The sequence below is a fragment of the Schistocerca piceifrons genome, chromosome 2 (genome assembly GCF_021461385.2).
Source record: "Schistocerca piceifrons isolate TAMUIC-IGC-003096 chromosome 2, iqSchPice1.1, whole genome shotgun sequence".
NCBI classification, from domain to species: domain Eukaryota; kingdom Metazoa; phylum Arthropoda; class Insecta; order Orthoptera; family Acrididae; genus Schistocerca; species Schistocerca piceifrons.
In genome coordinates this window covers 731111505-731255683 of record NC_060139.1, presented here as the reverse complement: position 1 = coordinate 731255683, position 144179 = coordinate 731111505, and positions in this window count along the sequence as shown.

The window sequence follows — 144179 nt, the reverse complement described above, 5'->3', positions numbered from 1 at the left end:
TCTGCAAGGTTCGCAGGAGAGCTTCTGTAAAGTTTGGAAGGTAGGAGACGAGGTACTGGCAGAAGTAAAGCTGTGAGTACCGGGCGTGAGTCGTGCTTCGGTAGCTCAGTTGGTAGAGCACTTGCCCGCGAAAGGCAAAGGTCCCGAGTTCGAGTCTCGGTCGGGCACACAGTTTTAATCTGCCAGGAAGTTTCATATCAGCGCACACTCCGCTGCAGAGTGAAAATCTCATTCTGGAAACATCCCCCAGGCTGTGGCTAAGCCATGTCTCCGCAATATCCTTTCTTTCAGGAGTGCTAGTTCTGCAAGGTTCGCAGGAGAGCTTCTGTAAAGTTTGGAAGGTAGGAGACGAGGTACTGGCAGAAGTAAAGCTGTGAGTACCGGGCGTGAGTCGTGCTTCGGTAGCTCAGTTGGTAGAGCACTTGCCCGCGAAAGGCAAAGGTCCCGAGTTCGAGTCTCGGTCGGGCACACAGTTTTAATCTGCCAGGAAGTTTCAGCTTGTCTGTTATTTGTACCACAAGCCGATGGCTAGTGCGCATGCTTCACAGATGATATCAAGGCGGCTTAACGGGATATGCACGAGAGACGCTTAACGGCGTATGCACCGAGAGACAAAACCGCGTCCCTCGATTCGCGGCATCCCAGCAGTGATTAACTGTCTGGCGGGTTTCCGCTTAAACTCGCAGCAGGCATCCTGTTTTTAACGGACGAGAACTAACCGTCCTTCCTTCCGAGATCGTATTCACTGGAAAATCCTCTTTCAAATAAAACCCACCGTCCTAATTGAATGACCTCGGCCAGTTGTATTTCACCGTTTCTCTTATCGCCTAATCCTAGCCGGAGCCAATCTCAGGACGTTCTTATCTATTAGCTAACTGGGAGGTGTATATTACGGAGACCCTGGGGTCTTGTTTCGGTTGTCGAAGCCATGTGTGGGACTTACCACAGCAGTTTATTAATACTCACTGTCTTTACTATAAAACATCTCTCAAAGCTCTCAGATAAGCTACAGTCTTGTCAAGTGGACAAGAGGATTTTTATGTAAAAGATTTAAACGCATGCTGTCAACTCAGACTTGTTGTATGTTGTCATCCTCAATGCCTTTCGAATTTCACGTGTGGTATATCCGCTTCCCTTAAACGCTTGCCGCATGATGCAGTTCGTTCTGTGGGCTATTGGCGTCAAATATCTGCCACACTGGTAACAACTCAACTGTCTGAGACGCATGCTGGCAGTCAGACACTTGCATATACATATCCATGTGGGTGAGTTCCTGGTGACACTACCGCAAAGACGGAAAATACATTTGAGAACAAAATTTCCTTCTTGTAAAGTACATATATTATTCTTGTGTCTCGTGTTGTGCTGTTCTTATAAATCCAATAATTTTTCTTCGACATGGGAATATGAAGCGCGTTAAGACCATTGCTCGGTTTCAAAACAGCAAATTCCATTTACGTCTCGTCCATAGGAAGGTATGCCACTAGGTGTGAACAGTGGCAGCCATCTGTGAGAAGACGGATGACATGAAATGTGAGACGGAAAGCGAAAAGAAACCTCTTGTCGTAGAAGTAAAATTTTCACTACAAGCAGAAACGTTCCATAATGTCTAAAATACCCATTTTCGTTTGCTTGTGTATCATAATAATTAGCTTCAATCTGTACATACCCGCATCGATTTGAATTTTGTCTGAATCCAAGAGGAGTCAGTAATATCATTAAAGCAATCGATGTCAGTGTTCTGAAAACGGACCTCTTATCGCTACATGGAAATAACATTGGTCTGACTTAGAGACCCATTTTCAAAATCTCTGCGCGCAGAATGCTTCGCAAAACAGCATCTCGTAAATTTTAGAGGCATTTTTTAAGGAGCTCAGAGTAGTTTTATAGAAAAGAAGGACATTTTGTTATTACAAATATGCCAAAGACGACAAGTGGTCCTTTTTTATAATACAGCTATAAACGCCTACAGCTGTTGCGAATTTGCCGTTGCCCAGAACATAAAATAAAATTACGAATACTTTGCCAAAAGAAAATAATATATGGTTCAACATTTGTAAAATTCTAATTCCTCACCCTCAAACACCACCCTATAGGGAGAGAGGGAGAGTTTTAGTTTTAGCGAATCAAAATGTACGAAGTAAATGAATATTTTTTATTTACCCGTAACCATTTTCCACGCAAAAATGAGAACATGGATTTTCTTGAATTACAGCGCCAACTACCAAGAGTCAAAACAAATGCTTAAGGCAAAATGTATGTAATTTTTTATGTAGAATCTGATTCTGCAATAAAACATGGGGGTTCCCATTTGAAATTTTAAAGTTGCCTCCCGCCCCAGGGGGGTGGGGTGGCGGTCTAATTTTAGCACCAGCAGATAACCCCCTCGAAAATAATCAACTTTGGGTTCTACACATTTTTTCGTGTGGAGCTTATTTTTTGTGTTATTCTGGTTTGTCAACTTAAAATTTACACCCTGTATACGCAGCATTTGTTTCTTAAACATGTCCAATTAAACAATGGTAAAAAAGTGAAACTTTAAAACGCATTATCTCAAAACGCCTATTTTCCATAAAAACTTATTCAACCTGTCAAATTTAGAGAGAGAAATCTGTTTTTTTACAAGCAGTTACAACTCAAAATGCAAAATATTCGACAAGAGGTCCCTATTCTCTTTCCGCCGCACAAATCGGTCAAGCTGAAGTTCATTTATTTTCCTCTCAGAAATACAAAATCACTTGCTCCTTGTTTCTGGGGATGCTATTCTGATTTGTTCAACTAGGATGAACATTTTGTATACGTGGGTAAAGCAGAATCTGTATTGTATAGAAAATATCTTTCTCTCCAGGAAGTACTACATCATTCTACATTTATTTCGTGGGTACTATAAACTGTTTGCAGCTAAGTCAGATCTGATGATGTCATTACCATATTCAGTCATGTTTTCTGATACTTTTGATTGTTAAAAGATGCGCCTGCCTGTGTTCCCTGCAGTTTTGCTAAAAGGAATGCGAGTTCTGATACCACAGGATTATCAGATTTCCGTCTATCAAAAGAAACTATCCTGGAATAAAGTAGTTTCCTTTTGTCTTCCGATTATTTCACTGAAATTATGTGACTACGCTTTACATATAAGTATCCAACTTTATTTCTTTCCACGTGAAGAAATCGTTTCGCCCGTAGGTTGTTTGGTAAAAGCAGGAGCAAAGTAGTTATGAAAATGAAGTGGATTTCAAGCATGGTGCCAGATAGAAAAAAGGTAAATACAAGTCAGATGAGTAGGAACAACAATCCCATAATATTCTAATACAGCATTATTAATGTTCTGCTTGATGCAGTCACGTCGATTAAATATCCAGGCGTAACGTTGCAAAGTGATACGAGATGGAACGAGTGGTCGACTTCTTTTTGTTGAGAGAATTTTACGGAAGTGTAGTTCATTTGTAAAGAAGACCGCGCATAGAAAGGTAGTGCGACCCATTCTTGAGTATTTTTCGAGTGTTTGGGATCCCCACCAGTTGGAATTAAAGGACGACATCGAAGCAATTCAAATGCAAATTCCTAGATTTGTTATACCGGCAAATTCGATCTAAACGCAAGTATTACGGGGACGCTTCGGGAACACAAAAGTGTATCCTGGAGGGGAGGAGACGCTATTTCGAGGAATACTACCGAGGAAATTTGGAGAACCGGCATCTAAAGCTGACTGCGAAACGATTAATATTGCCACCAATGTACCATCTCGCGTAAGGTCCAAGGAGATAAGACAAAGTAGAACTTGTTCGGAGGCACATAGACAGTCGTTCTTCCCTCGCTCTTTTTGCTAGAGGAACAGGAAAAAAAAATTAGTAATGTTGGCACAAGGTTGTAACCGCCACGCGCCATACGGTGGCTTGCGGAGCATGTGTGTAGAACTGAACGACATGGGATGAACTAGGGCGCCGGTTGATTACAAGAGTAATTTGCTTAGAAATCTGGCAACAAATGCTAGTCTCATTTGACAAGTCTGTTGAATTGCTGTGAATCGGCATGATTGTCGTTAAGTATGGCTATTATGACAGCTGTATACAAACATTGAACCAAATTCAAAAAGATAGTTGACCGTTGACATCTGATGTGGTCATTGTAGCAGCTACTGAGTAAAAAGAGGCGACGAGAAATGAGTTTCGTGCCGTTGTCAAGTATTTTGATGTCAAGGATGGAACGGCTGGACAGAACAAAACTTTATTGTGTGAAGTATGTGGGGCTCTGAACGTGCACTGATGGGCTTTTAGTTTTGGGTTAATGAGTTCAAATATGGCTGTAGAAGTATCCTTTTGAGATGATCAAAAAGGAAGCACGGAATTGAAATGCAAGCTCGCAGAGTGGAACGTACGAGGTATTTGAGTCCTTAGACACCTCCACTGAACGAGTTAAAAATTGTATGCACGAAAAACTGGAAATAGAAAAGCGATGGGTGCTGAAATTCCTGACTGTTGACCAAAAACACATCCGAAAATAGGGAACTGCTGGAAATTCGTGTTATCCTGGGTGAAAGATATCTTCCGAGAAAAATTTTTGCTCTAAAAATCAATTAATTTCTTTTTACAAAAATCATTAAACGACTCTCATGTTCACTAACCTTCAGGAAGGATGTATCAGAATTGAGGAGGAAGCCTTGGCCTTAGAAAAAGTAGTGTAGTGCTAGGTGGCAAGTGTCTTCGTCGCTAACACAGCTGGGTGTCAGTAGGTACTAGCTCACATGTCGTCTGAGTATGCAACACCTGTCTTTCTTTTCTGCTGACGAAACAATACTAACGAGCGGCGTGTGTGTGTGTGTGTGTTCGTCGCTGCCGGAACGCCACACGGCCTGCCCCTCGCGGCCGCGCTGTCCCGTAATGCCATCTGTTTATGCAGTAGCGCAAGCACGGCTAGAGGGGGGCAAGTCTGGTGTGGGCGCATAATGTGGCGCGCCTTAACCGCAGAGACAACAAGCGGCAGCAGCAACAACAGTAACAAGCGACGACCCCTAATCTACGCTGCTCACTCGCTGCGCCCTTTGATGTACTCAGCACCTCGCACTTGCTATCGATCAATTGCTCATTTAATCTGTCGATTCATCGGTCCTGTAGTCGTTAATGAAAGTTATGCGCTCAACCAGTACAAATTATTGAGATTTCGTAAAGTTAGACTTTCTTCAACTCTCAATATAATGAGAGCGAGATAAAATCGTCTGTTTGGCAATGAACCACTTGTTGACGCAAATTTTCCAACATTTTTATAGCACTCAAAATGTTTTCCAGCCACAAATATAATCTCACCCAGCCGTGCTCTTAACAGAGCGCCCCGGAGCAGCGTACATGCTGTGGAACCGGTACCAAGCGGCCATGTGACCTTCGATCGCTAATGTATGTCGCAGAAATGAAGAGGTATATATATATATATATATATATATATATATATATATATATATATATATATATATGTATATATATATATGTGTGTGTGTGTGTGTGTGTGTGTGTGTGTGTGTCACTACGATGTAGGGAATTAAAGCAGTAAGATAGATCGAGGAAGACACGTAACACGTGGCAGAAAGAACAATGTTGGACGTGCCCATTACCTTGCCGTGAATGAATCTGCCCGATTTGTCAGTGTATCAACGCGGACTGTGCAACTCGTCTTTAAGGAATGGTTTACAAGTTGCAGCCATACAAGTTGCAACCATACAATATGACGTAAGAACAGTGGTCGTTAAAGAGTCCTAATCTACATCTACCAGAGATGATTGTCATGCTTGTCGATGACAATCAGTTCCAAATCAGAAACTCCTGCCGTCGGTGGATGCAGGTCCATCTCGACCAGTTTCCGAGCGAATACTGCAAAGGAACTGTGTTACAGTGGACAAACGGAGTCTAGAGTCTAGTATCTTGCAAAAGACCGCGCTAAAAGACATTAGCGTCATGTCTCTTTGAGATGACTAATTTTTCGTTCGGTGTGCCTATTTAGATGTGGCAATAGACAGAGGCTGTCAAATGTGGAGAATAGGGTGTTTCTTCTGATAATTCTTACGGGAAATACCTCAGTTTTCCCACTGCCAAATCCCCTTTATAGGTGCACAGTCTTGATGAAAGTTTTATTTTAGTTTTGGAATCCATGCCGCTCTCACTTTTTCTTCTTGTTGCTCGATAAAACATGCAGTGTTTGTCATTTAAAATTCTGCTCCTTTCAACATAATCAATGAGAACAAATTATTTTGCATCCCATAAAATATCGAGCATGACCTTCCTACCAAGTGAAATTGACTTCCAACCATTTCTCTGATTACGTTTTGTGAAGCAAAGTGGCAGATGTAACTTCCTTCTACACTAACAAGTCGACACACAAAATCGTTTACGTTCTGATAAGAAAAGTCTAAAATTTGTTGAAAAATTTCGTTGCTGCATTTGGTCAACATTTAGAAAATTCGACGCATAGGTTATAAAAAAAATTTCAGGTAGTGAATACCCCGTGTAATGATTACCTCTCTCTATCTTTTGGTATGGCTACTGTGTGAGATTTTTTACTTGCTTTCGTCCAGAACCATTCGGTGTGTACACTTCCTCGATCTTTTTATCATCGGTGGTTGTTTTGCGATAGTATTCTTCGCTTGGATCATCTAGAAGAATAGTATGAGCGCACTTGGAATAAGACACTCATTTCTTTTACTAAAGAGAAGGTTTCATATAATCATTCAATTCTACATGTAAAAATGATTCAAATGGCTCTAAGCACTATGGGACTTAACATCTGAGCCTGCCGGAGTGGCTGAGCGGTTCTAGGCGCTACAGTCTGGAACCGCACGACCTTTACGGTCGCAGGTTCGAATTCTGCCTCGGGCATGGATGTGTGTGACGTCCTTAGGTTAGTTAGGAGTTAGGTTTAAGTAGTTCTAAGTTCTAGGAGACTGATGACCTCAGAAGTTAAGTCCCATAGTGCTCCGAGCCATTTAACATCTGGGGTCATCAGTCCCATAGACATAAACTACTTAAACCTAAGGACATCACACACAGCCATGCCCGAGGCAGGATTCGAACCTCCGACCGTAGCAGCAGCGCGGTTGCTGACTGAAGCGCCGAGAACCACTCCGCCACAGCGGCCGGCCTCTACATGTATTTTATGTGTCTGTAAACCGTACAAAACAAAGAAGTTTGTTACGCCACTGTTTCTACCTTTACCCATTCGAACAGAATCCACAAAATACGACTCTAAATGTAAATGTTCATCAGATCAAGCTGACACTTAACTTAGGTAATTACACAACGATTACCAACATTATAACATTTTTTTTTTTTTTTTTTGTGGCAGCACCTTGTTCATACCAGGCCTAGAAACTCCATTCCTCACATAATACACTGATGCAAAAAAAAAAAAAAACGCGACACCAAGAAGGAATTGTGGAACATACACGAAAGTTGGTAGGCGTGTTTTTACATCTGAAAGATGAAGTCTGTTCACATTTTGCGCCAGATGCTTAAGAGTGGCGCTAGTAGCGTCAGTTACAGGACGCAAATCACGTTTGCTGTAAATACACGCTGTAATCGTCGTGAACGTTAGTTATCTTTGAGATTGGACTTGATGAGTTGATGTTAGTCAATATTGCCTTCAAGGCGACAAAGACGCCGTTATCAGCACCTCACTGAGTTAGAACGAGGTCGCGTAATAGGGCTACGAGAAGCTGGCTGTTCCATCTGCAATATGGCGGAAACACGTGGCAGGAATGTAGCCACTGTACTTGATCGCTTGCTGCGGTGGTCACTAGAATGCACGGTCGCAAGAAGACAGGACTCCGTACGGCCACGTGCCACTACCAACAGCCGTGCGGAGTGGCCACACGGTTTGAGGAGCCCTGTCACGGGCTGCGCGGTCACTCCCGGCGAAGGTCCGAGTCCTCCTTCGGGCATGGGTGTGTGTGTTGTTCTTAGCGTAAGTTCGTTTAACTTAGTTTAAGTAATGTGTAAGTCTAGGGACCGATGCAGTTTGCTCCCTTAGGAATTCACACACACCTGAACACTGCCGACAGGGAAAACTATCATGTTCGGCATGAGGCTTTGTCGCATCGTACTGCGTCTGCAGCACCAATTTGAACGGCAGTTGTCGCCACAGCGGCACTACGAACTGTAACAAATCGGTTACTTCAAGGACATCTCCGATATTCCACTGACCCCAAACCACCAACATTTGCGATTTCAGTGGTGCCAAGGGAGTGCTTTGGAGGGCGGGGTGGAGGTCTGTCGCGTTTTCTGATAAAAGCTGGTTCTGCCTCGGTGGCAGTGATGGTCGTGTGTTGGAGGCCAGTTGAGAACCTGCAATTAACTATTCTGCTTGCTAGACACGCTGTAGTTACACCTGGAATTATGGTTTGCGGTGAGATTTCGTATGATAGCAGGAGTACTCTCATGGTTATTCCACGCACCTCGACTACTCATTTGTACGTCAGTCTTGTCATTCGACCTGTTGTGCTGCCATTCATGAACAGCATCCCAAGGAGTGTTTTCCAGCAGGATAACGGTCGTCCAATATCGCTTTTGTAATGAAACATGCTCTGCGGAGTGTCGACATGTTGTCTTGGCCTGCTCGATCAACAGATCCGTCTCCTATCGAGGACATATGGGACGTCTTCAGACGATAACTCAAGCGTCGTCTGCAACCACCATTATCCGTTTCTGTTTTGAATGATCAGGTACAACAGGCATCGAACTCCATCCCACAAACAGACATTCCGCATCGGTAAAACACAGTGCCTGCATGTTTGCATGCTTGAACATTCTGGCCGTCATACCAATTGTTAACGTACCAGCATTTCACACTTGCAGTGGCTTATCTCGCGCTTAGATTAACCTGTGATGTAGCAGTGTTAATCACTTAAATATGTTACCTATAGAAACATATTCCCGAAATTTATTACTGTACCTTTATTATGTTATGGTGTTGTGATTTTTCCGTCAGTGTAGTAAGAATCACAGTTGGTTCAAATGGCTCTGAGCCCTATGGGACTTAACATCCGAGGTCATCAGTCCCCTAGAACTTAGAACTACTTGAACCTAACTAACCTAATGACATCACACACATCCATGCCCGAGGCAGGATTCGAATCTGCGACCGTAGCGGTCACGCGGTTCTAGACGGAAGCGCCTAGAACCTCTCGGTCACCAGGGCCGGCCGAATCATAGTTGCTACGCAGCCTAAACATACTCGCCGAGGTGCTGCATTTTGTATGCTCAGTATTAAAACGCGTTGTTCGTGTATATTTATACCCCTTGATTAACAAGAAAAGTTCAGCCTTTGAAATGATATGATGCCTCCCTACAGCTGCCCTGTGTTGTAACCTTTTGAGGTATACTACCTACGACAACCGTTTTATACATCCCATTCTTTGTTTTCCCTCTCTTCCATTTAAAATGAAACTATTAATTTATGCCGTATTAGATGTTCCATTGAACTCCTGTTAATTATATTTTGTAGGGTTTTTCCCTCACTCTTTGTGCCAGTACACCGTTTCTTGCTTTATCTGCTTACATTTTTTCCAAGTAAATATGGTAAGATTACGAAGGGTTATTTGGGATATATGCGTCTGAAACGCACCACCTTCTGGCGAACTAGAGTGCGGTGTGGGGACAAGCACGAGGTAACGGCTGCTTGAAAACCTAACTGCTCCGACCGTTTCATAGCAGTTTGAGGAGTGAGAAATGGGACGTGGCCTTCTGACAAACGGCCCAGGACTCGGCCGGCAGTGGGGTGGGGTGGGGTGGGGCGTGGCGTGGTGTGGCTGCGCTCAGAGTCCAGCCGGCTGTGCCAGCGGCCGCCGCCGGCGCCGCCGCCGCCCGGTTCGGGAACAGCCGCCCCTCCGTCCGTCCGCGCGCCCTGTCGCCCAGCCACCCGCCACAGAGTTTTTAATTAGCCGGGGTTGGCAGCCGTGATATAGCACCGCGCAGATCAATATGGCGGCGGGTCGCGGGCGCTCGGCGGGCCGCCTCCGCCTGCGCTCTCATTGCCGCTCGCTCACACCGGCAGACAGGTCGCCATCCACTTCAGCTGACAGTAGCTGGAACGTCGTCAGCTGTGCCAAGCACAGCGTTTTGGTGCGGATCAGTAGGAAGCTTTCTGTTCGCTAGCTACTTGTAATTCCACGACGACTTCAGTGGAATCCGAATGGTCTGCCGGCGCTTGACGATGTAAATAAAACTACCAACTTCCCGGCTACGGTTGTCGCAACCTTCATAGGAGCTACTATTGTAGTGTGTCGTTACTACTGTGCAGCTGCGTGTGTGCTGCTGTACCCATGTCCCTGCAGATCTCACAGGACGGAGGAATTTTGACATCCCGCGTGTTGAGTGGGTGACAGGTTCAACTGGGCGGGAGATCACGTGTTTTATAGGTGAGATTTTGAGATCAAAGACCGACAAGGAAAAAGTCATTGGAGTTTCCTCAATCCTGTCATTAACCCAACAGAAAGGGTCCCAGTATGGATCCAAAGTTGCACAAATGTAGGACCATGAACCAGCTAGCATGTACTCATCCGTAAGTAAAAGAGCGTATATGCCTTGATGACGGCAACCTGTGTTCGTATGTTACACATTGTTTTGTTTAAATCGTGATGTGTTCGCACAGCACACGGAATTACACTGAAACGGAGTTCAGACGCAGAATCCTTCGGTCATAAATCTTTGCTGTTTGTTAACCCTAGCCGTTATCGCGCTAGACTTAATAACATCCTGGGTGAGTTTTGTTTTATGGGCATTGAGCTGTGATCCTATGCATATTTTCTGCCTAATGTTTCATGTCCCAACACTACAGACATCATCAGAAGCTATAAAGAATCGTGTAGCATTTCCAAACCAACCCACTCCGCGATCTTAGGTATCGCTCTGATGACATCACGAACCGACCATGGCGTGGGTACGTATAAACAGTTCGGCTTGCTGAGCTTGTTTATGTTTCGTACTGCTCAGTCTTTATAGCCTACAAGGAAACAAAGGTTTATTTTGAAAGGAAACAGCTGAGACATAACAATTGTTACCTGGTCGTCACTGTTGACTGAGCGCTCAGCTTCAAAGAGCACTTGCTGAGAACTGCCGTAAGATGAAGACAAGAAACAGCATCCTGCAGAAACTTTGCGATACGACATAGGATTCGTCAGGTCCAACGCTAAGAACATCTCCTCTCGCACTGATGTAACCTGTAGCAGAACATTGCGCTACACTCCGGATGAACAACCCGTAAACTAGACTCCATGGTACACAGCTCAACCAAACTATGCGCATCATCACGGAAACAAATCAGAACGATTCCATGTTTCTGATTGTCTATTATCAGCCATATAGTTTCCCCATTCTTGCGCAGAGAATCTGTTCTCAAGTCAGTGTTTCCAAAAATGGCTGCTCGTCCTTATATCCCTGTACACGAGGACGTTGCTGCACTCAATAAAAACAGACTTTCCTCGCATCCGCCACCTCCACAAGGTGCAATATTTTTGGTGGGCAACAGAGTAACGACAACATGCCGATGGACAGAAACATGGCGAAACAACGCTACCCCAGAAAAGCTTAAGATGCGTCTCGTCAGGCCACCAGGTTTTGAAGAGCACCGAAAAATCTGGTATTACTGAACAAAAGGAGGACAGATAGTCGAAAATATTCTGACTCAATATTCAAATGGGGATTAACAACCTTGCCCATCCATGGATGTGGTGGAGAACGACAAACCATTCAGCATGCCATATGTACATGCCCAAAACGATCCTTTCCTCGCGATTCGAAAGAGTTCCTGATGGCAACAAAGATGTCTATCCAATATATTCAGAAGCTGGATATATGTCTGTGACCATCTGCGACTTTTAAATACTGAAATGTACTCGTAATTAATTTATAATTATGTTTTTTCTGTGAGTTAGTTTGTGTATAGATATAGTTAAAGAAGAATTTTTTGTGATGTGATACTTACTAGCCATACGCTAAATAAATAAACAGCCTCTTACGATGTCTCCATCATTGGAAGACGAAAATTTAGGTCAGAAAAATATGTCTTGGACTACGATTTAATGCTCATAAAACAAAAAATGCAAATACTGACTGTGAAAGCGTGCAAAGCACGATTACTTCGAAATTTTCATCCCTTGCCGCGGGTAGGATTCTGTTTCCAAGACAGGCCATGATAGCATACTTTATTTAGTGTTCTGCCCCATAGCCAGATATTTATCCAGTTTGGTTCTGTATTTCTTTGTCTTTTACCGTTCCGCTGAAACTGCATAACTACTTAGGAATTCATAATGTTTTATCATCATGTGTGTCTCCTTCACTCTTCCTCTTTTTCTTAACGCCATGCACTCCAATGCACCTATTTATATTGTTTCACTAAACCTTTATACTACTTTCGCATTCCTAATTCAATCTATTCAGTTTTTTTTATAACTTCTTCCTTATCCAAATTCCTTATCACACCTTTGCCTCATTCGTGACCACCCCGTACAAAAACAATTGCCACGTATTTTACACCAATGACATTTCAATCGATTCTCAATTGACGGAAACGATAGATAATTGAGCACTTGTACCGTATACAGGCTCCACAGACGCGTATTGTCTAATAAATCTAGGAAAGAATTTTTTTTCGGCTACCACATATATATCCTTAACGTATGGGCTGTTAAACGAAAGCGCCGCTGGTGTAGCCGCCACGGAATCTGGTTCTCAAGTAGACGACCTGTGTTTGATCCGGAGCTGCATTGTACGTTTTTCCGCATCGAAACAGATAGGAATCAGAGGGTTGTAAGGTAGGTGAATCAATAAGGAATATAATAATGTAAGCTAATACATTTCTCAATGACTTAGATGAGTAATGAGCTAAATAAATTGCGGGTAAGACTGCTACGAAGATGAGCATTCAGTGCACGTTATCGGATAAAAGAGAAAAATTAATTCTTGTGGCAGTTGGTAGTGTACATAACACATTCATAGATGACACAATATTCCAACGCAGTGTATAGTTTTCCCGTTCTAATAAGAAACCAATGATTAATTTGGTCCTCGGTTTAGAAGTGGTCAGTCGTTTAACTGACATGTTAAAAAAAATATTTATTGCACTTGCTCGAAATCTGGGAAACAGAAGAATTCAGTTTACAAAGGATATCTTGAGAACATCTTAAAACCACATGTTGCTGGTAACAAATTTTGTCTGATACTGGTTTCCTGGTGTGGACAAACTGACACCGTCATGTATGATAGCATGCTTATAAATGACGAGGGTCAACCGGCCTGCACGGTAGAAGTAATACTGCCAAACTGCACACCTTTGTGCTAGACGTGTGATTTTTATTTTTATCGCCAAGTTAAAAACTTTATTTAGCGAGAATTGTGCAACAGAGCGGATGCAATAACGATTTTCAGCATAATTTGTGATCAACTGTCAGCAACAATTTTTCTGACAACGACAACGTTATCGAATGCGTGGTTTGCATCAAAATTAATTGCCGAGAAAGAAATATTTTAAAATATAAACTAACTTTGTTTTCGCTCGAATCTTCGGAAGGAACGGTGTAGCTGCACGAAGACTGCAATCTTTACGTGTTCTTGGTGCCGTGATTATATTTCCTTCAAACGTTTGTATGACCGCTACCACCCATCCGGTTGTTTGAAGGAAACTGAGGCCATGTAACAGAGTAAGTGAAAGAGTTTTAAAGCAACCAGGGTTAAATTTTTAATTATTTACGAATCCAAATCGTTCGAAAACCTTATTTTCTTACTTTGCATGTACTATCCCCCTGTTGCTTAGTCACCTTATGAACACTGCTATCCCTAAAAATTTCGAAACGGAAAAAAGTGCAAATAAAAAAAAAACATGTACGATGCAACTGGGGATCGAACATAAGCTCTGAGCTCCGCAGCCAGATGCCTTGGTCGCTGCAAAAGTGGCGCTTTCGATCAACTAGTCTGATCTTATGGGTACATAAGGCGCAACTGAAAGAGTTACTTCTCTCGATTTCTAGGGAAATATGCGTTTGAGGACCTATATATTATGTTGGTGCTTAAGTTCGTAGCGTTTGTCCATAGGTTTAATAAACACAACAGGTACACATAACAGAGATGATAGTCATCAATAATATTTTCTCCTCCACTGTTTTAATGTACCAATGCCACGATAACTTTTCGATAAAACAAACCATGTTCGGAGCTGTTTTTTATCAGGAAAGGAAGTTACTTCAAGGTTGTTCGATAGAGAGCGGAAAAGATAAAACTCTGAGAGCGCAAGATCGGGTGAATAAGGCGAGTGCGGTATGACTTCCCAACGTAACTCCCGTATAGTGTACCTTTTTCTCCCAGCCTACCAGAATGCAGACCGGCGTTGTCGTGGAGTTGCATCACATCACGCAATCTTCCTGATCGTTTTTCTTGGATTGCGTCTGCAAAACGTCTCAGTTGTTGACAATAAATGTCATCACTGATGGTTACACCTTGGGGAAGCAATTCCAGTACTACGCCACACCGTCACTGTTCCGCCAAATGCATAAGATTATCTTTCCTGAATTCGTGCAGGTACAGGGAGATGGTGCTTGTTTAAGCTCAACCATTCCTTTGTTTTCCTTCCGTTGGCGTAGAGACACCATTTCCCGTCACCAGCAACGATACAGGATAGGAATGGTCGGTGTTGTTCACGAACCAGTTGATGACAAGGTGAGATGCACATATGGCCACCCATTGATTTTTGTGATTTTGGCGTAGAGCATGCGGTACCCATACACCCAATTTTTTAACCTTCCCCATTGCATGCAAATGTCGCACGATGGCGGAATTACAGCTCATTACATCTGCCAGCTCTTGAGTACACTCACAAGAATCATTGAGGATTAATGCTTTAGAAAGATCTTCGTCAGACTCCGAAGGTCTTCCTGAACATGGAGAGTCACTAACGTCAAAACGATCGTCCTTAAAACGAGAAAATTATGTTCTTGCCGTGTTCCCTCCAATGGCATTGTCCCCAACCACGACGCAGATGTTCCTGCTTAGGTCCACTGCTGTGGCTCGTCTATTGAACTCAAACAGAAGAATAGTCGGAAATGTTTCGATTTCTCCACATGGCACTCTGTTTTCTAGCGGCCACAGCTCGACTCAACTATTTCCAAATGACAAAATGACAATATGTAAACTAAAATGGTAACAGTGAACTACAAACTGAAAATGACAGTCCATAAACAAACTAAGAGCAACCGGAGTACCAACATGCAAAACAAAAACAGTACGAGTTTATGCACCAACATAATCTACTGATGAAAAATCCTCAGTATTCAGTTATGTATGGATCTTGTCAATTCTGAGTCAGTTGCGTGTAACGAACTTTATGAATAGTTTTCTCAAAAACGGGGTGGGGGGTGGGGGGGGGGAGGGTATGAGCCGAAATACCTTAGACTCTTCGATTTTAGGTTGTACACAAGTGACCTGCCAAATATGAGACGAATCGGGTGGCCGTCTGTGGCGCCCTCGCCTTGCCAGTTCTTGGTCGAGCTGTCGATCTGTACTGCCTGTTTTTCAGGAACAGATAGGTGCGCCGCCTGAAGCGGCGGTGGCTGCACGCCGCCGACACTGTCGCAGCCACTGCAGTCTGTCGATTACAATTCTATTCGAGCTCGCAACTGACAGCGCGAGGTCTGCAACTGTGCTGAAGTGCCGCAAAACGTAATATCACAACCCTCACTGCTATATTTATTATGCCACCTGTTCGACGAAAACCAATATATGGCGATTGATTGAAACAACTGGAAGAATACAAATCAATTTCCATGAGTCTTGTCGCGGCCTTTCAAGGACGCAGAATGTCAGCTGAAACTGTTGTCACTGCGGCTGGCTTGTACGGACGCAGGTCCACCATATGTGTGCTGTTCAGAATACGATACCTCTTTGCCAAGAGATTTGACGTGGAGGATGTAAACACATCGATTGCGCTCGTATTTTGTTTCATGGCCAGGTCTGAGGTAAGGCTTAACCCAACAGCGGACACTTTTTCATCTTGAACGGTGAAAGAAAACCTCTTTTCGGCGAAATATCGCAACTAGATACTTCCAGTCTCGGCCGAACATCTTGTGGGATTCGCTGCTACTTCCTTTTAATAGAACTATCATGTTCATCTCTCCCAGAGACCAGGTGTTGGTCTACTTGGCTAATTATGTTGATATGATTCTGAATCCAAACTTTAAATCCCATTAAATACATCTGGTACGTACTAGGATGACGTATTGCGCCTCTGTCAGCGCGTTCCTTGAGTCTTCGAGAACTAGAGTTTGGTTGTTATGAAGAGAGACGAAATGTTTGGCAGATGATCATCATATACCTCATCCGCAAAAGTGAAACAGCGTTGGATGTTCTCAGTCAGCACATACTGTGTAGGCTTCTTCACTGTTCTACTACTGCAGTTTTGTCGCCTCAGATCTGGACACATGCCAATATGTTACAGTACAGTTGTATATTCCCTTGAGCGTAATATCACAGTGAATGAGAAGCTTATCATTACTTATTTGTAATATATAGTATGTTGCTGTATTGTTTTACGAGTGTATAACGATTCGAAGCTGTTTCCTCCTTTCTTCGAGGGAAATTAGAAACACAATGAGATCAAGTGATCTCTCTCTCTCTCTCTCTCTCTCTCTCTCTCTCTCTCTCTCTCTCTCTCTCTCTCTCTGTGTGTGTGTGTGTGTGTGTGTGTGTGTGTGTGTGTGTGTGTGTGTGTGTGTGTGTGTTTTATGAAGTTCTGTGGCTGATTGATTTCAATATCCTCTCTCTTGTTTCAGTATCAGAAAATTTAATATTTTGCTCTGGAGGAAGATTAACATTCGACACATATAATACGAGACCTGGTACTATGTAAGACCCCCTTGTAAACTCTTACAGACAGACGAGGTCTCGTCCGACTTAAATCCCAAGACCCGTTGTTTTTCATGCACAGACTGACCTGTTGCGAATTGTACGGATTGTGGAGGTCTTTAGGTATTCAGTGTCCAATGATTTTCGAGGCAAGCAGCTAACTGAAGAATGAGATTAGCTCGCCTATCAGCTAGCTGGAGCACATGCTTCATAGATTATGTAGAGGCGACGTAATGGTGCCCGCACCACTGAGCAAAACAGACGCTAGAAGTGCCGCCAACTGCGACCAATAACTAGGCAGTTGTCAGGCAACTTGTGGCAGTTGTGTGCAGAACGGTTGTTCAACTCTTCAAAAGTCGAAATCTTTTGTGAGCTATAATAGAGTACTATTCACGGCAGTTAGAAGAAACAGTGGTGTATTGAGATGAGCCGTTTTTCTGGAGGAGTGTATGTTTCAAAGCAAGCAGGAGCCTCAACAGATATCTCACGAAATTAAAGTCTAGTCCACCGATCAAGACTGAAGTTCTAATTTTTCGCATTAAAGCGGTTCTAAATTAACAAAACGCGATTTATTGTAAATGGAAGTGTCCAAGTAAATACAACTGACGTCAAAGTATTTATATTATTCTTTTTCGGCTTTTTATCGTTACTTGCTACTGATGCCACCATGAATGCCAATTACCTATCGTCTTCTTGGTCATGGTATTTTCATTGCTTTTCATTGATAGTAAACCTGTCCTGAGATACTATTGGTCTATATGCTGGGAGCATACATAGTAATCAGGTTTAAACCTGCCATGATTATTTAAAAATTGTGATTTGGACTTTATTTCAACTGAAATATACACTGAGGTGACAAAAGTTACTGGACAGCGATAAACACACACACAGACAGCGGTGGTATCGCGTACACGAGATATAAAAGTACAGTGCATTGGCGAAGTTGTCCTTTTGCACTCAGGTGACACATGTGAAAGGGTTTCCGACGTGATTATGGCCGCAGAGCGGGAATTCACAAACTTTGAACGGAGAATGGTACTTGGAACTAGCTGCAAGGGACATGCCATTTCGGAAATCCTTAGGGTACTCAATACTCAGAGATCCACTGTGTCAAGAGTGTGCCGAGAATACCAAATTTCAGGCATTCACTCTTACCACAGACAACGCAATTGCCGACGACCTCTTCGCTTAACGACTGAGAACAGCATCGTTTGCCTAGAGTTGTCAGTGCTAATAGACAAACAACACTGCTTGAAGTAGCGTCAGGAATCTATGTGAGACGTACGACGAACATACCAGTTACGACACTGCGACGAAATTTGGCTTTAACGGGCTATGGCAGCAGACGATCGACGCCGATGCCTTCGCTAAGTGCACGACATCCCCTGCAGTGTCTCTATGGGCGCGTGACCGTCTTGATTGGACCCTAGACGACTGGCATGGCCAGGTCAGATGAGTTGTGATTTCATCTGGTAAGAGCTGATGGCAGAGTTTGAGTGTGGCAGACCCCACGAAGCCATGGATATAGATTGTCAAGAAGGCGCTGTGCAAGCTGGTGGTGGCTCCATAATGATGTGGTCTGCTCCAACTGAACCGATGATTGACTGAAAATGGTTACGTTCGGCTGCCTGAAAACCATTTGCATCCATTCGTGAACTACATGTCCCCAAACATGTCACCGGGCCGCAATTGGTTCCAAGAACATTCTGGATAGTTCGAGCGAATCATTTGTTCCACCCGTATCGCTCCACATGAATCACACTGAACATTTATGGGACATAATTGGGAGGTCAGTTCATGCACAAATCCTGTACCGGCAACACTTTCGCAATCATAGACGACTATAGAGGCAGCTTGACTCAGTATTTCTGCAAGGGATTTCCAACGATCTGTTGAGTCGAGTTACTGCACTATGCCGGGAAAAGGAGGTCCGATACAATATTAGAAGGTATCTCATGACTTTTGTCATCTGAGTGTATAGGGAACTTTATTAATCCATGTACGCCATAGCTCCTTGATAGGACAGACAAGTCAAATAATCCAGATCACTGTGTCGAGCGAAACGACACACTCTCTTCCACCAACAGAACGGGTCTTAGGTGCACAACATACATTTCGTAGTCTCGTTTGCGTCCTTTCTGGTTTAGGTGATCAAGAAAACATTAGCTGTCATTACCAGCGGACAACTAAATCGGGACGACAGGCCTCATCCGACCAATGCTTGTAATCCGCTACTAGTATTTCTTACACTCAGTTTTTGCCTAGTAACAATGCAACGCCCGCTAACTTGCTCATATAGCTTAACGCTCAGCACGCTAGATTTGGAGACAGGGAGATGAGCAATATCCGTATCTTATCCGCGCAGTGCATTAATGACAGTTGGTGTGGTGTGAATGTGATTTTTAGGCGGTTTTCCACTCTCTTTTAGACAAATGTAGCAGTAGTCTCCAATCTCCGCATCAAAGATCATGATAAAACTTGGAACAATGTTTGTACGATTCATAGGCAGTTGGTACACACGACGTTCCTCACTTGGGCTGGTTGGCAACTGGGCGACGGAAAGGGCATCCAGGCAGTAAAAATAAATTTGCCAAATCACGATAAAAACCTCGGGCACGTTCGACATGATGGACCCTACAAAAGAGAGAACAAGGCAGCGCCTGCCATCAGCTAGAACGGTAACCCGCCAGACACCAAATGTTCGCGGGACTGCCGATTCCCAGCAGACCGGGGCTAATCTTTCCCTATCACATACGTCTGTAATGAACATTTGTCAGTGACGCATGCGCTCGAGCAGCTATATTTCGACATAAATAAGTGGTTGTTACTATTCATGCCGTACACTCATTTCTCCTTTAATATATCTGCAACGTGCACACCGAGATATCGGACTGTGGAATAGTCATTACCTGTGCGTCTTCCCAAACTATCACATGTAATCGAGTGAGCGAGTAAACACTTGGGATCCACAGATGGATTTCGTTATGAAAGTGAGCAGCAAAGCCGCATAATATGAAATAGTTCGTATATTAGCCGCAGTTATAATGCCTGAGACAAGGAGGAATTTACTGAGTCTGGAATAGATACCGGTATATCGATGTGTACCGGTAGTTCAGGGTTTGCTTCGATCTTGTTGTATTCCCTGACTAAGGCTGCTTCTCGTCGCATTTTTGGGGGTGGTATATGACAAGTAGCCATATGTTAGGTGTAGACGTAACTGTTCCTGAAATAATGCGCATGGTCTTGTTAAGTTCAACATCGATTTAGTTCACATAGCTACTGTTTAGCCATACTAGTGCACAGTACTGCGCCGCAGAGTATACCAGGATCAGCGCAGACGTCCTTAGAGTTGTTGCCGCCGATCCCCAGGTGGCTCCGCAGATTTTATGTATGAAGTTGTTTCTTGTTCTCACTTTGGTAGCCATTTTTTGTAAGGTGTGATTTAAATGACAAGGTTTTGTCTAACGTGACTCCTAGGTACCTTAGCCCCTTGTTGTGGTTGTGGCGTTTGTCTTCCAAAGCTCTGTCGGCTTCTCTGTTATTGAGATGGAAGCAAGTTACTTCTGTCTTCGTGGCATTAGGCGTAAGCCTCAATTTACCGAAGGACGCTGCCAGGGCAGACAGATCGGATGTCAGGGTTTCTTCCATTGAATCAAAATCTGTGTGCCTTGTTGCAATGGCCCAGTCATCAGTGTAGCCAAATTTCCTATAAGCTGTTTCTGGCATGTCAGCAATGTGTAGGCTGAAAAGCAGTGGGGCTAATACTGAGCCTTGAGGAAAGCCATTTTGAGGGAATTTCTGGCTGCTGACTTTGTTTCGCATGATGAACTGGAATCCTCTGTTACCAATAAGCTTTGTCACTTTTTGACACGGAATTATTTTCATCAGTTTATAGAGTACGCCTTGTCTCCAGACGGTGTCATAGGCTCCTGACAAGTCAATGAATGCCACATATATTTTTAATGTCTTTTGGAATTCCGCTTCAGTATGTATAGTATGTGTTGTAAGGACCAGGACTTGGTCTGCACAGCTTCGGTTTGGACGAAAACCGGCTTGTTCTACTGGGGTGGCCGTGAGTATTGTCTGACTGATCCTGTTAAGTAGTACCCGTTCCAGAAGTATGTACACCATGCTAAGCAGTGCTATGGGCCGGTACTTTCGCGGAAGATTTCCCGGTCTACCTGGCTTTAGGAGGGCGATTATCTCGGCACGTTTAAGCTCTTGACGTATATTTCCTGTCTGCAGTAGTGATGTAAAGAACTTTGCTAACCATGTTTTCGTATATTAGCCAGACTTGATAAGAAACTCTGGGAGGATGTCATCTGACCTCGGGGCTTTACCTGGTTTTGTGTCCTTTATTGCTGCCGAGATCTCTTCGGGGGTGATGTCGCATGAATATTTCATGAATATTTAGTGTCAGCACTGGCTGTTGCTTTTAGCTTCCTAAGTTCGCATTTAATGCGTATTGTTGTCTCTCGGTCTTTTACCTCTTTAGATGTTTTAACAATGGGCAAAGCAATCTCGTTAGGTGTAAATCATAACATGGATTTCTATATCTTTACATTGTATAAAATCAACGGATGTTATTTTTATATGCTGTCTGCATTAGCCAGACGGACCTAGTTTTTCGCGTTAGGTGGTAAATCCAAGTCGTATTTGGCCCTCAACGGAGTATTTAACGCTGTACAGTAGTCAGTTACAATATGCAAACGATGCGTTTCGCGCTCTCGTTGAGGGCTTCCATCTAACGCTCTGTAATACACAGCTTATGTAAATGACGTGAAAGCTTTCGCACAGCTTTTGTCACAGACTATTTTGGAGTGCTGCGTGCATACTGCGTGCTCAGGTGCAACGAGCATACTGCGTAGTGAATTTCATTGCGAAAAATTCAGTACCGGCGGCTTTATGTCGGCACGTTAACAGGCTATGGTTGAATAGCAGCCTATGTAAAATCAAGAGATCATTGGAATAAAATGTACAGGATATGGATCTGAATAGATTTTTTGTATAGTGCCGAAAGCGAGAAAATTTGTCCCGTATTCGGCGATACGACACTCTCTGCATTTACAAAACTAAAGTAGCTAGCTTATTCTGCAAATATTACTTATTGCACGTAAATATGATATTCCGCTAACAGCAAAAATAACTGAAAACAATATTGCCCTAACGACTATTACTCGTCTACCATTTTCCCGTGAAAGCAAAGGCGTCTCTCGCTCAGTATTTATCCTATTCTTAGTGTTCTCTACGCATATTTGTCAACACCTGTTTCGTTTCGCTCTCATACAAAATCATTGAGTATACGGTAGTGAAAAGAATCGTAAATCAATCAACCCGTAGTCACACGTGGCATTCTTCTTTCGTAATTGTTAGGGTAACACGTTTTGTATTCTCTCACTGTAAAACAACCACGTCCCTCACATAAATAAATTTTTAGTGTTGACATTTAATTATCGCAATTGATGTAATGTAATGACAATAATGATTATTATAGGGTTCTACAAGCTCAACTTCGTGTACTTCAACACTCGCACTAATAGAAGTTGTGGTTTAAAACTACAAACTTCAAGAATTTCCACAGGTACCACAAACAGGTGAGTCTCCCGCCAGAGTAGATAGCCGGCGGCCAATGGATAATGCCCTAAACGTTCTAGTGAAACACTGAGTAAAATATCATCCCCCATACCGGAAGTGAGAGGGCTACCACCGGACTGTTTATTTCAATGACCACAACTTCTTCTCGTTCACTTGCGAACACTCTTGATTTTACCTGCTCTTTATCTTTTGCTTCCACAGCATTACATTGCGTTTTTCAAGGCATACGTTAAATATTTCAGGAAGTGTTACTATGAACACTTCCAAACGAAAAATAAATATTAGCATATGTGAAACTTCACGTGTATCAAGCAAGGAACAGCGTGTACAGCTTAAAGTGACACATACGTATACAGCATCATCTGCGTTTAGATATCTGGATTCTTGTGATCAACAATGATTGACATACCCTTGGTTACACCTGGTATCTTACCGCACCGTCATTTTAGGATTATGAAAAATAGCCGCAACGATTATTACAATATATTTCTTCTGCTGCGAGAGTGCTTTTGTTTCTTCAGCGTAACAAATACCGTACACATTTCTGCCGTAAGTTCACGCATCAATTGCAACTTTCTCCGCTGTAATGATCGTCGTTGTACGTTCCTAAGCCATTTCATAATTCGAAAGAGGGTGATAAAATAAAAGTAGGGTGGCTGCTTGTATCAAGAAATTTCCAGTCCTTCCGGAAAAAGTCAGCATCGCCATTATGTAGCTTAATGGGGAGCCACTAAGAGAGGTCAATGGCTGTGGAGACCGTGATAAATGCTCACGTTACTAGAAATCAGTGGATTCTTTTCAAACATTTTGACATTAAAATATAGGCGTATGACTGATTAATTCTATAATTTATTCTTTATGCGAATATTCAAACAATCGCATTGGTTTACATCACCTTCATTTTTCGAAACTGTCCTTTCTGACAGTTCTTGGGGTGTTTTTATTAGTCGTAATGAAGAAGTTTGTGTTGGATAAATGGCAGCTAATGATTTCCGTTTATCCTTCTAGCAACTGCAGTAGAAAAATAATAGACGGCCACCCCAGACGTGCATAAGAGAAATTTTCGCTGGATAGCGTGTTCAAAAGAATTATAAACGAAATTTGTTGACCCCATATTTTGCAGTGACTTTTATGTGCTGTAAACGTAAGTATGCTTGGATTTTGTCTGTTCAATTTGCAAGATAATGCTACGGATGGCCAGAACTGTATACAACTGTTTTCCGCCTACGAAGCGAATTAAAAGGTAAACCAAACTGACAAGAACGTCTATTAAAACGCACGAGAGAGAGAGACAGACAGACAGACAGACAGACAGAGAGATGTGACAACGACGTATTCATCAGTTTTCTTGCAAGTGGAGCGCTAGAACGGGCCTAACGTATGAATTAAACGTTGCTCGGCAGCACCTCTTCCCCATTGTCAGTTTATTCCCACGATCACTCTCTTATGGTTAGCGAAGCGCACTTCTTTTAACTGGGGTGTTGCTGCAGCGTGCCACATAAGCAAGATGGTACTTGCGGCGACTGGAACTGCAGTTAGCTTTGTTGAGTGTTAACTGTGTCACCTGTTTGCCACTCAGGGAAGCAGCGTAGCCCCTTTACCCAGATTTCAGAGTACGCTCTACCAGCGAGGTGCTTCTGCGCAACGGTGACTGCCGCATTCGCCTATTTGGCAGTGTATAATTGCCAGGTGTATTAGCATATTCTCATGGCAGCGAGCTATAAAGAGGTTACGTTCAGGAAGTAACGAGCAATTCGGCCGACACTTAACGAGCAAACCGAATACTAATGCGGCCTCACATATTTATTATGCGGCCTGCGCCGCTTTCCGTCTGACGGCGATATATCAGACTTTCATTTTTCTCCTTGTTCCGGTTTTACTTGTAGCCTGAGTAACGGCCTTTGTTCTGCCCGCTGAGTCCTTCCCCTCTCCGGCAGAGGGCTAAAGGCGGACGGTTTTATAAGGGAACTGCTGGTCGAACTCGTGCGCCCTTCTCCCTCTTGAATATCTCTTCCACTTTTATGGCAGAAATTTTGTAATGTCCTCGAACAAGGCGAACTCTCGGACTGCGCTCATTTCGGGTCGTGACATTGCATCTCCATACTGCTGGCATCGAATAAAATATCTGGGTCACAAACTGACAAGGCGCTATGAAATGTCGCACGGAGAAAATAAAAAGAGTTTCAAAACGTAACGTTGCTCTTGCCAGTGTGACAGAGATCTGGACAACTCTTTTTACGACAACCGCCTGCCTCCACTCTGTTCGAGACACGCTTTGATATGCTGTATGTTTTCAAAATTAAAATGTCTATCTCAGAGCGTATGGGCTAATCACATCTGACAACGCTTTTCGAAGCACTCTTGGTCATGTTACGAATTTGCTGCATTTACATAAAAGTACGATATCTAGGAGCTAGTCACTGGCTGCGAAGAAGCAGTCTAGCGAAAATTACAAGAGTGTTCTCTGATCAGAAAATCGCTGAGAATACTGGTAGATGGATGCTTGCCGGGACGCATGTATAGACTGAATTTAGACTGGGACATGAGATTTGATTATGTTCATATTATGGAACTGTGGCAATGGCTTCATACTCTCGCGAATAATACGCTCATGCTCATAAATTAAGGATAATGCTGATACAGGGTGAAACAACTCTCTGATGGGCGGTTTCCGGGTTTAAATCACCTCGGGGTATGACCATACGGTGCATTTGACCTGCGGTCGTCGCACGGTGGCGCTAGCAGCAGTCCACATACGCAGAGGTGTGTTGGTGCATGTCAGAGTACGGTGCAGCGAATAAGTCTGCAGTCGTTTTCAGACGTGCTAATGGTGACTGTGTGTTGAAAATGGTTCAAAGAACACTAAGGCGACTGGAGGCTGGTCAAACACAGCATGTCGTAGCATGGGCCCTCCGTGTGCCACAAAGTGTGATCTCAAGATTATGGCAACAATTCCAGCATGCAGGAAACGTGTCCAGGCGCTACAGTACGGGACGTCGCTACAGTACGGGACGTCCACAGTGTACAACACCACAAGAAGACCGATATCTCACCATCAGTGCCCGCAGACGGCCACGAAGTACTGCAGGTAGCCTTGCTCGGGACCTTACCGCAGCCACTGGAACAGTTGTCTCCAGACACACATTCTACAAACGACTGAACAGACATGGTTTATTCTCCCGGAGAGGTGCAAGGTGCATCCCACTGACTCCTGGTCACAGGAGAGCCGTAAGCCTGGTGTCAAGAACACAGTACATGGTCATTGGAACAGTGGTCCCAGGTTATGTTCAAGGAGTAGTCCAGGTATAATCCGAACAGTGATTTTAGCCTGGTTTACATCTGGCATGAAGCAGGAACCAGATACCAACCCCTTAATGTCCTTGAAAGGGGCTTGTATGGAGGTCGTGGTTTGATGGTGTGGGGTGGGATTATGATTGGTGCACGTACACCCTTGCATGTCTTTGACAGAGGAACTGTAACAGGTCAGGTGTATCTGGACGTCATTTTGCACCGGTATGTCCGCCTTTTCAGGGATGCAGTGGGTCCCACCTTCCTCATGATGGATAATAACGCACGGCCCAATTGAGCTCCTATGTGGAGGAGTACCTTGAAACAGAAGATATCAGGCGAATGGAGTGGCCTGCCTGTTCTCCAGACCTAAATCCCATCGAACACACCTGGGATGCTCTGCACGTCTTCAAACCTCTAGGACACTTCAGGAGCTCCGACAAACATTCGTGCAAGAAGGGGAGGCTAAACCCCAGCAGCTACTAGACCACCTGATCTAGAGTATGCCAGCCCGTTGTGTGGCCTGTGTACGTGTGCATGGTGATCATATCCCATATTGATGCGGGGGTACATGCGCAGGAAAGAGGGAGTTTTGTAGCACATGCGTTTCGGGACGGTTTTCTTAACTTATCACCAATACCGTGGACTTACAGATCTATGTCGTGTGTGTTCCGTATTGGCTTATGCTACGAGCGCCAGTTTTGTGTAGCGCCACGTTGTGTTGCACCACATTCTTCAATCATCCTTAATTTATGAGCATGAGTGTATATCGAAAGCTAAGCTGTATGAATATAAAAATACAGTAGGACTCGAGAAAGGGATCGGAATGCTAACAATCAAAGCACTTCATTAGGAATTAAAAATCAGCAAGTTTTAACGACCTGTGCAGACGGAGAAACTTCCCTAGAAGTTATCACAAGATCAAGATTAACACGTGGCCTTTCCAACGATGTGGCTAGTCGAGAGTTTGTGGAAGATCAATGACCAATTTTTTTGCGAGTATAACTGAGGGGACGGTTTGGAGTGTCCGTTGCCGGTTTCTCTCGAGACATTCCCAGGAAAATGGCTCCAAATGAGTACGGTGGAGATACGGCTTTGGATGCTTTGGCAGTACCACCGATGTGATACCAGGATGACTTCCCAGATGACATGAGGCTCATCTCTCGCTTGAAGAAAGAAATCAGTTTCGTGTCGGAAGGACTTCCAGTGGACTCGATAATGTAGCGGGGAGCAAGATATATAAGTAGATATAAGTAGTAGTCTGGCTGCAGTAATGGGTTATAGTGAAAGTCAGTAGTTTTACTTTGTTTTTCCTAAATAGTTTAATATAAAATCTGAGACTAGTTGCTCGAGAAGTATCAAGTCATAATTCCTCTATAAAATGACAACTACTGAAAGTGACATAATACAACGGTGATATTTATTTTTGAGGCATTAAGTAAAGAGTAGAAAAGATCTCTAGTTGTAGCATATTTATTCGAGACTGTCTACTGATTATATGAATGCATTGTTGTAATATTTATCACGGATATGATTCTAATACCATCACCTACATTAGGTAACGAGACTGCAGGTTTAATTTGTAGCAACAATAAATAAAGTCGAAATCCATGGCTTATATTGTTTTCGGTATGGAAAACATGTTTACCAAAAGTTTTGTGTTCGTTTTGATGGCTTTTAGAAGTAGAAATCAACATGATTTTCACGAGTATCGTTTTTCGAAAGCTCACTTCGTTCACGACGTCCAGAAGATTGTACATAAAGGAACCCAGGGTGATCCTGTCTTTCGAACTTCCGAGAGGTCTCTGAAACAGTTCCTCACTGTTGTATCAAATCAAGCGTCCACGGAATAATGGAAGAGCACCGGGCCGATTCTGCCGTGTAGGAGTACTGGGCAGCCGTCCAGAGCTCTGCGGTTTGGAATAGCTGAAATTTGGGAGGAGAGCCAGAAAATTTGAACAAATTGGGCTATCGGTATGTTTATGTTGACAGCTGTTTTACCTTTCTGACAGGTTCATGCGACCACACATCTGGGTAAGTGTATTTCAGTCTCACAATGAAACACACCTTTAACAATGCCTCAAAATCATCGGTTCCCTGCACGCCTACACGACACCGGTACACATCTGTTCCTCCAACACTAAGAAAAACGGTAATATTACGACACCAATTGTACTGCGATTGACTGCCACAAACAAATCGGGCAGACGCCGTATGAGACTACATCTATTAAAGCTTAAGTGCCGTTTCAGGGGGTTTTAATATTTAACAAAGACTGCTATGAAATTATTCTGTTGCGACACAAGGCACAACGCATCACCTTTCGTGTAAATTGTAAAATGTCAACGGTCTTATATGTGTAAAAGATACTTTTTCATTTATATTGTTGCACCGTCATAATCAAAAAAATTCATAGAATAGTTCTTGGTACCAAAAACATCTCATAATACAGTCATGGACAGTATATAGTGTATGCTATTATACTGTCTTACCTGAAATACCGTAGATCTTTACAGTAGTTGCTAGTTCTCAGAGAAAATGTAGACGTGTATTGTTCACATACTTCTCAGAAGGTACGATTTGGTGGAAAAAGATCGCTCCAATAATTCACGTTGCTCTAGTTGCACACCACATTTAGGTTTCAAATCATGCAGAAGCTCTTGATTTAACTGATGAAGATCTGTAGGATTCCATCATAGATAGATGCAACCATGCTTCTTCACCAAGAAAGAGCGTTTAAAGATGTATGATCTGATGCTATTAACGTGCTAGTCGCAAGGGCTCAATGTCCAAACGATTTTCTTGAAGCGCTTTCCAAGGCAGCTACTAATGTGTGTATTTCGGCAACGCCGATACGCAATCTGCCATGATCCGAAAACAGCTCGCAGCGTATGCGCCGTGTAGTAGATGAAACACCCTGTATTATTCATCTAGAGCCTAAAATTAGTAACAAGCGGCCCTGAAACAATTCTATTACTGAATTAAAGGCTTTTATCTATCGTAGTCTAAACCTAGTTCTAATTACTAAAACATCGTCAGAAAGATGCTTTGGGCACCCCTCAAGAGATACACATCGAGTGTAATCCCCCAGGAACAACACACAGACTTTGCCGTGGTGGGGTCTCTTGAGTGCCTCGGTGGTAGACGCCGGACTGACATGTGGTTGCTGAAGAGGAGCAGGAGCCACTTTGGTGGTTTGAAGGTTAACTACTGTATCTGGGTCGTTGAATGACCTGGCTTTGTAACATTAGCCAACATGGTCGTGCTGTTGCAGATGTCCTGGTCGGCTTAGTGTTGCGTTTTCTCGAATTCTTGGAGCTCTAACACGATAACAGGCAGCCTTGATACCCGGTTTATCATACCATGTGACTTTTCCCGTCACTGAGAAAATACTGCTGTCAGCGGCAGGGCCTAAACAAGAAAATGGCAATGGCGTGAGCCACAAATTTTACAACGTAGTATATGTACGTCAATCCCAGGAAACTTTTAATAGTTCCGTGGTAGCCCCATAGCAGTCTTTGCGGCAGGAACTGGTAAGACCGTGATTGTTCAAGGAGGGCGAAAAGTAAACGGAGATAGGGCAGAGGATGGAAAGTAACAGTTGCCGAACCAGTGCTGCGATGACGAGACAACGGTGGACGCGAGAGAGGGGATGAACGAGTCCAGGCTTGAGCACCAAGCATAAATTTCACCGGCACAAAGGTACAATATTGGAACGTTTTAAGTGCGTTAGAAATGAGTTTGGGTTAAAGGCATTGTGGTGTAGCGATGGCTATAATTATAGAAAATTGAATAGCAGATTTTACGATGACAAGCTGGAGTTGTTCACAATACCACTTAAATACGTTTACGGGGCTGGGATGGTGTTTGTAATTGTATGTTTTCTTAATTGGACAATGAATCAAGTTAATTTTCAAAGAGAATAAAGGTAATTTTGTAGTACGTGGGCTACCATTAGTCTTCTTAAGTGTTTTTGTATGTTTTATTTTGACCTAGCCTCTCCAGTTGATAAATTCACTGCATTTCACTGTCCAAAGATCGAGTCACTAATCTTTGAGACTGAAGTCGTCATAGGGCTTTAGGATTTCAGTAGATTCATAGCCCTGTCTCACGGAGTGTTAGCCTGTGATTATATCTGAAGTGATCTTCGTATTCCAGGAAGAATACGGGGGAGAAAGAACATTTTCATCACAGTCTCAGAAACACTAGAAGAGACATAGGGTAAGATTCCTGTTACCAAACATGGAAAACATTTCATTTCTGATTTATTATTGAAACAATGTGGTACAAAGATCTCATGTTAGAAAGAAGAGAGCGTTTAAGATTTGGGGTACAGATAAAATACGAAATGAGAAGGAATTAGGAAGTTTAGCCTACGAAAACGGCTATAGAACACACCACAAAAAGATTCAGGTGAGTAGGATATCAACTAATTTGACGCAAGGAACAGGAGGTTATGAAAATTCATTGGAAGTCAATGCGATAAGTGAAACAGATTGCGGAGAACGGCATCAAATTACTCGAAAGACTAGTGATACACATCTGAAATTGCTTTAGTCTAGGTCAACAGATAGAACGCAAATTATCGTCGCTTTATTATCTTCGCAGATCAAAATTCCTTAAGTTTTGTTCTCCTCTTCCCTTCGCCAACATTTTCAGAGAAAATCTCTAAATACTCCCGGTTCAGGCCGAATGTAAATGATACATACTTCAGCTGGACTTTTCATACTAACAGCTTGAAACTAGAAAATTCTATAAGCATCGATGCATATGAAAGTAGAAATTTCAGATTACAAACCAATATTAAGCCACAGATTACCAGAGCCTATTATACTTTGGTTCTGAGAATTACAGTCTTTGAAATTAAAACCATTAGTTTCAAAAACGGTACATTCTCTTAGAGTAAAAATAATTCTCAGTTGTGCAACGGTAAACTAATATTTTGACGTGCCTCCTGATATACTGCATGAAAGCGCATTGTTCGAAAACTACTTAGCTAGAGGCTACTTATTGATAATTTATTACATTAAAAACCATATACACCTATCTTCAAAATTTGATTCTTAAATAGGCGCTACAGTCTGGAGCCGAGCGACCGCTACGATCGCAGGTTCGAATCCTGCCTCGGGCATGGATGTGTGTGATGTCCTTAGGTTAGTTAGGTTTAAGTAGTTCTAAGTTCTAGGTGACTGATGATCTCAGAAGTTAAGTCGCATAGTGCTCAGAGCCATTCGATTCTTGAAGATAGAGATACATTCTTTTTATGTGACTTGAAGTCTTCATGTATAGAACTTAAGTAATATCGTCATTCCTTTCGACACATCGAAATTAAGAGCATAACCAGTTTGCAGTTGGCAAACACTTCTTTATTACAAACACATGTTAATTAAACCAAGAGTAACACGATTATAATAAAAGGCACCTGGCCAACAGAACCAGCAGCAGTACTCAAATTGGAACATTAATGCATTTAAATGTGACAGCCGCAGATTTCTCAAAATTTACTCAAGCAATTTTCATTAATTAAAACAATGTTCAAAACCCCATTAATAAAATTTAACTGACATAACTGAATGCTTCATGACTTACGTAGGAACTGGCTTCCATATCAAATTTTAAAGCTGCTTACATGGACTGATTTTAGTCAGTTGTAACAGACTAAAAGGATTACTGGATTAATGCACTCGACTAAGCTTCTCTTTAGTATTACTCACAGGTACAAGGTTCACGTACATTTCATGGCCAGCATATAACAGTAACATATTAAATAGTCTTAGCATGGAGGCGTAAGCAATTTTCACTAATAAAAACAATGTTCATCAAACCACCATTAACTGACATAACTGAATGCTTCATGACTTACATAGGAACTGGCTTTCACATAACCCATATCAGATTCTGAAACTGCTTCCATGGACTGATTTTAAACAATTATGACAAATTAAAGGTATTATCAGATTAATGCACTCGACTAAGCTCCTCTTTGCTATTACTCACAGGTACGAGGTTCACATACATTTCATGGCCAGAATATAATAATAGGATATTAAATAGTCTTACCATGGAGCCATTACAGTTTTCACGTTGAAAATTAGTGACGGACGCGAGCAGACCGAAAGGTGCTACCAGATAGAGGATATTCACGGACGAGAAGGTGAAAATGGAGCTATACTCAACTTTTGGGCTACAATTAAGCTTCCAGGAAACCACAACGCCCCACCGGAAATATGGAATTTCAGGACACTAACAACGTAACCACAGACACTGATCCAGGTCCTTAAATTTCCCTCTTCCACCGTAATATGCCGATCGGAGTTTGCTCGCGTCGACCACTACCAATTATCTGAAACATAAACACATCAGCGGCAGACAACATTCTGGCGCATCAGATAGACAAACAACTGGCTACAAATAAACCTTTAATTATATACGGCATCAATGAACCCAAGTCTGACTAACCTAGATGAGCACTTGCCCAGTGAAGGCTCTTAAATAGGCGCGCAGTCCGGAACCGCGCGACTGCTACGGTCGCAGGTTCGAATCCTGCCTCGGGCATGGATGTGTGTGATGTCCTTAGGTTAGTTAGGTTTAAGTAGTTCTAGGGGACTGATGACCACAGTAGTTAAGTCCCATAGTGCTCAGAGCCATTTGAACCATTTTTTTGAAGGCTCTTAAAATTTGATTAGTCAGTTCTCTAGAGCAAAGAAATAAAATAATAACATAGGAACAGGAAATAAGAAAATTATTTCGGCCCGCTCTTGAACATCAGGCACAGACTTACGTACTACTTGGCCTGACCACTAGCTACGCATTAAGCACCGCTTCATATCTATTTGTTGTGCGTAGTTAGCACTCTCTTAAATACCACCAACATGTCAGGCGCCCTGACCAAGTACAGTAACAAATAACTGAAACAACGAAGATAGTTTTCAGTGCACTCGGGTATTCAATTAACGTGAACAGAACCCACCAAGAAACACTTCGATGACTCCAGTTCGTTCACTTTGAGTAACATGTAACAGACGCGAAGAAAATCTGTCCTTCAGATCTCCAGGGAATCCCGACCACCATCGGCAGCGGACCTGCATTCAAACGGCGAAACACGCCCCAGCAGTTGCCCACGCTCCTTCCTCCTACCGACTCGGTCACTCGCCAGCGCCACACGTCACAGTCGCTCACACAGCTGATCCCGAAAGCAAGCCCCTGCAGAACGCGCGCGCCGCAGTTAAATAGCCATCCGCCAAAGATGCGAAGAAGACAAGCAAGCTTCGAAAATCGACTCGCCACGACCGGGATGACAATCGATGGAGACTGGCGCCAGCAACGCGCCAGCTCAATATTTTTACCGTGCCTATATTTGGGTTAGAGTCTTTGTATTGATTTTGACAGTGTTCCGTGCATATTTTGTGATTTACATTTCGATTGTGACCTGTGGTTCAATTACAGTAGTATTTCATGCCTGGCAGTCCATTTAAAACTGTGCTATAAATACTCCTCCAGGGACCAGGAGTAAAATGTCTTGCGTCATGCAATACCGCCAAGGGTTCGCTGCTATAGCCTTCAGTTTCTACAGAATGGCTAAGTCCAAACCGATCACGTTATCTAAAATACAATCACACCAGGGTTGTGATAACGTCTGTTGGAAAGACATTTCTGAAGGCGTCATATTCTTGAGGTAGCAGCCAGGGGTGTGCACGTATTTTCATGTAGTGGTGGGTCAGATATTATTCAGCTAACACGTTAAATCTTAATAACGATTTTTTTCCTCGTGTCATCAACGCTATTAAGTGCACAGTCTCATCTTTCTTCTTTACTTATCACGTTTGAGAGTGTGACTAATCTCAATAATAGTTCTGTAACAGCATCCATACGGAATGGTGCTGGAGACCGGAAGTCTAGATGTATCTTGAATACAGTGAAGAGAAAAAAATCGGAACACCAAGAAGGGGTTGTGCGACATAAACGAAAGTTGGTAGGTATGTTTCTACATCTGAACGACGGTGTCTATTCGATCTTCGTGCGAGTCGCGTAAGTGTGGCGCTAGTAGCGCCATACTGTGAGGACGCAAATCAGGTTTGCTTTAAATACTCTCTGTAACGGTCGCACCTTTGAGATTGGCCGTAGAAAGTCGATTGTTAGTCAAGAATGCTTTTAAGACGACAAAGACACCATTATCGACATCTCACTGACTTTGAATGAGGTCGTGTAATAGGGCTACGAGAAGCTAGATGTTCCTTTGCGATATTGAAGAAAGACTTGGCAGGAGTGTCTTCACTGTATATGATTGCTGGCAGCGGTGGTCTCAAGAATGTACGCTCGCAGGAGGACTCTCGCAGGAGGACTAGGCTCCGGAAGGCAACGTGGCACTACCGACAGGGAAGACCATCGCGTTCGGCTTATGACTCTGATGCATTGTATTGCATCTGATGCTGGAATTTGAGCAGCAGTTGGGACTATAGTGACACAAGGAACAGTTACAAATCGGTTACTCCAAGGACAGCTCCGTGCCAAACGCCCTGATCTAGCATTCCACTGCCTCCAAACCACCTTCATTGCGACTTCAGTGTTGTCAAACGAAAGCTCATTGGAGGTCCGGGTAGAGGTCTGTTGTGTTTTCTGATGAAAGATTGTTGTGCCTCGGTGCCAGTGAATGCCGTGTGTTTGTAAGAAAGAGGACAGTTGACGGCCTTCAACCAAGACAGGAGCACTCTCGCAGTCTCGTGGTTATCCCACGCACCCTGACTGCAAATTTGTACGTCAGTCCGGTGATTCGATCTTTTGTGCTGCGATTCAGGAGCAGCATTCCAGAGGCTGTCTTCCAACAGGATAACGCTCGCCCACATACCGCTGCTGTAACGCAACATGTTCTACAGAGTGTCGATCATCAGACCTGTCTCCAATAGAGAACATATGGGACATCATCGGACGACAACTCCAGCGTCATCCACAATCTGCATTAGCCGTCCATGTATTGACCCACCAAGAGCAACAGGCGTGGAACTCAATGCCACAAACTAACACCCGACACCTGTACAACACAATGCACAATTCACGTTTGCATGCTCTCATTAAATATTGTGGCGGTTACACCGGTTCGTAATGTACCAGCATTACGCATTTGCAAAGGCTTACCTCGCGCGTGCATTAACCTGTAGTCTTGCAATGTTTACCAGTTTATCACTTAAATATGTTACGTAGAAATATTGTTTCACGAAATTTCATTACTCTACGTCAATTATTTCTAGTGTTGCGATATTTTCCGTCAGTGTATTGTTCACCAGTGTTTGTAATGTGTTTTATTGCCCCTTCTCGGGTAACCTAACCTCGCAGAACTGTTGCCGGGCGAGGGTGGGAGAAAAGATGGGACTATTATTAGGGATGATGGCGATTTAAATCCCTGTCCAGCTATCAAGGTTTAGGTTTCCCGTGATTTCCCTCAATCGCTCCAAACAAATGCGGGCATGCTAAAAAAGGGCATTCCTGACTTCCTTCCCCATCCTTTCGTAGTCGGAGCTTGTGTTCCGCCTCGTACGACACCGCTGTCGATGGGCTGTTAACCCATATGCGTCCTTCCTTCCTTCTAAATGTCACACCATAGAATCATACTGCCCCGGATACAATATTTCTTCTCCGAATAATAAAAGATGGTTCATATGGCTCTGAGCACTATGGGACTTAACATCTGAGGTCATCAGTCGCCTAGACTTAGAACTACTAAAACCTAACTAACCTAAGGACAGCACACACATCCCATGCCCGAGACAGGATGCGAACCTGCGACCGTAGCAGCAGCACGGGTCCGGACTGAAGCGCCTAGAACCGCTCGGCCACAACGGCCGGCAATAATAAAAGAATTGGTTTATAGGTTTTACTTTCCTGGGGTATGAGAATAAGTCAGTGCGTTTCTCTGTGAAGAACAAGGCTACAATCATCACCAAGCAAACACTTCGCTATGCCTACTCTATCCCAGGAAACTGGAAGTAAATGTAAATAATTAAGCCAGTGTGATTAGAGGCGTCACACACTTATCAAGTATTATGGTTAATCGGCTCTAAACTGTAATTGTACTATCCACTGTGCTACTATTTCATGTCACCTGGCACACAGGTCGTCTATCGAGAAGCGATACCTTTGTGTGGCTGCTAGGAGTGAGAAGCTCCGGTATTGACAGTGTCTTTTCAGGCACACCTCACAGCGTTCACATTATATTGCTGTGGCGCGGAAACAGCTGGTCAATTAAAACGACTGCACCGTAATTAAAGACGTTCTCAGGCAAAGCGAACAGCTGTCCGCTGTTGGCCTACTTCCGTTAGATTGGTCGGCATTCCTTGGCCCGGGATTCACATTAGAGGAACATTGGCGCGGAATTTGTTGCAATTTGGCGGCCGCGAGCCGGATGTTGGCCCTAACGATTGGCCGGCCGCATTTCGGCTGTCGGCGGCGTGCTGACAACAGGAGCGGCCGCTGCTCCGGGCAATGGCTGGGACTGGGGCTACAGTAGCAGCAGCAGAGGTAGCCTTCGCCCGTCTCCGGATCAACGAAGCTGTACCAGGGGCAGGGCGGCTACCAGCAAGGCGCGGAAATTAACTTCCGCCTCCGCCGCTGCCGCCACCACTACTGCCGTCACATTTGCAAAGGCCGCCTGCAGGCCTTCCTGCCCAGTGCTCATACTCCAGCCCCATTTCCGTATAGGGCGAGGGCACATGCACATGCGCGTTCCTTTGATCACCGGGAGCTTTCAATCTAGACCTAGTCAACGTAAGTTCACCTGACAGAGAATACAACCTGAAGTAATTAATTAAAATTTGTCCTTGGTTGGGGCTTGAACCTAGGTCTCCTGCTTACTAAGCACACGTGCTATCCACTACACCACCCTGGCTTTGTGGCTTACACAGCTGCACAGATAACTCTAGTCCAGTGCCCTTCCTAACACAAACTTCAATTCACGCCTCAGCCCACCTTGATCTTCCCCTTCTTAGCAGATCTGCCTGCTAAGCAGGAGACCCGTCTTCCTGTCTCCGCTGTGGCACAAATTTTAACTCATTACCTCAGCTTCTGTCCTTATCGAAGATAAAGTTGAGACTCAATGTGTCTCCAAAAACGTATAATACCACCTGCCAGTGTATAACCATCTCGTTAAAAGTTGCTTTGGAGCGCTGTGGTTTGGATAGAACTAGTCATGCGATTCTCCACCGCTGACATAAGTCGTAGCAGTTAAGTGGCGTGTATGAGGCAGTCGGTTAGTCGGGATCAGCACAGCGACGTCAGTCGACGTGGAGACGTAGCAGTATGCCTGAGGGGTGGTAATGTGTATGGATGTTCCCATAACTAAATCGTGAATGAAACTCCCCGATTGGTCTGTGTATAAACTCAGACTATTCAAAGCCTCTGCAAGGGTTCGTGTACCACTCCCAACCATAGAACGCGACATAAGAAAAGTTGTGGTAAAAAGATCTCAGCAACAGGGAATGTATTAGAATGTTACGCCTTGCTAATGACAATCAGTTTCAAAAGCGACAGGAATTGCTGCTATCATTGAGTGCAGGACCATTTCAGTTACCAAGTGAACACTGCCAGTGACATGGATGCAGTGAAAATTTACAGAAGGATATTTTTTAGGTTGGTGCATAAGTTCGAGGCATTTTTACCTAAGGATACACATAACAGAGACTTTAGTCATCAGTAATATATTCTCCTTCACTATTTACAACAGTCCGCCAACGCTGGCGTAACTTTTCGATTCCGCGACTGTAGAAATAACGTGATTTTGAGGCGAATAATTTGTCAAGCCATGTTCGAAGCTCATTTTCATCCGGAAAGGAAGTTCGTTGAAGGTTGTTCGATGGAGAGGGGAAAGCATGAAAATCTGAGGATGCAAGACCAGGTGAATAAGGTGGATGCGGAATGACTTCCCAAACGAACTGCTGTATAGAAGGCAGTCTTCCTGTTCGTTGTTCTTGGCTTACGTCTGCAAGGCGTCCCAGTTGTCGACAATAAATACCGGCAGTGATTGTACGATTACACATGGGTGAAGCAATTCGTAGTTCACCACACCGTCGTTGTTCCACCAGATCTTTGTACGGTTAATTGCTGTTTTTTTTTTTTTAGCTCAACCATTCGTTTCTTTTCCTTGATTTAGCATAAAGACAAAATTTCTCATCACAAGTAACGACACATGTTAGGAATTGTGGAAGTTGTTCAAGAGCCAGTTAATGACGAGCAAGCAGAGATGCTTATATGGCCACTCGCTGATTGTTGTGATTTTGGCTTAGAGCATGCAGCACAGATGCACCCGATTTTTGAACCTTTCTCATTGCATGCTAATGTCACACAATGCTGGAATGATCACAGTTCATCACATTTGCAACTTCTCGTGTTCAATCGTGGATCATTGTTGATTAAATCGTTTAAACGATCTTCATCTTCCTAAACGTGGAAAGTAACTAACGTCAAAACGATCCTCCTTGAAACGCGGAGACAATATTCTTGCCGTGCTCTGTCCAATGGCATTATCCCCATACACGGCGCAAATGTTTCCGGTTCCCTCTACCGCTGTCACCCCTCTACTGAACTCAAACAGGAGAATATGTCGGAAATGTCCCTATTTCTCCACTTGGCACTACAATTTCTAGCGTCCTCATCTCCACTCACTATCTCCAAATGACAAAATGCAATATGTAAACTCAAACAACAGGGAACTGCATATAAAAAATGACAATCGATATATAAACCCATAACAACACGCATAAGTTCGTAGCGTTTTTACATAAGGATGCACATAGCAGAGACTTTAGTCAGTAATATAGTCTCCTTCACTATTTACAACAGTCTGCCAACGCTGGGGTGACTTCTCGATTCCGCGACTGTAGCAATCACGTGGTTTTGAGATCAACACGCAAAAAAATGCCAACATGCGAGATAAAAACGCTACAAACTTATGCACAAACTCAATACAGTAATTTGGGATACAGATGGATCTGTGATGTTTTTTGGGTGGTTTTCGTCGCATGACGTGGGATCACTCATTAAGAATGTTTAACACTCAGATACCTTATCACAGCTCGACCGGTCCACTAAATAAGCCGATCTGTTTCTAACAGCTGCTGAAACCTAATAATCAGAATCCCCCAAATTCTGAAGCTACGGGATATAATAATCAATGTATGGCTTCAGATGGTTGTTATGTACCTACAGAAACTTGCGGACCGTCTTCCTCGCTGAAATGTGGCCATTATCAAGGTGAGAAGGAATGTTACACGGTATTAGTGTCATGGTTCCTATGGATGGTTAATTTTTGACTGGTATGCTCATGTATTATGCATGGCACTCGTATTCTCAGATGGTTCGCAGCAAAATAATTTCATGTTTATGCTACATGAGACTATATTCAACACCCCTCTGCACGATCGTCCCCCAGGAACTACAGTATGGGCCTGAAATGTTCGTTGATGCAGAAAAACAGAAGATAGACAAAAAATCTTTATTCACGTTTATGGCAATTTCTAGCTGCTAGCGAAGGTGTCTTTTGGAGTAAGGCGTAGCACTGCAGCCGTGTGGATGTGGTGAGTCGAAATGTATCGCACACAGGTGTGCTCAGCGACTGTGCTGGTTGCGCACCCCGCAGTGGACCGAGCTGCTGTCACTAGGACTCGTGTCCTGCTACGATTATATGTGGAAAAGTTGGAGCTTGGACGCAGTATCTAAATTAGTATAAATTTCAGCTTGTTGCAGATTTCAACAATGTAAATGAACATTTCAGGATTATCAGTATCTGCATGTTGCATATTCTTTGTAGTTATAGTAAGGTGTTGGCTCTCCGCTCTTTCTTAGCGAACATAACTATTCACTCATAAAACACAAAATGAAATTCCTTTTAGAAGGGAAGTCGTCGTTAAACGGGAAATATCCGATTCAGGTACTCCTTTGACAAGGTCTCCCCATTAGAGTTTTTTTGTCGTCAGTCTTCTGACTTATTAAACGCGACACGCCCCAGTAGAGCATATACTGTTTAATCCTTAACCTTCTGGGTTATGTTTCCAGCTCCAATATAATTATACATACATCTAGAACCTTTTAGACCATTATCTGTAAGTTGAAGGTTGCAATAGTCAGCCCTCGCTCTGTTTATAAACGTATATAAACTTTTGCCATTTGTTTGCACAGAGTACATGAACTTAACCTATTGCAAGTTAATAGCTGTGTAATATGAAATTCTGTGTATGCACAATTTTAGTCTACCCGGGTTTCCGTAAATCAGGTGCAATTTATAAAATATGTTCCAACTAGGGCGAAATTAAACCAAGGTGTGGAACAAGTAGTTCAGTATAAACAAAACATGAAAAGACAGTTCCAGACAAAGAGTTTAAGTGTGTATTTAGAAAATATCGCAACATATATAAATTTAAATAAAGGGGAAAATGGGATGTAGTCGAATTAAGTGATGTAAATTCAGGAAACTGGCTTGTATTATTGTATGGATGGATCTGCCATACAGTGATAGATGATCTCCAATCTTGTCTGTGGACATTGGAGTCGCACTGGAACTTTGTAATGGAGGTGGATCAGCCTCTTCAATCACTTCGAAATACGAAAAGCAAAGCTGTGTACACACATCATACGGTAACAGCAACCCCAGTTTCTTGCTAAAATTGCCAATGCCATAATGAGGTACTACAGGCCCGACCTCAACCGGTATTTTACACAGATATAATACTTCAAAACACTACTCCCACATGAAACAGCCGCGTTAAAGTATTCGCACTGCAACAAAACCAAATTTATTTTTCCTCCACACCCGCAATGCAAAGCTAATAAGGAAGTTTTGGATACATCACCAATGGAACGAAAATTAGGTTTTAACGTTCCGTCGATGACGATTTCATTACACACAAATAATACATTTTAAGATCGAAAAGAAGGGGGTAAGAAATTGGTTGTGCTGGTTGTACCCTTCCATAGGAATCATCCCTTCGTTTGCTTTAACGTACTTTGGAAAACGAGGAAAAACCTAAATCTTGAGAGCCGCACTGGGGTTCGAACTGCCTTCCTCCAGCATCTTTCAGCTCCGCCACCTCCCTCGGTCTCATACCAGTCACTTTACTTCCTACTCAAGCGGTATAAAATCAGAAGAAAGCCTTTCACAAAGCTGACGTCGTCCTGCCAGCCGGCATCATATCTGCCTCCAGTCTATGCTCGCCTTTAGTTGCTAAGAAACAGTATCGACGGTAGTTGAGAGATATATACTAAATAAGTTAATGAGGTACGATAGTGACCCCCTTGGTAACAAAACGGGTCGGAACACTGCTGTAGAAGCAACGAAAAAAGCATGCCAAATTTAAAAGGACGCAAAATCTCCAAGACTGGCGAAGTTTTACAAAAGCTCGAAATTTAGCACTAACTTCAACGTGAGATACTTTTAATCGATTCCACAACGAAACACTTTTTCCGAATCTGGCAGAAAACACAGAGATTCTGGTCGTATGTACAGTATACCAGTGGCAAGACGCAATCAGACCTTCACTGAGCGGTAACAATGGTAATGTTATTAATGACATGCCACTAAAACAGAATTACTAAACATGGTTTTCCGAAATTTCTTCATACAAGAAGACGAAGTAAATATTTCACAACTGGAATCGGGAACAACTGCCAACACGAGTAACTTAGACGTAGATATCCTTGGTGTAGCGAAGCTGCTTAAAGTACTCATTTAAGGCAAGTTTGCCGGTCCAAATAGAATACTAATAAGGTTCTTTTCAGGGATGCAGTGCTCCGTACTTAGCAGTCATACACAACCGCTTGCTCGGCGAAAGGTCCGTACACAAAGACTGAAAAGCTGCGTAAGTCACACCAAAACCCGACAAAGGAAAGAGGAGTAATCCGCTGAATTACAGACCTGTATCACTAAGGGCGATTTTCAGTAGGGTTTTGGAACATATACTATGTCCAGACATTATGAATTCCCTCTAAGCAAACGACTTTTTGACAAATAACAAATACGGATTCAGAAAATATCGTTCTTGTGAAACACATTAGCTCCGTATTCTTACGAAGTAATGGCTGTTATCGACAGGGGACATCAAATTGATTCCATATTTTTAGATTTACACAATGCTTTTGACAGCACCCCTCACAAACGACTTTTAATCAAATTGCGTGCCTATTGGGTATCGTCTCAGTTGCGTTACTTGTTTCAGGATTTCCTGTTAGAAAGGTTACAGTTCGTAATAACTGACGGAAAGTCATAGAGTAAAGCAGACATAATATCTGGCGTTCCCCAAGAAGTGTTATAGCTCCTGTGCTGTTCCTTGTCTACATAAACGATTTAGGAGACAATCTGAGCGATCCTGTTTGTTTACATATGATGCTGTCATTTATGGTCTTGTAAAGTCATCTCATTATCAAAACGAATTGCAAAACGATTTAGACAATAGATGAATACACTAAACAGATTCAGAAGGATGTAGGTTGCAGTAGGTACTGGGAGATGAAGAACCTTGCACAGGATAGAGTAGCATGGAGAGCTGCATCAAACCAGTCTCTGGACTGAAGACCACAACAACAACAACCTGTATGGTGCGAAAACTGGCAATTGGCTCTAAATAATGAGAAGTGTGAAGTCATTCACATGAGTACTAAAAAGAATCCCCTTAATTTCGGTTACACGATGAACTACATAAATCTAAAGGCTGTAAACTCAACTGCATACTTAGAGATTACAATGACGAATAACTTAAATTTTAACGATCACATAGATAATGTTGTGGGGAAAGCAAATCAGAGACTGCGATTTATTGGCAGCACAACGAGAAAATGTAACTGGTTTACCAAAGAGACTGCTTACACTACGCTTGTCCGCCATATTCTGGAGTGTTGCTGTATGGTGTGGGGTCCGCATCAGACAGGATTGATAAAAGACATCGAAAGAAGGAGGGCAGCTCGTATTGTATTATCGTGAAATAGGGGAGGGAATGTCACGGATATGATACACGAATTGGGGTGGAAGTTATGTAAAGAAAGGCGTTTTTCGCTGCTGCAGGACCATATCATGAAATTTCAATCACCAACTTCCTCTTCAGAGGGTGAAAATATTTTGTTGGCGCCAATTTACATAGGGAAAAATGATCATCGTAATAAAATAAGAGAAATCAGAGCTCGCACGGAACGATTTAAGTGTTCATTTTTCTCGCGTGCTCTTCGAGAGTGGAACGGTAGAGAAGTACCTTGATGTCGTTCGATGAACCCCCTGTCAGGCACTTGACCGTGAATTGCAAATTTATCATGTAGATATAGATGTATAATAGTGCTGATTTTTGTTGTTAAAAGTACACTGTTTCTGCCATAACTGTCTTCCGATGGAAGATGTTACATTTTAACTTCCTATCGTACCAACTGCCTACTGTTATTCCTGTCGCCTCTAGTGTGTTTGCTGTTTCCTCGTGATTGAGGCATTACAGACAGGCGCGGCTGAACGCGCCGCTGGCTCGACAGGTGACGCGGCGCGAGCGAGTCCTGACGCAAGCGAGCATAACTCTGAGGGAAGTAGGGACTGGGGCTGTCCGCTACCAGCAGACGGCACCTCAGACACTGCAGCTGGCGGAAACAAAAGCCATGACGTAAGATGGCTGACAGGAGGACAGTATGTGATCTGGAGAATTACTTCGAGTCGAAAACAACCGCTGGTAGCCTATGGGATGAGGTGCCGCCATGGAGGGGACTCAAGCGTCAGAAAAATCACGGCTATACCGTTGAAAAATACGCAATGAAACCAAGTGAAAGATAAAAACGAGACGAGAACTTGCGTAAAAACGCTGACTGGGTAAATAGAACAGAACTTACTATAGTGAAGAAATTAGATTTAATTATAGCTGTTAATTTAAGAAATTAGTATCTTCTAAACGACTTGAGCAATTTTAAAGAACCAAGTGTCCACAAATAACACTTGAACAGCATTATTATTTATTGGTGTAATGCATTTTCGAATTATGAACCAGAATTTTAATCCCCAGAATAAAAAAAAAATATTTTAAGACTATATAAATTTCAACCCGGTAAATGTAGCAGCTGTATAAGGCAATAAACCACCATATCTGTCTGCAAACATTTAAATTTCGTTACGTTTAATAGTAACGTATATCAAAAAAGGGTAAGTTAACTGTCTCTCTGATTAAAACGCAAATAACAAGAAAACCCATGTCCTCAGCAAATCCTAATGGCACCATTGGATAGCTAGTGAAATTCTAATCCATTCATGAGCAATATGTGCACTAGCAGAAAGTTAAATATAAATTTAAGCTTTTTGTAACGACAGATCGCTTCGTTTTAAGGGCAGCAGCCATATTGGCTACTGACAGTTCACTTTGAGAGCTGTCCGAGGACCAACGCATGTTTTGATGAGTGGCATATCGATTGTGGCATAACTACGCTAACTGAAATATTTCGGGTATATGTTTCTTGGTTTTGTAAAATTTTTTGCAGGACTTCTGAAAAATTGGAACAGGATCCCATTTCGACTTGCAAATTTATTGACTTTAGCTTTATGATGTGTAACTATGAATAGTAATGAAGGCTGTGTCGGAAATAGCATTATCGGAATGCAGCTAGTGACTCTATGTTATTGTTGCTTCCTGGAGATTAAAGAAAGAGCTAATAACAATTTTTTGTATCTAAACGTTACCCAGCTCGTGATTAGAACATTTTTATTTAATGCTGTCTGCAGCTAATAATTATTAGAAACTGACAGAACCATTTATTGGGCAATACAACACGTGAGGACCATTTCCTAGACACGTATAAAGACAACTAACATTAAATCGACCTCGCATTTACTAACCCTTTGAATTTCCAGAACTCTAAAGAGAGGCACGGGCAAGTATGTCGCACGATTTACTACGCGTAAGAGCAATACAGGGTGTTACAAAAAGGTACGGCCAAACTTTCAGGAAACATTCCTCACACACAAAGAAAGACAATATGTTATGTGGACATGTGTCCGGAAACGCTTACTTTCCATGTTAGAGCTCATTTTATTACTTCTCTTCAAATCACATTAATCATGGAATGGAAACACACAGCAACAGAACGTACCAGCTTGACTTCAAACACTTTGTTACAGGAATTGTTCAAAATGTCCTCCGTTAGCGAGGATACATGCATCCACCCTCCGTCGCATGGAATCCCTGATGCGCTGATGCAGCCCTGGAGAATGGCGTATTGTATCACAGCCGTCCACAATACGAGCACGAAGAGTCTCTACATTTGGTACCGAGGTTGCGTAGACAAGAGCTTTCAAATGCCCCCATAAATGAAAGTCAAGAGGGTTGAGGTCAGGAGAGCGTGGAGGCTATGGATTTGGTCCGCCTCTACCAATCCATCGGTCACCGAATGTGTTGTTGAGAAGCGTACGAGCACTTCGACTGAAATGTGCAGGAGCTCCATCGTGCATGAACCACATGTTATGTCGTACTGGTAAAGGCACATGTTCTAGCAGCACAGGTAGAGTAACCCGTACGAAATCATGGCGGTGAATCGAGGAAGTACAGTACATACTGACGAAACTAAAATGAGCTCTAACATGGAAATTAAGCGTTTCCGGACACATATCCACATAACATTTTTTCTTTATTTGTGTGTGAGGAATGTTTCCTGAAAGTTTGGCCGTACCATTTTGTAACACCCTGTATATCTTTTTACTCATACTGAACGAGGTAGTGCAATGATTAGCACACTGCACTCACATTGGCATGGACGACGGTTCAATGGTCAGACCACCCACATTTTGGTTTTGTTTAATTTCCCTGACTCGCTTAATACAAATGTCAGGATTGTTCCTTTTCAGGGTTACAGCCGATTACCATCCTCATCCTTACTTAATCCGAACTTGTGCTCCGTCTCTGCTGACCTCGATGTAGACGAGACGTTGAACACTAATTTTCTGCCGTCCTCTCTCACCGTTACTTTACTAATATTCACTGTTGTCATTCGATGTGATTTTTACATGACGTCGAATTTTTGTTTAACTGAGTAACATATTGTTGTCCGTTCTGGGTTTGTATGTCTTAGATTCCGGAAGCTCTGACAATAACAAAATACATTTTCGTTAGTTAATTGCTTGTGACGAAACATAATACCGGAGTTCTAAGATTCTCTCTCGCTGACTTGTAATTTGTTCTGGAGCAGTTGTGTAAAAATCTTCCCATATCATTAGTAACTCACTTTTCGCTTAGACGAGTGTTCTTTTTCCGACGTTGTAGTGCAGTGACAAAGCCCCAGTGCCACGGGAGAGAACACGACCGTCATTCCACGTGGCTCGTACCTGTCGCTGGAGCGGCACCTGCGCCACAAAATGCACGTCGTAAAAGCAGCTTCTGTCATTGCGATAGCTCGTAAAGCATCGCGCGTTGCGGATAGCGCCGAGATAGCCAATACCGCTGAAAAGTGGCGCCGTACGGCCCGGAAGGTAACTGCGCTCTATCGGCAAGGTGCTCTTCCTGGCCGGCCGGAGTGACCGTGCGGTTAAAGGCGCTGCAGTCTTGAACCGCAAAACCGCTACGGTCGCAGGTTCGAATCCTGCCTCGGGCATGGATGTTTGTGATGTCCGTAGGTTAGTTAGGTTTAACTAGTTCTAAGTTCTAGGGGACTAATGACCTCAGCAGTTGAGTCCCATAGTGCTCAGAGCCATTTGAACCATTTTGCTCTTCCTGGCGTCAAGACGTGCCGCCGTTTTCACTTCATTCCCGGTTCAGTCAGGGAAAGCGAAATCCCCTGCCTCAGCACTCTCTCTCTGCCTCCCTCCCTCCCTCTCTCTCTCTCTCTATCTCTCTCTCTCTCTCTCTCTCTCTCTCTCTCTCTCTGTGTGTGTGTGTGTGTGTGTGTGTGTGTGTGTGTGTGTGTGTGTGAGAGAGAGAGAGAGAGAGAGAGAGAGAGAGAGAGAGAGAGTTTTTGTGTGTGGGCGGTTTTGTGCGTCGGTGGGTGAGTGTGGGAGGGTGCATTGTTATGCAAGACCAGCATTATAATCGCCTCGGTTGCTTCGTCGTGGTCCTGTAGGAGAACAGTTATCTGGTTAGGAAGTTATCCTCACCTATTTGTAATATTTGTAACTGCCCTTTGTATATGTCAGCCAATATAAGGTCTAAAAACTATTCTATTAAACGAGCTGTGTCAGCAATTGCTTATGACTTACCGGATGCTATGACCAATAGTACTGAGTGAACGCTTGACTTGTCCGTTCCATGTTGCAATGCTTTCAGGGCTTTAGGGCCTTACCAGTACTACTTGCTGATTACCTGTCAGTGTGTGTGTGTGTGTGTGTGTGTGTGTGTGTGTGTGTGTGTGTGCTTGCGCGCCGCGCGGAACAGTTTACCATTGACTCAGCATGAGAAACGCTCCAGCTTTGCATGACTGGCGATCAAGTAAGTGTGTAACTGCTTTATTCATTCTCCGCACGAGGAGTGGACTGACTGATTTACTTGTATCCTCAGCGCTGTCGTACAGCGTCATTTACACTTTGTGTATATGTGGCGTGCTGATTCATACCAGAGGGGCGGTCCAAATATTTTGAATTAACAGTTTATTCTTCTGTGTAGCTTAGGCTCCTCTGTATTCACCATTTACGCACAAAGCCCAACGCTGAGTTCCGTCTTCGCTATTGTACACACAACGGTACGTCATAGCATACTGTAAATTGACTATGAGTCACTCAGGCTTGTGATCCAGCGTATCACAGTTTTTCAAGTATTATAAATGTCTACTTAGCCAACGGCCTTGTCTCATTGGTAACACCGGTTCCTGTCACGTCACCGACGGTAAGCGTTGTCGGGCTTCGCTATTTGGGGTTGGGTTGTTTAGGGAAGGAGACCAGACAGCGAGGTCATCCGTGTCATCGGATTAGGGAAGGATGGGGAAACAAGTCGGCCGTGCTCTTTCAAAGGAACCATCCCGGCATTTGCATTTAGGGAAATGACGAAAAACCTTAATCAGGATGTCCGGACGCGGGATTGAACCGTCGTCCTCCCGAATGCGAGTCCAGTGTCTAACCACGCTTCGCTAGTATTTAGATGGATGACCGTCATGGTATGCCGAGCACTGTTGGCAAGCTCGGTGCACTCAGCCATTACGAGGTCAATTGAGGAGCTACTTGACTGAGAGGTAGCGGCTCTGGTCACGAAAACTGACAACGGCCGTGAGAGCGTTGTGCTGGCCACATATCCGCATGCAGTGGCACCTATTGGCTGAGGATGACACACGGCCGGTCGGTCGGTACCGTTGGACCTCGCGAGACCTGTTTGGATGGAGTTTATAAATGTGTTCTTAAAGGAGAGAGGTGAACCGATACACTACTTGTACAGTTGTACCTGTGGTCTAGGGGCGCCGGCACGGTTGCTCAGCGTGATCGGTCAGAGGGTTAGCTGCCCCCTGTAATAAAAATCGGAGTGAGTATATCAACGATGAACTTGAAGGGTGTCAAGGGATGTCCGCCCCGAACAAATGCAATGAACAATATCGACCAAAATAAGATTTAAAAAAAAAGAAGGGGGTAGCGTCTTTGATTCATAATCAAAATGTCTTCGGTCCCGGGTTCGAATCCCGCCGCTGCTTAAGTTCTGATTAATAATTAGCATTGATGTTCGCGAAGTGAATGAAGTTAAGGAAGTCTGCTGCCTTGGCAGTAAAATAACCAATGACGTTCGGATTAAGGAGGACATCAAAAGCAGTCTAGCTATGGCAAGAAAGGCATTTCAGGCCAAGAGAAGTGTACTAATATCAAATATCGACCTCAATTTGAGGAAGAAGTTTTGTGAGAATGTACGTCTGGAGTACAGCATTGTGTAGTATTGAAACATGGACTGTGGGAAAATTGGAACAGAAGAGAATCAAAGCATTTGAGATGTGGTGCTACGACGAATGTTGAAAATTAGATGGAACGATAAGGTAAGGAATGAGGAGGTTCTATGCAGAATCGGAGAGCAAAGAAATATGTGGAATACACGGATAAGGAGAAGGGACAGAATGATAGGACATCTGTTAAGATATGAGGGAATGACATCCATGGTTCTAGAGGGAACTTTAGGGGTCAAAAACTGTATAGGAAGAGAGAGAGTGGAATACGTCCAGCAAATATTTAGGACGTAGGTTCCAAGTGCTGTTCTGCGGTAAAGAGGTTAGCACAGGAGAGGAATTCGTCGCGGGCCGCATAAAACCAGCCAGAAGACTGATCATAAAAAAAAAAGAAACACGTGAAAAATCGGTTGTCTTTCCCATGCAGGGTGCCTATCGCGATTTTACACAGTGTTTCCTAATTATACGGATTCTATTGTACTAGCTGACCGCCTCCATTAAAGATCGCGTTGTTAAAGCGGACTACCAATTCGATGGTGAATTCTGTTTTAGCAAATTGTTTCTTAAGAGCTTTGCTAATCACATGCACTGAGGCAACATATTTACTCCTCTACTACACTCATTTATATCCGCCAAGAAAGCACTAAGCACTCCCAAAGGATGCAATAAATTAGTTTAACGACGATATTTTACTAGCAAAACCCCATCAAAGACAGAGGTTTCTGTTCGAATATTAATCTGTCGTCATCGCGTACAGTCGAGAGTGTCAAAAATTCTTTCTGGAAATAAGCATTAGGCTGTACCTAAGTCATTCCCAAAATCTCCCTTTGGACAAGGCTTCCCGTCGAGCAAGGTACACAGGAGAACATCGGTGAAAATCACAACGAATCTTTCACTCTTGGTCGCAATGTACTTTATAAAGTAACTTCCCAATAGATTAAAACCCTGTGAGAGAGAGGGAAAGAACCTACTTCCCAAGGTTTGTGTGGCTAGCGAGACGTGCCTAGATAATTCATTCGTAGCAAATAACGTGCAAGGCAAGAGCCTAGCACTATAGTTTTAACATTTCAGTGAGTTTCAACTTCTGTTGATTTCAAAAGAATGTACTGGCACACTGCTCTTGAATTTTTCGTACAGTCCACTTTTCGCGATATTTTATTTAACAGTGGGTTTCAGCGGACCCCCTGCCATGAATTCATTACGTCAAAATTAAAATAAAAGTAAAAATAAAAACTTACGTGTGGAACTCCTCGATATGTTATGAAGTAAGGAACAAACCTGTAACATAAAGATAAAAAGATCGTCATTAACCATACAGAGAGAAGTACTATGTGTAAAATTAACAGTTGTCAAATCAACATCTTATTATTGCGTGTTAAGACAGGAAACTAATCACATCTACAGAAAAATGGATTTTTATTCTATTCTAAACCCTAAGATACATTTTGCTCACAAGGAAACCTCCCCATCGCACCCCCCTCAGATTTAATTATATGTTGGCACAGTGGATAGGCCTTGAAAAACTGAACACAGATCAATCGAGAAAACAGGAAGAAGTTGTAAGGAACTATGAAAAAATGAGGAAAATATACAAACTGAGTAGTCCATGCGCAAGATAGGCAACAACAAGGATAGTGTGAGCTCCGCATCGCCGTGGTCCCGTGGTTAGCATGAGCAGCTTCGGAACGAGAGGTCCTTGGTTCAAGTCTTCCCTCCACTGAAAAGTTTAATTTTTTATTTTCAGACAATTATTATCTGTCCGTCCGTCCGTCCGATTCGAGGTAACTGCACCGCAGTATGGGGACGCTACACCTAAACAAACATCGAAACACACGACGTCAGTCGACCACAGCGCACGGAAAAGAGAGTATTCCTGCTAGCGAGGCTCCCTGGCTGGCAGTTGACAGTTCGCTACTTTGGACGAGAGTGCATTAAATACGTGAGATGTATTCCGTGGGCAATATGAATCCAGCAAATATAGCTTGCGACTTCAATAACAAGGCCAATGATAATAATTGTCTGAAAATAAAAAATAAAACTTTTCACTCGAGGGAAGACTTGAACCAAGGACCTCTCGTCCCGGAGCTGCTCACGCTAATCACGGGACCACGGCGCTCCTGCGCTCACACCATCCATGATGTTGCATGCATATCGTGCACAAGGACTACTCTGTTTACATAATTTGCTTATTTTTTTTATAGTTCCACACAACTTCTTCCTGTTTTCTCGATTGATCTGTGTTCAGTTTTTCAAGGCCTATCCACTGTGCCAACTTGTAACTAAATCTGAAGGGGGTGCGATAGGGAGGTTCCCTTGTCAGTGATAATCTGACGTTTGTGCATCGTCGACTTCCAGTTTTTTTAAAAAAAGTCACGTGGGGTAAGGGGGAACTGTCTACTTTCAATCTCATGTCAACGAAAACGAAAAGATCAAATCTACGACGACACTGATGCTCAGTAATTCCCGAATGGATGCTGGCTCAGTGACCGGTTCCTGATCCCTCGATGATTCTATCTCCCGGCTATGGCAGCCCGCTTGATTCTATTATGTCAGTGACGCGAGTGCCGTGAGCTTTAAATTTTTCGACGCCACTCATTTGTCCTATGCGTAGTGCCAGTTTACTTGCTGGACTACTTGTGAGTCCCCATCAAAGATTCACATGGATTGGATCGTAGTGTACCACTGTACCTATCACATTTCATGTGATTATCAGAAATTAAAATTTTGGTTGCCCCTCAAAAAATTCAGATACACTACTTTTCAGAGCTCAGTATCAACTGAGATGCACTAATTGATTATATAGGCACATACAAAGCGCATACCATGTCACGGAGCGCGGCAGCCAAGAAAGGAAAATGTGAGACAAAGAGCAAGACGTAAGGACGAGATAGATTAAGTAACGTAACGAGATAGATAAAGTAACATAACATACTAACAACGCGTTGGAAATGAATGAGTGTCGAGGAATGTTGCCAGAGGCAGAGGTTTCCCAGTCGAGCACAGTAACCTGGAAGTCACATGGCATGAGGTCAGTGTGACTATAACGCCATATGGGGCTGGCCCCGCAACACGAGCCAGCTAAAGGAAGTCGCAAATATAGTGTTGTCAATCAACGAACAGTTATGGTGCATTGTAGTTGTGTTCTTCATTACAACATGGCCCGATCACTACAGTCGCAGATTCGAATCCTACCTCAGGCATGGATGTGTGTGATGTCCTTAGATTAGTTAGGTTTAAGTAGTTCTAAGTTCTAGGGGACTGATGACCTCAGATGTTAAGTTACATAGTGCTCAGAGCCATTTGAACAACATGCCCAGAGACAACGTTTGGATGAGTTCATACGCTGAATAATCGTAGGGGAACTATTAGGACGAATTGCTACGATTGTAGCCCAGGAGTCTAGTATTGTTCAGAGCATTATTTCCCGTTCATGGAGCTCGTTCCGAACCACAGGCATCGCTGCCTAAAGGAGAGGATGTGGCTCAAATGGCTCTGAGCACTATGGGACTTAACATCTATGGTCACCAGTCCCCTAGAACTTAGAACTACTTAAACCTAACTAACCTAAGGACATCACACAACACCCAGTCATCACGAGGCGGAGAAAATCCCTGACCCCGCCGGGAATCGAACCCGGGAACCCGGGCGTGGGAAGCGAGAACGCTACCGCACGACCACGAGCTGCAGACGAGAGGATGTGGTCGACCATGGTCAACTACAGCAGCAGGTGACCGCTGGATTGTGCAGCAGGAAAGAAGGGACCCACGTAATAGAGCAGTTGGACCTGCATTCACATTTAACAGCACCGCACGCTTCACAGTGGCACAGTGACTGTATGGGGCTGGTCTCTTTGCCCGACGCACAGCGCGTTGTATTCCGTTGACAACCGTACATCGGCAGCACCGTTTGCGATGGTGTCAAAAGCCTAGGGACTGGAGAGTGGGGTTGCTTGCGCTTCTCGGATGACAACAGATTCGTTCTGAGAAGCGACTCTGGATGTATTCTCACATGGCGAAAGGTGGAAACTCGTAATGCACCCAGGAAAGTGACTCAACATGATCGTTTTGGTAGTCCTGCTGTTATCGTGTGGGGAAGCATAATGTTGCATGGGCATACTGACCATCAACCTTTCGAACACAGTACACTCACCGGTCACCGTTAGTGTGACACTGAACTCCTTCCCCATGTGCGACTTTTCAGGAACACATTCGGCCCTAACTTCGTTTTCATGGATGAAAATGCACGACCTCACCGAAGAGCGCAGGTGGTGCAGCTCTTGGAACGAGGGGATATTTGGTAAATTGTCGAGGAGACATATTGCAGCATGTCCACATGCACCAACTACTATCCAGCAGCTATCAGCCTCACTGGTGGAGGAGTGGAATACTCTACCCCAAGAATTCGTTGCCAATTTTGTGGCTAGCATGGGAGCACGTTGCAGAGCATGGAGTGCCGTCTGTAGTATCACACATCCTATTAAGAACTATCGCCAGCCCTTTGGAACGTCCAGGAGACCATCACAAATCATAGTGAGTTCGGTTTAATTATTGTCTTTAAGTAAAACTGTCATTTATGTTCGTTTCATTGGGTATTAATTACAGTTATTTTCTGCACTATTGTGGTAGTTCTTTCAATGTATGGTCCAATTTTGATTACGCTATATTACTTGAGAGTGGCACATCATGCGAAAGTTTCTTTTGTCCTTGAATTTTGTACAGAAGTGTACTTCAGTCAATATTCTAATGCACGATAAATTGACAGGCTCTTTCCTGACAACGAATCTTAACAAGGACAATCAAATAATAATTACTCAGGAAGTTTGAAATGAAGGAACGTTTCCTCAGCATAAGCACGTTTCTTTGCATAACAGATGTTATTGTCCTAGATTACAGGTATTTTTAAAACTTGTGAGCCATTTTGGTTCCATAAGAACCAACCTCGGAGCTGAAATTCTATGCTGAGCATCATATGTTAATTTTGTGTTGTCATACACAACTAAATAGGAAGTGTATCATTCGGAATTTTATCACTGAATGTGGCACAGAGCTTCATTGTTGTTTTCTGAGTAGTTAACACATTTATTCCCCACAACATATTTATGACATAGATAGGACAATTTTCAATAAAATTGAAGGGACTTACACTTACATCACTGCTCAATTTTGTGATTCTCTTAAAATCTAGGAAAGCATCATATGCTTTCAGGTAATTATTTGATGGATCTAGATTCCACATTTCTTCGGGGAAAACTTCCTTCATCCATTCTTTATATAGATGTTGTGTAATTTGATGTGGTAAAACAAGGAACAGTCAGTCAATTGATTATTCTTTCTTTTTGTCTAGAAAACAATAAAGATGAAATAAGGCATATCAAATTATGCAGATTTATAGTAATTGGTGATACCTGGTTCAAAACTTGTCTTTTCTTTCAGTCCAGCTATATCTATAGTTTGTGGTTCAAAGAAAGATATGAGAATATTCGATTTTTCTAGTCATTCTTACTCTACTCTGAGTGACTGCTCTCATTCATGTCTAACCACAGGAAAATACAGATTTCCATTGTTTCCACAACAATTTTACCTTCGATAGGAAGTGTGGTTAAATCTTTAACTCTAGCTTGATTACTGTCAGCCTATCGAAAAATGGCATCTCCATGACTTGAAGACTATGTAAAAATTACAGTTAAATTTTCTTCCCATATAATTTCTTTCTAATCTTTAAAAAAGCCACCAAACATTTCCAAAGAATAAAGTACTTCATTTTTCGTACGTTTTTTCCCATTATTGAGAATACCACCCTCCATGGTTAACTCATCACCTAGAGACGAAATCAGTTGCATCAGGACAGATGAAGAAATAAAGGTATGTTCCATTCTAGACAAAACATTGTTTCCATTCTTTATGGTGATAACCTCACACAACTTTGCCATATAGTAGTCAATCCATTTTTGTTGGATTTTCCATCAAATGTTGCATAATCTGTACCATCACCTCCAATAATACTAAAACTCATGTACAGTTGTGTATGAATAGACGATGAATCCAACTGTCATCAATATTTATCTTAATTTCTGTGCTCTTGTTAGGAATATTTTGATTATTTTTAATCTTCTCATTCACAGGGAATGAGTAAAATTGGAAGCTCTATTTCGTTCATTATGTATTAAAGATAAAAATTTAATAAGATGTTCCTAAAATAATTGTTACAGCAGCACCATTGTCACCAATCACATTATCATTTTCATTGGTTACAGTTATTTCTAAGTCCTTATAAGATCAACAAGTGGAACATATATAGGATAATACAGTTCATGAATTAATGGTCCATCAAATTCAGTATTAGGCTTGAATGAAGCAATAATGTTAGTTTCTTGATGAAGAGGGTCAGTATACTTTACAAACATTCCATCAGCTAAATTAAAATTTATAGTAAATAATTGGAATGAAATAAATTTAGGCACATCATTAGAAACAGCTTTTTTGGGTTCAATAGTTTAACTACTAAATCTGTGCAAACTTCCAATACTATATTTTATAGCAATATCCATTTTCACATCACTCTCAATAATAATTGTTTTTAAAATTTCATCTGCTTTAATCTGGATATTATGCTGTTTTGAATGACCAAATTTTTGCAATCATTTTGAACTATACTGGTCAAGACGAATTTCTTCATTTCTCCATCACAGTATAATTTGTAACCATTTGTGTAATATTTGGAATTAGAAATGTACACTCCTGGAAATTGAAATAAGAACACCGTGAATTCATTGTCCCAGGAAGGGGAAACTTTATTGACACATTCCTGGGGTCAGATACATCACATGATCACACTGACAGAACCACAGGCACATAGACACAGGCAACAGAGCATGCACCATGTCGGCACTAGTACAGTGTATATCCACCTTTCGCAGCAATGCAGGCTGCTATTCTCCCATGGAGACGATCGTAGAGATGCTGGATGTAGTCCTGTGGAACGGCTTGCCATGCCATTTCCACCTGGCGCCTCAGTTGGACCAGCGTTCGTGCTGGACGTGCAGACCGCGTGAGACGACGCTTCATCCAGTCCCAAACATGCTCAATGGGGGACAGATCCGGAGATCTTGCTGGCCAGGGTAGTTGACTTACACCTTCTAGAGCACGTTGGGTGGCACGGGATACATGCGGACGTGCATTGCCCTGTTGGAACAGCAAGTTCCCTTGCCGGTCTAGGAATGGTAGAACGATGGGTTCGATGACGGTTTGGATGTACCGTGCACTATTCAGTGTCCCCTCGACGATCACCAGTGGTGTATGGCCAGTGTAGGAGATCGCTCCCCACACCATGATGTCGGATGTTGGCCCTGTGTGCCTCGGTCGTATGCAGTCCTGATTGTGGCGCTCACCTGCACGGCGCCAAACACGCATACGACACGACCATCATTGGCACCAAGGCAGAAGCGACTCTCATCGCTGAAGACGACACGTCTCCATTCGTCCCTCCATTCACGCCTGTCGCGACACTACTGGAGGCGGGCTGCACGATGTTGGGGCGTGAGCGGAAGATGGCCTAATGGTGTGCGGGACCGTAGCCCAGCTTCATGGAGACGGTTGCGAATGGTCCTCGCCGATACCCCAGGAGCAACAGTGTCCCTAATTTGATGGGAAGTGGTGGTTGCGGTCCCCTACGGCACTGCGTAGGATCCTACGGTCTTGGCGTGCATCCGTGCGTCGCTGCGGTCCGGTCCCAGGTCGACAGGCACGTGCACCTTCCGCCGACCACTGGCGACAACATCGATGTACTGTGGAGACCTCACGCCCCACGTGTTGAGCAATTCGGCAGTACGTCCACCCGGCCTCCCGCATGCCCACTATACGCCCTCGCTCAAAGTCCGTCAACTGCACATATGGTTCACGTCCACACTGTCGCGGCATGCTACCAGTGTTAAAGACTGCGATGGAGCTCCGTATGCCACGGCAAACTGGCTGACACTGACGGCGGCGGTGCACAAATGCTGCGCAGCTAGCGCCATTCGACGGCCAACACCGCGGTTCCTGGTGTGTCCGTTGTGCCGTGCGTGTGATCATTGCTTGTACAGCGCTCTCGCAGTGTCCGGAGCAAATATGGTGGGTCTGACACACCAGTGTCAATGTGTTCTTTTTTCCATTTCCAGGAGTGTATAAATATCAGCTACATTTTTAAAACTTTCTCATTTAGGTACACTCAATCTTTCTTTGAAAAGAGATGACTTACAACACAATTGAAAAACATGACACATTTAATATTAATAAAAATGTATTTAATTAAATGATAACCAAAAATGATTCCAGAGAAGAAATCAAAAAATAAACATGATAAGCTTTTGCTAAAATCTATTTTATATGCAGTGGATATACAACATTAATGACTCACAGTTATATTCTAGCTTTGGGATGGTTAAACTGGAATAAGATACATTACTTGAATGTTTATTCAAAACATTTAGATCAAGGAAAATATAACGAGTTTTTAAAAATGTGTTCAAAAGTTGAAAATAAAAATAATAGGAACATCACTACTTTTATTGAGAATAATTATGAAATTATAGCACTGGATCAGTGCCAAGATAATTCACTTGTAGTATACAGTGATTTCATTCTTGAACATCTGGGAGAAGTTACAATATTTTACTAGAGGTAGACATAAACGAATAGACCTTTTTTTGGCTCAGACACATTTAAAATACCAAAATAATTAGTAAGGATTAATGTAAAGTTTTTAAAATATATGTGGTTCAAGATGATACAAATTTATGTTGCAATGTTGCATATATCATGAATTTGCTGGTGACAATTTTACATATAATTATTTTGAAGATTTTGGATAGAGGAACAGTCCATTTTTTGTTTTTTTTTTTTACAATAGAGATGATCAGGAAGTCTAAAGGATGGAACTATGGAGACATAAATTTCTTAACTAACTTATTTGATCTTTAATGAATTTCGCAAAATATTACACAAATGTTGTTAAAAAAGTCAGATAAACAGAATAGAATTTAAAAAAGGAAGAAAAACCTAGAACAGAGTATGAAAAATATAAAAAAGAGGCACTACCTGTTGTTGACATAATCGAAGGAATAGGTGATAAAGTTTTGAAAGCTGTTGAAGAAAACAGAGGGGTTGAAAAGCAGATGGTTGCTTATCAATGCCACCACTATTTTGATGAATTTCATTATGTACCATCAATTAAACAATATGAAAGTCAACAACATGGCTATACACTATGTGAATCAGAAATACAAAATGTACTGACAAAATATCAAGAACAGGTTAAAGATAGAATCAGGATACTATTAAAAATAAATGAGTGTAATGTTAAAAACATATCTATTAGTGAAAGGTTCCTGAATATATCAACCATAGTGAATATCGTGTTTTTTAATTAAGACCTGTTGGCATATTTAAATTTGATGGTAAATTTTCATTAAACTTTGATGGATGAATTAACAGTTTGTGATAGACTATATATATGAAGGTACACAGGGTCTGATGAATCTTTTAACTAAAAAATGGATTACTACGAAAGATAGGAATACAAAATTTGATGCTATTGATTTATCAAATTATGTTGATATATAGTACTATTCAGGAGCATTATACTCTGAAAAGATTCCAAAGTAAATCAAGTAGAGGTATACAATATAATAAATTGATAAAACAAACTATTGATGTCTATTACCTAAAATCAGTTCCAAATTTAGGCTCAAGTGTATATAAGGAATTAGATAAAGGTATAATAAAAAATATAAGCAAAACCAGTTGTATATATCTGGATGAATAATGTGCATGAATTAATCAATAGATAGCAGTAATTCATAGTCAAATACTACCTAGAAATAAAAATTTGTGTAATGAAAAAGTTGGGATAATGCAAATGTTAACAAATCAATTTAACGATTTCATTATCAATAATCCAAAAGGAATTCCATATTTGATAAGAATTTTGAATGATTTACCTAACATATTTTAGAAAAGTGAAAAACATATGAAAGTCTTAGTTGGGCCTTAAATCGTTTACCATTCTCAGAGATGCTTCTACCAGGATTTTCATATGGTTGAACTTTCACTAAACTAGAAATAAGATTAGAACATGGTAATAAAGGTACCAATCCACTAGATGAAGCCTGGAACAAGCATGATATTGCATATAGGGTAATAAGATTTAGAATCTAGACATAAGGTGTTAAAGAACATCAGTTAGCTTCAAAACACAGAATGTATAGCTGAAGATACAGCACTTAGCAAAAAATTAGCAGCAACAACAGTTAGACGAATCATGTATGGAAACAAAAATTGGGTATGGGTGTTCATGAAAATCGTTGGGGTTTATGACGATACTAATCCTTATAAACAATTTATGCATATAAATGAAGAACTTCAACATTGCTTATACTTTGCTACCTAGTGGCAAAACTAAACCAAAATTATTTACAATTAATCTCAATGATGATCAATTAAATTGTAATAATAATATTTTAACTGATGTGCAAAAAATAAAAATAGATGAAAAAGTTGTGGTAATCAACTCATGCCATTAGATATACCTTTGGAAAAAAATTATTGAATGTGTAAAAGTAAACAAAGAACATTCAGGACTAATGAAACAAAAAGTGGTTTTCTTCCATTAGTGTTGGCTGTTTAGCTACTATTGGTTCTTTCTGGTGGATCAGCTGGTATTGAAAAAGTTATAATGGGCAAAAAAATCAGCAATGGAGGAGAAAGGAACTGGAGTAAAAAAAATTCCAAAGATTAACAGATCTATCCCAATGGATTAAGTAATTTGATCTAGAAAAACTTGCTAAGCAATTAAAAATTAAAGGCTTTTATGGTGTATTCATGATTGATGATTACCCAATAAGCCAAAAAGTAGTGAAATTAGAGTAGACAATTTGGATACATATGATCATGGTGTTGCTTACTGGATATGATATTATAAGAAAAATTATAAAAATATTTGTATTTGATTCATACACTGGAGGACAAAACAAACAGTACTCCAATACTGTGGGAATACAAAATTTTAATGAAATAATATGCATTCATTTGAGTAAATTTGTGTTAAAGCTGTTGTCAGATAATTATAAATTTTATTGGTATTTTGAATCTAGTAAATGGACTTTATAGAAATAAGATGCAGCCTATAGGCAACATGAATAATGAAAAAAATATAAAAAATAAACTAGAGTCAAAAATAGAAAGTTAAATTAAACAGTTTCATAAAGAATGACATAGAATATTTAAAGCTCCTATAGGCCATATTGATCGTAAAGGTACAAAATTAGCATCTTTAAAAGAGCCAGCAAGTGGTTATGGTACAATTACTAAACTATACTTAGAAAATGAATCACTCAATCAGGTTTGCAAAGCTGAGTACTCAAGTATTTTGACATAAGTCAGTAATTGTCACTACAAAACATTTTAAAGAAATAGTTCTGCACATTCATCAAGATATCTATACAACTATAACACATCTTGATGAAAAGATGGGAAACATGAGTACAACCCTTACATTTGCTTAAGATAGATGTAATAGACTAGATAATATAGTACATGTTAGACAAGTACTTGAATTTACTTTTATGACTGGAAATGACCAAAAAGTACACAGATTCAAACATAATATACAGCTTAAAAGAATTACTGTTGTTGGTCAGAATATAAGCAATGATTTGAAATTATATGATTTTGATGTTATGGTAAGTGTATCTTATAAACTATACAAAGTAAATAATAGCAATCAATGAATATGCTATACAAATCAAATTTTCTAACTGTAAGATTAAAAGATACAGTTACAACTGTACCAGTCGATGTAAAGTCAATTATATTTCGTGAAATAATTTAAAATTTAATTAACATATTCTATATAAATGGATATCCATATCTAGTGCTTCAAGTGCAGAAAATTTACTTAAACGCATAAAACACATAATCCTTGCACAGTGAGAGTGATCTAAAGCAATATTAACTGTTACTCTCAAATTTTCTCTTCATTTCTCCTACAATTTGATTATTTCTTCATTGTTTTTATTATATTTCGTGTAGCTATTCTATAGAATAATTTTTGTGTTCAATTTGCATCCTGTACGAATCTATAATTTCTTTTCTTATCTTACATTCTCCATCTTCATGCACCGAAGCAAAACTTTTCAGTTACTAATCTTGAAATTTTTAGCTGATTTCATTTTTTATTTTATAGGATCTACAATTAATTGAGTATAGATCTTGTTCATAGATAATTTGTATCTTGATGTATGGTTAGTGATTTTCTACCCTTCAATTCCCTATCACTTTTCCTCTATTTTTTCTCTAACATGATATAAGATCACTTCAATTGTATATTCATATTCTAATATTTCAGTTACATCTTTAGCTTTAAACCAGGGATTATTATTTTCATCCTAATCATATATGCATACTTACTGTTGTACGTATGCTTGTTGTTGATGGGATCTACAATTGTCTCATTTATATAGAATTAAATCATATTACATAAAATATTTTAGGCAAATTCTATAGCAGCCTCAGTCAAAATTTCATCATAAATATTTTTCCTCTTCCCATTTATTTCATCAACAATTTCATTGGATTCGTCACATAATTCCTCAACAAGATAAGATCGACCGTTGAACTGAATATTGTACATATCTCTACTTTTACCTACTCTGTGTACACTGCATATGGTCTTCTAATTTATAATATGTACATTCGTATTTTCTGATGTAAAATATTTTATCTCCTTTAAGTCTTCTACTGTTATAACCAGATAATCGTAAAGACAGATGATTTTTAGACAATACACCAACTTTAAAATAATTTTTCTTGACACACTGCTTAGAAGTTGCTATAAAAATAACTTGTTCTTTCTTCATCTCTCCTACACCAGAAATTATATTTCGTAGTTCTATACATTCTTTATCTTTCGATTGTTGTTGTAATTGCTGATTTTCTTTCCCTTTTAATTAGGTAGTGTCTTATAGTTTATATTCACCATATTTTCTAATACATGGTAAAACTTCATGTGTAACCTACTTTTTGAATAAATTAGGTTCTTCCTTTTTAGACAGTAAAATTGAAAGATATAAAGTAGATTCATTGATAAAGATAATAAAGTTCCTTCATTACTCCTCATTGCTTAACTTCAAAACCTGTATTTTTCTCTTTATCAGTAATCATTAAAACTTGTTTATCTTTGTATGTATATTTGTGGTTGACAACATCTATAATGGCCACCATTTTAAGCTTTTTTTCTATTTTGATTAGAGTCTATAATGTTTCTTCTTGTTTAAAAATCCAACAGTTAGTTTTTCCATCCACTGATAAATTACAGCAAATTTTGTGTAATTAATATTTCTTTCTTATCTTTCTTGACATGTTTTAATAAAAGCTTTAGACAAGTAAATAATCTATTTTTGTAATATCCTTAAGAGTGTGTCTCAAACTGTTTGATTATAAATCAGAATTTCTTTTTCATGAAACATGTATTTTACTAGTAAATGAAATACAAATATATGGTAGAAATCCTAGTACCAGTAAAAAAGTTAAAAATTTTATCTTTGCTTTTATCTAATGTGCAGCAACAGGAAAGGGGATGCATCTGTTTATATGAATTTTCGTTTAGAATAGTTAAAAAGTGAGTTGAATTCACCTGGAGCTAGTGGATAAATGTACTTAAATGTAATGAAAATTGATTCTAAATAAATAGAGGCTTCCAAAAAGTGTAAGAAATAGGAAATGGAGAAGTCAGTTTCTTTTATTTGCATATGTACAAAAATGATAAGATTTTACATACTTGTACAGACTGTGCTAAAACTCCATAAAATATGTATAATAATAAATAAGTTCTTTGTGTATGTGGAAAATATGTTTCAGCTAGCTATTACACAAAGCAGTTAAAAATACATATAATAAAATATATATAATGTTATCTGAGAAAAGTGATGAGTGTCATGAAACCAAGAAACGTATTACCTGTTAAGAAATTAAAGATTTTCATTGTTTTTACTTGTATCTTATAACTAGGGAAAATATCTCAATTTTTTTCAGATTATTATGATGTCTTTGAAAAAACTCACACTCACCACTGATGCAAGACAAAATAGTGAGACTATATCAAATTTCGCATTTTATCACTAATCTCTTTGAGCAAGAAAAAGAGAAAAATCTAGAAATGGTTTATTTGACATAAAAGAAATAAGACCTAAGTTTAATGTAAAATTTAAAGCTTGGACAATTGGCTACAAAATTGTCTTTAACAATGCTAATATTAGTAAACATGATACTGTTAGTGAGAAAACAGATAGTATTAAGAAAGCACTTAATTCTATACTACAACTAGCCAAAAAGAGAACTGATTTTAAAATAGGAGATAATTTCAATGTAACATCCAAAAATCGTATAATATTTTATCCGATTTCTACTGGATATAAAGCACAAAATAATCCTTGAGAATCTGTTATAGTTTTGTGCAATAACATCAGAGACATAATTATCATTCAATGAGTAGTTGATACTACATTTAACATTCAAATGTTAGCAATTTGTAGAGGTAGCAAAGTAAAAAAATGGCAATAAATACAGCTGATGAGAAAAAGGCTAAAAGGTGTATCATGAGAATTAGTTTTCACCAGTATCACTTGAAGATGGCCAGAAGACTCTGTGTCAAAATATTATGGCAGGAAGTTACAAACATCTGGCAGTTTGCCCAAACTTTTGTGGAACAATGATAATCAATGCTGTCCTACGGCAATAATAGTGGCAGTAACATACCAGACATATATTATTTTGGGTAGAGATTTAACTTTTAATGAAATTAAGATGGGAAGAGCACGAGTAAGCGGCAGCAGGCGAGGCTACAGGGGCGGAGGCAGCGCGGCCGCCCGGTCTCCGTTGGCAGGTGAGACCTCGCTTCCCGACATCGGGGAGCTCGTCCGGTCCCAGGTGAATGCGGCGCTGCACAGTAAAGACACGCTAGACGTAATCGTGCAATCCATCACGGACTCTGTGACGGCCGCGGTCATGGACAAACTGCAAGAATCTGTCGGCCGCAACAGCACCGAAATCCAGTCTCTTAAAAAGTCCCTGGCCGCACAAGAGAAAAAAGCCGCCGTCCTAGAAGCTAAACTGTCTGCGGCCACGGATGAAATTGAGCAGTATCAGCGAAGGAACAGCTTGCGCTTGTTCGGGGTAGCTGAAAACGATCGTGAAAACACCGACGACCTGGCCATTAGCCTCGTGCGTGAGAAACTTGGCGTGCAGATCGACGTGGCCGATATTGACAGAAGCCACCGTGTTGGGCGCAGGATACCAGGTGCCATGAAACCCAGGCCCATAATAATTAAATTTGTGTCATACCGGAAAAGAGCTGAAGTGTTTGCTCAGAAAAGAAAACTCGCCAAGAGTGGGGTTACCCTGAGGGAAGATCTGACGCGCGAAAGACTAAAAGTTTTGAACACTGCGATCACACAGTTCGGCCTTCAAAATGTATGGACCCATGATGGCAGGATCGTAGTCAAGACGGAAGGAGGGAGGAAAACGGTGACGAACATGTCCGAACTGAACGACTGAGCGAAATCTCGCGAGACACAAAGTCTCATATTGTACTCTGTCTAATATAAGTTAATTTTTATTCTTTCTTTTCATTTTTTTACGTAAATATTGCTCCGTTATTTCTATAAGTACCATAAGTACTCTATTTAAAATCAGTCAGTTGTTTCACATAAATATTGCTTCTTTACTTGTCTATAATAAGTGCTCATGTATATTCATATTGTCAGTCAAACGGGAATTAACATTCTCCATTAACAGGAATCTCCTTAAAACCACCTTTCTATATCTGTTATTTTCATCCTCGTCACTACCACTACTACTACTATTATATTTTTCGTAACCACTACGGCCACTTTCCATCTTTCTTTTCGCTCCCTTCTCCGATACCTCCAGCTTGTCTTTCACCTTTAGCCCACAGACACTTGAGTCAGTCACGACCTTGGACACACCTGTAAATATGTCTTCCCCCGCGAAATCCAGCTTTTGTCCCTCTTCCGGCCAGAAGGTAGACGGAGCGCGCTCGGTCCTACAGGCGCCCACAATGGGACGGACCGGTTCCGGCGGCGGGCTCTTTGTGGCCCACGCGAACGCTCAGTCGCTAACGGCTCACTTCGACGAGTTCTGTGACCTGTTCTGCCAATCGCTGTTCCATATTATCCTCGTCTCTGAAACTTGGTTGAAACCAAACATTTCTTCCGACGCTATCCGAATCACTGGTTACTCTCTCCTAAGGGCAGATCGTGAAACACGACGCGGGGGTGGTGTGGGTGCCTATGTTCGCTCTGACCTGAGACCTACTATACTATGCACATCGGATGCAAAGGGCGAAGGGGAAGCAGAGTTCTTGTTTTTCGAAATAAATACATCAAATCAGAAACTGCTAATTGGAGTAATCTATAAACCTCCAAACCTCGGTGCTATGTCCTGCTTTCAGTCTGCCCTGTCCTCGCTCGTGACACTGTATGAACACATAATCATTATGGGCGACACAAACATCGACTTGCAGTTAAAATCTCCCTCTGCAGAAAAACTAAGGAGACTTCCACTCCAATGATATGAGTTTAACACCGCTGGACCCAACTCATCACACGCCACACAGCCATACACTCATAGATATAATAGCAACAAAGCGACCAGATAAAATAATTCGCGCCAATCAGACATCCGCTCCAGGACTCTCTGCTCATGACGTGATATTCTTAAATTACTCAGTGCATACTACCAAAGAAAAATCTCACCTGGTAACCTACAGAAACCTAAAAAATGTTAACCATGACGCTCTTCAAAAGGATTGCTCAGACATCCCTTGGCATGATATAAGCAATGAACCGACTTTAGACGGAAAAATTCGGGAATTATGTCGCAAAATTATTGCACTGTATGATAAACATGCACCTCAACGCTCTGTCAAGGTAAAGAGAGCTCCCGCTCCGTGGCTCACCACTGCATTACGCCAATTAATGAATAAACGTGATGCTGCACATAGGGCCTTCAAGCGTAACCCAACTCCCGAGGCGTACGAAGCTTATAGGAAACTCCGAAATAGAACCAAGCAAAGCGTGAGGAATGCCAAAATCAGACATGCCCGCTCCGTCGTATGCGGCACATCAAAACCTGCTGCACTGTGGAAAAAGCTGCGCAGTTTCGGTATAGGGAAGCGAAGATCTGACGCTGTTTATCAAGCGTCTGCAGAAGAATTAAACGATTTCTTCTCAACAGCTGTAAACTGCCACGCAGCGACAAATTACCAGCCCCAAGATATCAATCTCTCGAGAGACAAGTTTTTCCTAAAACATGTCACTACCGGCACAGTACACAAGGCAATTATGAGAATCTCTTCCGAGGCAGTAGGAAATGATGGAGTGAGCATTGGCATGATTAAGAACGTCGTGGACACTATTACTCCAGTTATCACAGACATCTTCAACCTGTCTCTTGTCAGTAGTACATATACTACTGAGTGGAAGCAAAGTTTAATTCAACCTATACCCAAGACTGGCAACCCTAAGTCGCCAGGTGACTACAGGCCGATCAGCATACTACCTGCAATATCCAAAGCCCTAGAATACATAGTCCATGAACAGCTGACGGATTACCTCAAAACTCATAATATCCGCAACAAATATCAGTCAGGCTTTCGAAAGCACCATGGTACAGCAACTGCATTAATCAAAGTAACTGATGACATTAAACATACTATGGACAGACGTGAAGCTACCATCCTAACACTGCTTGACTTTAGCAAGGCTTTTGATACAGTTGACTTTGATATATTACTAATTAAAATGAAGCAACTGAATTCTCAAATGGCGCAATACACTGGTTCGACAGCTACCTCAAAAACAGAAGTCAACAAGTCATTTGTGGGTCGGAAAAGTCATCATGGAAAAACGTACGCTCTGGAGTTCCCCAAGGCTCCGTCCTTGGTCCATTACTCTTCTCACTGTACATTAATGATATTTCTTCAGTGATTCACTCCTGCAACTACCATCTATATGCCGACGACATCCAACTGTACATAAGTGCAAGCCCCAAGAACATTGTTGACGCAGTAGCGAGTATGAACGCAGATCTTTGCTCTGTTTCTCGATGGGCACAGAACCTAGGTCTGAAACTAAACCCCAAGAAATCCCAGGTCAAACTTATATCTCATCCAAAGTTAATCAGTCGGTACTTTCGCGAAACAGTCCCTCAAATACTCCTCAATGGTACCCAACTAACATACCAAAAAACAGTAAAAGACTTTGGAATAATCTTGGATGAACACCTAAATTGGGAAGAACAAACAGTCACAGCTTGCTGGAAATCGCTCTCCTCCCTACATGCAATTCAAAAATTTAGAAAAATATTTCCAACCCATGTTAAACAAAAATTAGTCCAAACACTAGTCTTGCCTAATCTTTACTACTGTGATGTAGTTCAACATAGCACAAATAGTGAAAATTCGAGATGCCTCGAGCTAGTGATGAATGCTTGCGTTAGATACATATGCAATATACGGTTGTATGATCATATCAGTCCTTCATATTCCCATCTAGGTTGGATACGCCCACATAAGGCACGCGATCTCCACACGATGTGCTTACTTCATCGATTTCTTAGCCACTGGTGCCCGCAATACTTACCTTCTCACATTAAACACCTATCATCATTCCACAACCACAATACCAGATCGGACACGTCTAGCATCTTGGCTGTACCTTTACATAACACGAAATCTTTCTCCGTGTCATTCTCCATCTCAGCCATACAACTATGGAACGCGCTCCCCTGTGATCTGTGTCTTATCCAGAACCACTCATCATTCAAGAGGAAACTCAAGACTTACATATTAGGGACGGTATAGCCACCATTGTTGTGCCCCTCTCATCTTTTTCTTTCTCCTCTCCATCATAGCTTCGAATTTTACGATTCTATTTCTCTTCCTCTAACCAATCTACCTCTTCTATATCTCTTCCACCCCATTCTATCGTCTTATGTCTCTGCTTGATGAGAATAACTCACAAGCTGCAAGAATATAACGAGTAAATTCCCAACTAGCAATAGGACTGACATTCATAAAAGAAAAATAAGTTTACTTTTTTTTCTTTAACATTAATACTGTATAACATGTTATATGTCCTTAATGTTCTGTAGAAACTAAAATTTGTTGAATCTGAGTATGCCTGGTTAGGTGCAAGAGAGGGCCTGAAGGCCCTAATCTTGCCAGGTAAAATAAATGCATGAATAAATAAATAAAAAGTAAAGGGCATCACTTAGGCTGTAAAAATATTCAAAAACTGGATGGCGAATCTGTGATGAGATTAATTCAGATTGACATGAAGGAAAAGATATACTTTGAGTACAATCAGATAACAAGAAATTTAGATACTAAAAATTTAATAAACAAACAGGCTAAGAAATAATTGTCATTTCAGTACAATTAAAGAGTAGTTCTAGAAAATTATGGTACAATACAATATGGATATTAAAATTAATTTGATTTATTATTTGATAAAATTTAATTAATTAAAATTAAAGTAAGTTCTCTATATCTTCTAATGTAAAAATAAATTGTATATTAGCTGTTTCACTATAATAGTGGAATAATTCCATAGTTGATTTTTATTGATTTCGAAGTTTTCTAAATCTCTAGGTTTAGATTTCTTTATTGTTGAGTGAGAAACTTTTGAAAATAATATACAAACTTTAATGTATTTTTCAATACTTATAGTAAATTGTTTATTCATAAATGATAATATTAAGTTGATAATTCGCTATTTTTACAGTTATAAAAAGGAGAGTTGTCTTTTCTAATTCTTCCTGTATTTCTGTATCAGACTCAAGAAATATCTCTTCTTTTCCATAAGCAGTATGTTTCACACTTCTCAACTATTTTATAATTTATAGTGTTTTAAAATAATATTTGCAAATATCACATTTAACTTGTTTCCCTTTCGCTTTATTGTTCCTCTCACTAAAAATTTTTCTTCGAACTTAAATTCATCCCACACATTAGACATATTCGTCCTTATTTAGAAGATTAGTAATTTTTAAGCTTAATAAATTTTTATCTGTATAAATAGAGGCTCTACAGAAGAGGCTCAATAGTGTGAGTAGTCCATGGTTGTTTAAAAAGATAAAGTAGTGAGTAATTTATACTAGATTACTAGTTGTGAATATTAAAATACTACATATGCTGAAAAAAATTTGTATGGTGTTTGATAATAAATTTTGAAATTATTTTGCCAAACAGATATAAAAAAATATTAAATATTGTTCTGAATTTTCAATTTTTTGAAGATGTTAGAATTAAATTGAGATACAAGGGGATGAAGAAGCTTAAAAATAGTGATACTGAATTTCATGATGTTGAGTTTTTATTTTAATTTTTGTAATTAATGTCATTTTTTCTTTTTAGTTTGTGGTTACTTGAGAAGAATGTTAACGAAATGATCCCCAGTGCATTCATTGTACTCCTTAGCAGTTTCCAGCAACATCACTTTCGAAATTTTGACAGTAACTATGTTCATGTTGTGTTGTTGATCTTTGATGAACAAACTGTGACTGGCCCTTGTTACTTAACAAGCTATAAGTATATACAATTCCTCATTAACAAGATAAAAGAAAGTATTTAATTTTGTAACAATATGATGTATCTCATGATTGACATAACTCAATACACTAGTAGTTTTAATGACATTGATTCGTTAGAAGTTTTGAGTTTAGACCCACAATACCTGTGCCATTGACATAGCCATTTAGCCCTTCACCAAGTTCACCAAGATTGTAGTATGTGGGCAGCTTCCATGACATTCTAAGTATAAATAAGTGATCCAACTTTAGAGAGAAGCTGAATCGACATCTTTATTTTCTTGCACTTGTTGCAAACATCAGATATAGAGCAGCGAAGAACAGACTTCAAAGAACAGAGTCGGCAGGCACCTAAAGTTATTTGTAGATCCTAAATCAGAGTGGTTTACTACATCCTGATGTCATGTCCCTGCAAGCAGGGATTTGTACTTGAAACAGGCTAAATAGCTAATAAAGTGAGCTCTGCCGCTCTCTCCTCTATATGGGACATTGGCCACCCGGCCAAAAAATATTTCGTATTCTGTGATAAGCACTGTACATCTCGCGGAAATTTGCTTAGAAGATTTCGAAAAACTGCTTTTCTAGAGGAAATTACGAATATTCTTGGATCTTCTACATATTGATCCTCTGGAGATAGTGATGATTAAATTACTCTTACAGGGATTTGCACTGAGACATATGTTGAATAATTCTTGCGGCACACAATCTGCGAATGCAATGTGAGGAAAACTTAATAATAGGGTAAAGTGACACGTAGCCTCTCCTCCATGCTTTATACTGATGTAGACATTATCGCACAGCAGTATCCGAGAGCTCATAGTTAACTGACCTTTCTCATGATACCTCATGCAGACTTTCCAACCTGAAGAAAGATTATTATTCTAACCTTAGGCTTGAGGTCGACGTAATGGGGACAAACTAATGACCGTAAGTACGCCAAATATTACTAAATGATGTATTGTTAGTGAATCGTTAATAACGACATCTTATTCTTTCAACGTAATAGATGTACTTTTTAGGGTTCCTTACCTTGGTCATTAGAAACAGAATCGTTACAGAATAACTTTATTGTCAGTCTGTCCAACTGTTCAAAACTATCTTTTTCGGGAACAGCTAAACGTATCAAACTGAAAATTGTGACACATATTAAGTGCTATAGTCTCTCGGCGATATAAAAATCTGAAGCTTCTAAATCTATGCACTCAAAAGATACGATCCTTTATTTCACATATTTTGATATCTGCAAACTCACTCATCAAAACCTACATTGTAGTTCCCGTTGACCGAGAATCATTAATTTTGCCAAGCAGTAAGGTTTCACAGTAGAAGCAAAGAAAGAAACTCTTATTTTGTAATTATATCATAAACAAAAATTTTTTTGTCGCTTGTTATTCAACTGCCTGCCTGTCCCTTCGTCTGTTCAGAGACCTTTTTATACGGAAAAGGTAGGTGTATCGCGCTGAAATTTGTCACATACTGAAGTCTTAAGACATTTAGTGGTGCAAAAATGTTAAGCTTCTACTTCAGTTCCATCAAAAGATGCGGCAACTTATGTGACATACTTGGATACTCGCAAACTCACCCATTAAAACCTGTAGGGTACTTTCCCTTGATGTAAAATCATGAAATTTGGCAAGAAGAAAGATTTCACAGTAAAAGTAAAGGAAAAATACCCGGAAATTGTTAAATTTTGATTGTATTCACACGAAAAAAGTATTTATTTTATAATTTTTACCTGACCTCAGATCTGAAGTTAAAACATTCTCAGAAGTTTTGGAAACACTGGGACTGATATCTTGCCACTACTAGTGTCAATAACGGGGAAAAATAGTAAAGATCCTCGATTCAGGGAATGGATGAACTGCCTATATACATAATCAAAATTGTACGGAACGCTTAGTGCGCGAGCTCCAGTCTCTCCTGACCATTTTTTTTTAATTTGTTGGCTTCCGCAACGTTGCCACACAGCCATCTCAACACAGGAAATGTTATATTACAATTCGTTTTCACAATTCATGGTAGACTTCAATTTAAGTCGTACCCTCGTACGGAGTTACATAGGGTTAACGAAGAACTGATTCGACACTAGTCTTACAACCAGAGTATACTAAAACGAGTAAACAAGACGAAAATGTTATACGGGATACACGATGGTAGTAACAGATATACTTGCGCACCTTAAATTGCTGGGACGAACACACCCTCTGCTCGTGCGTGGAAAGAAGACTCAGAAAAGGGTCCCTGTTTGTGCAAACGGAACGGCCCGTCTGGATCAACTTGCGATGAACTAGAGAACACACAGCAGGCTTCCAATTTATATGGAGAAAGAGGACGTGCTGGGGCGAGCAGCGGGCGCCGCCGCCGCCGCATTTCTCGTGTAATCCCGCCGTAATAGAGCTGTCAGCGGGGGCGGAGGCCGGCGGCTTCTATTTGTCGCGCACAGGGCCGCCTGTCCGCCCGCCGCCCATCAGTCTCACCTTCCGCACCGCACCTGATACTGCTGGCTGCTGCTGCTGCTGCTCCTGCCGCCCTGCCAGCCACTAGCCGCAGCACGCGCGCATACCCGCGGGACGCTCTGGAGGGACACGTCACTGGCCCTTCTGGTAGCGCCTCGTGTGCAGACCTGGTATTTCAGAGACGCGACTCCGTACGTGACACCGATGCCTAACTGGGCTCAGGTCGATTTCAGCCCTCATCCAGTCATCCTCATGTAGGGACGCGCGCAGAGGCGAGACTCTGGACTTCACAGTCGAGAGGACGGCGGCCCATCCACGTTTAGGTTGACCGCGCTTTTCCCTTGATACGAGGGCTATTTGCAGAGTAAGGTCCTATAGGTCGCGAAATGAAATTCCGATGAAGCTTTGCACAGATGTGTTGAGTAGTGTATCTAGCATGCCTGTGGATCACGTCACGTTGTTCTTTCCACTTCTGACCACGCAGTGAGCACGTAAAGATGCGTAGACCAATACTGTCTCCCGCAGAGTATGTGTGCCCGCTGCGTGGCTCCGCCTGGTTTCATGCAACCCCACATTAAAGTAACGTAGGGACAGTGAGGACACCCCTTCAGCCTTTCCAATGGGAAATGTTTGGTCATCGGCCATACAGCCTGGACTTAGCTCCGTATGATTATCATCTCCGCTCAAATGAACCGCTGACTATGAACACAACATTTTGCGCAGTCCAGCGCAGAAAACTGTCATAAAGCTAAGGAGGCTGCCTCCCGTGACGAGGATATTGAAAACTTGGTAGAACGCTACAACAGATGTCTAAGTGGGAGCGGCAACTATGTAAAGAGGTAGATGGAAAGTGTAGCTAACTGTTGCAAATAAAACACTTTAATTTTCACTGTTGTTTCCATTTCGCGACAGATCGGACCATACTTTCCGAATACTCCTCATAGCTTAAGTCGAATGCAGGCTACTTGTTTCGGAGAGGGCTGATATACGAGTACTTCCCCTCCTCCCTTACCCGAGCTTGTGCTTCAACTCTACTGACCTCGTTCACTGCAGGACGTTAAACCCCAATCTTCCTTCCTTCTCATGTACGATTCTAGCGTTCTTCCTAATTCGTTCCCCAGGAACTCTAATATAATTGCTTCCAGAAGGCGGTGGCCGATTTTATTCGCCATCTCTGTTCTATTGAGCTGGCGCTCTATTCCTGTTGTCCTCCTTATTGGTGGGACATTACATTTTAGGAAAGAAAGGAATGGAGACAGCAAAGAAGACAGATTGGAGGGAAGTTCAGAAGGAAGGAAAGAAGGACGATTGGAGGATGAAAGCTACGATTTGTGAGAGGGAAGGACTGATTTTAGTTACAGCGTGTCCCACAGATGAATTTCTTTTTAATGGACAATAATGTACCTCACTGGCTTCCGAACATGAGTGTCCGTTTGTCTTTGTCACTTCCATAGACTTGCAAATGGCTATACAGCGGATACTAGGGAATCTTGAACAAGAGAAAACAAAAGGCTATTCCAATCCACGTTACGACACCCAGTGATCCGGATCATTACTATTCAAGAAAGAAAGGTAGGACGGGAAAGACAGGGAGGTGTTGGGATAAAGAAAGAAACAAAAAAGATCAAAGGTGGGAGTGCTAAAAGAAAGAACTACACAAAAAAGGATGGCAGCATGGCCGTAACAAACGAGGAAACAAGGAAGAAATCAAGGAAGAAATATGAAATAATAATAAGGGAAAGATTTTGGGAAAAAATCATATAATCCTGCAATAACATGTAGTTCAGACGTTGTAACTGTTTATTATTCTTGCATAGGTGGCTGATAGTGTACGTCTATCACGCTAGGACTTTAGCGGACGATCGGAGCTTTAGGTGACGCTACACTGCAGACAGTCGCTCTGTATCAGTCGCCTGATTGATAGTTTCATCTAAAGTAGAAATGCAATGTTGCGTTGTTTAGGTTAGTTTACAAGAGCTATTTATTTTGAATAATACGGATCAGTTGAGTCAGAAATCCCTTACCATGAATTATTGTTAGCACTGTGCACTCCAAGGCAGCACAGAAGCAAAAGAAAGTATTTTTCTCATTCATGTATGAAGTAATGAGTCCCGGACGTATTTATTACACCTAGATTGTATTGTATTGAACCTGGGACCTAGAAACGACGGAGAGGCTTCGTCCCCGCAGTAGCCCTCAGTGGTTCACAACGCCACAGCAGGCCACCCACCCCACCGCCGCCCCACATCGAACTCAGGATTATTGTGCGGTTCGTCCCCCAGTGGTCCCCCCCGGGAACGTCTCACACCAGAAATTTTTGAGTGGTAGAGTAATGGTGTTGGGGGTGTACGTGGAGACAGTGTTTGCGCAGCAATCGTCGACATAGTGTAACTGAGGCAGAATAAGGGGAACCAGCCCACATTTTCCGAGGTAGATGAAAAACGGCCTTAAAAACCATCCACAGACGGCCGGCACACCGAACCGCGACACTAATCCGCCGGGCGGATTCGTGCCGGGGACCGGCACGCCTTCCCGCCCGTAAAGCAGCGCGTTAGACCGCTCGGCTAACCGGGCGGGATAAACCTAGGTTACTAAGCCCTCATAAAATTTGCGATTGCAGTAGGATACAAAACAGGACATTTTGTACTTAATGTGGTATGTGACATACCATTGGAGATCTAGTAATAGTAATTCACTAATACGTAACCTTTCAGTTACGACTCCATTTGAATAATATGTGCAGTAGTAACGTGGTTTAGTAGCAGTGTCACATGTTCCCCCATTTACTATTCCAGGGTTAAACAAGGATTTACGTATTTTTGTCCTTGCACGTTTAGTGGTCTTCCTTTTACATGTGTCGAGAACTTAACTAGCTGTTCATTTCTTAATATTACTATGCTACACGATTCCTGGGGTTTGAAGCACAAAAGGTGTCTCATTTTATATCTAACGTATACTGCATCTTGGGTTAAAATGTGATCGTAAATAAGGCTGCTATATGTAGCTATGTACCAAGAACTGTCATTCAAAAAACAACTTTATAGGAAAGGAAATTTTCCCGTCATGTTTTTTATAGTTTTTTGTGGAAATAGATAAGCTTCTCCTGATAACAACGTCCTCCTGAGTAGTCCCTGCCCGGAGATCCGAATGGGGGACTACTTTACCTCCGGAATATTTTACCCAAGAGGACGACATCATCATTTAACCATACAGTAAAGCTGCGTGCCCACGGGAAAAATGACTGCTGTAGTTTCCCCTTTCCTTCACCCGTTCGCAGTACCAGCACAGCAAGGCCGTTTTGGTTAGTGCATATCACTATCGGTAAGGTAGATACTGCATACAGGAAAATTAAAGAGACCTTTGGAGAAAAGAGAACAACTTGCATGAATATCAAGAGCTCAGATGAAAACCCAGTTCTAAGCAAAGAAGGGAAAGCAGAAAGGTGGAAGGAGTATATAGAGGGTCTATTGCAGGACGATGTTCTTGAGGACAATATTATAGAAATGGAAGAGAATGTAGATGAAGATGAAATGGGAGATATGATACTGCGTGAAGAGTTTGACAGAGCACTGAAAGACCTAAGTGGAAACAAGGCCCTGGGAGGAGACAACATTCCATTAGAACTACTGACAGCCTTCGGAGAGCCAGGCCGAATCGAGTGGGCAAGATGTATGAGACAGGCGAAATACCCTCAGATTTCAAGAAGAATATAATAATTCCAATACCAAAGAAAGCAGGTGTTGACAGATGTGAAAATTACCGAACTATCAGTTTAATAAACCACGGCTTCAAAATACTAACAAGAATTATTTACAGACGAATGGAAACACTGGTAGAAGCCGACCTCGGGGAAGATCAGTTTGAATTCCGTAGAAATGTTGTAACACGTGAGGCAACACTGACCCTACGACTTATCTTAGAAAATAGATTAAGGAAAGGCAAACCTACGTTTCTAGCATTTGTAGACTTGGAAACCGCTTTTGACAATATTGACTGGAATACTCTCTTTCGAATTCTGAAGATGGCAGGGATAAAATACAGGGAGCGAAAGGCTATTTACAATTTGTACAGAAACCAGGTGGCAGTTATATGCGTCGAGGGACATGAAAGGGAAGCAGTGGTTGGGAGGAAAGTGAGACAGGGTTGTAGCCTATCCCCAATGTTATTCAATCTGTATATTGAGCAAGCAGTGAAGGAAACAAAAGAAAAATTCCGAGTAGGAATTAAAATGCATGGAGAACAAATAAAAACGTTGAGGTTTGCCGATGACATTGTAATTCTGTCAGAGACAGCAAAGGACCTGGAAGAGCAACTGAACGGAATGGACAGTGTCTTGAAAGAAGGATATAAGATGAACATCAACAAAAGCATAACGAGGATAATGGAATGTAGTCGGATTAAATCGGGTGATGCCGCGGGAATTAGATTAGGAAATGAGACACTTAAGTAGTAAATGAGTTTTGCTATTTGGGGAGCAAAATAACTGATGAGGGTCGAAATAGAGAGGATATAAAATGTAGACTGGCAATGGCAAAGGAAAGCGTTTCTGAAGAAGAGAAATTTGTTAACATCGAGTATAGATTTAAATGTCAGGAAGTCGTTTCTGAAAGTATTTGTATGGAGTGTAGCCATGTATGGAAGTGAAACGTGAACGATAAATAGTTTAGACAAGAAGAGAATAGAAGCATTTGAAATGTGGTGCTATAGAAGAACGCTGAAGATTAGACGAGTAGATCACATAACTAATGAGGAGGTATTGAATAGAATTGGAGAGAAGAGAAATTTGTGGCACAACTTGACTAGAAGAAGGGATCGGTTGGTAGGCCATATTCTGAGGCATCAAGGGATTACCGATTTAGTACTGAACGGCAGCGTGGAGGGTAAAAATCGTAGAGGGAGGCCAAGAGATGAATACACCAAACAGATTCAGAAGGATGTAGGTTGCAGTAGGCACTGGGAGATGAAGAAGCTTGCACAGGATGGAGTAGCATGGAGAGCTGCATCAAACCAGTCTCTGGACTCAAGACCACAACAACAACAATGCATAATTAAGCATAGATTTAGTATGAGCTATATCATATTAATGTGATCCACCCGTGTGATCATACAACATACAGAGAATAAACTCTGCAAGTCACCCGTAACCTAGAAGAGTCCAGAGGGTAAGGCCAGCGGTTGCGTGTCACCCGCACCAGCTTCGTGGCACTGGCAAGCGTGGCAGTTAGCTCTAATCAGAATTGCCCACGCACGCCACCACGAGCACGTTCTAGCCGCTTTTAATTTGGTGTTTAAAATGCACACAAAAGTAATTAGCTGCTCACCGAGCGCTTTAGTGGAGATAACACGCTGTCTATTACTCTTTTGTCCAACTTCCAGAAACTATCCAACTCCGCTTCCGATTGTGTCCCTCCGTAATAAATAGAGGTACGGCGTCTGCCGAGTGTAATCGTCGTTGTTCGTCACATCTTGCATTATTTATTTACTGGAAATATAAGGACGTGTAGTTTTTTGTTTTGTTTTTATCTGCAATATTTGACACGGAATAAATACTTTGGCGGTGAATACCTCCGAATGGTTTTTTCGAGCTGTTGACCGCCAGTCACAACAAATTAGTTTATAGTTAGTAGTAGAGAAATTGTATTGTTAATACTATGCATTAACATTAGGTATTCATCCATGTACAACACAGGGCGCTTTCTTGACTAGATTACCAACACCATACATTACATGTGTTCTAGTATTCGTAATCCTTAACTATTAGTTGACTGATGTGTACAATCTGTCAGTGCATTTTGGCGTATTATGTCTGATCCATAGTTCTAGGTGCCTTATTTACTGTTACATCTCATCTTCCTCCCCCCATCCTCTTCAGTGTCACTGTTGTCGCTGGAATATATTGCATTTCTCGGCTACGTAGGTAATTTTAGGTTAATCGTTATGTGAACTATGGTTTTTAACAGATCGTCCCTCAACTGATAGTTTTCAGTTGTCATTCTGCACCTCTTATAGTTGTATTCAACTGCTGAGAAACAAGAAGCAGCACTTTCTGTCTCAGATGCCATTTCATTACAGCGGCTGACACCCGTTTTGGAAGGCGAAGAAAATTACTATCTTTGTTGCAAGGAGAACTGGTGGCGAGAGTATAACTGCACTCGTGTAAAACGGAATGTAACAGATTTCTTGAATTACCAACGTATGATATTCCGTTTTAACTTTTGTGTACGTACGTTGTTCTGTAGGTTAATTGAACTATGTGTTTCGTCATTCGTTTACAGAAGCAGTTATGACTGTACCGATACAGTTCAACTGTCATACGTTATGCGCAGTCAGATCTGGATTCTGTGTTGTCGTCATCAAGTGTTTTGGTGTCCACACTGAAGTGCACAAGCGACTTTTCTTCTACACGTTTATGTCGCTTTTTTGTCCTTAAATAACAAGCTGTTAGTATAACATTAGACTTAATTTTCTCATTTACGGTATCTACTGCTGCAACCACAGTTTTTGCATTGTTCCAGTTTTTTTTTTTTTTTTTTTTTTCACTTGCCGCCCTGATTTTACGACCCACCACCTAAGTGCTTAAGGTGGGTCTATTTTGACCACTTGGCCGCTACGACCGGTGTGCGGACTCTGATGTAGTTGATGAAACTCACACCAGTTCCCGCATCCGGTCGCACCGTTGCCCGTGTCCCGCCACGTGGAGGCGGGTCTGTGCTTTTTTTTTTTTTTTTTTTTCTTTTTTCTTTACTTTGGCAGCTTTCCCAAAACCGATTTAACAAAAATTTTACAAAAATTAATGTTGAATTGGAAGAAGGAAATACAAGGAATAGTTTAGTCTGAAGAGGAGAAAAGACGATAGGAAAGGAAGAGATGATAGTCCCACCACCGTAGGGGACTGAGGATGAGCGTCTTGGGATTTATCTTCAAGCCTCTGATCCTCAGTCCCCTAACCTTAGCCTAGGAAGTTCTATTCTATTCTAGTTGTGGCGTTTGATATCTCTATTTATGTTCTATCTGGTTACTTGTATACAGGTTTAGAGTGCCGTGGTAGCTGATGGCAATTGCGACGGTGCGCCGACACTGTTTATGTCTGATTTTATACATTAATCTATTGTCAGTTTTAGGTCTACTTATGTAAGTCTATTGCATGTCAGTTGTTTTATATTGAGACTTAGTTTAGTTCTTCCACACTATGGTGTCTGTCTGGGTGCTGCATATAGGTTTATTGTCTGTGTGGTCTTCTGTTCCTGTATTCTTTGTGGCATTCGTCAGAAATTTTGTCTGTTAGTGCGTTCAGTATGTCCCAAAGTTCAGGTGTTCTGATCGCGTCGTATATGTGTTCCTCTGTCTGTAAGTGTTGTATCCCAGGTGTGTTCCTGTGCTGTCTGTATTTCCCGCAGAATAGGATTGTGTGTTCGGGGGTTCCCATACCTCCACATGTACACGTTGATGTGTCTCTAAGACTCACGCGATTTAAGTGCGTGGGATAAGGTCCGTGGCCAGTCAAGAAATGCACCATGCCGCGGCTAGGATCGGCATGTTTCATTCTTAATCTTTCCGTTATGTTCGGAAAAAATGTATAGACTCTCCGTCCCTTATCACTTGTGCCCCATTCCTGTTGCCATGTGTCGATTTTCCATTTTTTGAGGTCCCGCTTATTGTTCAGCGGGGAACCAGTCAATATGTTGACCTGGTCTAGTCTACCCATCTTTAACCAGTACAGAGCGGCCCGATATTTGATTGTGATATCTATCGGGAAAATTCCTAGCACGACACACAGTGCTTCAACTGATGTAGTGCCGAAGGCTCCCGATAGTCGCAGAAGGACGCTTCTCTGCCCTCGCCTAACCGCTGTTCTGTTTGTGACGAGGTTGAGTCTGTGCGCCCATGTACTGGCCGCAAAGCTTAGCACTGATTCGAAGAGTGCGCAGTGGTAAGTTCGTGTGACTGACAGAGGAAGTCTGTATTGTCCTGAATTAATCCTTGCCAGTTTATGTAGTAATTTTTCTGCCTTGTTTGTTGTTATTCTGATATGTTCATGGAAGTTCAGCTTCTCATCTATGTATACGCCCAAGTAGCGGGTTACCGTCATTCTCTTTATGTTGTTGTTCTGTATTTTAATAGATGGATTGCGTCTGAGTTGCCCTTTGAGCAGTGTGTATGTTGTTTTGTTGCCCGCTATCTTGAGTTTGTTTGTGTTGCACCATTGTGTTATTGTCTGCAGTGTGCCACTCGCCTTCTCCTCTAGCTGGGCTCTTGTATTTGCTGAGATGACCACCAGTAGGTCATCTGCATAGGCGACAGCACCGTCTGTCCTCATATCCTCCTCCAGCAGTTGCAGGAGAGGTTCAAAAATGATGTCCCAGAAGATGGGTCCACAGATCGATCCCTGCGGACATCCCTTGGTAATTTTCCTTATTACCTTCCGGTTGCCCACGCGCCATTCCACTATTCTGTCTCTGCAGTAGTCTAAAAGACTGTTGTATAGGGCTGCGGGTACTTCCATCTGGCGTAACCTCAGAAACAGTGCTGGCCACCACAGGTTGTCAAATGCTCCTGCGATGTCTATCATGATTGCCAAATAGTATGTTTTATCTGTGTTTTGTGTGATTTCTAAAGCTCTGTTTATTGCATCATCGATGCTTTTCCCTTTCCGAAATCCAAACTGGTGGGGATTCATTCCAAGTAGGGTTCTGTGAGCCTGCAAGCGGTCACACAGTAGCCTCTCTTGGATTTTTGCCATGGTGTTTATGAGGCATATTGGTCTGTAGGATTTCGGATCTGATTGGTCTCTGTCTGATGATTTTCGTATGATGACTGCATTTGAGGTTTTCCAGACTGTCGGTACACGGCCTAGCCTTAAGGCGTCGTTTAGTAGTTCTGTTAAGTATGGGGTGATCTGTGGTGCTATCCTCTTAAGCACTTCTGCATGGATCCTGTCGGGTCCAGGTGCTTTTTTATTCTTTAGCTCTCTTATCGCTACCGCAACTTCCTCGTGCGCAAAGGGACAGGTGACGGCGTCGGTGTTATACTGTTCATGAAGTTCTTGTCTGAGTGTGATCTGTTCCTGTGTGTCTGAGTCTGTGGCATCTTCCGGGAGGAGTTTGTTCAGCAGATATTGTGCTGTGTTTCTCCATCCCACTGTCATTGTGCCGTCTTCCTGCCGTAGCGTGCTTAATGCCAATGGGGTCTTTATTTTTTCTGTCAGGATCTTGTATTGTTCCCCCCAGATATTCTGTTGTGTGTGTGTGGTCAAGTAGCTCTCCCAATGTTGTTTCCTGGTCTTAAATAATGTCTTTTTGAAGAGTTCTTTGGCTTCCCTATATGCAGCTAGTCTCAGTAGTTTGTCTCTTTGTATCCATGTCCTCTGGTATAGTTTTCGTTTCCTTGTCATGTCACGTTTGAGTCTGGTTAATTCGTCTGACCATGGTGTTTCCCGTTGTTTGCTGTGTGTGTGCGTAGGTATTGCTGTTTCTTGTGCTGTTTGGATGATTTGTGTCAGTTTGTGTGCTCTGTAGTCCACGCTTCCCTGTATGTTGTATATATTCTCATTTTGAACAATTTGTTGTAGTCTGTCCCAATTCGCTCTTTTAAAGTTGAAGTGTGTCGTATTGTGTGTGGTGCGATAATTGTTTGTTGTGAGACTTATTTCTATTATGTTGTGATCACTTGTGGTCAGAGAGTCGTGTATGGTCCATCTTTGCAGTCGTCCTAATGTTCTGTCATTCGCCAGAGTAATATCGATTTTGGTGGCAGATCCGCCTGGACCTCTGTATGTAGGTGTAGGTCCGTCTTCATTTATAATATGTAGTTGTGTCTCCTGTATGACGTCGTTGACTTTCCGTCCTCTGTCGTCCGTTCTGTCCGAGTGCCATAGTGTGGATTTAGCGTTGATATCTGCACATATAATTAGGTTCTTATTTCTAGAGTACTCAGCAATGTCTTGTATCATATGTAGGTATGGCTCTATGTCGTCACTGTACTGTGCGTATAGTGATGAGACCACCCATGTGTCTCGACCCTTAGTTATTTCTGCTGTGGCCAGATGACTGTTACATAGCTGCGTAATCTTAGTGATATTTAAAGTTTTGTTGAGGACAACTATGGCAGCCTTGTAGTTTCGTCTGTCTGAGATTGTGACAGCGTCCCAGGGTAGGTTAGTTAAGTTTCCCTGGGTTGTCACATAAGGTTCTTGCAGGCAAAGAATATCCGCCTGCAAGTCCAGAGCTACTCGCGGCAGTTCTGCACTAACGAGTGTGCTTCTATTAGCATTAAGTTGTATTATTTTCATGGGTGTTTCACATGAAGGTAGAATTTGTGTCCTGTTTGCGAGTAGTCAAAGTCAGTTCTGCCATGTGCCCTCACTTGGTCCTTGTACACTTGGTGTGGGTTATATGTTTCCCCCCTCCGACTACACGCTAGTATGACTAATTTTTCTAGCTCTGCTGGGTCTGTAGGTATGTTTGCGGTCTTTAAAGTCATTCTGTCAGATTGTTCAGTGGTCGGGAAGCATACATAGCTGCCTAATGGGTGAAGTAGTCTGGTTAGCAGTCTTTGTGCTGTGATGAAAGTATCCTTATATTCTAGCCTACTTAGTCTTAAGTTTAGTTCTACATTGTTGTAGTCAGCATGCCATGGTGTTTGGCCGACTTTTCTCTTCTGCTCTTTTTCTACATATGGGATGATTCCGCTATATTTATCTCGAAGTGCAGATGTCACCGGTGTGGTGTCTTGTTCCGTCTTCAATGGTGGTGAGGCTGATGAGCTGTTACCTGCGGCTCTTCTTCTTTCACCTTTACTTTTTCTTATGTTTACACTACCTATTGCACTGTCGTCACCTTTCTTTTTGCTATCACTATCTGTACACTCATCGTCACTATCGTGATTACCCGTAAGTAGGTTTGTGTCAAGGACTACTACCTTTTTCTTATATGTCTCGTTACATCCGGTCATCTGTTGTGTTTCATTATGTTGTTGAGGTGTTATGCGTTGTTGTGTATGATCTGCAGGGTTAATTATCCCTCCAGATACAAAATTCACTGGTTTTATATGTCCTATACATCTTTTTGTATTATACGTTTTTGGTGTGTTGTCATTTACTCTTTCTTCGCTGCTAGCTTTGGCATAATCAGGTGTTGCGTGAGATTTCTGTGTATTGTCCATTTGTTCGTTTTCCGTGTGTTTGTTTAGGTTTACAGACTTGTCTGTGTTCGTGTTTGTTTGTGTGCTATTGTTTTGTATTCGATCGGTGTTGTTGTGTGGATTGTTCCAGTTTACGGGATTTGTGTGGAGGGCCTCATTCGGTGATGCAGATGCCAAAGCAGCTCAAAGTGGACACACAGAACATGTAATGTCATCGAGCGCAGCTGAAAAATAGCTGTGACCGGAGACGGAAATTGTGCACTTCCATACGAACTGCGGCTGTCGCCAATAGGAAATTATACCCGGGAAATATATACCTTTTTCTCAGACCATCTTTCACATCCACTGTGCTTCTGGCGTGGCGATAGAAGCAGCAAACGGTGTATTTGATAAATAGCGTCATTTATTACAGTTTCTTATGCACGGAAGAATATGTGACTATAAACGTAACATTGAACAAATCAAACATGGGCAGCAGCTTCAACATTGTTTGCCACTCGGTTTTTAATAACTAGGCCATTTAATGATGGTTTAATTTTGGGTGAAATGGCTCCCCTGCTTCCGAAATCCGTAACAGATCGACAGTGTTCTTAGTTATCCCATACTGATATCTACTAAGCAGCCAAATGATAACAGGCCAATTGTTGAGATGCTTGACCTCGTGTTATGTTCTGCATGCAAGCCTTTATTACGGGCACGTGAGTAAAGACAGATGAGGAAATTTATAGGTAACAACAACGATTGATAAATTACTTTTCGTCGTCAGAAAAACCGTTGTGAATGAATATTCCGTGAAAATGTAGGTTAACTAAAGAGGACGTATCAACATTTCTCAAGTTCTACCTACGAGTGTAGTAATTTGCGAGCTGTGTGTATTAATTCACCATTATAGTACACAGGTACTGCGGGTGGAGCGGTTGTTATGTGCAAAAGTCTTCTTCTTTTCCTAAAGATCATTTTCAGACTACATTGTAGCTACTTGAGTCATAAGGCACTTCACACTTGAAGAAAACACTACGTTTTATTCACAGCAGTTCAAGCTGGTATTTGGTAACATTGTAACAATTGTAACAAAACGTTATTTGAAAAGCTTGGAAAGGACAGTATTGCATAAAATTCAGGTAAAAAGCTAAAATTCTGTTCGACGCACTGTGTAGATAGCCGATTGGTAGGGCCATGGTGAAAATAACGAAATGGAAGCGAACTGGTAGAGGCAAAGTATTAACATTTCGTGTATATAATTACAGCATGGGATAATGACACTGTTTAGTAAGTTATCTCGCTATAATGTCGAACATGTCAAGTGATTTGCAATTTTAGACTGGTATCCAAACTGCTATTTCCCCGTCCTGTGTCTCATTCACGATGTAATCATACAAACTGTCAACAGATGTGGTTACTATCGTGTTCTGCACGGAAGATAGCATTCCGATCAACGGACAACCACACAAGCAATGACGCCAGGGCACCTATCAAGTATGCTAGTGTTTGCAGGGTAGTCCCATATCCACAATCGCTGTGAACATAGTCACAGACGGTGCAGTATGGTGTAGAGAAGACGTTTACAGACTCTCTGCTGTGGGCGCCCGTAGGAAGAATGGAAGCAGGGGAGTTGCAAATTGATATGGTCCGATGGCTTAATGTGAATCGTTCTGTTGTTTCTCGAATGAGGCGACAGTTTATAGAGACCGAAACTATATCCCGGAGATGCGCACAGGGCCGACCACGTGTGACATCAGAAAGAGTGAACCGTTATTTTTCTGTAAGGACACAACCTCGGAGCATCCCCTGGACTGGTTGTATCGAGGCAAAAGGTGTACAATAGGCTTCAGCTGAGTAGCGTTTATTGTTGGAGACCTGCTTTCTGTTTACGTCTGGCATGTCTTCAGGGAATGGAACGTCTAGAGTGGAGCCGTCAACATGCCACCTGGACGGTCGAACGGTGGGCTAGTGTTCTTTTCACAGATGAGTCCCGATTTGGTCTGCAGAGGATTCTCGAAGGATTCGCATCTGGAGGCCACGTGGAACACGATTTCGGGGCCGAAACATTGTGGAAAGATACCGATATCGAGGAGGATCCCTAATGATGTGGGCAGGGATTATTTCGATCATTCGAACACCTCTTACGAAATTGTACGCCGCGCCAGATTAGCCGAGCGGTCTAAGGCTCTGCAGTCATGGACTGTGCGGCTGGTCCCGGCGGAGGTTCGAGTCCTCCCTCGGGCATGGGTGTGTGTGTTTGTCCTTAGGATAATTTAGGTTAAGTAGTGTGTACGCTTAGGGACTGATGACCTTAGCAGTTAAGTCCCATAAGATTTCACACACATTTGAACATTTTTTTAAAAAATTGTACCCGTCAGTCAGCAAGATTTAACTGCTGTCAAGTACCGTGAGGAGATCTTGGGATTCATGTGCGCTTGTTGCGAGATGCTGTGGGTCCAGACTTCGTATTGATGGACGATAATGCTCGACCTCACAGAACACGGGCTGGTTGATGTTTTTTGGGAAGTAAAAGACTTGTAAGCGTTATTGCCTCAACATGAGATTTATGACGGCATTCACAGCACGTCCAGTCGTTGTCAGGCCTGTATTGGTGGCATAGGTGGTCACACCCCATACTGAACACATTAACCAGTTGTCACAATGTGTGTGCAAATCCGTTACGTTGGAAAAAAAGGAAGAACAATTTTGTCTACCGTTATGCATGTTGCAGTTGAGTACGTTCTGTATTTTTTACATTGTTTTTACTCTACTATCATCTGTTTATACTGTTTTGTGGCAAAATAATCGCTACCTTGCAAAATCTCAGTCTTTTAGTTTAATTTTGACCACCAGTGTACATTTTCTTGGTGAATGTGTGGCTACATGAAAACAATTTACGTGATGATTTTCTATTTTTATTTGTATTAACACTGATGTAACTTTTTATTTCAAGGTGCACTCTCAAAACACACACACACACACACACACACAGACACAGACAACAAACAGTTACGAGGCGTACGTTATTCCTGATCACTGACAGTCCTGTAAATCAGTAACTGAACAGTTCAGTAAGGCATCCGAATTTATTCTATTTCCATTACGTTCGTTGTTTCGTAACCGTTCACCTTCCAAACTAAAACGGAGCGAGGCGGCACGTTGCTCAGAAACTGGGCTCGCATGTAGAAGGATGTCGGTTTCAGTTCTCTTCCAGCAATCCAAGTTTAGGTCTTTCGACGTTTCCAACTCCAGGATAGTTAGTTTGAAAAGACTTCGGCCGGTTTCCCTCCTCATCCTTCCTGATTAGGAGCTTGCACCCACTCTCTGATGACCTTGGTCGAATGGGCTTCAAAGCTTAAACTACCTTAAACCTCAGGCTATGCTATGGATAGGTTTGTCAATACAAACTTAATTCTAAAGACTTAGTAATCATTACCATCAAACAAAAGGGAATTAGAGTTAAAGATAACTTTTCATAAGCCACCGTAACTGCTAATAACGCTGTTTTTTCTATTTCTGAAAAAATACATTGTGATACTAGTTGTACTTCGAGTGCTGAATACAATTCTGCTTGTAGTTTTTTTCTGTCAGGGATAGTTTATGGGTAATCGCAGTTTTATTTCTCTTTTCTGTTTCTGATATAGTGCAGCAAACATGGTGGTAAAAAATTCGATAAACAAATGTACATTTTTACGATGTTATAAATTCATCTTACTAATGGAGGGTGAGATCTAACATAAACACGATAATCTTTGTGTATACGCTTTATAGCATTTATTTGTCATGCGAAATTACAGAAAATTGACAAAGAAATGAGCCAATGTATTGTAATGCACATCACTTTTTTTCTCTTGTATTGTGAATCTTTCTTTTGTCGAATGATACTCCAGCAATAATCTGCTAACATAGAAGGTACCCACTTCCCTTCATAACGCCTTTGTATTGTAGAAATGTCTTTATGGAATCTTTCGCCGTGTTCATCCGATACGTCACTACAACTCTCTGTGAAGTAGTCCAGATGAGAGTCCATAATATGTGCCTTCAAAGACATTTGCACCCCAGATCTTGATATGCTTTGATCATGTCAATCACCATTGCTTTGTAGTTAGTAGCTCTTCTTCTTCATAGGAAGTTTTCTGACACCATCTTGAAACGGTCCCATGCTGTCTTTTCTTGGTTAGTAAAACGCGCTTCAAAATTTGCAGCTTTCTGCAGCTCCTTGATTTGTGGGCCCGCAAATACACCTTCCTTTATTTTTGTAGCTGAAAGACAGGGGAATCTGGTAGCTAGATATGCAAACCCACTCTCTGTTGGATCCATGGCCTTTACGAGTTTTTTTCATTAGGCCAAGTTCGATGTGAAGCGGTGGAAGAAGTATATATTCAAGAGCTACCAGACTTTCACGTTGTACATTCTTTTCGCCCACTTTCCATCTAAGCCCAGGCCATTTCTTTTTCACATAGTGAGAATTTATGTCTCTACTATCCCACTCGCAAAGAAAATAGGCATACTTCGTGTAGCCTTGTTGCATTTCCAGTCCCATAGCAATTACTTTGAAATCTGCACATACTTTCCATTTGTACTCATTGTATTGTAATGAATTTAACATCCTTTGTTTGAATTCGTAATTCTCTTTGGTCAAGCTGGCGTAAGCTACTGTAACAGAGGGTATTTTATTTCCGTTATGGAGCAAAACACCCCTGAGACCTGTTTTTGACACATCTATGAAAAGTCTCCACTCCTGTGAAATATAGGTGAAGTTCGGCACTTTCATTAGGCCAGCAACGTCATTTCAAAACGTCAGTGGTCCGTCAGTCGGGAAATAGGAAATAAAGGCATGTTCTCTGTGCCTGAACACACTGATTTTAGTACTTTGGTGGAGTAGATTATACTCTTGTAATCTTGAACCAAGCTGCTGCGCCTTTTGTTTACTTAGTCCTAGATCACGTACTAAATCATTTAAATTTGCCGGAGCTAACAAATGAGGCGAAGACTCACTTGTGCAGTGATACAAAGGATATGATCTTTGATTTCTTCAATAATACTTACTTTACTGTCACTCCGAATTTGTGTTGAAGCTCTTGAAGGTACTGGAAGTCTGTCAGAATGCTACACTGGCATTCTCGCTGAAGGCAGATCTGGGTAAACGTGTGTTTTCGATTTTTTTGTTTGCAAAACCCTCAATTTTTGTTAGACAGAAATAACAATCAGTAACGTGGTCCTTGGACTCTCTCCACAGCATGGGCATAGCGAACAACGCCACATTCTCTTTACGTTTCCACCACTAAATTAGTTTGCAGTAACATGTAGCACATCAGAAATGTGGGGCCCATTCTTTATCTTGGTCTCCTACCTCTACTCCAAAAGTAATGTTTATATGTTTTCTTTATGAGTGTTGAAATTTTCTTCCTATTTCTGACAAAGGTGAACCCACAGATATAGCAGAATTTGTCTGGCTTATATCGACATCCACGACGACGTGACATTTCTGAAAATTTCAAAATACCTCTTCAGTAATACAACTGTACTCTGTACTATATTAATACTAGAGAACTAGAGAAATGTTGGTATGTAAAAAAAAAGGTCAATTTATCTTCAGCACCAAGCTAAATCAGTTTAAACACAGGAATTCATAAGTTCACCTGTTTTCGGAAATATGAGAAAGACGGTTACTTGTCAGCCAAAACGCCCGCTCGTTAAGACTGACACAAATTACGGCTAACACCACTGTTGTCAACTCGATGCACCTGCCTCTTGGAAGCATGAAGGTTTACTGCCGAGGCAGCGACCAACTGTCGCCTTTCGAGTTAATGAGCTATTGCAGGTGGTCTTAATGACATAGGTGTGGTGGGGGATAACCCAATGACGTTTGATTCTTCCCATCTACTGTGGAACAAGAAATTGTCACGTTCCATCCTACTGGATGCTGCAACATATCTATATTTCTCTATAACGTCCCTGTGTTTGCCATTAATTGTAAAAAGTATCCCTGACAACGATATTTTATTTACATATTTGAATTTCCCATGATAAACTGGTTTAGAAGCACACACTTTAATATCAGAACCCTCGTCGAACAGTCTAATCATCGAAGAATATGACGTGATAGTTTTGGTGCTGAAAATTCATCACCTGCTTTTTACTGGCTATCCAAAATAATCGTTCCACCAGTTACGTGAAACTGGCGTGTAGGCAATGTGGGTAGCGTAAAGAGAAAGTGGCATGAGTACCACTGCCTCCCTCTTAGAGTTTATTCAGTTTTATTCTGTAGTAAATGTCGAACAGAAGTAAATTCCATCTGTAAGTAAAATCTTCATTTCCTACAAGTGCCATTAATTTACTGGGGGGGGGCTGGTTAAGTACTTAATGTCTGCCAAGTCATTCTATTCTGTGAGTTTCATTTATGCATTACCAATTGTGTTGCTGGTGTTGTGTGCGACCGCTAATGTTGTTTGAAAACAGCGACCAGTCGCCAAATAAATGTATTGTGAGTCTCTGGTTTGTATTCCTACTTGCATACGCAATGCAAAAATGTTACAGACAGCGCATATTATACTTACTGCACATTTTCTACCATCTGTACGTGAGGAAGACGTTGCTCATAAAAGTGTGCGTTATTCTGAAGTGAAAATATCCAACACCGTCTCTCAGTACGGAAGTGAGTGTGGTTCAAATGGCTCTGAGCACTATGGGACTCAACATCTGAGGTCATCAAAAAAATGGTTCAAATGGCTCTGAGCACTATGGGACTTAACATCTACGGTCATCAGTCCCCTAGAACTTAGAACTACTTAAACCTAACTAACCTAAGGACATCACACAACACCCAGTCATCACGAGGCAGAGAAAATCCCTGACCCCACCGGGAATCGAACCCGGGAACCCGGGCTGAGGTCATCAGTCCTCTAGAACTTAGAACTACTTAAACCTAAGTAACCTAACGACAAAACACACATCCATGCCCGAGGCAGGATTCGAACCTGCGGCCGTAGCGGTAGCGCGGTTCCAGACTGAAGCGCCTAGAACCGCTTGGCCACACCGGCCGGCTATCAGTACGGAAGGTGAGTACCGGCAAACTGTAAGGGGTTGAACAAAGACACCAGTCGAAACGTCCTGATTTGACTATTCCGTGGTCTGACCATCTCATTTCATAGTAATATCAGTGCAGTTTCTCACTTTACGGCATGTCTCTAATGTCTCCCGTTGTCAGTCAACTTAGTTAGATATTTAAGTAGGAATAATTTAATGTAACAATATGCTATATTTGGGATATTGACATGCTGGTGGTAAACGTCACCGCTGTAGTCGAACAAAAGAATGAATATGATCAGACAGTATTTTGCTGTACTCGTATAATTCACCGGCGAAAGACGACGGTAAACGTAACAGATGCCCTATTTCACCCCATGTTAATAGTCGTTGGGAAGCGTAATGCGTTGCGTCATGTGATTTTCGAAGTGTGTTTACGATGCCATTATTGCGTATTAATAAGTACGTCGATTCATCAGTCCGGACGACTCCCTTTCACGCCTAGACTGCTTAACTGGTTGACTGGGGCTTCGGTGAGTACTCAGCCGGTCAGCGGTCCCTCGTTCATGGGCTTGTCCATATGGAGCTAATGACGGCCCGAAACCCGATCGAATTGTGGTAGCATGTAGGACTGGTAAAATCGAGACACTGAGAGCAATATTCATGCCAAAAATGGATAATTATTTCATGAGAGAGAAAAATATGTGGGTCGTCCCTGTGTGAAGATCAGAGGGCAGATGACGGCTTCCACGACTCATCTGCTAGAAACACCTTCCGTACATCTGCCCCCGTGCCGACCCGACGCAGGAACAAGACAGTAACGGAAGAAACAATTTCCTCTAGCCGAGTAGAGAGAGTATGGGTAAAAATAAGAGTAACAGCGGTAAGGCTTAAATAACAGCGAGCACCAGTAGAAGACATTCATAAAATAAGGTGAGAGAAAGAGCCCATTAGGGGGAGGGGTGGGCCCAGCCGAGACTCCCACACGGTTCAGCATGCGGCGGGAAGCGTCCGTCCCTCAACCATCCGACCCCCAATCCAATATAAACGATGTATTACAGATGGGAGTCGAACCTGCTCTCTAGGAGGAATCACAAAAAAGTGTTCAACGGTTCTTTCGTCATCGGCAAAAAATCAGAGGAAAGGAATCCTTAAGGCCTTGCATTCACCAGAGTGCTATATGAAGGGCCACTCCTAAAAAAGTAAAATAGGATACGGCAGAAAACGGACTAACAGCATCTGAAAGTAGTTAAAAAACATAGTAAAAGAGGGATGCCCAGGGAGGCTGCTGGAAGAGGTACGGTCGGGTTAACTTGCACCAACACGCGGCAAGAAGCAGCCCCACCCTAACCAAGCCAAACCTGCACGAAAGCAGCCTTAAACACTAGATATGAGTACAGAAACCACTTTCCCAGAGGCAATGAAAAATCAGTTCTCCTGTTTGTACGTCTTCCGCCCACATTAAAGGTCAATAACTCAGAGAATTGCGCTTGGAGGAGGGGGCATTCCACCAGTGTGTGACCTACTGTCTATAACGTTCCGAAACCACGGCGTCGGTGTAGCTCATTACAGAATATAAAACTATGGGTTAATATGACACCACCGACGTGGAGGTGACACTGGACGGTGTATTCCTTCTGAGAGAAAAGGTAAGAGGAACGCCTTGTACCCATATTCTCCTCGACAGTGTGAATTTATTAGACGAGGCAATAGCCCACCAGATGATAATATAGCTCCGACTGAGTACGGCACTCATCCGCATCCAAAAATACGCGCCCGAGATCGTCAAAATGAATGTCGAGCGAGTAATGGCTTCTCTAGCCAAATGGTCGGCTTGTTCGTTCCCTGGCATACCCACCTGACTTGGGACCCAGAGGAAGACATCTAAGTAGGAAGTACGTCATAGGTCAGAGAGAAGGTGGTAAATAGCAGATATCACAAGGTGAAAGAACTGTGACCGATCAATAGCCTGAAGACTACTCATTGAGCCGCTACAGACTAAAACGCGGTCGTCAGAGATCTCTCTAATAAAACGTCGAACTTTGTTAATGGCTGTCAGCACCACCGTAAACCAGTGCATCCCTCTGACAACGAATTTTGGCGGAAGATGTACATTATATTCCGCTTTATCCATGTTTTTAGAGCCGTCAGTGCAAATGACGGCAGCACTCTGTTCCTCCAGAAGAACTAAGAGGAACAGACGATTAATGGTCTTGCCGGCCGATGTGGCCGAGCGGTTCTAGGCGCTTCAGTCTGGAACCGCGTGACTGCTACGTTTGCAGTTTCGAATCCTGCCTTGGGCATGGATGTGTGTGATGTCCTTAGGTTAGTTAGGTTTAAGTAGTTCTAAGTTCTAGGGGACTCAAGACCTCAGATGTTAAGTCCCATAGTGCTCAGAGCCATTTTTCTTGTTAATGGTCTTGAGCAGTGGCTGAAGCTATAGAGCCTTATAGTAAATCGGTACCATTTTGTGGTCTATGTACTAACCAAGTGAGAGTGTAAAGCGATAGATGGGGAACATACTCTAAGGGAGGTAGGTAGAGGCATAAACGTAGGAGCTTCTTGACTTAAAGTGTGGATAAAGTGTGGACTGTTCTGTCAGTACAATTATAGCTTCCAATAGATAGCATCACTTTGAGGCATATGAAAGCTTCTAAGGCGAAGACAACCACTGGGAACTGGCTACCATATTCAGGAGTACAACAAACAACTAACTTTTTATGTGTTTTATGACGTCTAATCAATGTTTACTCTTCTGGTGTTATTTCTGCACGAAGAAATAACAATGCGTTTTCACCGTTCAATAAACCACATTTTAGGTAATTACGTAAAAAAACATTTATTCTTGTCCTAGCACGAATCCAAAAGACTTACTTGTTCCACAAACTGTTCGTACAAGTCTCTGATACGACAAGTTGTTGTACAATGACCAGATTGACAAGACATGTCGACAAGGATGTTTCTAAGCTGGGATGCAAACCTCGTCCGATTTTTTGGAACTTGTACTAAGATAGGTAATACTGAACAACCGCGAACTATCTGCAGCGAAAGACCGTTTTGTTTTAGTATTATCACTGTACAATGTAATGTTAGGAAAGAAACGAATATGAAATTTTGTAAAGTAATGGCTTTATTCCACAATGCTTCATGGCAGTAAACCAGGATGCCGACTGAAAAAGACTGAGTAAAATCCAGTCAGCAGAAATGAGAATTTTAAGAATTGTCAAAGGATGTACGGGGATGGATAGGATACGAAATGAAGGAATATACAGGATGCTCCTTATTAATGTTTAAAAGCCCCTGTAGTGACGTAAATGACGCTGAGACACTAATTTAATGTAAGACACATGGGGCCGCAAATATTGGGAAATATCCCGAAAGTGTTTTACAAATGTTGAACATGTGACGTTATATCCAAAATACGGAAGGTATTTTCTAGCTGTGCGTGACGGGATCATTGAGCGATGCAATAATTGCATTCCAACAAAGGATGCAAAGTTGGAACACCTTTTGCAAATGGGTTCCGTTGTAAATGTAGAAAATGCAAGTTGTTTACAGATGTTGTGTTTTAGAGAAAACGTATGTCATTTACTGGTAGTGACGCACTTCTGTAGCTTATACTCATTTATTAATCGCGCAATATGGTAGGTATTCGCTGTACGGTATTTTACAACAAAGCAGCGGAGAACGTGGGACCGGTAAATAAATTAGTACCTCAACGTAAACATGTAACTGTCTCAGGCAATGGAAAAAACTTTGCCTGTTCAACGCATGACTCGAGCTCTGAACCCAACGCGCTCAAGTCGCGCACGTAGGCGCGGAGCCACACGGGCGTGAACACTTTGACTTAGTTTGGGATGATCAGGTGGGGCACACCGAAAGACTCAACCGTTGCATGTTCAGCGAAGTATGTCGTCTGGTTCAACATTTGTCAGCAACTTTGGGGGTATTTACCGACACTTGCGGTCCCTTGTGTCTGATATGAAATTACCTGTCTCAACGTCATTTATGTCACTTCAGAGGTTTTCAAACGTTAATAAGAATCACCGTGTAGAATCGGTGCAGAATAAAGTATTAAATAATAGCACTGGTCCGACCACTTACAAAGAATGGAAGCCAGCGTAGGATTACATGTCGAGGGGAAGAAGAGATTAAGGACGACGCAGGACACGCTAGCAACAACTGTGGAGCTGGAACGGGCAAGAATGCCTAAACCGTGATGCGTAGCAAGAGTAGTAGTAGTAGTAGTAGCAGAAGAAGAAGAAGAAGAAGAAGATCGTGAAAAACTCTTTAACCCTCGGTGTTGCTAAATACCATCGTCTGTTGCAGTAGTGTTGTGGGTAGGAAACAGTGTGGTGATAAGGCCCAAGCAGTGGGCAGCAAATCGATAGCGCCGGCAGGAGATTGACATTCAGAAGCAACGGGCGCAGCCTGGTGATCGGGCCCGCCGCTGGCTGCTGTCTTCCGGCGCCCAGACGGCTCTCCGGATGACGAGACCCCGCGTCACACAAAAGGCGCGCTGGACCATCGATCCGCCCCCGCCCGTCCAGCAGCCGCCGCTACCACTACCACTACGACCACCACTGCCTGATGACGGACAGCCCAGCCCAGTCCTCAGATCGCTCGAGCAGTTCACACTTGGGCGAAGCCAATAACTGCACACAATGGATTGTTTTCTCGCTGACAGAAGTAGCCTCGTGGAAAACCTACAGTCTCCGTTTATTCGTCCTTTTTTATACTTTCGTTATGTGGCTATATTTAAAGCCGCCTTTCAGTTACACATTGGTTTCCGTCCATTGAAATTTAGTTCTAAAACTACAATCTTTAAAGGCTCAAATACTCAGACGATGAACCGAGGGATCGACCCTTTCTCCGATAGCTATCTCCCCTACATACACTGAAGCGCCAAAGAAACTGGTATATGCATGCACATTCAAATACAGAGATATGTAAACAAGCAGAATACGGCGCTGCGGTCGGCAACGCCTTTCTGACAACATGTGTCTGGCGCAGTTGTTAGATTGGTTACTGCTGCTACAGTGGAAGGTTATCAAGATTTAAGGGGGGTAGGACGTCAAACGGACCGACTTGGAGCAGGAGAGGCACCACAGGACATTTTAATTTCCACTGTCTATACTTTTACAAATAAATTTATAAGACTTTGTCAGCATGACCAGGAAGGATTCAGGATTCACACTCATAGCAGTGGAAGTTCACAAACGTGACAAAATAAATTTTTTTTTTTACATGTGAATTTTCACCATTTTTTTCAGTTACTGATGGCAGAATTTGTTGCTATAGGTACACTTTTCTTCATAAGTAGGAGAGACTCTTCAATGAATTTTGCACAGCATACAAACCATACTTATAGGTGTATGAAACTCTAGAATTTATTTATGAAAAAATGAATAAGCTGTTACACTTAAACTTCATGTTTAGAACAAACTCAAATTTTATAGATAATTATCTCAATTTTTACTACAGTTTTTAATAGATTTGGAAAATTCTAGAGTTTCATTCACCTGTAACTACGGTTTGTGTGCTTTGGAAAATTCATCGAAGAATCTCTCCTAGTTATGAAGAAAAGTGTACCTATAGGAACAAATGTAGCCAATAATAAGTGAAAAACTGATGAAATTTCAGATATAAAAAAATTATTTTGTTGAGTTTTTGAACTTCTACTACTATGAGTATGAATCCTGAATCCTTCCTGGTGATGCTGCAAAACTTTTATAAATTTATTTGTAAAAGTACAGACCGTGGAAATTAAAATGTCCTGTAGCGCCCCTCCTGCTCAAAGTCGGCCCATTTGACGCCCTACCTGCCTTAAATGAGTTTGAACGTGATCTTACAGTCGGCGAATGAGTGATGGCAAACAAAATCTCCGAAGTAGGGGATTTTCCTGTACGACTATTTCACGAGTGTATCGTGAATATCAGGAATCCGGTAAAACATCAAATCTCCGACATTGCTGCAGCAGGAAAACAATCCTGCAAGAACGGAAACGACGACGACTGAAGAGAATCGTTGAACGTGACGGATGTGAAACCTTTCCACAAGCTGCTGCAGATTTCAATGGGAACCATTCAACGAAACTTCATCGATATGGGCTTTCGCAACCGAAGGCCCACTCATGTACCCTTCATGATTGCACAACACAAAGCTTTACGCCTCGACTGGGCTCATCAACACCTACATTGGACTGTTGATGCCCGGAAACATGCTGCCTGGTCGGACGAGTCTCGTTCCAAATTGTATCGAGCGGATGGACGTGTACGAGTATGGAGAAACCTCATGAATCCATGGACCCTGCATGTCACCAGGGGCTGTTCAAACTGGTGGACGCTCTGTAATTCTGTGGGGCGTGTGTAGTTTTAGTGATATATGGCCCCCGACGGGTCTAGATACGACTCTGACAGGTAACAAGTACGTAAGAACCCTGTCTGATCACCTGCATTCATTCATGTCACTTCCGCTGGCAACTGAATTCCCCAGATATGAACATTACTGAGCATATCTGGGATGCCTTTCAACGCAGTGTTCAGAAGAGATCTCCACCCCCTCGTACTCTTACGGATTTATGGACAGCCCTGCAGGATTCATGGTGTTAGTTCCCTCCAGCACTACTTCAGACATTAGTCCTTCCCATGTCACGTCGTGTTGCGGCACTTCTGTGTGCTCGCGGGGGCCCTACACGATATTAGGCAGGTGTACCAGTTTCTTCGGCTCTATGTCAATTTATTTACTGCTTATCGGAAAATTCTGTACTTGGACGTTACGTTTCTTTCATTTATTTTACAACTCATTGAGGATTTAATATCTTCACTTGAGGAACTAAAATCTGTGAAGCAGCATTTATTTAAACAAAAACTTTTTGCTTTTCACTCCAAAGGAACTGTCAGTGATGATTTATCAGCAACTACCAAATTTTCATGGGTAAGTTCCCTGTTCTTCAATGACTAAGGATTCTCCGTACGGGAAGAGAAGAAAATCCATGACAGTGAAAACTGGCTTGGCACGGGTCTTTCGTGTGTGTACCAAAATCAGTCACGTAACGCGATTTTGTTTACGTTCCTTTATGGCAAAGCCTCTGTGTTGTCGTAATTCTTGGGAACAATGGCCTTCAGTGAGTGTTGCGGCAGCCTCCTGCACTGCAAAAGCTACCTGTGAAGAGCGAATTGTCTGTACATTGGCTTAGCTGAAGTTTTAGAGGTATATACACGACAGCAAGGAATTCGTCACAAGTTAATTTGACGATACGAAAAACGCAACTAACAAAAGACGCAGATGAAACTTAGACTAAGAACAAAGAAAATCTTAGTATAAAGTTACTTTACTGCGTTTTTTTTTTAATTAAAAAATCCTTAAAACCTGAAAACTATGTCTATTCTATGCAAATTATTAATTTCACCACAATAACTTTGTAAAATGCAAGGGGAAAAAGACAACCATAAGTGAGCTCTAGAATTAATTAAATGTGATAAAGGTGAAAGCCAACCAGCCCAGTTGGGAAGACTTCTCCACTGCCGAGTGAGGTGATTCAGAGCTCTTATTCAGCAGGACTGTGGTTTTTTGAAATTGCTTAAGGCAGAAGCCGCGAAGGTTCATTTTGAGTAGGACGTGGGTCATTTCCTACCTGGACCTTCCCCAATCCTAGACAATGTTCCTTCTATAACAACCTCGCTGTAAACTTCTTTCTTTATTACATCACATTGACATTATTAGTGCTGATAATTCATGGTGGCAAGTATTTTAATCCTTTCTCGAATTACATGTAAACCATTCACATTGTGCTGGTTTGTGTTGGTGTTGAGAACACAACCCAAATAATTTTAGAGAAGAATCAGATACGGGCAAAACGTTCTCTTGTATATTCTTCATTTAATCTAAACCCGTCCTTGTTTGCCAGTTTTTCCTCAATTTCTTTTCAGTCGACGATAATTTCCAGGCAGCAGATAAAAAAAAATCTGTAGTCAAAATAACGCGTATCGTCAATCCATCTAAATCATAAAATGCGGGAAATGGTATCGCCGTACCGGTATGTTGCGTCTCCGAGGACCGTAAATGTCAGTCGACTTGAGCGTTTATAACTCGCGGAGGGTCTTCGGAAGCCTGATAAGTGACTACCGCACAGAGGGGGGGGGGGGGGGGGGGGAGGAAGATGACTGACGGCCTGCTTCCGAGATGGGGCCATTTATTCTGATTGGGCAATTCCCCACTGCGCAGCACCTATTGTGTGGGTATCACAGTTCTTTTTTTTTCCTTTTCAGGAGCCGTTCACTTCTGTCGGTCGTTAGCGAAGCATTCAAATTAAAGCCTTTTATCATGATTTATCTCAGGTGTTGGTAATTTGTGTTTTATGACATATGTAATTGAATTAACTGAGAAATGTAGTACAATTGTTTCAATTGTTTTGTTCTGGTTCCGGCATTTGTACAGAAATTAATCCCACAGAAACAAAATCAATTTTTTGCGTAACACCGGCTTCGAATTTTCATTCTCCGCTTAAAGCTCAGTCATTTTTAAGACAATACCTTTTACATATTGCAATTAATATTTTGCAATACCGTACCTCCAAAAGAGGGTTAATTAGGTCGATCACCAAAATCACAGACGTACTGTGATTTATAATAGCTTAAAACTCTATGCCAAACCCGGATTGAAACGTCAAGAGGGACAACTACTGTTTTCCTCACTTTAGGTGGTTTTCCACATTAACCTAGACAGCCTCCAGGCCTTTAGTAATTACACTCTCACAGAAGAAGATCGACTAGCCTTGAAAGCATTTGTAACAGTATCATCCAGTTAAATGACGAATATACGCAGGAAAGTGAAGCAGCCTTCCTGCCCTTTAAGCAACAAGGAAGGCACTCAGCCACAGAGTTAATATAATCTACAAATCATCGATAGTGTTGCCAATCTGGGAGAACTGCAGAAGAAAAAGAAAACGAAAACCACAGAGCTGTCACGACTCTGAAAAAGGGGGAGAAGAGTAAAACAGATATTTAATTGTACAAGGTGAACGTTGAGCTTCTTTCTTTCAGGCACTCTGTGAATGACATACAGTAAAGTAACGGCAAAGCGAAACTGCTGAGTTTCAGAAGTGGAAAAGTATAACAAATTCAGTCTAGAAATCATGCATTGGAATAGGAAAAACTTTCGTTGTTGGAGGTTTCTAGTGACGCTGCAGGACGTAAGCGTGTCTTTGGCGGCGGAAACGGCCCTTCCCAGGTTTCGGACAGCTTTTGAGTCTGATGTCAGTAACGTATCGGCGGGCAGCTGCCGGAACGCGCTGCTCTGTGAAATTTCAACTTTGCACCTCGCCAAAGGTTGACTCGGTGTTTCTAGTTAACGATATCCAGTGCAATTTTTTTTTTTTTTTTTGCAAAACTAGATCTCATGCTGGTTGGTTTGCTAGCCTATTTTACACTTCCCCATCTTCGTCTGCCTACGAAAAAACTGATCAAGTGAGGTGGCGCAGTGCTTAACACACCGGACTCGCATTCGCGAGGCCGACGGTTCACATCCGCATCCAGCCACCCATTTTTAGGTTTTCCATGGTTTCCCTAAATCCTATAAATTCTGGGATGTTCCCTTTCAACCGCCACGGCTGATTTAGTTTCATTCCTTGAATCAGTCCAAACATAATGACCTCGCTGTCGACGGGGTGTTAAACTATATCTTCCCTCCGTCTTTTTCAAACTTCTGACCAAAAACCAATGGTGAGTTCCGCATTGCCCACAACCTGGCACAGCTTCGCGTGGTCAGCTTCGCAATTTAATTTCCTGAAGCTCAAAATTATTGTGTCTGTCGTAGGTTGTTTGAATTATTAGAACAATAACGTTTGGTTTAACATCACTGCATTACTAGCCAGTTCTTCCCATTGACCGGTTTCAGATTCAGTAGTTTTATGTGGGATTGGTTCACAGCAGTTTTGCTTACGACTGACAACTTTTTATCAATTGCAATTCAGATAATTCTTCGTTTTCAACTAAAACTAACGAACGCATATACATTGATGAGACGAATCATTATAACCACAGGCCACTGCGAGACTGAATGACGCCTCCCGGTGTTGCGTGTACGTGACGCCGTGAGGGAAGTATATCAGCAGAGCAGAGACGAATGGGGTATCCATCTAATGATGATAAGTGCCGCAAACTGACATAAGCGACATAGACAAAGGGCAGATTATTATGGTCCCGGCGTCTGGAATCGAGCATCTCGGAAAGGTGCGAAACTGGTCAGCTGCTGGCGTTCTGTTGTCGTGAGGGTGTATCGAAAGTGGTTGAAGGACAATGACCCCAAGAGTAAGCGAAAATGTATTGGTGGTCTACGCCTCATCACAGAAGGTGGAGGTCTGAGGCTTCCCTGCTCTGTCAGGTAGAACAGGCGTCGATCTGTGGCAGATCTAACGACAAGCATACAATGCTTGTGCAGGCGTAAGTATTTCCGAGCAAAACATTGTTAAAGTTTGGAAATTATACAATGAGGAATTTCTCCAAGAAGCCAGAGTTGTTCGTTCTGCAGATGCGTTACAACTCCGTGTGCTACTGAAGACAAACAAAGAATCAATTACTTCGACTGTCTAAGACTTGAGTGGGAGAAGCTGGAACACCAATACCACTATGAAAAGTGAACTTGTTCGTTACTGCAGTCGACAAGACTCGTTATGATAACAGGGGCGAAGCGCAGCCCACCATTGAAAAAGCGGCGGGCTAACCATCGCTATTTTTGCAGCTGCACGTTCGCAGGAGAAATGGAGAACTAGTACACTGTTCGCTTGCTCCAGTGCAACATTTTGCTGGGGAACTACATGAAATGATTTTCCCTCAGTTCCGGTTATACGGCGTGATACCAATCTGCTATCTTTCGCCTTATCGCCAGCGCCATAAACTGTGTACAGTTAGACACGTTTTATGATAATTTCTCCTTTGCTGTGTTCGTTTCTCCTGGCACACAATTAAATTTTTGTTGAAAAAAAACTACCTCAGTGACAATTATGTATTTGTAATGTAAATGGAAACACTTCAGCAACTGCAGCATCCAGGCCATACTTCACTGCATTTTATCAAAGGTAAACATTTCTTCTCCGTCGATTCATATAAGAGAATAACAAAACCATTTACTACCAACTACGATGATGGCAACTATCTTTTCATTCTTTTCTGTGTAGCCGCATCAGAGAGACACGACTTCTTTCATCTGTGAAGAACACCTATAATTGCTCCAAAACACCTTCTCTGTAGTCGGGACGACGATCGACAAAAAAGTTTTTCATTCGAATGCGGGTGGAGAAGCAAATCAGTAGTATTTGACCAATTAGGAGAGGAGAGGCGTCGTCGTTTAAGTTCTTGACCTCCAAACTGTGGGCTACTGCGCTGAATTAAATTCCAAAACTCTCCGCCATTCTGCACTTGAGTAGGGCCGCCACGTAATTCCTGACGCTGGTCTACCGGTCAGGCACTTTACACCACGCAGTAGCAGGGGGCCGGCTCTACTTTGTACCCATTTTGTGAAAACATCTTAAGCTAGTTTGGTACTTTATACTTCAAAATTTTGAAAAATTTGTTATTGGTTTTAACGATTTCTTACATCATATTTGGTAACTAAATCTTTCTGTAAAACTTAACCGAAAAATTAAACTCTTGGTAGTGAATGTGACTTTTTGCAACAAATGCCATATTAATATTTTCAGGTTCAGGACACTTCTCAGACATCAACATAACTTTAAAAAGTATCTGATGAATGTAAATAAAGGACAGCTAACGAAATTTATATTTTTTGAAAATTTTCTTTGGTGGTCATAAAATACATACCCCTCCACTCGGTGTAAACATTACGGAAAGTGCGTTTGTGTTTCCAGGACAGTGCTGAAAGATATTTTCAGGTTCTGTACCCTGCTTATACATCTTTACCTATTTAAAAAGTATGTTGTCAATGAAAGTTAAACAAATTTAACGTAATTTCTTTTTTAATTATTTTCGGTGGTGAGCACAAAGTACTCCTCGCCTTCGGTATTATGCGTTATGGGAAATGCTTTGGTATTGGTAGGTTTACGCATGATGCCCCACCTGAGCGACATAGTGGGAGCGGGCTGTTTTCACTTCTACTCTCAGCGACACGTCAGAACTATTTGCACTGAAAGTTTCGCAAACACTACGTTCATATTCAAAACGAAAATGCTACTCTCACGAGGGAAACATATACTTAAAGAGTAGCAGATTTTGGTTATCTTTTGCACGATTGTAGTATATAATCCGATGTAACAAATGCTGCTTTAGTACCATGAGCTTCTAAACCGTTTTAAAGAAATCAGGGTTCACAGCTTCAAAAACTTGTTCGCCTACAGACTAGAGCGTCGGCCGTCGCGTAGTTCACACTGCGCCCCAGCTTTGTCCACTTTTATTTCACTTGCTGATCTTTCGCCAGTCACTTGTAGCGTTGTAAATAACCACTTTTCTTCGTGAAGAAACAATGTTGTCGTCGTCGTCGTCGTCGAGATATAATAAGGAATCGCGATGAAATGGACATTCCTCTATCTATAAATTTAAGCTCGTGTGACGAACATAGTGTACGCTATTCGATGCATATACACCCCGGTAGGACTCCACCGCGATAACTGCCTCTTTCGCCGATTGCACTAGCGGTGCAGATCGACGGCTGGCGCTCTCGTATGGTATTTTACAGGCTCGTAAACCTTGGAACCTCAATTTCTCGAAAACGTTTCAGAAGCCTGCCGTACTAGAGCAGCATTCGTTACATATAATTGTGTACTGCAACGATGCGAAAGAAGACCAAAATCGAAAACCCGTGTTGCGTTGGGTGTATGCTTCCTTGAAAGCATAATTCTCTGGTGATTGGACGGAAATCTGTGAATCGAAGGAATCCAGAGAAAGAACAGTAATGTGTTCAAGAGAAGATGCGCCAAAATAAATATGTGAAACGCTCCACAGGAGTGAAAAACTGAGTAAACCATCCGCAGAAGTTACGGTGTCTGTGAAATATGCTTCATAATACGCATAATAAAGCGAAAACTAACTTTGCAAGTATGTATAGCAGTAACACCTGTCTCCATAGCCGAGGGCGCTAACACATGCTTGTGCGATAGCGCTCGATTCGGAGTTAAGCCGTTTCGAATTCCAGTGGTGGCTGAAATTTTCACTGCCAGTATTTGACCAGCAAGGGAAGGAGAGGTGGTGGCGTCAAGTTTATTACCGCCAGTCTGTGCGCTAATGTGCTGCATTCAGTTCCAAACCTATCCTCAGTGTGTTATGAAGTGAAGGCATGTGATACTGTTGATGCTGATCCGTCCTTCAGATGGGGACGTCAACCTCTATGGCCCCCTTGGCCCTTTAGAGAGGTGTAGGCTATGTTCTGGCACCGGGTTTCACCCTCTCCCTTCCCTTCATCCATGACAGCGCAAACCCAAGACTATCACTAATCGTAGTCGTCACCAGGACATGGATACGCACTTGACACTTCATAACAGATCGAAGAAAGGCAGTGCCAAACCACCTCCACTAGGACCTTGCCATGAGCAGCGTTGGAGGAATCCTGCAGCTGCTCCCACTATGCTCATTCCCTGAGTGTGTGGCTATTTATCATATCATTAGCACTTTATTTTAGACGATATAATATCTGATTTCTCATTACATAAATTTACCTAAGCCATGTTAATTAAAACTTGGAACTAGAGCTTCCGAGAAATATTCCTACTGTAATCATCGGCAGAACAAATCAGTCGGCCAGTTTAGTGCGTGTATAAGTCCTTACAGTCTCACAAGGGGAACCCACCATCTCGTTCTCTCACACAACCATAACTTCGCAGCGTGAAAGATGAGTGAAAACAAAGGACTTAGGTGCTAATTCTCAATCGTTTCCAAGAAAATGACGAGCAAGGCTCCTCGCCCACTGCATTAGTTTCGGCAGCGCGCGGCGTAAAACATGTAAGTCAACAGCACAATGATTAAGAGTAGTTCTTCATTTTTGCACTCTGCGTTCAAATCCAGTCCTACGTTTTCTTTTCCTTTTCTTGTCGCAGAGGTATGTGAAGTTAGTATTTCTTGTGACATTGTGAAATAAAATGGAATTATTGACGAAAGAAATGAGCATTTCGAATGTTATTAAAAATAGATTTTATCAGCACAGATCTTATATCATAAATAATAATAGAAAAAGTGAAACATATAAGTTGTAATTTCCTGACAGATTATAACTGTGTGCTGAACCAAGACCCGAACTGGGAACTTTTGCCTGAGGTAAAGCTGTGACGACGTGTCGTGAGTCGTGCTTGGGTAGCTCAGTCGGTAGAGCAGTTGTCCGCGAAAGGCAGAGGTTCCGAGTTCGAGTCTCGGTCCGGAAAACAGTTTAAATCTGCCGGGAACTTTCATATCAGCACACAATCCGCTGCAAAGTGAAAAGTTCATTCAGCGTACCAATTGTAGTATTTCAATTTTTGCTTTGATTCTTACTTTTGTGTTTCAAGAGAACCAGTGGTTTCTCCAGGGTGATAACTATCATAAACACTTCCAAAACATAAAAATTGGGAGGACCACGAGCAACGTGCGAAGGTAAACACGCCACAGCCTCATTTTTTTGGTTCCGTTCCTTAATCTGCAAAAACGGAACCCTTACAGGACCGCTTTGTTGTCCATCTGTCTCTGTATCCGACGGTTAAGAGCCGTTTTTCTCACGAACGGGTTGACGTATCAACTTCAGACTTTTGTCACATATTATGGGCTATGGCCCATTGCAGTGTAAAAATTTTAAGCTTCTAAGTCAATTGAAAGATACGTCATTAAATGTCACATATTTTGAAACTCGAAAACTCACTCATCAAAACCTATGCGGTGCTTCCCGTTGACACAGAATCATGAAAGTTGGCAAAAAGTAAGGTTTCCCAGTACATCTAAAGGAAAAAAATCCGAAAATTGTAAATTTGTAATTATATCACACGAGAAATTTTTTTAAATTATTTTTATCCATCTGTCTGTCTGTACGTCCGTCTGCTAAGACCACGTTTTCTCTGGAACAGATTTGCATATCAAGTGAAAATTGTAAAACATTGAAGCTTTTAAGTCAGTGCAATCAAAAGATTCGACCATTTATGTCACATATTTTGATACCCGCAAACTCACTAGTGAAAGCTTGTGGAGTACCTCTCGTTGACACAGAATCATGAAATACAGCAAGAAACAAGGTTCCGCAGTACAAGTACGGTAAAAAATCTGAAAATTGTTAAATTTGAAATACATGATGTAAAAAATATCTTTCTGCCATTAGAACATACATTGCATTCATCATCTGCCAAAAGCGTAATAGACGAACATTATTGCAAACAAACATAAAATGTAAACTGTAGTCATGTTTCAGTAAGAAAATAAAAAATAGTTTATTAAATCTTCTATATCTACGCATATAAAATGAAGTCCCCTGGTCGCTTGCTTCTTTTTGTATTTCCGGGCTAGCCTCAGGATCTACTATAGAGAGATTTTGATACGGTCTTGGAATGCCCCGAGACCGACCGATAACTTGCGAGTAACTATATCGAAAACAGGGAAAAGACGTTGAGATTCTCGATTCCTAGGACACGTACGGAACACTCACCTTTTTTTTTGTACGAATATCAATTGATACCTTGTGGTACTCTCTGGCGCTGATTCGGTGCCAGCGCTTTCAACCGTGTCGCACTCAATGTATTAACCACTATTCCTGCTAAAATTTCGATTCTGTAGACCTATCTGCACTGTGGCCTTCATTACTGAACCATAGTAGTTAGAAGTATGCGGCGACTGTTTAATATTGTTAAACAATATTATGATTCAATCTATTAGACTGTTCCACAATAGCGTCTCAAATTTCCATAGTTTTATACCACAGGTATTTTAATAAGTTAATTGTGCGAATGGTCTGTCTTGGTGGCGGAATCATATTCGGGTGAAATACTGCAGAAAATGAGACAGAGGCGTTGTATTTGACTGGTCGTAATTTTTTCTTAGTTTTAGGATGAAAAACTGGCACTGCTAAAGATGCGGTTAAGCACGAAATGAGCTAGTCCAAAATAAATACTTCATTTTACTATAATGTAAGTGCTGATAGCAGCGTTTAACATACTGCTATTTCGCAACGTCGATCCACAACATTGACAAAACCAAAATCGATGGCCATCTATTGCTCTGTGTGTAAGAGGTAGCTCGCGAAACGTTATTGGATTATCTCCTTCGAAATGCTGTACAACCTAAAATTCAAATGGTTCAAATGGCTCTGAGCACTACTGAGCACTATCGGACTTAACATCTGAGGTCATCAGTCCCCTAGAACTTAGAACTACTTAAATCTAACTAACCTAAGGACATCATACACATCCTTGCCCGAGGCAGGATTCGAACATTTCAAATTAGCTGCAAAACTAGGGGTGGGGGGGGGGAGGAAAGAGAGAGAGAGAGAGAGAGAGAAGGGAGAGGCAGACGGCAGAGGAGTTGAGGTGGAACTCCGTGTTCCTCGAGCGCAGCGATCCGGATGGCCAGTCTGGCGGTTAGCTCGTTTAATTCCGCCTCGGCTGAATTGTGCGGGAGTCCGCAAACGAGGCGACGGCGGAGGCAGCAGCGGTGGAGTTGAGCGCCGTGCGGCGCTGCAGAAGCCGCCGTGTTGACGGATGAATAATGCAGTGACCAAACGCGCGGACCCGGCATCAGCAGTTGGCGCCCAACCCGATAGGCGGCCGCGGCGGCGCCACCGTCGCCTTCCCGTGCTCGTCTTATCAGCTGGGCGGCCAAGTGCAGCAGTTCGCCCGTCTCCAGTCTCCACCCAGCTGCCTCCGCAGAACAGTTCCGACGCCGGTGGACGCGAGCACGAGTGTCGGCTCCCCCGTAATCTCCGTGTTGGGCCATCCTTCACTATTGGGAAATCCGTTTAAATCCACGTGTGGCTGCTCCTCGGAGAGACTTCGAAAGATTTTTCTCAATGGCTTTCCAAGAATGTGGCCCTTACGGTCTTTATGTTGTTGGTGTAGATGCCATGTATACTGAGGCCCCGCACGTAACGCAGTAAATAAATTGGTTGATGGCAGAAGCTGGAATATTTCTTTCTTCAAAGTTCCTTTCAGAAAGAATGACCAAAAACTGTTGCCAACATTAAAATACCATGCTACAGCAAAGACAACTCGTATTGAAAAGGAGCGATAGCTAGAACTCAACACGCCGGCCGGAGTGGCCGAGCGGTTCTAGGCGCTACAGCCCGGATCCGCGCGACCGCTACGGTAGCAAGTTCGAATCCTGCCCCGGGCATGGATGTGTGTGATGTCCTTAGGTTAGTTAAGTTTAAGTAGTTCTAAGTTCTAGGGGACTGATGACCTCAGAAGTTAAGTCCCAGTGTGCTCAGAGTCATTTTTTTTAGAACTCAATAATATCACGATGTCTCTACCAGGTTCTACATTGTAAGTAGACTATGCTCTCTCTCTCTCTCTCTCTCTCAGACACACACACACACACATATATATATATATACGCGCACACACATTTCGTAATGTTTACAGACTTTGTACATATTCCAAATTAATACTGCACTGACGGCCTAGAAGTATCGTTCATCGTAATGACCTAAAGACAGTTGTATTGCCTAATTTTCCCTTCACTCCATGTTTTATTGATCTATCTTCTGAGGCATTGCACCTGACGTAAATAAAGTGATTATTCAGCATGCGTGATCAGCAAAACTGTGTACAATAGATAACTGCATATCTAACAAAGACATTTTTAGTGATCTCGCAATTCTTGCTCAGTTTCAGTAACATTTAATAGTTGATGCAGATACATTCAATAGTTAATGGTTTTTGTTGCTGATAATATAAATAAGTTTCACCTTAAGTGCAGTGACAATAAAACGATCTCCTCGACTAGATAGCAAAGGCCCAAGGAATGTCTACTGGCTACCGCGTCTTCCTCTGCCTTGCGGCGGCATGCGGATGCGGTATAGAGTGGCATGTGCTCAGCTCCCCTCTCTTCCGGCCGTTTTTTAGGCTTTCCAGGCCGTGGAGCCGCTACTACTCCGTCAAGTAGCACCTCGATTGGCAGCACGAGGCTGAGCGCACACCATACTACTCTATTCACCAACGGAAATCCTTTACACTACCGAAAATCGAAATCGGGTCCTCCGCATGGCAGCCACTTATACTGACCTCTTAGCCACGGAGGCGGACTGCTAAGACAACACAATACAAAAAAGAATTGTCATGTACACTTCGCGTCCTTGTCCTTGGTTGAGAATAGAGTTATATATTCTAGCGGGAACATATTCCACAAGTTTCCGCCTAAAATAAAGCAACAAATTTGAATCCTTACAAATGGAAAAGGAAATTAGAAATGTATCTCATTAGCAACCCTTTCTATAAATTATATGAACATATAGACTCAGGAATTGAAAAGTTCTTTTGCTTTAATGACGAATATCGAGAGCATGGTCCAACGTGCTAAGTTTTTAGAGATTTTGGTTTATTCAGATGAGTTTAAAAGGTATCATGTTATCAGACATTCTGCATTGCAACTTCAGTAATGTTTCCAGATAATTTGGTCTGTAAGTGGTGATGTGTTAGTGTCTGGGAGATAACGTGATGCGTTAGTGTTTGGGAGAGACATCTTCAGACAAAGAATGAACCCACCACATAGAAATAATGCAAACTGGCGACAAAACCCCTTTCGGGTGTCAGTAGCGGAATGTCAATTGTGACGGCACGAACGTAAGGACAACATGACACCAATCTCGAAGAGGAGAAAATCTCCGACCTGGTCGGGAATCGAACCCGGACCCCTTCCTTAAGCAATCCGCCGCTCTGACCGCACAGCTACCCAGGAGGACCAAATTGATGCTCACATAGCTATCGATGGAAAATTCAAAACTGTAAACTTTGACGGCCGATGGAAGAACGCGTCAAGCGCCGCTCCATACAACATACAATGACGCCAATGGCAGACGATGACACCGTGGTCTGTCGCTCGAGAACGCGGCACTCTACTCAACTCTTACACCTAAACCGATGATAGACTTAGCAGTGTAACGTACCTTAATAACTTACTCTGAAGTTTTTCAGCCCAAACAAGTAACTTTTATCCATCGCACATGAAGGTAAAAGACGAATGATAATCTCAAGGTCACTTTCCTGAGTATTTCTGCTAATACTTCGAGCTATAAAACACTGACAATTTCGATTTTATTGGAGTGCTTTATCGCACTGTATGTGGCTGATGTACTGGCATCAAGTGACTTGTAGTGGTTCACACTGCATGTATGAGCTGGTTGGTTGGTTGGTTGGTTTGGGGAAGGAGACCAGACAGCGTGGTCATCGGTCTCATCGGATTAGGGAAGGATTGGGAAGGAAGTCGGCCGTGCCCTTTCAGAGGAACCATCCCGGCATTTGCCTGGAGTGATTTAGGGAAATCACGGAAAAACCTAAATCAGGATGGCCGGACGCGGGATTGAACCGTCGTCCGCCCGAATGCGAGTCCAGTGTCTAACCACTGCGCCACCCCGCTATGAGCTGGTGGACGGTAGTAGCAGTGTATGTGGCTGCGAATAGGCAGTACTGAAACAGGCACCTAAAATCAGTCTTTGATTTTCATCGTTTACAGTCTCAAGAAAAGTCTTGCACAATCTTCCAACAAACATTGATGTGCCTCACATCAGGCATAACAACAAACTGTCCTCTAGGAAAAATATCTCATTTTCTTGTCTCCCGTGAAGTTCCGTAAAATTAGCCTTAAGTGTGTCCTTTCTTTTCATTGGACAGTTTGGATGGTTTTTCCATCAATCTAATTATTTGTTGGTCGTTACCAGACAACATTTCCTTTTCCCACGCTAAAAGATACCCATCTGAAGAAAATTTTTCCTAGTACAATTATTCCAGCAAAATCCGATGTCCTCCGTAACATGAAAACTTAATCTTGGGCTGAATCTTAAACTCATCTCATACCTGGACTGATACTTTCATTACTGACCTGTCGGTCACAATTGTGGTGGTATATTCTACAGAGATGGTGGTACTTGTGGAGACCCACCTCGTGCGTCACTGTCTGCCGAGATGCTTCGTTTCCAGTCATCAGGCCTGCTCGCGTGACGCATCGAAGTATTGTTCTCAGGTAATTGTCAGAAAATACAGAACGACGTAATATTTCATTAATCAGGACTTAAGTCTTACCGTCTTCTTGAAGGGAAATTTTTCTTAAAGCAGATAAGCACACGATAATGCCCATAAATTAGAATAAACTAGGATATTATCATGAAGTAAACTTTTGGGGCCTTTCACATCATATAGGAGGCCTTGCTGAAAAGTAATGCCTTCAAATGTTTAATGTCAAAGTGCTTAAAGCTTTTTAAATCAGATAAACGATGTTAATATTCTACATCTTTATTCTTCATGTCTACATATTTATTTCTCAATGTAGTCACCCTGGCGACACACACGTTTCTCCTAACGAGAGACCAGTCACTGCAGAATGTTTGACTTTGTTCGCTGAACCACAACCCCACCTACGCTTGCACCGCTTGATCACTACCGATGTGAAGGCCTAGAAGGTGTTGTTTAAGTTTTGGAAACAGTTGAAAATCGGATGCGGTCAAGTTGGCATTATATGGAGCGTCAAGGATCACATTGAACCCAAAGCGCCGGTTTGTTGTAAACGTCGCAGCATTCGTGTGTGTGGCTTTGTAATGCTGAAGGAGAGGGTGCCCCAACTGTGGACGGACTCTTAGAATTCGAATCTCCATTACAGTGCGCTGTTCCTCGTGCACCGACATACAATGACGCAAAAAGAATCGCGACACTAAGAAGGAGTTGGGCCGCGCGGGATTAGCCGAGCGGTCTCAGGCGCTGCAGTCATGGACTAGGCGGCTGGTCCCGGCGGAGATTCGAATCCTCCCTCGGGCATGGGTGTGTGTTTTTGTCCTTAGGATAATTTAGGTTAAGTAGTGGGTAAGCTTAGGAACTGATGACCATAGCATAAGATTTAACACACATTTGAACATTTTTAAGAAGGAGTTGGGACATAAACGTAAGTCGGTAGACGTGTTTCTACATCTGAAAGATGATGTCTATTCTGATTTCGTGGCGCTCGCATAAGAGTGGGGTTAGTAGTGCCACTGTGACGATGCAGCTCAGCTTTACTTTACATACCACGCTGTAACGGTCGCGGACGTTACTTGCATTTCGGACTGGAGGTGGTGAGTTGATGTTAGTAAAGAATGCCTTTAAGGCTACAAAGGCAGCATTATCAACACCTCATCGAGTTTGAACAAGGTCGTATAATATGGTTAAGAGAAGCTGACGATTCCTTATGCGAATTTGCAGAAAGACTTGGTAAGTATGTAACCACTGTGCATGATGACAGCGGTGGTCACAAGAATGTACCGCCGCAAGAAGACGGGGCTCCGAGCAGACACGTCGCACTACCGAGAGAGGGAAGACCATCGTATTCGGCCTATGGCTCTGGCGCATCGTGCAGCTTCTGCAGCAGCAATCTAAGTAACAGATGATACCACAGTGACACAACGAATTGTTATACATCGGTTACTTCAAGGGCAGCTCCGAGCCAGATGCCCTGTAGCGTGCATTCCACAGACCTGCAAACCGCCATTTGTGACTTCAGTGGTGTCAAGCGAGAGGTCATTGGAGGGCAGATTGGAGGTCTGTTGTGTTTTCTGATGAAAGCAGGTTCTGCCTCGGTACCATTGATGGCCGCGTATTTGTGAGGAGGGGTCCATTTCAGGGCCTGCAACCAACCTATTGCGTGCTAGGCGTACTGGATCTACACCTGGAGCTATGGTTTGGGGTACGATTTCGTATGATAGTGGGGGAGCTCTCGTTATCCCACGCACCCTGACTACAACTTTGTATGTCAGTTTTTTAATTCGACGTATTGTGCTGTCATTCATGAACAGCATTCCAGCTGGTGTTTTCCAATAGGATAACGCTCGCCTACATACCGCTGTTGTAACCTAACATGCTCTACAGAATGTCTTCGCTTTGCTTTGGCCTGGTCGATCAACAGATCTTTCTCCAGCCGATAACATATGGGACATAATTACACGACAACTCTAGTGTCATGTACAACCAGCATTAGTCGTACCTGCATTGACGGACCAAGCGCAACAGGCATATTACTCCATTCCATAAGCCGACATCCGATACCTGTTCAACACAATGCATGAATGGTTGCTTGCTTGCATTCAACATTCTGCCGATTACACTCTCATTAATGTACCAGCATTTCACACTTTCAATGGCTTATCTCGCACTTACATTAACCTGTGACCTTGCAATGTTAATCACTTATATATGTTACCTAGATAAATGTATTCCTGAAATTTCATTACTGTACATTAACTATTTTTTGGTGTTGCGATTTTTTCCCGTCAGTGTAGTTGCGTTACACACCGCCATGTTACAGGCTACAGGTCGGAGCCCTCTCGCTGCAAAGGGCTGCAATTATGCAGACATAAAGAATAAAGATGTAGAATATTAATAACGTTTGTTTTATTTAAAAAACTTTAGGCGTTTTCACACAAAAATTTTGGAGATGGTTCTTTTCAGAACAGCATCATAAATGCAGTCCTGCAGTATTAAGAACTCGCAATATATCAGTAGGCTCTGTAAGTAGTCGTATACCACATAGGAAGATGTGTAGTATAAATAAATTGAGGAATGGCGACGTTATTGTCCAAAACCGTGTTGAATAAATTCAGAAAACTAATACTGGAATGAGACTGCGCAATAATACAAGACGCATCGGGAAAATTAAGTGGACGGCCTTAGTAAACGAAGGAAACAAGAGTAATCATTATTAGCTACGACAAAGTTTTTACTTCGGTTGCAACGCTGTTGGAAGGTGTCAGCAAACGCTTTTTCTGCTATTGCTCGAAGCGCCGTGGTCACGCGTTGTTGGGTATCTGCAACGTCTGCGAATGTTCGTGAAAAATAGTGATTAAACTGTATTTGCTTATCTTCAAATCGTCTGCTCTCATTCTCAAAGACAAATATATAAAAAGCCATATAAACGTTGTGGTCGTGTTTGTCGGGGCAAACAGTTGCAAGCGCTCAGGGAAGCAAGTGACAGTCAACGGAACCTTGCATATACGTAAGTATGAATCTCTTCTACAAGTGTTTGAAAAATACCGTGTGGCACGCCTAGAGGCTAACAAAATTTCACTTAGAAAAATATTTGAAGGACGTTTTGCGGAACCCAACTCATACCTGCAGCGTGATGTTCAAGACTTACTAAATATTTTCAGCGCAGAGCGTTCAATGGACTTGAGATTATTTTGAACAACACCAATAGTCACCAGAAGTTTAGGTTATGTTTCGAAGAATCGTATCTGTAACTCGAGCGCCGGGCTATTGATTATGAAGAATGCATGTCAGTCTGTCTCTGCAGACCCAGTACGTGGAAACAAGTGAGATAAGCGATTTATTTAGTAATCTATAGCCACACTAAATCGCTAAGAATTATTTGCCGTCAGCCATATTCTGCCTTAGATTTAATTAATTTCTTGGAAACATGAGAACCGTGATCGGGCGATGCGGTAAATTTGTGGCTACCCCGTAAACGCAAACTACGCAAAAGAGCTTTATTTAGTCTACACACACATTGCGCAGATGATTCGTTCGCACTGTGGAAATAGACAAGCACAGAGGGGCAGCCAGTATTGGTACAAACTATCCTCCACCATGCGTGCTTGTGGAGTACACATGTGTATCTGGGTTTCGATTATAAGCAATCAGACGATCGTAGTAATATTGGTGGTCTCATTTTCGTAGGAACAGATAACAAACAGCGTGTTAGACATGGTTTATATGAGTAACTTATCCTGGTAAGGAAATGCGGGTAAAACGAGGAGAGTCTTGCAGCGGAGGTCGCCTTTAAGGCGGAGACAGGCCGGAGGCGGGGCTGGTCCGCTGTCCAGCACAAAGCACGCAGCGGTCGCGGCCCCGGGCCTGTGCGGCTCCAACATCCAGAACCACCGGGCAGTCTCATTCAGTGTCTCATCAGCCGAGCGTCTGGCTCCCACGCTTAAATGCACTTGTTGTAAGCCCCTCCGACCTAGGTTGCGCAGTGGTTAGCACACTGAACTCGCATTTGGAGCGACAGTGGTTCAGATCCCCTTTTGGCAGTCCAAATTCGTTTTCCGTGATTTCTTTAACACTCCAGGCATTTGCCGGGATGGTACCTGTGAAAACGTCACGGCGATTTCCTCCCCTATACATTCGTAATTCGAGCTTGAGCTCCGTCCATAATGACAGCTCTGTCGACGGGACGTTAAATTGTGATCTTCCTTCCTTTCTTCGATGTGAGCCCCGTATTTACGAGCGGCGTTCAGTAAGTAGTACAACATTTTTTTCTCGGCCAGTTTCTGTTGAAAAACTGCGAAATGCGTTGTGGGACATCACGAAATATTCGCGCCTCAGCCCCTTCAGTTTCATGAAGTTCCGCTAGGTGGCGGTGCTATACGTAGCCTTCCGAGGCCCACGAGAAAGACAGGCCGCGGCGCGTACGTCACAAAGGTAGGCCTGAACTCGCTCTCTCGCTCATCTGAGCAGACAAAATGCGTTTCCAAACCTGTTAACTCGCAGCTGGGCGCGTAAGTACTAACGAGAATTGCATCTTCCACTGGAATCTGCTATTATGAAGTCTTACTGATTAACAGTACTACAGCAAAATTTAATTTAAGATCAATACTCTATATAAATGGTATAACGGCTTGTTTGTAGCATTTAGTCTCTTCTGCTTAACAGCCGGACGCGGTGGCCGAGCGGTTATAAGCGCTTCAGTCCAGAACCGCGCGACTGCTACGGTCGCAGGCTCGAATCCTGCCTCGGGCATGGATGTGTGTGATGTCCTTAGATTAACTAGGTTTAAGTAGTTCTAAGTTCTAGGGGACTGATGACCTCAGATGTTAAGTCCCATAGCGCTCAGAGCCATTTGATCCATCTTCTGCTTAACAGTACTCATCACATGCTGGAAGTGGTGGCTTATGCAACTGATTTTGTTTTATTGTACGGCAGTACAGAAGTAACAAATTACGAGGGCAGTTCAATAAGTAATGCAACACATTTTTTTTCTCGGCCAATTTTGGTTGAAAAACCGGAAATTTCTTGTGGAATATTTTCAAACATTCCCGCTTTGTCTCGTATAGTTTCATTGACTTCCGACGGGTGGCAGCACTGTACGGAGCTGTTAAAATGGCGTCTGTAACGGATGTGCGCTGCAAACAACGGGCAGTTGGTTCAAATGGCTCTGAGCACTATGGGACTTAACAGCTGTGGTCATCAGTCCCCTAGAACTTAGAACTACTTAAACCTAACTAACCTAAGGACATCACACACATCCATGCCCGAGGCAGGATTCGAACCTGCGACCGTAGCAGTCGCACGGTTCCGGACTGCGCGCCTAGAACCGCGAGACCACCGCGGCCGGCCAACGGGCAGTGATCGAGTTTCTTTTGGCGGAAAACCAGGGCATCTCAGATATTCATAGGCGCTTGCAGAATGTCTACGGTGATCTGGCAGTGGACAAAAGCACGGTGAGCCGTTGGGCAAAGCGTGTGTCATCATCGCCGCAAGGTCAAGCAAGACTGTCTGATCTCCCGCGTGCGGGCCGCCTGTGCACAGCTGTGACTCCTGCAATGGCGGAGCGTGCGAACACACTCGTTCGAGATGATCGACGGATCACCATCAAACAACTCAGTGCTCAACTTGACATCTCTTTTGGTAGTGCTCTCACAATTGTTCACCAGTTGGGATATTCAAAGGTTTGTTCCCTCGTTGTCTAACCGAACACCATAAAGAGCAAAGGAGAACCATCCGTGCGGAATTGCTTGCTCGTCATGTGGCTGATGGTGACAATTTCTTGTCAAACATTGTTACAGGTGATGAAACATGGGTTCATCACTTCGAACCTGAAACAAAACGGCAATCAATGGAGTGGCGCCACACCCACTCCCCTACCAAGAAAAAGTTTAAAGCCATACCCTCAGCCGATAAAGTCATGGTTACAGTCTTCTGGGACGCTGAAGGGGTTATTCTGTTCGATGTCCTTCCCCATGGTCAAACGATCAACTCTGAAGTGTATTGTGCTACTCTTCAGAAATTGAAGAAACGACTTCAGCGTGTTCGTAGGCACAAAAATCTGAACGAACTTCTCCTTCTTCATGACAACGCAAGACCTCACACAAATCTTCGCACCCGAGAGGAGCTCACAAAACTTCAGTGGACTGTTCTTCCTCATGCACCCTACAGCCCCGATCTCGCACCGTCGGATTTCCATATGTTTGGCCCAATGAAGGACGCAATCCGTGGGAGGCACTACGCGGATGATGAAGAAGTTATTGATGCAGTACGACGTTGGCTCCGAAATCGACCAGTGGAATGGTACCGTGCAGGCATACAGGCCCTCATTTCAAGGCGGCGTAAGGCCGTAGCATTGAATGGAGATTACGTCGAAAAATAGTGTTGTGTAGCTAAAAGATTGAGGAATAACCTGGTGTATTTCAATGCTGAATAAAACAACCCCTGTTTCAGAAAAAAAATGTGTTGCATTACTTATTGAACTGCCCTCGTATAACTAGGCCCATGGACTTCCCATCGTTATAGAAATAATAACAGCAAGATTCCATAATAGCGGATTCCAGTAGAAGATTCAGTTTTCGTTTGTACGGACACGCCTACTTACGAGGTAACAGATGTAGAAACGTAGTTTGTCTGCTGATTTGAGAGAGCGAGCGAGCGGAGGACTATCTTCGTGACGTACGCGCCGCGGCCTGTTTTTCTCGTAGGCCCCGTAGCCTTCAAAATGGTGTCTGTGTCGGTAGTGCGTTTCAAGCAGAGAGCTGTTGTTGAGTTTCTTTTGGCGGAAAACCAGATCATCGCAGATACTCAAAGTCGCTTGAAGTATGTCTGTGGGGACCCAGCAGTGACCAAAAGCATGGTGAGTCGTTGAGCGAGGCGTCTGTCATCATCGCAACAACGTCGCGCATACCTGTCCGATCTCCCATGTGCCGGCCGCTCGCATACCGCTGTGACTCTTGCAAGGTTGGAACGTTCGGACACTCTCATTCGAGGTGATCGATGGACCACAGTCAAGCACCTCGCTGCACAACTGGAAAATTTTCTTGGTAGTGATGACACATTCCTCTACCAGTTGCGGTACTCGAAGGTGTGTGCCCATTGGGTTCCTCCTCGCCCAACAGAAGACCATAAAAAGCAACTAAGGACCATCTGTGCCGAATTCATTGCGCGTTATGAGGCTGATCGTGGAAGTTTTTGTCGAACATTGTCGCAGGCGATGAAATAAGGGTTCATCACTTCGAAACGGAAACAAAACGGCGATCCATGGAGTGGGCCCATACCACCTCTCCTCCGAAGAAATAGTCATGGCGGCGGTCTTCTGTGGCTCTGAAGGGGGTTGAACTGCTTCATTTCCCCCTCTTGGTGCAACGATCAACTTTGAAATGTATTGTGCTAGACTCAGGAAACTGAAGAAACGACTTCAGCGTGTTCGTCGCCGCATAAATGCAACTGGAGCTGTCCTTCTTAATGACAACGCAAAGCCTCACACAAGTCTGCTCACCCGTGAGGTGCTCAAGAAACTTCATTGGACTGATCTTTCTTATCCAACCTACAGTCCGGACCTCACATCTTCCGTGTGTTTGGCCCAACGAAGAATGCACTCCGCGGGAAGCAGTACGTAGATGATGGTGCGGTTACTGATGCGACAAGACGTTGGCTCCGACATCCACCAGTAGAGCTGTATCATAAGGCCATACAAGCCCTCCCAGTAAGGTGGAGGAAGGCCGTCGCATTAAACGGAAATTATGTTGAAAAACAGGGTTTTATAGCCAGAAGAGTGCGGAATAATATGATGTATCGGAATCCTTAGTAACACCAACCTGGTTTCAGCAAGAAAATGTGTCGTATTACAGCATACGTCCAGGGGTAGACACCAGGCTCTCCTAAGCAGGATATGACGAATGCGGGGAAATTTGGCACTATGTCACGAAGTTGAACGTTGTCATCTAGAAATTGGACTGATATAAATTTATCCTTTGTCAGAACCCAGTAACGGGCGCACAAAGTATTAGTTACTCCCTATAAGAACGCTTTGGTCGCCTTGGAGCGATGTACATGTAGAACTGGTACCAGGCGGTCGTATCACCTTCCACCGCTGACGTACGTCATGAGAGTGGAGATGTGTGTATGTGCCAAGTAGGCTGTATACATTCAGTGCAGTAAGATGAGGCGACGAGGAGAGTTGACAAAATGGTTGAAACAAGGTGTCGTATTTGGCAGTACCTATGACCACAGCGCGACTGGTATTGCCCGATTTGTTGCCGTATCAGCATGGACTGTCCAACGTGTCCCTAAAAAATTGTATAAACTCCGCAGCCATGTAACACGGCGTAAGAACGGAGGTATTAGGAAGATACTAACTGATAGCGACCGGAAACTATTGTCACATCTTTTCAATGACAGTCGGTTTCAAATTTGACAGGAGTGCTGCTGTTAGTGAATTTAGATCTGTGTCACAAGTTTCCGAGCGAACGCTGCAAAGGGGACTACATACAGTTGACATTTGGAGTCTTGGTAGCTTGGAAAAGGCCATTGCTCATAGCGGTGCATAAAACTGCATGTCTCCAGTGGGCCGAATAACACAGAAAGTGGACAGAAACTGACTAGAAGACGGTGTTGTCTGTTCTGAGAAGTCTCGTTTCAAATTATGCTTGTGGTCGAGTGCATCGACAGCCCAATCTGGAGTTTAACCCGCAGCCTATGTAGGGTGTAGTTCAGGCCGGAAGGGGCTCTATGACATTTAGGAACTGTATTTCGTACCGTGACTGGATCCAATCATTCACGGTATTATGAGTATGAACCGAGAGGCTTACTGCAGCATTCTCGGTGCCTAAGTGTTGCCCTTCCTCTTACAGCTTCTTGCTGTGGACACTCCAATCTTTTACGTTTACAACAACACAACCATGTTCACAGGGCTGCACTCTTACGTTTCTGCTTTGGTGAACACTCGAATACACTATCGTGCTTCGACTCGCCCCCTGAATCGTCCGATCTTAAACTCATAGAAAATGTCTGGAGCTATTTGACACAGCGAGAAAAACGCTGTACTCATATCCCCGCAGTTTGGTAGCTCTACGAGATTTAATCATCAATGAGATGTTTCAGCTGGAAATGTCAAGCCCGAAAAAACTTGTGAACTATCTTTTAAGCGAAGCTGGGGCCTTTGTCAACACTAGAGGCGGTGTTATACGGATTAGCGTAATGTCTCCTGGAGTTGATTAATTTTTTTGTCCGCTGTGCTTATCTTAAAATTCACTTCGAATGGTCGAACGCAAAATACTTGTAAAACTGCACTGTCTTTCTCAAAATTTTCTTAGTAGAGAGGAATTGTTTGGAGGAATTTCCTCAACTTAAAGAAATGCGACTACTGTGGTTGTACTACCCGTAGTTTAAGCAGTAAGGACAGGCCCTTCTTTCGTATTTTGTTCAAGAATTAAAATTCTCGTTACATTATCGCTACATTACTCTCCTTTATCGGCCTTTTCAAAGATGTTATATCATACTTTTGCTGTGTTTACTTTCTCAGGTACTTCACCCAACCTGCACCTAAGAGAGAATGGTTCCCATTCCCGCTATCAGGCAGCAGTAAAGGACAGTCCCTCATCGGTTCCGCAGTTTATAGCAGTGGCGTTAACTTTTAATGCCAGAGGTTAATGGATTATAGGTTTTAGCACCTCGTTAATGTTTACACTGGAGTGTTAAACTCTCTTAAATGCTCAAATTTCTCCTTTAATGCCACCTTTTATTCCTATTATGGGTTTAAAACACTGTGAGACTGCGAGTAAATCGGGTGTTAAACCAAAGAGAATCTTTGCTGACACCGTCACGCACGTTTCTTACCTCAAATTGTAATCATACTTTTCAGGTGGTAGGGAAGGAAACAAGTGACACCATATATTTATATTTCTAAAGTGAAACTATATATGAAACAATTACTGCAGCTCTGGAAATGGTCTTTGTATGCAATGGAGTGTGCGCTAAAATAAAACATCTTTGCATATTCTAACTATTTAGTGGACTGTACTCTAACACTAACCATCCCAGAGCCTAAGAGATAATGATTTGAGATTAGCTAGCATCCCGTTCTGTCACCAAGTTTTACTAATCTATCTAGACAGTTTGCTGCACTTGGCTGAATGTTTCAAAAGAGAGAACAACACTGCAAAACTTCAATTAGTCTTCTGACTGTAATCCGTAAGTCTTACACTCATCTTAAATTTTAGACTAAATGCTGAATCACTTCAGTATGAACGGGTTACGCACCTGTACAATTTTAACCATAGATGCCAACGAATCTCCCGCAAACAGTGTCGCAGTAACGAACGATTAGGATTTAGAATGCCATAGAGAAATAAAAAAAAAATTAAGTTCTACCTTACTCTTCTCGGGCCATGACATTTCTGTACCAACAGTTCTCAGCGCTAAAATAGAAAATTTTTAACTTTAGAGCCAGGAAATTACACCTGTATTATTAGTAAGAGAAGCGTGTTCACAATTTTTTCCATTATATTCTAAAATTTCTTTTAATATTACAATATAAGAGCAAATACCTTTCGTATGACCTAGCGCTATCATAGCTTTACATGAACTGCACGAATGAAAACCCTTACACGAATGGAATTCTGAAGTTTTTAACTTTTGCATAGGATGAATACAATACGCATAGGAATCTCATTGTTAAGTGTCCTGTTCAGAACTTTTTTGTCTGATATTTGTGATTCGGACGAGAATATGTCGCCATTAACCTTCTGGGAAGGTTACTGCCCTTTAGGCGTAGCTCTGTGATCTTTACTCTGTAGGCTGACAGAGAGTTCACGATCAAAACACGCATCTGACATCCATCGACTCTCAGTGGTGACTGATGACGATTTGCGAAAACGTTACGAGGAATTAAATGTACCAAAAGGAGACATAATCTAAAACAGTGTTTAAAAATCTAGGTGCTGAGTCGATGATTCACAAGTACACGGGACTATGTCCATTTCGACAGCAAAATCCTAAAAGATTTTGAGTGTTGATACCACGTAAGCCAAAGTGGTGGTGCAGTGGTTCGGCCCCTGTGTTAGCATTCGGGAAAAGCAGGGTTTCCCGGCACTGATTAAAGCGAACGCCTGAGTGGCTACTCCGGAAAGGACACGGTCGGTTTCCTTACCCATTCATGTCCTGCTAGAGCATTTACTCCGTCTCGTATCACTTCCACCATCGATGGGTGGTAGACCTCGATATTCTTTTCTCGATTCCCATCGTGCTAGATGGAAAACGACATTGATTGTTGCGTAAAGAAGGCGACCGTCAGTCACTGCAACTTGAAATTACTTTGTCAACCGTTCTCCAGTATTGTTTGACGCGTAAGACACACTGTGTGTGTCATTGTGGCCAGAGAGCAAGACCTCGCAGTTGAGGCGCGCTACATCCAATGCTAACTGTCGACAAACAGCTGCCTAATGCAACGATCCGCAGTGATCAGACATCGTTCAGCTAAGTTTCTGTACCTAGTGGCACTGACACAGCCAAGTGTCTATAAATGCGGAAGACAATTATTCGAAGGACACATTCTCTCTTGTAGCACTTGCATTGAAGCACCGATGTTTGTGAGATGTATGATACTACTATGTTTCAGCTTCCAATTTTTTATGTACCTAATTGTTCATTCTCACATCGTGCCTCAGATAAATATGCTATTTCTTGATATGAACCGGATGATGCATTTACAAATTTTGCAATCTTGTTTAGCAGCCGAGTACTACGTAAAAATGTAGTATTTATGCAGCGGAAAGGTGATTCTGCCTCTTACGACCTCACTCTGGAAAACAAGTGCAAGTGGCAGAATCAGTATTAAGGCTCATAGACATGTAGTACAGTGAAGATGTAGAATGGCAAAACAAAACACTGAGGCTGGGAAACCCAGACGGATTCAGCTTTCTCAAACGAATTTTATAAAAGTATCGAGAGTCACGTCTATCAACAATGACTTAATAACAATAAAGGGCAGACATTACACTTGTATTCTTTCAATCATACCTAAACGTAACTGGTTCGCCCATACTCATAGAACTATGACGATGATTACGCTCTCAATTGTAACGCGCCTCTGGCATGGGTCGAAGACAGCGCACTTGTACAGAAATGGAATCGATTTGTAACTACGACAAAGAATACTTGGAAAGTGTGTGCTTTCTTCCCATCGATATCAGACTAGGGGAAACTAAAATTTTTACATGCTCATATGTATAAGCAGCGATCAAAAAGTTCGCGTTCGAAGGCTGTACAGCCCTCAGTCAATATATTTATCAGGAAAAATCGCCGTGAGCAACCATCCCACCACCAAGTTGAAGATTACCGTTTGATAACTCACCATATCCTGCTGCTTGAAGAAGTCCGTATAGCCTGCTTCAAATCCTCGTCCACCAGAATCGTCGACCCTTCAAGTCCCTTTTTTAAGGAACCGAAGGCACCTTCATCTTCATCAATATCTACATCTACATAGATACTCCGCAAGCTACCGCACCGTAGCTTCGTGATCCTTACGCACGGTGTATGTTGACGGCAGCGGAGTCCTTAGGAGTCAGCTTCAAATGTTGGTTCTCTAAATTTTCTCAATAGCGTTTCGCGAAATAACGTCGCCTTTCGCCCAGGGATTCCCATTTGAGTTCCAGAAGCACCTCCGTAACTCTTACGTGTACCTCGAACCTACCGGCAACAAATATAGCAGCCAGCTTCTGAATTGCTTTGTTGTCCTCCTCGATTTCGACCTAGTACTGATCCCAAACACTGGAGCAGTATTAAAGAATAGGTGACACCAGCGTCCTATATGCGGTCTCCTCTACAGATGAACCACATTTTCTTAAAATTCTCGCAATAGAAATAAGTCGATCACTCGCCTTCCTTATTACAATCCCCACATGCTCGTTTCATTTGATACCGCTTTGCACCGTTACGGCCAGCCAGATATTTAAACGACGTTACTGTGTCAAGCAGTACACTACTAATGCTGTATCCGAACATTAGAGGTTTGTTTTTCCTGCTCATCCGCATTAACTTACATTTTCCCACATTTAGAGCTAGTTGCCATTCATCCTACCAACGAGAAATTTTGTCTAAGTCATCTTGTATCTTCCAACAGTCACTCATCTTCTGCACCTTACCGTACACCACAGCAGCACCAGCAAACAACTGCAGGCTGCTGCCCATCTCTTCCGCCAAATCATTTATGTATAAAGAGAACAACAGTGGTGCTGTCATACTTCCCTGGTGCACTCCTGACGATACCCTCGTCTCTGGTGGGCACTCGCCGTCGAGGACAACATCCTGGGATCTATTGTTCAAGGTGTCTTCAAGCCACTCACATATCTGTGATCTTATCCCATATGTTCGTACCTTCGTTAACAGCCTGCAATGGGGCACCGTGTCAAATGCTTTCCGGAAATCTATAAATATGGAATCTGCCTGTTGCCCTTCATCCATAGTTCGCAGTATATCATGTGAGCAAAGGGCAAGGTGAGTTTCGCACGAGCCATGCTCGTTCCCAAGAAAATTTATTATGTTCGAATTGAGAATATGTTCAAGGATTCTGCAGCAAAATGAAGTTAGGGATATTGGTTTGTAATCTTGCGATCCGTTCTTTTACCATTCTTATATACAGGAGTCACCTGCAGTTTTTCCAGTCTCTTGGAACTTTATGCTGGGCAAGGGATTCGCGATAAATACAATCTATACAAAGGGACAATGCCGTAGAGTACTTTCTATAACACCGAATTGTGGTTCCATCCGGACCTGGTGACTTATATGCCTTCAAATCTTTCAGTTGTTTCTCCACGCCACGGATTCTTATTAGTATGTTGTCCATATGGTAGTCTGTCCGATGGTCAAATGACGATATGTTTGTAAGATTCTCCTACATGAACGAGTTCTTGAGCGTGAAATTTAAAACTTTGGCTATCGTTTTGCTCTCTTCAACTCCCCACCAGCCTGGTCAACAAGAGACTGAATGGAAGTCTTAGACCCACTTCGCAATTTTACAAGGAACTAGGGTTTTCTGCCAGATATTTTGCTAAGATATGGCGGTGGTAATTGTATGCTTCGATCATAGATTTTTTCGTAGATGCACGAATTTCTGCTAATCTTTTCTTGGCGTCATTTCCTCATTATTGCATTCTCTTTTGAACCGAGAGTGCAATAGCCTCTGCTTCAATAGAATCTTCCGAATTTCATTATTAAACTATGGTGGGTCGTTTCCATCCTTCATCCACTTACTAGGCACATAACTCTCCAAACCACGAGTCACAATCTGCTTGAATTTTACTGGAACTAAGTGACGTCAGTTCACTCTCTAAGTGAGTTGCTAACAACTGCTCATCTGTTCTGTGTAGCGGAAGCGCTGTCGTAGCCTTCTTGATTGATTTATTAACTGCCGCAACCATATTTGCTATAATGACATCATGATCGCTAATTCTCGATCCTGCCTATTTGTAGCTACAAGATCTAAGATATTTCTATTGCGCGTGGACTGCGGGGTTACTTGCTCAAGATGTTTTCAGAAAGCGTGTTCAATAGTATTTCGCACGACTGTCAGAGTGAATCCATAGACTTGCCAGTCTATGCTTGGCAGGTTAAAGTTGTGCCTACTTGTATTACTTGATCTGGCCATTGAGCGTAGACTTTGTTTGAATGACTCTACAACTGTCAAAGCGCAACCGTATGGCCGGTAAAACCACCCATCAATTAATTTGGTTTCTCTACACCTGTTATACGTGGCCACATAACTTCACTGTCGCACTCCACTTCAATCTTAATGAAGACAATATTTTTGTCAGCTGCAATGAACACTCCACCTCCTATGGCCTCTAAACTATCTTTACGGTATACATTCCACAACTCGCTAAATATCTCAGAGCTTTCCACATCGGGTTTCAGCCAACTCTCAGTCTCAAGAAAAATTTGAGCACGAGAGCTTTCCTGGAGGGCAGTAAATTCGGGAACTTTGTTACGAATATTTCCACAGTTTATTGATAAAATTTTGGCAGTCGAAGTGTCTTTACTCCGAACGCCGTCTGACTTCCCTTGCTGTGTATCGACTGCCGAGTGTTCGCCAGAGTACCTCAAACTACCATCTAGTGTAAATTATATATATATATATATATATATATATATATATGCACTCCAGAAGTACTCTGCTATCCGAATGGCTGCTGTATTGCACCCCTGAGCTATCAAAGACAGTCGTACAAACCTCCACCTGATAACGTAGGTCTAGAAATCTGCAGCCAAGACCGTTACAGAGTCGACGAAGCCTTTGGATGAAATCTTCCACTCGTCTCTAAACCAAAAGACACCGATGATGCTGCAAATTGCTATCTCTTCTTGCACACTACGCACGAGGCCAGCAGTCTTCGTCATTTTCGCCAGCCGTCTGTATGAACTGAGCATCACCTTAAAACCCGTGCGACAGACGTCGTTCGTGATGAGGTGCTGACGTGAGCCACAACTTGCAGACGCCCTCGACAACCATACCGAGTGTACATTGACTTTCTTTCCAGCCTCAGCGCTGTCTGTGTAAGGAGCTCCGTAACACATCCTGCGTTCGGGCTCCCGATAACTAGTAAACGCTGCAGCAACGCCCTCAGACGGATTCTCTTTGATCTCCTCTTATAAGTGCAGAAGGCGCAAAACAACTACAACAAGGTATATTGAACAAACAAGTAATGTTCACTTTAGGGCAGTGGTACGTGTAGTAATGTGTGCGCCTAATACGTAGCAAAGGCAAAATTCTTGTTAAAATTTATCGGGAAAGCTCGCTATCAAATGAGATTTATCTGTAGCTGTGTTACGTACAATGAGGCGACAAAAGTCACGGAATACCTCCTAATAGCGTGTCGGACCTGCTTTTGCCCGGCGCAGTGCAGCAGTTCGACGTGGCAAGGAATCAACAAGTCTCTGGAAGTCCCTTACAGAAGTATTGAGCCATGGCGCGTCTACAGCCGTTCATAATTGCGTAAGTGTTAACGGAGCAGGGTTTTCCGCACGAACTGGTCTCCTGATTATGTCCCATAAATGTTTGACTGGATTCATGTCGGGCGATGTGGATGGCCAGATCATTCGCTCGAATTGTCCAGAACGCTATGTGGCCTGGTGACATAGCGCATTTTTATCAACAAAAATTCCATTACAGTTTGGGAATATGAATCCACGAGTGGCTGCAAACGGTCTTCAAACAGCTGAACATAACCATTTCTATTCAATGATCGGTTCAGTTGGACCAGACGACGCAGTCCATTCCACGTCAATACAGCCCACACCATTATGGAGTCACCACCAGCTTGCACAGTGCCTTCACAAATTAGGTCCATGGCGTCGTGTGGTCTGTGCCGCACTGGAACCCTACCATCAGCTCTTACCAACTGAAATCGGGACTCATCTAACGAGGCCACGGTTTTCCGGTCATCTAGAGCCCAACCAATATAGTCACGAGCCCTGGAGAGGCGCTGCAGGCGATGTCGTGCTGTTAGCAAAGGTACTCGCGTCGGTCGTCTGCTGCCATAGCCCGTTAACGCCAAATTTCGCCGCACTCTCCTAACGGATACAAACGACGTACGTCCCGCATTGATTTCTGCGGTTATTTCACGTAGTGTTGTTTTCAGTTAGCACTGACAACCTTATGCAAAGCCAGTGCTCTTGGTCATTAAATGAAGGCATTCGGCCACTGCGTTTTCCATGATGAAAGGTACTGTCTGAAATTTGGAATTCTCGGTACACTCTTGACAATGCGGATCATGGAATAATGAATTCCCTAACGATTTCCGAAATGGAATGTCCCTTGCGTCTAGCTTCAACAACCATTTCGCGATCAAAGTCTACACATGAATCACCTGAGTACAAATGACAGCTCCGCTAATGTACTAACCTTGTATACGCGATACTACTGCCATCTGTATATGTGCAGATCATTATCCCATGACTTTTGTCATCTCAATGTAATGTACGAACTGCATCATTATAATGACTACATTATAATATGCGAAGTTCAGTAAAAATAAAACATAACGCTGCCCAAAGCAGTCACATGCAAAGCAACGGTACAGCCCTCTGCTAATATCACGAATACAAAATAGAAAACCAGAATGATAGACCACACATGTGGGAAATAAATATCGTCCAATGGGATTGAGACGTCAAGAACTGGACGAACTGCGACAGAGGACCTGTGGCAGATTGGCCGCTGGTTAAATTTGGAATGAGGTCGCCACACGGTTGATGCTAGTTCTCCTATTGCTCACAACCACTGGTAGCTATTTCTGAACCCAGGTTTGACACCCATAAACCTGATCCAAAGACAGCTATGACAGTTTCTGTTATGCACCCGAAGGAATACAACCATGATTTCGTAATAACTGCGATCTCTCCTTACTGGAGGCATGGAAGAGTGTTCCCTCACATTGCGATTTGGAGAAGACCACGGGAAGGTGGTCATCAGCCTCATGTGAGTCTGTCGACACAAGCTGCGCTTGCAGTGGATTCCCCAAGATGTACTCGGGATTGTATATCAGAATGATTTGGACAACAGAGCTGTTTTGATTTGACAAGCAGCTGTAGCATGTCAACCGTGAAACGCCCGTAAAATGGGTGTCTCTGAACGAAACGGTGTGATTATGGGAAGCGACGTAGCTGTATGTGCATACACCAACTTCTGTGTCATTTCATATGGGTGTAAGAGTTCGCAGGTCTATAGATGTGACATTATTCACGTATTTCGTGGAAGCTGTGCAATATGCGAGTATTTTGTCGTGTAAGACGACAAAGCACCACCTGTCACGATAACAGCGCAAACTAACGTCTTCAGCAACAAAAAATTCCGCGTGTGGAATACATAGCCAATCTCCAACTGACGCGCTGAGAAAAGCTTCGGAAGGAGAATGGCAGTTGACTTTCTATCGTGCCCAATAATATAACTGCCAGACTTACATATCGTATTAAGTTATGTATTACTATTCGAGGTAATTGAGGTAGCCTGTTTTCGACTGCTGATACCGAACAATCAGTGGGAGAGCGCTGACGAGAAGAACGCTGATTGTTGACGTGACGGCGTGGCTGGTGTGTTGGCCTACATGCGTAAAGGCACAGACAATACATTTAAATTAATATTTGCATGACGATGTGAACCGCAGAATTACAGTAATTAATGTTGAGTGAACTGCGCGCTGCACTTCTATTCCTGGATGAACTAACAAAGAAGGATTACAAACTCGACCTCATGTTTTAAGGAGAAAAAAGCGCACTTGCTAGATATCAACACAAGCAATCTATCCCACACGGTACAGCTTTGAGAAGGCCATAACTGCGTACTGCCAGAATTATAGCCCACATTTTCAGCCGGGGCTGACTGCTGGGATTGATATCTTGCAGAAGTACTTTCTTCTGCTTAAAATATGATGTCGAGGTGGCTATGTTTCCTTGAAAGACGGTTTTCGCATTTAGGAATGGACGAAGATCGGTGAGGCCCTTGTGAAACAATGCGTGTATAAATAAGATTATTCATCTCTACACGTGCACTAGGCCTCACATCATCATAGTACCTTGAACAGCGCGGCGCCATTTTAGACACGGCTCACCTACTTTCGAGAAACAGTACGTCATGTCGCGGCTCGCTGGTATCTCGGCTCTTGCGTAGAGAGCCGCGGGCTGCATACCCAACGCCTGAGACTGAGCCCGTGGCCCCAGGCAGCTGCACCGGTTAGCAGGGCACAATGCAACTGCAGACAGGCCCAGCACAGAGAAAGCTCAAGTCACCAGCACCTTGGCCCATCCAAAAGTCTTTGGAAAAATATCTTCACTATTAACTAGTAACTAACAGACAGAGTTACATGGGTAGAACTTGCAATTACGATATTTTTAGAAAAGCGTGTTCGAACAGCCAAACACCACACACACACACACACACACACACACACACACTGCTCGGCAGCGACGATGCGCATGCCGACGCATCGTGCGTTAGGACAGCTGTGGGGCACACATCATGAGCTGTGCTTACCCGAAAAGGCAGACATGTGACGGCAGCTGATGTTATTGTATCTCACCATCATTCATCATAACAAAACTACTGATACACTAACACAGTAGCGGATACAGCTAGTAATAAAATAAAATTAAACTTAGTTCTTTTTAGCTGTATGAGCCACTGGCGTTTTACATAAATAGCTGGTTACTTTGAAAACGTTAAAAACGAGTATGTTGATTTCCTTGGATACTGATTATGAATTTTATACCACGCTTCCAAAGAAGTATCTGTAGTTCAAGATTTTTCATACCAAAGGACATTTAGTGGAAACCCATTTTTTTTCCTTCTACTTCCAACTTGCATTTACGACTATGACCAGTTGTATTGTCCGACCAGCACCTGCAGACAATAGTTAATTTTTTTAGCGTCGATTATTACCCAACATTTTAGTTGTAAGATCCTATGAATGTGAAAGTTTATTCGATTAATTATGAAAAAGCAGTAGCGTGTCGGTAGTGACGAAGAAACTGGTCGGGTTGTGGTAACATAGGAAAGGAAATCGGTGTTCTTTTCAAGGGAGACATCGCGGCATTTGTTGCATGGGATTTAGCAATAGCCGGCCGAAGTGGCCGAGCGGTTCTAGGCGCTTCTGTTTGGAACCGCGCGACTGGTACGGTCGCAGGTTCGAATCCTGCCTCGGGCATGGATGTGTATGATGTCCTTAGGTTAGTTAGACTTAAGTAGTTCTAAGTTTTCGGGGACTGATGACCTCAGATGTTAAGTTCCATTGTGTTCAGAGCCATTTAGCAATAAGCACGGAAAACCTATTACGAATTTCATCATTAGGTACATTTTTTCTGCAGGGTAAACCCGAACCCCGGCTACAGAATCTCTGAGATCGTTCAGCAATATTTTCTGAGCAGTTTGGTATAAGGGGCACACGGTCTCCGGTGGCTCGCTATAGAGTAATAGTCTGACAGTTATTTAGTCGATTTGTTACCCTAATTACTTCTGTTTCTGTGAAAATAAAGTGAAAAAGCCTGTAATACACGAGAACTAAACAGTACAACATGAAGAATCTGGTTTCTTGTTGGCGGCTGTGTACAGATCCAAAAGTATTTGACAGGGTTGTCATCGCTGAGGGGTCAACTCAGAATAATGTCGTTGTGCAGTTCTTATTCAGCATTCATTGTCTATTGCCCATCTCTTCCTCAGTAAATCATTTAATTTTGCTATGTATCACCGTTAATGTGCAACTAGCACTGTTGCAAAAATAAACCCGAAACAGAAGATTGCAAGAAAAGAGTAAAGTGGACATAAGTGCTGTCAACAGCAAGTATTAGAGTGAATGGAAATTTTTTTATCGAAATAAGATACACAACGCATACTGTCGACATTTGCGGATATCTTCAATACAGTACAGATACTCAGTGTCTGCTTGTTTAAATCGCAGATTAGAAGGTTTTTCCTTTGACGCTACCTTGAATACCGGCAGCACTGCATAGATTCACCATCAAGCCGTTGGTTCCTGTATAACTAGTTGGGTCCGTCAGTTCGGAGTTGGCAGAAAAGCAATGGCATGCCGTGGACACTACTTAGTACTGCACTGTGGTTGACGACCCGCTCTAGTATAACAGTAGATTCGCTTTGCATTGCTCATCGTTAAAACGGCTCGCCTTCTTAGCCGGGTGTGATAACGCATGATCGTGCTGTGGTACTCTACTCTGACGTAACAGATCAATTCTTTCGGTGGAGCACACTGTCCTGGCTAGACGGAGTGAAATATATGGTGTGAAGTTTATGATCATTAGGCAGCGCGCCAACGTCTCGTATTGAATTAAAAACTTCTCTGTAGTATATTACGCAGTGAGGGCTTATGATGCTGTTGATTTTGCTCCATCTGTTACGCTGGATCTCGCATTCCGGAGGAGTAGACTTCAAATTTCCTTCCGGACATACCCATTTTGGTTTCCCGTGGTTTCCATAAATAGATTACAGCTGACCTTCAGCACCGTCTTTGTCCTACCACAGCCTGAGCTTCGTCCGTAATGACTTCTTCGTCGATCGGAAATTAAACCTCCATTCTTTCCGTCCGTTGGTGCTCATTAGCTGCCCAGTGTAGACCTCAACGTTATTAAAGAGAAGTCTATTACATCCAATCAAATGTTATCATCACGGCCGATTAAACAGCCGTTAGACTGAAACATCGACAACTTAAGTAAGGTTTTTAAGTGGCCTCCCACGTTTTCCTCTTGGCAAGTACCATGTTGATTCTCCGTAAGAAACGAAGTACACAAGCACTTATCAGGCGAAGCATACGAAACTAAACTGACACGGTTAGCAGCGCAGAACATCCCATCGTAGAAAAAAATGGCGATGTGGTAACAAGAGTCTATCCAGCTACAGAAAGATAATAGTTTTCAAATTCTCCATTATATATGAATTTAGAAAACGAGGATCATGCCAGGAAATCGCTACATCTCAGTTTTCGACTTAAGCCTCTCTGTTTTCTTCCAGTTTGTTGTTGTCTTCTGTTCGAAAACCTTCCACACTACTCTCACGTATCGGATGAAATCCTCCACGCTACTCTACCCTCCACGCTACCCTATCCTGTGTAAGCACCTTAATCTACAAATAGCTACACGTACACTGATTTGAACTAACTTACTTCATCTATCCCTTTTCATTCGTTAGGATCCTTGAGTTTGTACCCCGCCATCCCTCTCCGCCACATTTCACTCGATTATCAAACTGACTATTACTTCATGCCTCACTTCTTTTAGTCAAGTTGTGTCGTAAATTTATTTTCTCTCCAGTTCTGTTCATTACGTTCTCGTTTGTTACTCGGTCTAACCACTTAATTCTCAGTATTTTTCTGTAGCATCACATTTCAGAAGCGTCTAAACGTTTGTTATTTGAACAGCTTATCGCCCATATTTTACCTTCGTACAAGGCTGCAGTCCAGACAAATATCTTCAGAAGAAGCATCCCAACTCTTAAATTTATAGTAGATGTTAAGGGGCTCCGGAAAGCCCTATCTTTCTAATGTTAAAATAGCACTTATAAATTACATATTTTCTCAGAAAGTATTTGAACTAGGAAGTTAAAATTTTTACAGGTTATTTATTGGAATATTGGCTACAACTTAACACAGGAGTTTTTGAACATTTGAATTCAGTTGTTAGAGATTAATTTTTCTGTTGTAATGAAAATCCACTACTTTTTTGTGCAATTTGTTATTTATGAATTCAAGAATATACAGGCTTTTGGTAAAAGACGGTGTTAAGTTACGTAGAAGGGACTGTGTAACATTTCCTTAAAATCTGAAGCAAACTGGTTTGGTAAATCCTGAGAAAACATGTAATTTGTATGAAAAAATAAAACTTTTGTGAATCGAGTGACAAAGTTTGGGTTACCTTCTTAGAAGACATTTCTTGTCGAAAGCTAGCATCGTGCGTATCATGCTAAAACCTATTTTCATTCCCATATTTCGAAATACTTTGCACCTTATAAAGTTGCCATCATTGAAAGTAGCAACAGGCTCATACACACCAAAGTGAAGTGTTTCTATTCCAACAAACAGAGTCTTGAGGATTCTTGGCCATATAACACTATTTACACTTTGACTGTGGTCTTGAGTTTTTCCGTGAACACGCTTCTTCAACAGTTCAGTTGCTTCTAAGTCTCTGAAAATAGATTTTATCACCTCCATTACTGCATCAGGCAGACTATGTTTTTTGAGTGGTACACTTCACCATTTAGAAATCCCTTGTTGTACTTACACCAACTATTTTCTCCTTTGGGACACAAGTAATGATGAGGTTTTCATCGGTGTAAAGAAAGCTGTACCCGCTGTGCATCTTTATCAACTGTACGCAAGGCATGAACAAATCTAGTCTTGTGTTCATAGATTTTGCGATCATTTTATTCATTTGGAGTTACTGCAACATTATTTCAAAAAGTGGTAATGTATGAACACTTCAGTTCCATTTTATTGACAAGTCCTACGTGATTTTTTACAGAGAGTTCCAGACCGACTTCACTACACTGAATACATCTTACACAGTTTGCAAATATTTAATTCACGTCCGAGTCTCCCATAAAACATTCATACTTTTCACTAACTGAACCAAGCTTCCTCTGCGAAGTTCTGTCTTTCTCACTTTCATTGCAATGGACAGGTACACCATCAGTTATCGTCTTTATTGTTTACGGTAATAACACCTACCTTTGTCTTTCCAACATTTCTCCTTTTCTTAAAAGCCTTCATAGCATTTCTAGTCACTTTATGTTTACCCATGGTTATCGTTCATTAAAACAGAGACTTCAATGAACAGAATTCACTACGAATATTTTCAGGATTACAAAAGAGCAAATAAACTTTAAACACACGACAATCGATCGAGCGATACATATTGAACTATCACAGGTTAGCTACAACACTTATTTTGTAACAGTTATTTTTTCTCACATCACTAAAATATACATGATGAACATGTAGATTCATGAGTACAACATTTGACAACAGTTTAACAGCGCCACGGTGGGTCACGCCAATGCGGAACATATTTCAAAAATATTTGAAAATAACTGCAGTCTTTTGAACTGAACAAATTATACATCAATTGAATGAGGAAAGTCCGCAGTTTTTTAATTCGCAAAAAAGTAAAACTTGAACATTTCATGATTCTGAAACTTTCCGCAGCCCCTTAGATTCCTCTTTCTCAGAATTGTTTTCCGTGCTATAGCCAGTCTACGTTTTATATCCTTTTCCTTCGTCCATGGTCAGTTACTTTTCTGCCAAGATAGCAAAACTCATCTATTAATTTTAGTGTTTCACTTCATAATCTGATTTGTTCAGCTTCACCTGATTTATTTGAACTACATTCCATTACACTCGATTTCCTCTTGTGTGTGCTCACGTTACTAGTTCTTTTTAGGAAGCTGCCCTTTCCATTCAACTACTCTCGCAATTTCTTAGGTGGCGCTGACAAAAACGTAAAGGCTCACTGCGGTAACTTCCAGCGCGCTTACGTATGTGGTCTGGACATACACTACAATTCATTTACAGTATCTCCACCAGTACGTTGCCAGTGACCACGGGATCGGACGTTAACATATCATGAACAGACATTTTTGTATCACATAACTATGTGCATATGATATATCTCAAAAAATATTTTGTCAAGTAATTCTGCGAGCCGTATGGTAGTAGTGAGATAGCTATAAACCCTTAGGTTGTCACCGTCACATTTGCACGATCCTGCAATAATGAAACTGCCAATCGAGCAAGGAAAACAGTTTTGCGCAGTGAATTTACAGAAACTGAGCACCATTTTGTCTCAACTAACGTACATTCCAGGTCAGAGCGTCAGGCATACGCCAAAGTGCGACGTTTGCAATCGAATATGTAACGTATTTTGATATAAGCCTTAATTACCAATGTTTCAACTGCTAAATCATGCTGAAATGTGTTGTTGCCTTCAGTCTTAAGACTAGCTTGGTGCAGATATCCATGCTGTCTATCCTCAGCGAACCTCGTCATCTCTATGTAATCACGGCAACTTTCATCCACTTGAACCTACTAACTGTAGTCCTCCTCTCCAAACGAGCTCCATGTAGATTATGATGATGACTGTCCGACATTTCGTTTAAATGCAATCATCTCGTTACGATTCAGTTTGAGGACTTTTCTCATGATGTATGTCGTGGTCGTGAATTCTCTTTATCAATTAAAGGAAGCGACAGTATTCTGTACGCATAGAGCCCTACAATTTTTATAATTTTGCACTAGTTTGTACTGAAACAACATGTGATAAATTCTCTTAAATCTCACTTTCAGATTAATATTATATTTTACAACGACTCTGTTTACAGTTGTGAACTGAAAAGACCTGAGCAAATTATCGTCCGCTGCATTAGTTGAGGAATTACTGTGGCAGCCATCTGCAGTAGATCTGGACAATCTAGCAGACCATTAATCAAAGCTCTACAGTTTTAGACAACCTGCGCGCAAGTTAAACGCGCTTTTGTTGTTACTGGCATTTACAACTGTTGTATACATTTCAGTCCAAACTATCAAATACTCAATTCTGACTGAATTTACAGACCAGCATACCAGGTGTCAAGCATCACTGTCGCTACCTATGCATAATTCATTAGCTTTTTTTGATTGCTGTTTCATTATGACCCTCAGCGCTGGGAACAAATTTCTGTGTAATTTGAACATCTGGTCCACCATAAGGCGGTATCTTAGTAACAACTTATCGAAGCTATGCAATTGCTTTCATTGTGTTGGAGGGGGCGCTAAACAACGACTTATATAATTTCTTCTTCTTTTTCTTCTACATTATCTCTCAAATTTATTCATTATTTCTTTGTACTCGCTGGTTTTCTTACACGTACACACACATTCATTAGTTCGTCACTTATAGGCTGCTTATAGGGGGTTGTCACGGATTAATAACAAATAACAACTATGTTTTACGGCATTCGCTTTTCATTAAAATTTTCTATGGTTTTAGATCAGGGGTGTATAGACTTGGTAAGCCGGCAAATTCAAAAACATTGGTCCGTGAGACAAGTTATTCTGGATTATGGTCTCCCTGCACCAATGCTATCTACATTGGGCTCAAAAGAACTACGTTCTATAAGGGCCTGCTCTCTGCACTTCAAGAGGGATGAAAGATGAGTAAACAAACAAAAAAATTTCGGAACGAACGGTGAGGGGCGGGCCGCATGCGGGCTGCGGTCTGTGCGTTCCTGCCTTAGCTAGGTCATCCCATCGTCTGTGGACGTCGCTAGAATTCAGAGTGTACGCTAAAAGCCCAGCTGTTAATCATAATTTTTAGCAAGGTTCATATTGAAGAGGAGGCCACAGCAAGGAACTCTTCATAAAGTTATGGCTAGTGTGCACGCTTTTTTTGCTCTGTTTCAATGAATTACTTTCGTATTTATATTAATTATCACTTATAACGTATCGGTAAGATCAGTGATATTTTAATTGTCAATTATGCTTTACATTCTATTTTTAATAGAATTTACAAGTAAAATTTCCCAAAAAAAAAGCAAACCTACCCAAGTCACAAAGTGAAAGTAACTTTTTCCACCAACATTGAGCAACAGTTAGATCTCATTTTAAGTAAAAGAGACAAAACTCTTAGATTTACTAGTACAGAAAACCACATGTAAAACCTGCTCAATCCCCTATGTAGGACAGACTGGATACGCTAGACACATGATCTATGCTCCCGGAATCAACCAGATACACACACACACACACACACACACACACACACACACACACACACAAACGCACAAGCATACTGCACATCTTCCAGAAATCATATGCAGTGGATTTAATTGAGATAGAATATTTTTTTAAACCACAAAAACTTAGGAGAAAAAATTCTCGCTGACAAGCTAGGCAGCGAATTTGTTGATTCCTCCATTATTATAAAATAATAAATTATGGTGCAGGAACTGATGGAAGTGGTAAGCGGCTGGGAGCTATGTTGGTGTAACTTCGAAAGCAAATATAATTCCATTTGTCAACAAGTATAAACAATCCAGAGAGTCAGAGTAAGCAACGACCAAAGGTTTCAGCGCTCAGAAACACAAAATACGAGTTGTAAACTAATAGAAATAAAGCACTTGTAATTAAATTGGCCCAGTATAATCAGTCAACTTTACAATAAGGTTACATACATGAACACACAATTTAACAACGCAACAGAACCTAATGCAATAGAAAGAATAAGTCATAGTTCATTCAGACTACATTCAAGGGCATGAATTAAGACACATAAACAACGGTGCACAGCGAAAGCATATGATACACCAAAACCAAATTCTAAAAATACCCATCCAACGCTGACACCCTGCTTTATACTAAACAGACAAACGCAAGAGAGACAAAAGTCACAGTGGAGCAAACGACCCAAAAATCAGAAGGATAAAGCAATGAAATGCGACCGCAATGACAATTTTATTTTCACTAGGCGCATTTCCTTCAGCTGGTACTCTTTCAATTGAATATACTAGGCCCAGCAGCAGCCTCCTCCTGTTTACCACTTAATCAATCGGTAACTCAAGTAAACCAACCCTGCCTCACTGTGTGCACTACAGTCCACATTTATAACAGCAAAGGCACGCACTCCTTTAAGTATCGTGCCCGAAAACATGCCGCAGCAACCAAATCTTGAGTCCCGACTGCGCTGCATTCCTCGGATTCGCTAAGTCCAGCACCGTGCGCTGCACCAGTCGGAACGGTGCCCGTGTTGACAGCGGACGCTTGTGAGCCTCGACCGTCCGTTAGCTGCTCTTCAACACGCTTCCTACACTGAAGAGCCAAAGAAACTGGTACGACTCCCTGATATCGTGTAGGGCCCCGCGATGACGCAGAAGTGCCGCAACGCGACGTGGCATCGACTCCACTAATGTCTGAGGCAGTGGTGGAGGGAATCGGCACCGTGAATCCTGCAGAGCTGTCCATAAATCCGTAAGGGTCCGAGGGGGTGGAGATCTCTTCTGGACGGCATATTGCAAGGCATTCGAGATATGCTCAATAATGTTCATGTCTGGGGAGTTTGGTGGCCAGCAGAAGTGTTTAAACTCGGAAGAGTGTTCCTGGAGCTACTCTGTACCAATTTTGGACGTGTGGGGTCTCGCATTGTCCTGCTGAAATTGCCGTCCGTCGGAATGCACAGTGGACGTGAATGGGTGCAGTGATCAGGCAGGATGCTTACGTACGTGTCACCTGTCAGAGTCGTATTTAGACGAATCAGGGTTCCCATATCATTCCAACTCCACACACCTCACACCATTACAGGGCCTCCACCAGCTTGAACTGTCCTTGCTTACATGCAGGATCCATGGATTCATGAGGTTGCCTCCAAACCCTTACACGTCCATCCGCTCGATACAGTCTGAAACGAGACTCGTCCGAGGAGGCAACATGTTTCCGGTCGTCAACAGTCCAGTGCCGGTGTTGACGGGCCCAGGCGAGGCGTAAAGCTTTGTGTCGTGCAGTCATTAAGGATACACTAGTGGGCCTTCGGCTCCGAAAGCCCATATCGATGATGTTTCGTTGAATGGTTCGCACACTGACACTTGTTGATGGCCAGCATTGAAATCTGCAGCAATTTGCGGAAGGGTTGCTCTTGTGTCAGGCTGAAAGAGTCTCTTCAGTCGTCGTTGGTCCCAGGATCTTTTTTCCGGCCGCAGCAATGTCGGAGATTTGATGTTTTACCGGATTCCTGATATTTACGGTACACTCGTGAAATGGTGGTACGGGAAAATTCCCACATCGTCGTTAACTCCGAGATGCTGCGTCCCATCGCTCGTGCACCGACTATAACACCACGTTCAAACTCACTTACATCTTGATAATCAGTCATTGTAGCAGCAGTAACCGATCGAATAACTGCACGAGACACTTGTTGTCCTCTATAGGCATTGCCGACCGTAGCGCCGTATTCTGCCTGCTTACATATCTCTGTATTTCAACAGGCATGTCTAGACCAGTTTCTTCGGCGCTTCAGTGTACTTCGTATCTCAGGAGGCGGTCGTCGTCCTCCAAGTAGCGGTAGTGGTGTTCCCAGCGGCCTCTGCTCTACCGCGGCCCCCTGTCACCGACCAGTCGTGGCGCCCCAAGCAGTGGCCTCGTTCTGCTCGCCACCTCTCGCGTGTTCCACCGCCAAAGAAGGTTGAATACGCACCGCCAGCGGTGGGAAAGACTTATACTGTATGCCGCACAAAAACCATAAATTTCTTCAATCTTTTATACATTTCCTTAAATATTTGAAACAAAATAGTATAAAAATATAATGTAAAGCGTACTTGTTAATTCAGATAGTCAGTTCTGTTACTAATAGCAGTAATAAGTAACTCTTTGATATACGTGGGTCGTCCAGACAGTAAATAACGATTACAGCCCACTCCTGGCGCCGATCGTGCGCCACCTGGATCACAAGCGAGCCGCTGAGCTACCTCCCCGTCTCAGTGTGAGCCAAGGTTTGTTGCTTAGCGGTCACGCCTCTTTGTTCTTAACACCTTGCGATATGGTGGCATCCATCGAAAATCCGCCAAATGCGAAGTGCATAGTGTCGTTCGTTTTCTGAACGCACAAAATGTTCGGTGTATCGAAATTTATAGGCAGATAAAGAATGTTTATTGCTATAGTGCAATTAACACGTCCTCAGTGATGAAATGGTGTTGTTTAATCTGGGAAGAAATAATGTGTACGACGAAGATAACAGTGAGAAACCGAAGCAGAGCAAGAACTTCAGCGTATTTATTGGCACCAAGTGATTTCCCTTTCCTCAGAAACGGAACGAATTTTTGGGTGGAAACAGCTTTCAAACGATGAAGACTTCAAACAAGCACTGACACGCCCGGCTCAAATCTCTGACGCAGAGAATTACAACATGGGGATTGAAAAACTGGCCCCACGTTACAGTACGTGCCTTGACAGTTTTGTTGGCTACTTTGAAAAACAGAGTAAGGTACTGTATTTATATATTTTGCTCTTATTAAGTTATGCCAAAACGTTCGTTATTTTCTGGACGACCTTCGTAATTACAAAGGTATCCAACTGAAAAGAACATCTCTGACTGTAATCAAACTCGACAGGAAACAGTACTGTCGCAGTATGTTAGTACGATGATTGTACGCTAAATAAATAAATAAAAATAGAAAAAAAAGCGTGAGCTAAGGTTTGTGCGTGAGTGGATTTTGCACATTGAAAGAAGCACAGTACTTAGAAGTAAAATAAACAAAACAAAGTTTCCTAGTATTACCATCTAAAAATGCGAAGATTTATCTAAGACGACTACACGGGAAGATATGCAGAACAGCACACGCTGGCATCACATACAGTACTAATGGCAAATAAATTTCTAAAACATGTCGTACTATCCTTGAACAAATGTAACTACTCCAGTGTTTTATTATTGAAATCCAGAAAGGTTATGAAATTGACAAAATCTGTTCCATAGGTACTGTGACTTATAAATGGGACAAACTTAGTTTATTTATTATTTTTTTATTATTTAGTTCAGATGCCTTGTCAGTGAAGCGAGACCGTAACAAAAGTTCACCAGAACTTGGTTGAGAGTAACAAATTAGAATAAGAAAATGTATTTCTATGAAACTTCAGAATAAAAAGAATTGCAGGTAATAATAATAATAATATACAGCCTACAGATCAAACCGCTCAAAGAATTATGAAGATAAAAAAACTTAAATGGTTTGGCCTCATTAAAAGAATGGAACCTCAACGACTTCCAAGAATAGTCCTTGAATGAATAGAATCTGCACGAAGACGAACTGGAAGACCATGAAGAAGAGAGGAGAGCAGGTATAAGATGATGTGAATTGACTGCAGTGGGACGAAATGCTGAATAATACACTGTGAGGGAAAAGAGAATCTAAGAACAGGCTCTGTGAACGACCTGTATTGTTATTATTATTATTATTATTATTATTATTATTATTATTATTATTATAGTTAATGTATCACTTGTTTCCTCAGATTCGATTGTAGATCAAGTCACTGCGTATCATTCACGTAATGGTGTGCCTTTTCAAGGGAAAAAATTGTCACTTCCTTCATTGTATCAGCATATTACAATGAAATAGCAGTGAAACGCACTAAAATAGCGTGGTGCACTTACATATAATGAAAGAAGTAGTCATTTCAACTTACAAGGCAACTACACAGCTTCGGATTTATGTATGAATCTTCCACAGCAAGCCTGTGCAATTTTAAAAAATTATGGAGTAAATCGAAGTTAAATTTCTCTGAGTGCCTTCAATTCATTAAAAGTAGAAGAATTTTTGACGGAGAGCACGGATCGGTGGCGCCCGAGGCTGGTAATAGTTGGACCTTTGGTTCGTGTTTAATTTCGTTTATTACTTTTTTCGTTTTTTTCCCTGCAGCTCTAACACCTACGTCATTTAAATATAAAATTCGTTAAATATGTGATAGTCAAAACATATCTAATTATCATTTTTTCTGAACATTACATGTGAGTTGAGGTTAAACGCAATACTAAAGAGAGCCTGTATGCGGGGAGTTTACAAGGTCTCTGCTACGCGCGCTGCTGTTACTTGACTACGGTTGCCGAAACCGAGGTCCCATCCATTGGCACGACGATTACACTAGTAGAATTGCTTGTGGAGCGAGCCACAGCTGCTGATTCCACAGTCGTTGGCAGGGGTACGGTGTCTTTTTTCGAGGTGTCTCTCTTCGAGGGACCGCTGGTGCTGTAGTAGCATTTCAGCGTTCGTTACTGAAGCAGCAGATATTGTTTTGCATAAAAATATTTTAAACGGCAGTAATTTCTGAAGAAGAAATACTACTAGTAGAGGACTTGTTTCATTATAAATAACAAACTTAATACGAAAAATAGTTTTTAAAATTTGAAGAGAAAATGTTGTTCAATGAATAGGATGAAACAATGTTTCCGATGATATTTACCATAATTATATATAAGATGATTCCATTTTTCATAAAAAATTATAATTTATGAGTGTTAATTAGCGTGTGATGATGATGAAGTCCCATACTCCTTGACAGAGCGTAGGGGACGATGCGGGAGACCCGCACCACTGTACTAGGCAAGGTTCTAGCGGAGGTTGTTTGCCATTTCCTTCCTCCGATTAGCATGTATTTGATGAATTTTGTGTTTAAATGACGTAGGTATTCGAACTGAATGAAAAAAAAGAAAAAGCGACCGAAGCCAGACTAGAACCAGTGATCCAGCAATTACTAGTCTCGTGCGCTACCGATAAAGCCACGCGGCCTACCTTCATTGAATTAAAGATGCTCGGAGAACTTCAAAGTCGATTTCCCTCAGAATTTTTAAAATTTGTATAGAACTTCTTTGGAATAATGATATTTGAGTTCCGAACTTATACCATAAATATAGAAAATTACAAAAATCCGATTGCAGTGTGGTTTCCCTTTTAGATATGCAAAGCTGTGGTTTGTAACACACATGGCCCATCCATGTTGAAAGTCCAAAGAACGTGGAACATACAGAATAGTGTACACCTCTGAGTACAATGCTGAAGGAAATGTTATCCACTTGTAGTCAGCGTTAACCACAGATCTTGTAGGGAATTATCTGTACTTAGAGGGCAGAGCTGTAATCTGTAGACTGTTGAACAGTGAACTGCGCAAAGTTATTATCGAGCGAAGTGACGCACTCCTTAATAGACCAAATAAAGTATCAATAAGATTTAGGTTTCCCTTGGAGTCACAAAATCGTTTCAGGATAATTGTGAAATAGTCCATTTAAAAAAAGAGATTACCTATTTTCTCATCATCCACATCCCTTCCCAACCTGCTCTCCACTTCCAGCAAGATATAAAACCTCCAAACTCCCATTTTCTCGTACGAGTTCTAGAACTGACGCTGCGAACATTTCTAATAACCGTTCTAATACCCTTATTCTGGACTAAGGATAACGACTGTGAACACATACTCCAAATATCATCCTACATGTCATTAGTTTATGGAAACAAAGATAGTGAACAAGTTTTCGCGTTTGTGGAACCGTGGACATTATTCTTATAGAGAAAACAACATCATTCAACTGTGGAATGAAATTAAGACTTGCGAAATATTTTAATGTTAGCGCTTGTATACGACTTAGTTACTTGGAAATCTTCCGAAACCAAATCTCTGGAACCGCATCTTGTGTGGTTCTTTGCATTTAAGCTACACTCTGTAAGTACATGACGTTATGATGTGCTACCCTGTCAGTTGAACCGCGTACACTATTTTCCACATCTTGCATCCACTTTCACGTACTTTCTTTCAGTGTCATAATTATCAAGGAAATAACACCATTCGAAAAATTAAATTTCACATCATCTGATGGTTGTCAGTTACCTTTGGGGTTTACCAATACCAGGCATATCAAGCCAAAACAAAAAGATAAATGGAGAGGTCGGCGAGTCTCACACCTTACAGTGGGAACTCAGAGGAGTAGCCTTTCGTACTCCTGGTATTCCACGGTTTTTTTTTGGGGGGAGGGGGAGATCGTTGCGTTATACAGGTGATCTCATCGAGAATTCGATATTAGGTATGTTAGCCATCGGCGTCTTTGAATTGCGTGGAAACTGTTGTTTTTATTGGTGACTAGGCACCACAGAACTAGCTTGTAAACTGACTGAATGGATTCATCGAAAGCTTGAAAATGACATCCATGCTATTACAACTACCAGTCAAGCACTGATTATCAGAAATGGTGGTGGTGGTGGTGATTATTCCTCCCGTCGGGTAGACCGCTCGCCTGGTGCAAGTCTTTCGATTTGACGCCACTTCGGCGACTTGCACGTCGATGGGGATGAAATGATGATGATTAGGACAACACAACACCCAGTCCCTGAGCGGAGAAAATCTCCGACCCAGCCGGGAATCGAACCCGGTCCCTTGGGATTGACATTCTGTCGCGCTGACCACTCAGCTACCGGGGGCGGACGATAGTGATCATGATTCTCAGGCACAGAAAGTGAAACACTTATACGGACACTTTAATGATATCCTTTCTGACATTAATTTGAAACACAAATCCAATATTAAATGTCCATATATGTCCAAGGTGGAGCATGAATTTGAAAAGTGAACCCACGTGTCACGGAGAAATGTAAATGTGTCGAAAGCTTTGCCAGCTGCGCGGTGGTTTGCATGACTGCGGCCTGCCGGCAGCCATTAAGCTTCGCGTAGAGGCGCCAACAACGCCTGCCGGAGATGGGCCCCTAGCGGCACGCCACCGATCACATGCAGATTGCAGATTGGCCCACTCGTTCAAGGTGCCGCGGAGGTTGTGGCGAGCCTGAATTAAGCCCCACCTCCTCTGAACGACCTGTTGCCTTCACAGCGTTACCAATCGCCCCTTTGTCACCTGCTTTCTCATTTACAGACGTCATAAAATGAGGCATTTGCCATGTTGCAGTCGAGTCTTGTCATGAATAGCTCTACGGGTAGTTCCAGAGGAGTGGCAGGGGTGCCAGCCGATCTTGCAGTACACAACAGCGCAGCCAATTACAACATCAAACGTGTCGCTGCATCTGGCATTGAGCAGACTCTGTAGGCAGGAGTGTTCTTGTGGCTCTTTGGAGCTCTCACGCATTCGAGAATACCGGGGGTGCGCGCACCACCACCTACAGAAAGGTCGAGACGCGCTGTGTGTGACGTCACCCAGAACGGGACAGACGGCGAGGCGC